Consider the following 144,179-nt stretch of genomic DNA (forward strand, 5'->3'; position numbering starts at 1 on the left):
GCCGATTTCGCCCAAAATCAACACCGAGGCTGCCGGCCCGACGGCTGCCCGCCCCACAGCCACTCCGCCCGCCTGTCCCCCTTCACCTGCCTCGCCGTACTAGCGTCGGCTGCTCCCCGCAGCCGTCGATTCGATTTCGGCCGCTGCTTCGAATTGAAGCTTCGCCAGAGGTCCAGCTGCCGAAATGGCTTCCACGGCGCGGGCGTGGCCGGTCTGAGCTTGCTCCTAGCCTCGACCCACTGTCGGAGGTAGGGGAGGCACGCAACGCCGCCCGCCTCCACCTTTATTCCGCCGTGCGAAGCCGGCTGCCCGCAGATCCAAGCTCCTGCCGCCCCTACGCCCCTCCACCTTCTTTCTTCGCCTCGAATCGTGCTCTTGTGCCGCTGCACCTCCGCTGCTCCGCCACCCTGATTCGTGTCGCCGTAGTCCGGATGCACCAACCCCACCGCCCCTCCGACGCTCCTTCGTCGCTCCCACGCACAACAGGTGCCGCGCAGACGTTGCCCCGACGCCACCACCCAGAATCTCGCTGTGTTGCTGCCGCCCCGATTCGGCCGCCGCCCACTAGTTTTTACATCTCCATTTTGCATCATCTATTGGAGTTGCTCTTTTATATCTCCAATATACATCATCTGTCGGAGTTGCCTCTTTATTGGAGATGTAAAAAAGCATTTTTTGGAGATGTAAATTTTTACATATCCTGTTTTACATCTCCAAATTTGCATCTTCGATTGGAGATGCTCTAAGTTTTCCCCATGCCTTTTGGTTCGCTCCTCTTCCTCATTTGATGGCCTCAACACTGGCAAGAGATGAAGAGAAGTGGAGATCCATTCATCTGTTCTGATTTCTCTTCTTATATTTTGTTCCCCTAGCGACATCGATGAGGTGGTGGAGGCGATGTCGTATTGAAATAAGGTCTCTTGTCTCTTCCTATTTCGACGACGTCAGATCCAACATTGACAAAGGGCCCGTGAGTTCTTGTATCCTCATATTTGTTGCCTCTCATCAGATCTTGGCAGTTGGTGTGTCCTTCAAAGAGACCAATTGGCTAGTCACTGGTGTGACGACTTCAAAATCCTCCTCAGTTTCTCCAACGCTCTGGACCGGTGATGATGGATCACAAACCTATTTTGTGTGTGGTGATGTTTCAATAGATGCATTTTGAGCGATTTTTAGACCTCGTCTCAAGGGGAGAGTGGTTATTTAATATTTGAAGCTTGTTATGGCGAAGGCGTTTGCAACTGTCTTTTTCTTTACTTTTGGTTCTGTGCAATTTTGAATTAACGCCGGACGACATATAATCGAAGAAAGAAGAAGGCTAGTATGTTTTCGCATGATAGTTATTTTGTGTCGATCTACCTCCAGTTATTTTCCCATGGTTTGCCTATTGTTTTTTTATAAATACTATCAGATATAAGATGATCTTTGGGTGTCTCTTTAAAAAAAATAGCTACTCTTTTCCTTGGTAAATAACTATCAGGTATAAGATGCCCTTTGGATGTCTCTTTAAAAAAATTGACCCATGCTTGAACCAAAGAGTATTGCTTCAGAAATAAAACTTGTGATTTCATTTCAGGGCCACTTTGATCGGCATTATTCTCAGAACGCATAATTAATAAACATAGAATGATTAAAGTGACATTTCCTATTGAGTCATATAACACTAGAAGAAATCATAGAATTTGGATAAAAGAACGTGTGACTCAAGATGCTATGGGGATGAAACCCACTGGGTTTTGCTTACCCATTCCCATCCCCGTGACAAAATCGGAAGCATGTACCCATCCACAAACGGCTGAACTCGTGCACAGGGATAATTTTCTAACATCCCCAACCCCGTCGAGTCTTTTGTACTCGCAGGCAACAACAACAACAACAACAACAACAACAACACAATAGCATTTCGGCACCAAAACATAAGTATATTTCCGCAATGGCTGCATCAAACAAGAACATTCAACAACAAACATTAGCATATTTCAGCAACAAACATGGTTTACAAGTCACAAAACATAAAAATATCATGAGATGGCAATACATGGTTCAGAAACACGACACAGAATGGTCCAATTACACAAGTTATTAATTAGAATTCATAGTTCACAAATCACTTCATCATTCCAAGCAAGTGGGCATTGTTGGGAAACGTTGCATGGAAAACAAAAAAAAAATCTACGCACAATGCAAGATCTATCAAGGAGATGCATAGCAACGAGAGGGGGAGAGTGTGTCTACATACCATCATAGACCATAAGAGGAAGCGTTTCACAATGCGGTTGATGTAGTCGAACTTTCTTCGCGGTCCAACCGATCTAGTACGGAACGCACGACACCTCCACGTTCTGCACACGTTCAGCTCCGTGACGTCCTCCGCCTTCTTGATCCAGCAAGACGGCGAGGTAGTAGATTAGTTCCGGTAGCATGACGGCATGGTGACGTGATCTCCGCAGGGCTTCGCCTAAGCACTACGAAAATATGACCGAAGAAGTAAATGGTGGACGGGGGCGCCGCACACGGCTAAGACAATGTTGTGTGTCCCTGTGTGGCGCCCCTCCCCATGTATATATAGGTGGGAGGGGAGGGGAGGCAGCCAGGCGCGCCCTAGGGCTGGCCGCTGTCCCCTAGGGCCCCTGCCTTGCCCTGCGCCTCAGCCCGGGCGTTCGGTCTTTCAAAAATTCAGCCTTCCATAATTGAAGACCGAAATAATTTTGGTCTTTTCGGTTCTTCACTATTCGGTCTTTGGTCCCGACCAAACAGACCAAATTAGTTGCACAACTCGAGTTCATGTTACTTCCGGTACCAGTACATGTTTATATAAGCAAAATAGACAACAAACCAGTACATGTTTATATAAGGAAATTAGAATCCTGTAATATATTACAGAAGATAACTCAAACAATCAGCTAGTAGAGCTTCGGTTCTTCAAACCAACAATCTGAACAAGTGGGTGTGACTAACTCTGCACTTATGCAGCATATAGAGAATAAGAGAATGGGGGTAGCACACCAGACGTCAAACGATGGTAGGCGGCGACCATCCGTGGAAGAGGACGGGAGTTGGCGATGGCGGCACGACGCACAAGGGTTGGGGATGGCAGCCGCCATCTGGGCCTGGGCGTTCGATCTTGGGCAAATGGGGAGGCGGAGCACTGCCTGTTTGGAGAATGGGGAGGCAGTGCACCAGGCAGAGGACGGGAGACGACTACCAGCCTGGAGCGATGGGAGGTAGAGCATGATGGGGGTAGTGAAGGCGCAGTGGTTGGCGATGGTGGGGGGCCGGCGGCGTGGCTAGGCTTGGGACGGTGGTTGGACCTGGGAGAGAAGGAGAGACGAAGGAAAAGGAGGGTTGGCCAATCAAGTTGGCTGGCAACTCGCGTATTGGAGGGCGGCCTAAGCTTAACTAGGCCTGCACACTCGAGAAGTGGAGTGGACTGCATTTTTCGGTGTATTTGGTTTGTCGGTCATCCAGACGAGAGGACCGAATCCACCGAATTTAGTTCGCTCTGTTAGTTTTGAGGACCGATTTTATTTTGGTCTTTACAGTTTGGTATTTTCGGTTTCGGTCTCGGTATTTTCGGTTTTGGTCTTCGGTCTTTAGTTTTTATGCCCGGGGTGACCTGCGCCCCCCTGCCATCTTTTCTCAAAGGGGAAAGGAAGGAGGAGGAGGGGGAGGAAAGGGGAACCTAGTCTCCACTTTCCTTCTCCCCTAGGATCGGCCAGCTATGGGGGTGCACCAGCCCTTTGTGGGCTGGTGTGTCCCTCACTTGGCCCATAAGGCCCATATCTTTGCCCGGGGGTGCCCGGAACACCTTCCGGTGACCCGATAAGTACCCGGTACTACCCGAAACACTTCAGATGTCCAAATACCCTCGTCCTATATATCAATCTTTACCTCTCGACCATTTCGAGACTCCTCGTCATGTCCGTGATCTCATCCGGGACTCCGAACAACATTTGGTCACCAAATCATATAACTCATATAACACTATATCGTCAACGATCGTTAAGCGTGCGGAACCTACGGGATCGAGAACTATCTAGACATGACCAAGACACCTCTTCGGTCAATAACCAAGAGCGGAACCTGGATGCCCATATTGGCTCCTACATATTCTACAAAGATCTTTATCGGTCGAACCATTATGACAACATACGTAGTTCCCTTTGTCCAACGGTATGTTACTTGTCGGTATCTCTATACCTAGTTCAATCTCGTTACCGGCAAGTCTCTTCACTCGTTCCGTAATACATCATCTTGCAACTAACTCATTAGTCAATTTGCTTGCAAGGCTTCTTATGATGTGTATTACCGAGAGGGCCCAAAGATACCTCTCCAATACTCAGAGTGACAAATCCTAATATGGATTGATGCCAATTCAACAAACACCTTTGGAGATACATGTAGAGCATCTTTATAATCACCCAGTTACATTGTGATGTTTGATAGCACACAAGGTATTCCTCCGGTATACGGGAGTTGCATAATCTCATAGTTGAAGGAACATGTATTTGACATGAAGAAAGCAATAGCAATAAACTGAACGATCATTATGATAAGCTAATGGATGGGTCTTGTCTATCACATCATTCTCCTAATGATGTGATCCCGTTATCAAATGACAACACATGTCCATGGTTAGGAAACCTTAACCATCTTTGATCAACGAGCTATTCTAGTAGATGCTCACTAGGGACACAGTATTTGTTTATGTATTCACACATGTATTTAATTTTCCGATCAATACAATTCTAGCATGAATAATAAACCTTTATAATGAATAAGGAAATATAAAACAACAACTTTATTATTACCTCTAGGGCATATTTCCTTCAGTCTCCCACTTGCACTAGAGTCAATAATCTAGTTCACATCGTCATGCGATTAACACCGATAGTTCACATCATCACGTGACCAATACCCAAAGAGTCTATTAGAGTCAATAATCTAGTTCACATCACTATGTGATTAACACCCAAAGAGTACTAAGGTGTGATCATGTTTTGCTTGTGAGAGAGATTTAGTCAATGGGTCTGCCACATTCAGATCCATATGTATTTCGCAAATTTCTATGTCTACAATGCTCTGCATGGAGCTACTCTAGCTAATTGCTCCCACTTTCAATAAGTATCTAGATTGAGACTCAGAGTCATCTGGATCGGTGTAAAAGATTGCAACAACGTAACTCTTTATGACGAACTCTTTATCACCTCCATAACCGAGAAATATTTCCTTAGTCCTCTAAGGATAATTTTGACCGCTGTCTAGTGATCTACTCCTGGATCACAATTGTGCCCCCTTGCCAAACTCATGGCAAGGTACATAACAGGTTTGGTACACAACATGGCATACTTGTTGGGGAACATTACATGGCATGGCACACAACTGGCACACAAGTTGAGCTTTGTAGACAGTAACATTACCGTCAGCGTCAGTCTTCTTCTTGAAGATGCATTTATTTTCTATGGCTTGCCGATCATCGGGAAAGCCCACAAAAGTCCACACTTTGTTCTCATACATGGATCCCATCTCAGATTTCATGGCCTCAAGCCATTTCGCGGAATCTGGGCTCATCATCGCTTCCTCATAGTTCGTAGGTTCATCATGGTCTAGTAACATGACTTCAAGAATAGGATTACCATACCACTCTGGTGTGGACCATACTCTAGTTGACCTACGAGGTTCGGTAGGAACTTGATCTGAAGTTTCATGATCATCATCATTAGCTTCTTCACTAATTGGTGTAGGAATCATTGGAATGATGAACTAATTTCCAATTCGGGAGAAGGTACAATTACCTCATCAAGTTCTACTTTCCCCCCACTCACTTATTTTGAGAGAAACTCCTTCTGTAGAAAGGATCCATTCTTAGCAATGAATATCTTGCCTTTGGATCTATGATAGAAGGTGTGCCCAACAGTTTCCTTTGGGTATCCTATGAAGACACATTTATCTGATTTGGGTTCGAGCTTATCAGGTTGAAGCTTTTTCACATAAGCATCGCAGCCCCAAACTTTAAAAGACGACAGCTTAGGTTTCTTGCCAAACCATAGTTCATATGGTGCCAAAACCATTCTGGTGTCCGAATGTAACCTTCCAATATATAAATCTTTACCTATCGACTATTTCGAGATTCCTTGTTATGTTCGTGATCTCATCCGGGACTCCGAACAAACTTTAGTCATCAAAACACATAACTCATAATACAAATCATCATTGAACATTAAGCGTGCGGACCCTACGAGTTCGAGAACTATGTAGACATGATCGAGACACATCTCCGATCAATAACCAATAGCGGAACCTGGATGCTCATATTGGTTCCTACATATTCTACAAAGATCTTTATCGATCAAACCGCATAACAACATAATACGTTCCCTTTGTCATCGGTATGTTACTTGCCCGAGATTCAAATCGTGGGTATATTCATACCTAGTTCAATCTCGTTACCGATAATGCATCATCCCGTAACTAACTCATTAGTCACATTGCTTGCAAGGCTTATAGTGATGAACATTACCGAGAGGGCCCAGAGATACCTCTCTGATACACGGAGTGACAAATCATAATCTCGATCTATGCCAACTCAACAAACACCTTCAGAGATATCTGTAGATCATCTTTATAATCACCCAGTTACGTTGTGACGTTTGATAGCACACAAGGTGTTCCTCTGGTATTCGGGAGTTGCATAATCTCATAGTCAGAGGAACATGTATAAGTCATGAAGAAAGCAATAGCAATAAAACTTAATGATTGTTATCCTAAGCTAACGGATGTGTCTTGTCCATCAAATCATTCACTAATGATGTGATCCCATTCATCAAATGACAACACATGTCTATGGTCAGGAAACATAACCATCTTTGATTAACGAGCTAGTCAAGTAGAGGCATACTAGGGACACTCTGTTTTGTCTATGTATTCACACATGTACTAAGTTTCCTGTTAATACAATTTTAGCGTGAATAATAAACATTTATCATGATATAAGGAAATATAAATAACAACTTTATTATTGCCTCTAGGGCATATTTCCTTCAGTCTCCCACTTGCACTAGAGTCAATAATCTAGATTACGTAGTAATGATTCTAACACCCATGGAGTCTTGGTGCTGATGATGTTTTGCTCGTGGAAGAGGCTTAGTCAACCGGGTCTGCAACATTCAGATCGTATGTATTTTGCAAATATCTATGTCTCCCTCCTTGACTTGATCATGGATGGAATTGAAGCGTCTCTTGATGTGTTTAGTTCTCTTGTGAAATCCAGATTCCTTTGCCAAGGCGATTGCTCTAGTATTGTCACAAAAGATTTTCATTGGACCCGATGCACTAGATATTACACCTAGATCAGATATGAACTCCTTCATCCAGACTCCTTAATTTGCTGCTTCCGAAGCAGCTATGTACTCCGCTTCACACGTAGATCCCGCCACGACGCTCTGCTTGGAACTGCACCAACTGACAGCTCCACCATTCAATATAAATATGTATTCGGTGTGTGACTTAGAGTCATCCGGATCAGTGTCAAAGCTTGCATCGACGTAACCATTTATGACAAGTTCTTTGTCACCTCCATAAATAAGAAATATATCCTTCGTCCTTTTCAGGTATTTTAGGATGTTCTTGACCACTGTCCAGTGATCCACTCCTGGATTACTTTGGTACCTCCCTACTAAACTTATAGCAAGGCACACATCAGGTCTGGTACACAGCATTGCATACATGATAGAACCTATGGCTAAGGCATAGGGAATGACTTTCATTTTCTCTCTATCTTCTGAAGTGGCCGGGCATTGAGTCTGACTCAACTTCACACCTTGTAACACAGGAAAGAACCCTTTCTTTGATTGATTCATTTTGAACTTCTTCAAAACTTTTCAAGGTATGTGCTTTGTGAAAGTCCAATTAAGCGTCTTGATCTATCTCTATAGATCTTGATGCCTAATATATAAGCAGCTTCACCGAGGTCTTTCATTGAAAAATTCTTATTCAAGTATCCATTTATGCTATCTAGGAATTATGTATTATTTCCAATCAACAATATGTCATCCACATATAATATTAGAAATGCTATAGAGCTCCCACTCACTTTCTTGTAAATACAGGCTTCTCCAAAACTTTGTATAAAACCATATGCTTTGATCACATTATCAGAGCATATATTCCAACTCTGAGAGGCTTGCACCAGTCCATAAATGGATCGCTGGAGCTTGCACACTTTGTTAGCACCTTTTGGATCGATAAAACCTTCTGGTTGCATCATATACAACTCTTGTTTAAGAAATCCATAAGGAATACAATTTTGACATCCATTTGCCAAATTTCATAATCATAAAACACGACAATTGCTAACATGATTCAGACAGACTTAAGCATCGCTAGAGGTGAGAAGGTCTCAACGTAGGCAACTCCTTGAACTTGTCGAAAACCTTTCGCAACAAGTCGAGCTTTGTAGACACTAAAATTACCATCAACGTCAGTCTTCTTCTTGAAGATGCATTTATTTTCTATGGCTTGCCGATCATCGGGCAAGTCCACCAAAGTCCACACTTTGTTCTCATACATGGATCCCATCTCAAATTTCATGGCCTCAAGCCATTTCGCGGAATCTGGGCTCATCATCGTTTCCTGATAGTTCGTAGGTTCATCATGGTCTAGTAACATGACTTCAAGAATAGGATTACCATACCACTCTGGTGTGGACCATACTCTAGTTGACCTACGAGGTTCGGTACGAACTTGATCTGAAGTTTCATGATCATCATCATTAGCTTCTTCACTAATTGGTGTAGGAATCATTGGAATGATGAACTAATTTCCAATTCGGGAGAAGGTACAATTACCTCATCAAGTTCTACTTTCCCCCACTCACTTCTTTCGAGAGAAACTCCTTCTGTAGAAAGGATCCATTCTTAGCAACGAATATCTTGCCTTCGGATCTGTGATAGAAGGTGTGCCCAACAGTTTCCTTTGGGTATCCTATGAAGACACATTTCTCTAATTTGGGTTCGAGCTTATCAGGTTGAAGCTTTTTCACATAAGCATCGCAGCCCCAAACTTTAAAGGACGACAACTTAGGTTTCTTGCCAAACCATAGTTCATATGGTGTCGTCCCAGCTAAGTCAAGTGGTTATGGTACCCAGACATTCTGAGTATGTGTTCACTGACAGAACTATTCTCCTCCATCTTGCAGCTATAGAACTTGTTGGAGACTTCGTATCTCTCAACTCAGGCATTTGGTTGAAATATTAATGTTAACTCTTGGAACATCTCATATGCTCCATGACGTTCAAAATGTCTTTGAAGTCCCGATTCTAAGCCGTAAAGCATGACACACTAAACTATCAAGTAGTCATCAGATCGAGCTTGCCAGACGTTCATAACATCAGCATCTCCTCCTGTAGTAGGCCTTGCACCTAGCGGTGCTTCCAGGATCTAATTCTTCTGTGCAGCAATGAGGACACCCCTCAAGTTATGGACCCAGTCCGTGTAATTGCTACCATCATCTTTCAACTTAGCTTTCTCTAGGAATGCATTAAAATTCAAGGGAACGGTAGCACGGGCCATTGATCTACAACAACATAGATATGCAACAAATATCAGGACTAAGTTCATGACAAATTAAAGTTGAATTAATCATATTACTTAAGAACTCCCACTTAGATAGACATCCCTCTAGTCATCTAATTGATCACGTGATCCATATCAACTAAACCATGTCCGATCATCACGTGAGATGAGTAGTTTTCAATGGTGAACATCTCTATGTTGATCATATCTACTATATGATTCACGTTCGACCTTTCGGTCTCAGTGTTCCGAGGCCATGTCTGCATATGCTAGGCTCGTCAAGTTTAACCTGAGTATTCTGCACGTGCAAAACTGGCTTGCACCCGTTGTATGTGAACGTAGAGCTTATCACACCCGATCATCACGTGGTGTCTTGGCACGATGAACTGTAGCAACAGTGCATACTCAAGGAGAACACTTATACCTTGAAATTTAGTGAAGGGTCATCTTATAATGCTACCGCCGTACTAAGAAAAATAAGATAAATTAAAGATAAACATCACATGCAATCAAAATATGTGACATGATATGGCCATCATCATCTTGTGCCTTTGATCTCCATCTCCAAAGCACCATCATGATCTCCATCGTCACCGGCTTGACACCTTGATCTCCATCGTTGCATCGTTGTCGTCTCACCAACGATTGCTTCTACGACTATCGCTACCGCATATAGGGCTGGCAATGGGTACCCATTACGCGCATACCCGGTGGGTAAAAACCCTATTAGGGCAAGGGTATGGGTCAAAGAAATACCCATGGGTACATAAATAGGAAAATTTGAAACCCATCGGGTTTGGTGGGTACGGGTATGGTTTAGTATAACCCATGCCCGCATACCCATGTACCCACGTATAAGCTGATAAATAGGCCTAAAATATTACTTATCCACATATTAAATGTATTTTATCATTACGGACATAAATCCCGCAGCGATCCCACGTCCAGAATCCCAAGCGTGATACATGTGTCTTGGTGATTGATGTCTAGAATTGCCTCATTCCTTATATGGCTATATATCAGTGTGATTGCATGATTGATGAACTTGACATCCAAAATTACCTTGGAGGCTTGTAGCAGCCAGCGCCCAGCTGAATAGATCAATCTCATTTCTCGGGCTCTCGGCTCTCGCTGCCGGCCGCTAGCGTCAGTGCCTCCAGTCGCTTGCTACCTTGCACCACCACCATGGACCCAGCGAACGATGATGATAGCTCATGCATGGACGGGAACCGCGAGGAGCTGCAACTCGGTGACCACCACAGCCAGGAGCACAACACGCCAACCCTAATCCCAAGCACAACACGCCTTCCGTCTTCGCACGCCAGGAAAGAGACAACTCCCCAGCCGACGTCGGTCTTCCACGATCATGCTCCAGGGTCCAAGGTCTGGTACCATCGCAACACTATGTCCAAGATGTCCGTGAAGCAGGGATGCCCCAGCCTGCTTAGCAATGGTCGATATGCTGCCGCAAAGCGCAAGATAGGAGCAAGGCTGTTTCGGCTAGGTGAGTATCAATTTCTTTATGATTTTATGATTATGAGCACTGATCTTACAGTTTGGAGATGTTTTTGTACATAGATTATGTGATGCATTCATGTAGATGAGCATTGATTTTTGAGTAGACGTGATGTATATAGATGATGTGATGAATACGATCTTCTATGTGTCATTGAGAGCTTCTTAAGTCTTAGCTAAACCATGAAGTTTCAGAAAGAGGGATCATGTCGTGGTTATTGCTGCAGCAAAATGGTGACGAGCACTATGTGTGTACAACGATTGTTACCATGGGATCCACCTCTTTCTGATAATTCATTATATTGCACAGAGATATGGCTACGAGCACTCCGTGTGTAAAGTGATTATCTGAACCGTGAATTCTTTTGTTGCAGCAAGAGTGAGGAGTTGTTAGTTTAGCTTCGGAAATACTAAAAACTAGCAGCATTATTTATCACATGAACGTTTCTATAGGGATTCTTGTGTGTAAATCCAAATGCTTTAGAGTGCAACTGTTTGAATGAAGTGTTGTTCTTGTGTGTAAATCTAAATGAAGTGTTGTTCTTTATAAATTATCATTATTATTATAAGTTGTTTGTGACTATGTAATGCTCAAATTGATGTGTTGCAAATATGGGTAATTTTACCCGTGGGTACCCATTTACCCTGACAGGTGACGGGTATGGGGGAAAATTATACCCGTTAACGGATATGGGTACGGGTGATGGGTAAGGTTTGGGGCTATGGGTAAGGGTATGGGGTGGCTCGACCCATACCCAAACCCGGCGGGTGCCATCCCTAACCGCATAGTGATAAAGTAAAACAATTACATGGCAATTGCATGTCATACAATAAATCGACAACCATATGGCTCCTGCCAGTTGCCGATATCTTTGTTACAGAACATGATCATCTCATACAACAATTTATACTACATCATGTCTTGACCATATCACATCACAACATGCCCTGCAAATACAAGTTAGACGTCCTCTACTTTGTTGTTGCAAGTTTTATGTGGCTGCTACGGGCTTCTAGCAAGAACCGTTCTTACCTACGCATAAAAACCACAACGATTTTTTGTCAAGTGAGCTGTTTTAACCTTCAACAAGGACCGGCCATAGTCAAACTCCATTCAACTAAAGTTGGAGAAAAGACACCCGCCAGCCACCTGTGTGCAAAGCACGTCGGTAGAACCAGTCTCATGAACGCGGTCATGTAATGTCGGTTCGGGCCACTTCATCCGACAATACCGTCGAATCAAAGTAAGACATTGGTTGTAAGCAGTATGACTATTATCGCCCGCAACTCTTTGTGTTCAACTCGTGCATATCATCTACACATAGTCCTGTCTCCTATACCACTGTTGGGGAACGTAGCATGCAATTTCAAAAAAATTCCTGTTATCACGCAAGATCTATCTAGGAGATGCATAGCAACGAGAGGGGGAGAGTGTTTCCACGTACCCTCGTAGACCGAAAGCGGAAGTGTTAGGTTAACGCGGCTGATGTAGTCGAACGTCTTCATGATCCAACGGATCTAGCACCGAACGTACGGCACCTCCGAGTTCAGCACACGTCTAGCTCAATGACATCCCTCAAACTCTTGATCCAATAGAGGGTCGAGGGAGAGTTTCGTCAGCACGACAGCGTGATGATGATGTTGATGATGTGATCTGCGCAGGGCTTCACCTAAGCACTATGATGATACTATCAGAGGAGTAAACGGTGGATGGGGGCACCACACACGGCTAAGAATAACTGTTGTGTCTTTGGGGTGCCCTCCCGCCCCTGTATATAAAGGAGGAGGGGACGAGGCGGCCGGCCAAGGGGCGCGCCAAATGTGGGGAGTCCTACTAGGACTCCCAGTCCTAATAGGATCCCCCTTTCCTATTCCGGAGAAGGGGAGAAGGGGAAAGAGGTGGAGGAGAAGAAGGAAAGGGGGCCCGCACCCCCCACCCCTAGTCCAATTCGGTTTTGGCTTGGGGGGGGGGCGCCTCCACCTGGCTGCCGGCCTCCTCTCTCCACTAGGGCCCATGAAGGCCCAATAGTCCCCCGGGGGGTTCGGGTAACCTCCCGGTACTCCGAGACTTATCCGATACTTCCTGAAACCATTCTGGTGTCCGAATGTAACCTTCCAATATATCAATTTTTACCTCTCGACCATTTCAAGATTCCTCGTCATGTTCGTGTTCTCATCCGGGACTCCGAACAAACTTCGGTCATCAAAACACATACTCATAATACAAATCATCATCGAACATTAAGCGTGCGGACCCTGGGGGTTCGAGAACTATGTAGACATGATCGAGACACATCTCCGATCGACAACCAATAGCAGAACCTGGATGCTCATATTGGTTCCTACATATTCTACGAAGAACTTTATCGGTCAAACCGCATAACAACTTACGTTGTTCCCTTTGTCATTGGTATGTTACCTGCCCGAGATTTGATCGTCGGTATCTTCATACTGTAAGGGCATTTTTATCCCTTAAGTGTTTTGGTGATTGATGACAATGCTTTTGCGGACTAATCGTGTGCCTTGAGTTTCTCAGACACTTCATCACTAGGCACGAGACGATTCGGTGCCCCTCGGAGACTTCTGAAGATGGCATTGTTCTACGTTTCTCTTTCGTGGATTTGAGTCGTAGGAGAGCTGTACTATTAAGAGGGGGTCCGCGTCGGAAAGGTTTGGGTGGAATCAACACGTACACATATCCTACCTTTCCTTGCACTTTGGAGCGTCTTTCCGTTATCCTAGTTGTGCATAATCAGACGGCTACTGCTGTACTTGCGGTAGTACCGCTCTATGGAGCGGTAGTACCGCAAGCACCCGCGGTAGTACCGCTGTGGGTCACGGTAGTACCGCTCCTCTGGAGCCTTAGTACCGTGGTTCCCAGACTAGTGCCGCTCCGGTACGACAGTAGGGGTAGATGTAATTTTTTTACATCCGCGCTCCCACGGTAGTACCGCTCGTCCAGCGCGGTAGTACCGCGGGAGCCCATGGTAGTACCGCTCCCCCGGAGTCGTAGTACCGTGGCCCTCCTACCTAGTACCGCGGCGTCACGGTAGTAGGAGCGGATGTAATTTTTTACATCCGCGCCTCTACGGTAGTACCGCGTCTCGTGCGCGGTAGTACCGCGTCGGGTTTTTGCACTGTCTCATTTTCAACGGAAGTAGGCACGGATGTAATTTATTTCATCCGTGCTCTTCGGAGGCAGTGACTTTCCTGCCTTGCGGTAGTACCGCAAGGGGGAGCGGTAGTACCGCGCAAGCGGTAGTACTGCACTCAAGTCGGGCAAGTTCCGGCCTCTGCTGCTGCCGCGGAAGTACCGTGGTCCTCCACGGTAGTACCACGTGGCCTTGCGGTAGTACCGCGCTCCAGGAGCGGTAGTACCGCTTGTCGCAGGCTGAACATGTGGATAACGGTTGGATCTTTCCCATGACTATATAAGGGGCGTCTCCTACCTCTAGTTGACCACCTCTTCCATCTCCAAGCTCCTTTGTTGCTCCAAGCTCCATTTTCGCCCGATCTCTCTCTCTAGCCAATCAAACTTTTTGATTTGCTCGGGATTGAGTGACAAGGCTCCGATCTACACTTCCACCAAGAGAGATTTGATTCCCCCCACTTATCCCTAGCGGATCTTGTTACTCTTGGGTGTTTGAGCACCCTAGACGGTTGAGGTCACCTCGAAGCCATACTCCATTGTGGTGAAGCTTCATGGTGTTGTTGGGAGCCTGCAATTGTTGTGGAGATTGCCCCAACCTTGTTTGTAAAGGTTCGGTCACCGCCTTCAAGGGCACCAATAGTGGAATCACGGCATCTCGCATTGTGTGAGGGCGTGAGGAGATTACGGTGGCCCTAGTGGCTTCTTGGGGAGCATTGTGCCTCCACACCGCTCTAACAGAGACGTACTTCCCTTTAAAAGGAAGGAACTTCGGTAACACATGCTCGTCTTCACCGGCTCCACTCTTGGTTATTTCGTGCCTTTACTTTTGCAAGCTTACTTGTGTTGTATTTATTGCTTGCTTGTGTGTTAGTTGTCATTGCATCATATAGGTTGTCCACGTAGTTGCATATCTAGACAACCTATTTTGTTGCAAGGTTTAAATTGTTAAAGAAAAGCTTAAAAATTGTTAGTTGCCTATTCACCCCCCCTCTAGTCAACCATATCGATCCTTTCAATTGGTATCTGAGCCTCGTCTCTTTATTAAGGACTTTGCCGTCCGAAGAGTGTGGTTGACACCAACGACGATGCGGAGGAGCACTCCGGTGTGAATCCCATCTCATCTTCGGCCGAAGGGGGAACCTCGGTCTCATGTGAGGAATTCAATGTGGCTTTAGACACACTGAAAACCTCCATGACGGCCGAGGTTAAAAGCATGTTTACTGAATTCCTAGAAGGACTTAAACTATCTACCTCGCCGATGAAAGTGGGTGATCCCACTAACAAGGTGACGGATGCTACCTCTGACAAGGGGGAAGCTAACAATGAAAAGAGTCCTTCTACTAGTGGTAGAAATGGCACCGACATCTTTGCCCATGTGGAACCCCCAATTTATGGAGGGCCGATCCCCTCCACTCATTTGAATCATGCCGGTCCTCCTCCTAAATATGAGAAGCATGAAGATTTTGATTCTTGGGTTTATCGCTTCAAGCATCATTTAAAACATGTGAACACTAACCTTTGGAGAATCATTGAAGAAGGTTTCTATCCTCATGACCCAAGAAACTTCACCCCTCGAGAAGCCGTGGACAATCAATTCAATGAGAGTGCTCTCTTCATCATCCAAGATGCTATCCTTCCCGAAGATCTCCCTCATCTTCGACCTCATGCCATGGCTAAAGAAGCATGGAAATGTGTTGAGTCTCTCTATCAAGGAAGTGCTAGCATTCAATGCTCCAACTATGAAGTGGTGCAAGATGAAGCCGATGAGTTTGCAATGAAAGAAGATGAAGAACCTCGTGAGCTCTTTCGAAGAGTGACCAAACTCGCGGTCTCACTCCAAGATCATGGAAGCAAGGACACGGATGACAATTGGATCAAGCGCAAGTTCCTCAAGGCCATGATGCCCTACAACAAGGCCATGTCCTCCGTCATTCGTCAAAGACCGGACTTCCACTCCATGACCTCAAGTGAAGTGTTGGATGAGTTCGTTGCAATGAGCATCTTGGACAAGACCGCCGACAATGCGGTGCTCTGTTCTCAAAGGGCAAAGAAGCCCAACCTTGCTTTGAAGGCCAAGGTTATTATGGAAGAAGAGGAAGAAGTGGAAGATGAGGAGAGAAACCCCAAAGACACCAAATTTGATTATCATGAGCACATGGCCCTTGCTTCAAGACAATTTTGGAGCAAGAAGAATACAAGACCCAACTTCAACAAGAACAACTCAAGTGGCGTCAAGGGCAAGCAACGAGTTAGAACTTGCTTCAACTGTGGCAATGTGAGCCATTTCGTTGCGGATTGTCCTTACGAGAAGCGGGAAGACAATGGTGGCAAGTTCATCCGAAAAGACAAAGCCAAGTCCTTCCTCAACAAGAACAACTTCGCCAAGAAGACTCCCACTCGTGGGTTGGTGGTTCAAGAAGAATACCAAGAGGATGAGGATGATGATGAAAATGAAGAAGCGATGGCCATGGCATCCATTGCCATTGCTACTACTCCTCGGGTGTCTCTCTTTGATTCTCCCAATGAGAACATCACCGCCAAGTGCCTCATGGCTAAAGCTTCAAACAAGGTAACCCCCAACATTAAAACCACCATCATTACTAATCCCTCCGTGGAGAATTGCATTGATGAACATGATGGGTCTAATGAAGAAGTGAATGAGTTTGAGTCTTTTATGAGTAATTTCAAGGGCAAGTCCAAGAAGCATTTTGTTGCTCTCTTGGAACAACGTGGTGAGGCCAATGACATGATCGAGGCTCACGAAGAAACCATCTCTAAGATGGAAGGTCATAGTCGTGACTATGCCGATGAGATATCAGATCTCTCTAATGCTCTTGAGGAAGAGCGTGTGCATCGTTCGACTTTTGAGGAGTCACACAATGATGACCATGCTAAGTTAAAGAAAGATCTTGATCATGCTCTTGTCATGTCTCGTGTGCTAACTTCCGAGAAGGCTAAACTTGGGGTTGATCATGCTAGACTCAAAGAGGAGTTTGAGATACTTGATAAGGCCCACAAGGTCTTGATGGGTGCTCATGCTAACCTCAAGGAGTCTCATGCTCAACTCTAAGTTAAGCTAACCAAGGAAAAGGCCACCTTTCCTCATATGGTATTAATTGATAATGCATGTGCTACTAACCCGTGTTGTGAGCATGTGCATCTTGTGGAGGAGAATGCCAAGTTGAAGGATCAACTTGAGAAAGGCCTTGTGACATGCATTCAAGGTGAGAAGAACCTCAATGACCTTTTGAGCAATCAAAAGGAAGTTGTGGCCAAGGAAGGAATTGGGTTTGCACCCAAGTCCAAGAGCAAGAAGAAGAAGAACAACAAGACCAAACATCCTCCTCCTCTCAAGCAAACTTTTGTGAAATAGGGAGAGGGTGCTCTAAGTAGAAGAAGGAAAGAGTGAAGGGAGTTGACGTCCAAAAGGGCAAGAGCATTTCCTCCAACAAAGCCGGCGACTTTAACCCGTCATATGTGTTGTGCCGTGCTAGTGATGGACATGTTTATGCTAAATTTGTTGGTTCTCCTTATGAGTACATTGAGTGGTCTATTTGAGTTCCCAAGACCCTTGTTACTAACATCAAAGGACCCATTACTAAATGGGTACCTAAAAGCAAGCATTGATCTCTTGTAGGTGTTTGCTTCCGGTGGGGGATCATGGTTGCTCGATAGTGGAGCAACAAATCATATGACCGGGAGCAAGGACTTGGTGGTGGACGTGCAAAAGATTCCATCTATGCCCACCAATGTCGAGTGGGGTGATGCGACACATTCTAAGGTATTGGGTCTTGGCAAGGTTGTCATTTCTCATGATCTAACGATCGAGAAAGTCATGCTTGTTGAGTTCCTTGCATACAATTTGCTTTCCGTTCGTCAACTTGCACTCATGGGTTTTGCTACTTTCTTTGACATTGATACCGTGGCCCGTCTTGTGGAGCAAGACTCTTAAAGTAGCCTTAGTTGGGCATGTCGAGAACGGTCTCTATGTGATTAACTTTTCGGAGCGACCCACTAAGACCGCGACATGCCTAATGGCTAAAGTTGACGTGGGATGGCTTTGGCATCGCCGTTTAGCCCACGTCAATATGAGACTCTTTGCAAAGTCTTCTCAAGGGGGACCATGTCCGTGGACTAACAAATGTTAGTTTTGCCAAAGATCGTGCTTGCAGTGCTTGTATCGAAGGAAAGCTTCATGAGAAGGCTCACCCTCCCACGACTATCATCTACTCGAAGAGACCCTTGGAGCTCCTTCACATGGATCTCTTTGGGCCTCCATCTTTTGATAGTCTTGGAGGTAGAAAGTATTGCTTGGTGATTGTGGATGACTATTCAAGATACACTTGGGTATACTTCTTCAAGAGGAAGAGTGAGACTCAACAAACCGTCATCGACTTTGCAAATGAAGCTCAACATCAACATAATGCAAAGATATTGACAATAAGAAGTGACAACGGCGCCGAGTTCAAGAACTACACCTGGGATGAGTTTCTTAGTGATGAGGGGATCAAGCATCAATATGCTGCACCATATACCCCTCAAAAAAATGGTGTAGCGGAGAGGAAGAATCGGACGTTGATGGATGTGGCAAGGACTATGATGGCGGAGTTCAAGTCTCCATACAACTTTTGGGCCGAAGCCATCAACACCGCATGTCATGCATCCAATCGGCTCTATCTCCGCAAAGGCTTGAACAAGACTCCTTATGAGATACTCACCGGCAACAAGCCCAACCTCAAGTACTTCCGGGTGTTCGATTGTAAGTGTTTCATTCTCAAGAAAGGTGTTCGTTTGTCTAAATTCGAGGCTAGAGCTCATGAGGGTATATTTTTTGGTTATGCTACAAACTCTCATGCTTACCGTGTTCTCAACAAGTCCACCGGACTCATTGAGGAGACGTGTAACATGGAGTTTGATGAAAATAATGGCTACCAAGTGGAGAAAAGTGGTACTTGTGATGTAGGTGATGAAACTCCTCCCCAAGCCATAAGAAGAATGGGTATTGGTCATATTCTACCCATTGAGGAACCCCTTGTGGCCGAAGGAGAAGGACAATGCTCCACTCAAGTGGAGCCATCACCTCCCCAAGACCCACACGCTTTCGAAGAACAAAGTGAAGGCCCTCAACCTCATGAACAAGACCAAGGGCAAGATCAACCTCAAGATGGCGGTGAACCTCTAAATGATGCCCAAGGTCAAGTTCTCCCCCTCAAGCAAGTTCAAGATCATGAGCAAGCTCAAAATCAAGAACAAGCTCAAGACGGCGCTCAAGATAATCAAGTTAACCCTCCTTCTTCCACACCCGAGGAGGAATTAGAGCGTCGTGCCGCGAAGATTGCTTCCAAGCTTACCACCCAAGGCCATCTCATGGAAAATGTGGTTGGAAGTCTAAGAAAGGGGGTAAGCACTCGTAGACAATTAGCAAACTATTGTGAACATCACGCGTTTGTCTCTTGTGTTGAACCCCAAAAGGTCTATGAGGCGCTCGAAGACTCGGTTGGCTCAATGCCATGCATGAAGAACTCAACAAGTTCGAGTACAACAAGGTGTGGAGATTGGTGCCAAGGCCATCGGGGAACCACAACATCATTGGAACCAAGTGGATCTTCAAGAACAAGCAAGATGCTCATGGGAACATCTTTCACAACAAGGCAAGATTGGTAGCACAAGGCTACTCCCAAGTCGAGGGTATCGACTACGGTGAAACCTTTGCTCCCGTTGCTCGTCTTAAATCCATTCGTTTGTTGATTGCTTATGCTTCCCATCACAACTTTAAGTTGCAACAAATGGATGTGAAAAGTGCTTTTCTTAATGGTCCCATTAATGAGTTGGTCTATGTCAAGCAACCCCCCGGGTTCAAGGACCCCTACTTCCCGGATCATGTGTATCAACTCGATAAGGCACTCTATGGCCTTAAACAAGCCCCACGTGCGTGGTATGACCACCTTACCGAGTTGTTACAAGATCGTGGATTTGAAGTAGGACAAATCGATCCCACTCTTTTTACTAAGAAGGTCAAAGGGGAGTTGAGGGAGTCTTGGATTAGGGGTGTCCGGATAGCTGGACTACCATCATCAGCCGAACTATCATCGGCCGGACTATCATCATCGACCGGACTCCAAGACTATGAAGATACAAGATTGAAGACTTCGTCCCGTGTCCGGATGGGACTTTCCTTGGCGTGGAAGGCAAGCTTGGCGATACGGATATGTAGATCTCCTACTATTGTAACCGACTCTATGTAACCCTAGCCCTCTCCGGTGTCTATATAAACCGGATGGCTCTAGTCCGTAGGACAACAACACAACAACCATTACAATCATACCATAGGCTAGCTTCTAGGGTTTAGCCTCCTTGATCTCGTGGTAGATCCACTCTTGTAAACATCCACAATATCAATATCAATCAAGCAGGACGTAGGGTTTTACCTCCATCAAGAGGGCCCGAACCTGGGTAAAACATCGTGTCCCTTGTCTCCTGTTACCATCCGCCTAGACGCACAGTTCGGGACCCCCTACCCGAGATCCGCCGGTTTTGACACCGACATTGGTGCTTTCATTGAGAGTTCCTCTGTGTCGTCACCGATAGGCTTGATGGCCTCTTCAATCGACAACGACGCAGTCCTGGGTGAGACTTTTCTCCCCGGACAGATCTTCGTATTCGGCGGCTTCGCACTGCGGGCCAACTCACTTGGCCATCTGGAGCAGATCGAAAGCTACGCCCCTGGCCGTCAGGTCAGGTTTGGAAGCCTAAACTTCACGACCGATATCCGCGGGGACTTGATCTTCGATGGATCTGAGCCACAGCCGAGCGTGCCGCGCTGTCATGATGGGCACGACCTGACTCTGCCGCCGGACAGCAACTTGGAGGCCGCACACGAATCCGCTCCGACCCATAGTCCGGAGCCGATCGCTCAGATCGAGGACGGATGGCTGGACACCGCCTCGGGAGCTGCAACTTCTACGGCGATGGAGCCGAACACTTACCTTGTCCCGCACAAAGCTCATGACTCCGAGGTGCCGGACTCTCTGCCGGACTCCGAACCTCCTACGCCCCTGCCAGTCGAATCCGACTGGGCGCCGATCATGGAATTCACCGCTGCAGACATCTTTCAGCACTCACCCTTCGGCGATATCTTAAATTCGCTGAAGCATCTCTCGCTATCCGGAGAGCCCTGGCCGAACTACAGCCAGGATGGTTGGGATGCGGACGACGAAGAAATTCAGGGCCCACCCACCACCCACTTTGTAGCCATCGTCGATGATCTAACCGACGTACTCGACTACGACTCCGAAGACATCGACGGTATGGACGACGATGCCGGAGACTATCAAGAACCAGTGCCTACAGGACACTGGAAGACCACCTCGTCATACGACATATATATGGTGGACACCCCAAAAGATGGGGACGGCGAAGAAGCAACAGAGGCCGATTCCTTAAAGAAACAGCCCAAGCGCCGGCATCAGCGGCGCCGCTCTAAATCCCGCCACAGCAAGAATAGAGATTCCGGCACAGGAGATAATAACACCCCAGAAAGTGCCGAAGACAACCCCCTCCAGCATGATCCAGCGCAGGAGGAGGCAGAAGCAAGCCCTCACGAGAGGGCGGCAGACGAAGAGGTCGAGGATGATAATTACTTACCTCCCTCCGGAGACGAGGCAAGCCTCGACGACGACGAATTCGTCGTGCCTGAGGATCCCGTCGAACAAGAGCGTTTCAGACGCAGGCTAATGGCCACGGCAAACAGCCTAAAGAAAAAGCAGCAACAGCTTCAAGCTGATCAAGACCTACTGGCCGACAGATGGACCGAGGTCCTCGCGGCCGAAGAGTATGAACTCGAACGCCCCTCCAAAAGTTACCCAAAACGCAAGTTGCTCCCCCGACTAGAGGAGGAAGCGTACAAACCTGCATCACCAGCGCACAATACGGCAGACCGACCACCTCGTGGCCGCGACAGAGAGGCATGCAAGCCCTCCACCAAAACCGTACCCCGGCATCGCTCAAAAAGCATGAAGCCACGAGGGGAACGCGCCGGACTTGCAGGATATATTGGAGGACAAGGCAAGACAATCCAGATCTATCTATGGATCACATGGGCGCCCCACGACCCACGACGAATACCGTCGCACCGGATACAACTACTCCGGCCGGGCCGAACACAGCAGACAACGCTCTCTCGAGCTACGTCGCGATATTGCTCAATACAGAGGCGCTGCACACCCACTATGCTTCACTGACGAAGTAATGGATCATCAAATCCCTGAAGGGTTCAAACCCGTTAATATTGAATCCTACGATGGCACAACAGACCCCGTGGTTTGGATTGAGGATTATCTCCTCCATATACACATGGCCCGCGGCGACGATCTTCACGCCATCAAATATCTCCCGCTCAAGCTTAAAGGACCAGCTCGGCATTGGCTTAACAGCCTGCCCGCAGAGTCAATTGGATGCTGGGAAGACCTGGAAGCCGCATTCCTCGACAACTTCCAGGGCACGTATGTGCGACCACCGGACGCAGATGACCTAAGCCACATAATCCAGCAGCCAGACGAATCGGCCAGGCAATTCTGGACACGGTTCTTAACAAAGAAAAATCAAATCGTCGACTGTCCGGATGCAGAGGCCCTCGCTGCCTTCAAACATAACATCCGCGACGAGTGGCTGGCCCGGCACCTAGGACAGGAAAAGCCGAAATCCATGGCAGCCCTCACATCACTCATGACCCGCTTCTGTGCGGGAGAGGATAGCTGGCTAGCTCGCAGCAACAACCTCAGCAAAAACGCTGGCAGTCCGGATACCAAGGACCACAATGGCAGGTTGCGTCGAAACAAAAACAAACGCTGCATTAACGGCGACAGCAATGAGGATACGGCAGTCAACGCCGGATTCCGAGGCTCCAAGCCCGGTCAACGGAAGAAGCCATTCAAAAGAACCACTCCGGGCCCGTCCAATTTGGACCGAATACTCGACCGCTCCTGTCAAATACATGGAACCCCCAAAAAGCCAGCTAACCACACCAACAGAGATTGTTGGGTATTCAAGCAGGCATGCAAGTTAATCGCCGAAAACAGTGACAAGGGGCTACACAGCGATGACGAGGAAGAGACCCGGCCGCCGAACAACAGAGGACAAAAGGGATTCCCCCCTCAAGTTCGGACGGTAAACATGATATACGCAACGCATATTCCCAAGCGGGAGCGGAAGTGTGCACTAAGGGACGTATACGCGATGGAGCCAGTCGCCCCAAAATTCAACCCATGGTCCTCTTGCCCGATCACTTTCGATCGAAGAGACCATCCGACCAGTATCCGCCATGGCAGATTCGCCGCATTGGTTTTAGACCCAATCATCGATGCATTTCACCTCACGAGAGTCCTGATGGACGGCGGCAGTAGCCTGAACCTGCTTTATCAGGATACAGTGCGCAAGATGGGCATAGACCCTTCAAGGATTAAACCTACAACGACAACCTTCAAAGGCGTCATACCAGGTGTCGAGGCCAATTGTACAGGCTCAGTTACACTGGAAGTGGTCTTCGGATCCTCGGATAATTTCCGAAGCGAGGAGAATCTTTGACATAGTCCCGTTCCGCAGTGGCTATCACGCTCTGCTCGGACGAACCGCGTTCACAAAATTCAACGCGGTTCCGCATTATGCATACCTTAAGCTCAAGATGCCAGGCCCTCGTGGAGTCATCACGGTCAATGGAAACACGGAACGCTCCCTCCGAACGGAGGAACATACAGCGGCTCTCGCGGCAGAAGTACAAAGCAGCCTTTTAAGGCAATTTTCGAGTCTGGCCGTTAAACAACCGGACACGGCCAAATGCGCCCGGGGCAACATCAACCAAGACCACCTGGCACGTTCCGAGCATGCGTAGCAATGCGGCCTCAACCCCAGCCCTCGCACAATTGTAAGACAAACTCTCCGCGTACATAATTACGCCCTGGAGATACCATGGGCATAGGGGGAGAGGCACAACCACAACAGACCCAGAGTGCGGTTCGACCACACCAGGGGCTCCCAAGTGTGTCGCTCTTTTTATCTTTTATTTTCTCTTTTTTATACAGAACTCTGTCCGGCGGCGAACCTGCCGAACTCATGATGCAACAGCCAGGGAGGGACAAAGGCCGCGACGAACACTCAGGTGGTCTCCATCACGAGCATTAAATTTGTTAAATACAACATTCCGCGGCCTACCCCTGGAGGGAGACGCCTTTAATTCGTCCAATCCCTTGCTTTCCGCACTATTTGTATCATTCCGCACTGATAGCATATCTTCTCGAATAAAATGCAGCACTTTTTGCCCATAATTGCATTACCTTTATATATATATGTTCATTTACGACATGTTGCACCCGTACATTTTGGTACGGCCAAATACACTAGGGGCTTCCGTTCTCCGCATTATGGTGTGATAAAGTCCGCACACTTTCACAAGTGCGGCACCCCGAACTTATAGCATTATATGAATCGGCTCCGAATCATGTCTTGGGTCAATAGTTGGGTTTGCCCGGCTCCCATGTTTGGCACCTTACGTTCCGTTCTATTGGCTAAGGTAGCACTGGGAGAACCACTGCGATTGCGCCCCGGTTCAGCCGGGTTAATGCCTCAGTGGAGAAAGCTAAAACTGACCGGCACGATAAGGCGAGAGACTGGTCGCTGTTCGCGAGGTCCTTTCGGGTCCTTAAAGACCTACGCCGCTTCGAGCGAAGTTCCAGATTAATGTCCGATGAAGGCGTGGATAGCGCCCCAATTCGGTCTTCCGAATACTAGGGGCTTCGCCGAAATTTAAAATTATAGAATTCTATGGATAAGTGAGAGTGTTCAAGCACTATAAGTCCGGTTGCCTTGTTCATTGTGTTGAGCGCCTCCCTAGATGGACCCAAAAATGGGAACAAGAGTGCTCAAGTTTATCCCGAACACCCCAGCACTCGTGGCATGGGGGCTGAAGCCGACGACTTGTCATCTCTCAGATTTAATAAACGGCCGCACAGAAGGTAATATTTTAAATTAAACAAGCGTTGCTTAGCGCATATGAACAAAGTTTTCAGCGCACAGGATAACACATTGCGAATTCATTCAAAAATTACATCCCTGGGGCACTCATCCGCAATCTTGCGGGCACCCTTCAGGACAGCCTTATAGTACAGTTCGGGCGTACGATGCTCCTTGCCTGCTGGTGGCGCGTTAGTGATTGGCTTCTCCGCATCCAGCTTGCCCCAATGCACCTTTGCACGGGCAAGGGCCCGACGAGCACCTTCAATATAGGCGGAGCGCTTGATAACCTCCACCCAGGGGCACGCATCCACCAGCCGTCGCACGAGGCCGAAGTAGCTCCCAGGCATGGCCTCTCCAGGCTACAGCCGGACTATGAGGCCCTTCATGGCCTGCTCGGCCACCTTGTGCAGTTCGACCAGCTGCTTCAGCTGGTCACTAGGGGGCACCGGATGGCCGGCCTCAGCATACTGAGACCAGAAGACCTTCTCCATTGAGCTCCCCTCCTCGGCTCGGTAGAATGCGGTGGCATCAGACACGCTGCGAGGCAGATCTGCAAACGCCCCTGGAGAGCTCCGAATTCGGGTAAGTAACACGTAATTTACATTCACATGCTTGCTTTGCATGAAAAATGCCTTACCCGCCGCTATCTTCCTCACCAACTCAATCTCCTGAAGGGACTTATGGGCATCGGCCTTGGCAGTTTTGGCACTTTCGAGAGCCGAGGCAAGCTCGGACTCTCGAGTCTTTGAGTCACGCTCCAAACTCTCATGCTTTTCCATGAGAGCCTGGAGCTCTTGCTGAACCACCGCCACCCGCGCCTCCTGCTTTTCTCGCTCTGCCCGTTCCGCGGCCGCATTGCGTTCGGCCGCGGACACGGCCTCCTTCAGGGTCGCCACCTCGTTCGTGGCCCCTGCAGTACCCATGTTATCCTTGTTATTTTTTGTTGCAACCTAAATCCTTTTCTGTAAGGTACAAATTCAAAGTGGTGTTACTCACCTTCTTTGTCCTGGAGCTGCTTCCTGGCGCGGCCGAGCTCTTGCTCGGACCGCTCGAGCTCCTGCTTCAAAGCACCGACCTCCGCAGTCAGTGCGGCAGAGGTCAGCAGCGCAGCCTGCAACCCATATTGACATAATTTTTTAGCAACCCTGCGTATATCTTTTTTTTCAGATCCTCAGTCCGGCTTTTCTTTCCGAACACCGAACCGAGCATCAGGGGCTACTGTCTATGCGGTATTACATTGCATATTTTTAACTTCTTACCTCAAAGCCTGATAGAAGGCTACTGCAGGCTTCGGTCAGCCCGCTCTTGGCAAGCTGTACCTTCTGAATCACCGCACTCATAATAGTGCGGTGTTCTTCCTCGATGGAAGCGCTCTGGAGCGCCTCCAACAAATTGTCCGGCGCCTCCGGTTGGACGGAAGCCGCCGGCGTCACGGTCTTGCCCTTCGTGCGAAGGGGCCGCCGGCCGGACTCCGGAACCACTGCGGGTTCTGATGTGGAGTCCGGCGCAAAGTCCGGGAGGCCGCCTTGTGGCGCCTCCGGAGCCTCCCCCTGATGGGTCCCTTCTTGGGATCCCACCTCGGCGTCCTCGGTGTCGCGAGGGGTGGAGGCGGTCGGGATGGAGTCTACATCCGACGGAGCCAACGACCCGCTCGATGAAGCGGGGAGATCATCATTGGCCGGACTACAGGCAGCATGCGGCATCAGAATGACACTATGTGACGCAGAAAAAGAAATTATAAATCATTCAGGAATCCGGATACTTACGATCTCGCCGGAGGCCTGGCCCTTGAAGGCCATTCTTCCTCGCCAACGTTGATGTTGGCGGAGCTGTCCGGGGGAATAGTCCTTCCCCTCTTGGACCCTTCGGCCTCCCCTGTTGGGGAAGCCTTCCTCTTCCTCTCTCCCTCCTCTAGGAGAGAGTCCTCTTTCTCCTCCTCGTTTTCGGGGGAGGAGTCCGCCCCGGAGTCGTCGGACACCTGAAAACGGGAACTCTTTCGAGCACCCGTGGCCTCCTTCTTGGCCTTCTTCTCCGGCACCACGTGCGGTGCCGGAACCAGCAGCCTCGCTAGACGGCGTCTACTGGGTTTTCTGGCATAGGAGCCGGGCAGATAATCTGCTCCGCCTTCCTCATCCAGTCCTGTCAAAGGAAAAGGGGAAATTAAAACCCACATAGAGTCAAACTATGAAAAGCAAGTGTCCCATAAAGGGGTAGAATCACTTACCTCGTCGGCTTGGCGCTGCGAGCGAAATCCGCGATCTTCAGTCGCGGATGCGGGGGCTTCGGCGCCCTTAAACAGCACCCTCCAGGCGCCTTCGTACATCGTGTCGAAGAGCCCGCTCAGCGCCTGGTGCTGTTCCGGATTGAACTCCCACAGATTGAATGCCCGCTCTTGGCATGGGAGAATCCGGCGGACGAGCATGACTTGGACCACGTTAACCAGCCTGAGCTTCTTCACCAGCTTCTGGATACAGGCTTGGAGTCCCGTCAGCTCCTCTGAACTACCCCACAGCAAGCCCTTCTCTTTCCAGGAGGTGAGCTGCGTGGGGATACCAGATCTGAACTCGGGGATCGTCGCCCACTTAGGGTCGCGCGGCTCGGTGATATAGAACCACCCCGATTGCCACCCCTTGACGGATTCCACGAAGGCCCCTTCGAACCAAAGGACGTTGGGCATCTTGCCCAACATGGCGCCTCCGCACTCCGCTTGAGTGCCCTTCACTACCTTCGGCTTGACATTGAAGGTCTTGAGCCACAAGCCGAAGTGGGGCTGGATGCAGAGGAAGGCCTCGCACACGACGATAAACGCCGAGATGTTGAGGATGAAGTTCGGCACCAGATCATCGAAATCCAGGCCGTAGTAGAACATGAGCCCCCGGACAAAGGGGTGAAGTGGAAAGCCCAGTCCGCGGAGGAAGTGGGGAAGAAAAATGACCCTCTCATGGGGCCTGGGGGTGGGGATGAGCTGCCCCTCGTCGGGCAGCCGGTGCGCGATGTCGCCGGACAGGTAGCCGGCGCTGCGCAGTCTTTCGATGTGCTCCTCCGTAACGGAGGAGGTCATCCACTTGCCTCCCGCTCCAGACATGACTGGGGAAGGTTGAGACGAGATGTGCGGGCTTGGGCGCTGGAGCTCGAGTGCGCGGAGATGGATAAGCAAAGGAGGAAGAAGGCGTAGGTGAAAAGGTGAATCCTTATCCCTTATATGGGCGGGCGAAGTCTACGCGTCCCCCACCGGCCTGGTAAAACTCGCTTATCCCCCAAGCGTCACCATCAATGGCGCGGTTGGGTTACCCACGTCCGTATTGATGAGAATCCCGGATTAAGGGGGAACACGATCTCTGCTTCGACAAGACGTGCCAAGGAAACCACTTAGCGAAATGCGCTGAGGTGGTAGAGTAAAAAAGATTCAAGTAATGGCTTGGTAGTGGCGTGACATCATGCCGCAAAAAGCGTCAGCAGATTGAACTTGTGTATATATTATTCTCTCTACGGTGGAATCTGGAATTTATTTTGCAGAGCCGGACACTATCCTGGTGTTCACAATCTTCTATCATTTGGAGGAGGAACCCGCCTTGCAATGCCAAGCAATATACACGCCGGACTTATCGTCATTGAAGCCTGGTTCAGGCGCTACTGAGGGAGTCCTGGATTAGGGGGTGTCCGGACAGGCCGGACTATCATCATCAGCCGAACTATCATTTGCCGGACTATCATCATCGACCGGACTCCAAGACTATGAAGATAGAAGATTGAAGACTTCCCCCGTGTCCGGATGGGACTTTCCTTGGCGTGGAAGGCAAGCTTGGCGATACGGATATGTAGATCTCCTACTATTGTAACCGACTCTATGTAACCCTAGCCCTCTCCGGTGTCTATATAAACCGGATGGCTTTAGTCCGTAGGACAACAATCACAACAACCCTTACAATCATACCATAGGCTAGCTTCTAGGGTTTAGCCTCCTTGATCTCGTGGTAGATCCACTCTTGTAAACATCCACAATATCAATATCAATCAAGCAGGACGTAGGGTTTTACCTCCATCAAGAGGGCCCGAACCTGGGTAAACATCGTGTCCCTTGTCTCCTGTTACCATCCGCCTAGACGCACAGTTCGGGACCCCCTACCCGAGATCCGCCAGTTTTGACACCGACAACCACCTTACCGAGTTGTTGCAAGATTGTGGTTTTGAAATTGGGAAAATCGACCCCACTCTTTTTACTAAGAAGGTAAAAGGGGAGTTGTTTGTGTGCCAACTATATGTTGATGATATTATCTTTGGTTCTCCTAACAAAGCTTTCAATGAGGAATTTGCCGCACTCATGACCTCCAAGTTCAAGATGTCCATGATGGGACAGTTGAAGTTCTTTCTCGGGTTCGAAGTCAAGCAACGAAGAGAAGGAACCTTCATCAACCAAGCCAAATACACTCAAGACATGCTCAAGAGATTCAAGCTAAGTGATGTCAAGCCGGCTTCCACTTCAATGCCCATCAAATGCCAACTTGACATAGATCCTAATGGTAAAGCTGTGGATCAAAAGGTATACCGCTCCATGATTGGCTCCTTGCTTTACCTTTGTGCATCTAGACCGGATATCATGTTGAGTGTGGGAATTTGTGCACCGTTTCAAGCCGCACCTAAGGAAAGCCACTTTGTGGCGGTCAAGCGAATCTTTTGATATTTGGCTCATACCCCAAACTTTGGCCTATGGTATCCAAGACGATCTAACTTCAACCTTGTGGGCTATTCGGACTCCGATTGGGCGGGAGACAAAGTGGATAGGAAGTCCAATTCCGAAGGGTGCCAATTTCTTGGTTGCTCTTTGGTGAGTTGGTCTTCCAAGAAGCAAAGTTGTGTGTCTCTCTCGTCCACGGAAGCGGAGTATGTGGCTGCCGGTAGTTGTTGTGCACAACTTCTATGGATGAGGCAAACTTTAAAGGATTACGGTGTCATTTGTGACAAAGTGCCTCTTTGGTGTGACAATGAAAGTGCCATCAAGATTTCTCTCAACCCGGTGCAACACTTCAAGACGAAGCATATTGAGATTCGGTATCACTTCATCCGGGATCATATTAGGTGAGGGGAGATCGAGCTCAACTATGTCAACACTCTTGATAACCTTGCAGATATCTTCACGAAGCCCTTGGATGAAGCAAGATTTCGCGAGTTAAAGCATGAGCTAAATATCATTGATTCCAGCAATGTTGCTTGAACCCTTGCACACTCCACCATAGCCAACTTGTTATCTTGTTTAGGTGTAGGCATGGACATAGGGGGAGTGTTGTTCTCTCAATGAACTCTTCCTCCCCCCATTATGCATAAATTGATCAACTCTTTCACATTAGCCATTTTTATGGCACTTGTGCTTCAAAGACGAGTTTTGGTCATGGGCCCAAGGATAATTCTTCGCGGTGCCATACCAATTGACTCAAACATAGGTGGCTCCGGCCATCGCCCTCTCTTTGGAGAGTTTGGGTTGCTTGTTTAAGTCCTTGTTGTCTCTTGTCTCTCTCTCTCTCTTCATGTCGTGCTTGTCTGTGTTATCTCGTGTTTCTGCATTTTGGTGTGTCCGTTCGCTTGAAGGTTGCTTTGCAAAGGCCTTGTGGTCTTCTAGGTTTTGGAACTTGCATTTTTTGGGCACACGGTACTACCGCAACATGCCACGGTACTACCGCAGGAGCTACGCACTGTACTACCGCACCCAGCACGGCAGTAATTTTTTACTGCCGCCTGGGGAAGCGATACTACCGCCCTAGGTGCGGTACTTCTGCCCAGGCGGTACTACCGTGATGACACGCGGTACTACCGCACAGTCGAGAGTCCGTGGGGGTTAAGAGCAGGCAGGGGGAGTTCCATCTCCCCATACTCATTCACTCTTTCTCCCCACGCCGTCTCTCTCGCTCCTGCCCAAGAACGGCACCGGAGAACCCCGCCGGATCTCTGTCTCTGGCCGCTCTCCTCGGATTCCGATCGGTGGGATCCTTCCCCACCACTTCCTCTTGCCATGGAACAAGGTTTTTCCTCAAATCCCTCTCTCTTTGCTTCGTTCCTTTGTTTCTAGGTTTTTTTTGGGGAGATGCATGTTGTTCTTGATATTTTAGGCCAAATCTTTGCTAGAGTAGGATGTAGGAGAGCAGTAATGCATAGAGTTGGTACTTGATATGTTGTCCCGTGGTAGATTTGATCAACCGTAGTACCGCTTTGTTGTCATGGTTGTGCTTGGATCTAGTTGTGGTTTCAGATTTGACACCATGCGGTACTACCACATCTCCGGTGCGGTACTACCGCTCCTCAGGAGCGGTACTACCGCGTGAGGCGCGGAACTAAAATTTTACTTCCGCTCCTATACACGGTACTACCATGCCACCCCGGCGCGGTAGTACCGTGGCTAGGAGCAGCACTAAAATTTTAGTACCGCGTAGCCATGCGGTACTATCGTTGTAGTCAATTCTCCCAAGTGGCAATTACGAAGTGCGAGTTCTCCTTGTTTCACCTATTTTGTTGTGGTCTTTGCATTGATCCTTCTCGCTTCTCATGCGTGTTTTTTGTGTTTGTGTCTTAGGTGGTAGCTCTGGTGCTCCTGCTCGCCATTCCAATCCCAGTCGTGACACGGGATCCAAGCGTCTGTGCAACCAAGACGAAGCTCCAGAGGGCTCCAATGCACCCCAACGCTGGACAAAGACCACCGCCACTAAGAACAAGGAGTCCTCCAAGGGAATGGATGAGGTACCACTTGCTGAGTTTGCTGCTCAAAGGAAGATCAACCCATATGTGAATCCTCGTGCCAACTTCAGAGGGAATGATCTATTTTGGACCAAGCAGCAAAACCTCATTTATCTGGATGTGATCAAGGCCAAGCAGAACATCTAAGTGGACGTGCACTAGATTGACATGCATCACATGAGGGATGATAGGCATCGTGCTTACTTTGGTGAGGCTCTGGACCTCGTGGAGCAGTTTGGCATTGAGCATGTGATCTCATTCCATTTGGATTATGACCCTGAGATTGTGGCCCAGTTCTTTACCTCGGTCCACTTCCATACTGATGAGGAACAAAACATGACCTGGATGACCAACGGACAACGGATGACTGCTTCATGGAAGAACTTCATGTATTTGCTTCAGGTTCCCGATGAGGGGCTCAACACACCCGTGGGTGTTCGCCCCCATGCAAACTCTGAATCTGCCAACAAGGACAAGCTTGCACCATACTATGTGAGAAGGCACTCGCCAATGGCAAGACGGGGTTGGTGCTCAAATCTTTTCTGGATATCATGTATCGCATCTTCCGCAACTCCTTGTTCCCTAGCATTGGTGACAAAGACAAGGTTCATGCTTATATGGTGGATATGATGCTCATTTGCGAGAAGGCTCGGTTGTCTTAGACTCAGCCACTTGATGTCTCACACATTATGTGGTGTGAGCTTCGGTTTGCGGTGTTCAACCGCAAGGTGCCTATCTATGGGCCCTATCTGTTTCTGCTGATCTCGAAGACATGGGAGAAGATGTTCCCTGGTGATGAGTTCCTTGCCCCAGACTGGATTCGCCATGATCCCATCTGTCTGCGTGTCAAGCCCCAATGGGCTAACACTACTACTCGTGCTGAGGCGTCTGCTGCTAGGGCTGCTGTTGATGAGGAGGATGCTGGGGCCAAGGATGTTGCTGAGACCGTGCTGCTAGGTCGTCCCAGAGTTCCTCTATGCCTTCATGGGCCAAGAAGCTGAAGGACAAGATGAAGACTCTTTTCTGCATGCAAGCCAAGGGTCAGTACAGGACTCACGTGGCCTCTAAGGAGAGTCGCCGCCGGGACAAGAAGATCTGGAAGCTGTATGGCGAGGACGTGTCTGGTGGTTCTGAGGATTGCATCACCCCAGAGGCCGAGTGGATGGAGAAGCAAGGCTACAAATGGACTGATTCTGAGGAGGACGTCGAGGAGACCATCCCTGTCGCCGAGGAGTCTGACGAGGAGGCTTGGGATGAGTTCCCTGCTTGAGCCACCCCTTGTGTGTAGGTGTCCTCTTTGCATTTTTGGCGTCTCAATGCCAAAGGGGGAGAGAGTGTAGGGATTTGTGTCTTCGTTTGTGTTCGTTGTGTTTGCTGCTTTCTCGTTTTGAACCTCGTTTCAGTTGCTTTGGGTTGCTTTACTTCGTTTGGTGTAAGACTTATGCACTCTATCTATCCTAGCGAGCTTGTGATATACTGTGCTACCTCTATGCTATGCTCTACTTAGATGTTAATTATCGTTCCTTGGTCTCTAAAATATAGGGGGGGTGTTGATCCTAGTTTGTGTGCTATGCAGTCCAAAGCATTCATCTAGATTGCACACATCTAGGGGGAGCCCGTCTATATTTTAGAGAGGAGGGGTTTGCCTTTGCTCAATATTATCTCATCTATGTACAAATCCCGTATTGTCATCAATCCACCAACAAGAGGGAGATTGTAAGGGCATTTTTATCCCTTAAGTGTTTTGGTGATTGATGACAATGCTTTTACGGACTAATCGTGTGCCTTGAGTTTCTCAGACACTTCATCACTAGGCACGAGACGATTCGGTGCCCCTCGGAGACTTATGAAGACGGCGTTGTTCTACGTTTCTCTTTGGTGGATTTGAGTCGTAGGAGAGCCGTACTATTAAGAGGGGGTCCGCGTTGGAAAGGTTTGGGTGGAATCAACACGTACACATATCCTACCTTTCCTTGCAATTTGGAGCGTCTTTCCGTTATCCTAGTTGTGCATATTCACACGGCTACTGTTGTACTTGCGGTAGTACCGCTCTATGGAGGGGTAGTACCGCAAGCACCCGCGGTAGTACCGCTGTGGGTCATGGTAGTACCGCTCCTCTGGAGCCTTAGTACCGTGGCTCCCAGGCCTAGCGCCGCTCCGGTACGGCAGTAGGGGCGGATGTAATTTTTTTACATCCGCGCTCCCACGGTAGTACCGCTCGTCCAGCGCGGTAGTACCGCGGGAGCCCACGGTAGTACCGCTCCCCCGGAGTCGTAGTACCGTGGCCCTCCTACCTAGTACCACGGCGTCACGGTAGTAGGAGCGGATGTAATTTTTTACATCCGCGCCTCTACGGTAGTACCGCACCTCGTGCGCGGTAGTACCACGTCGGGTTTTTGCACTGTCTCATTTTCAGCGGAAGTAGGCACAGATGTAATTTATTTCATCCGCGCTCTTTGGAGGCAGTGACTTTCCTGCCTTGCGGTAGTACCGCAAGGGGGAGCGGTAGTACCGCGCAAGCGGTAGTACTGCACCCAAGTCGGGCAAGTTCCGGCCTCTGCTGCTGCCGCGGAAGTACCGTGGTCCTCCACGGTAGTACCGTGTGGCCTTGCGGTAGTACCGTGCTCCAGGAGCAGTAGTACCACTTGTCGCAGCCTGAACATGTGGATAACGGTTGGATCTTTCCCATGACTATATAAGGGGCGTCTCCTACCTCTAGTTGACCACCTCTTCCATCTCCAAGCTCCATTGTTGCTCCAAGCTCTATTTTCGCCCGATCTCTCTCCCTAGCCAATCAAACTTTTTGATTTGCTCGGGATTGGGTGACAAGGCTCCGATCTACACTTCCACCAAGAGAGATTTGATTTCCCCCACTTATCCCTAGCGGATCTTATTACTCTTGGGTGTTTGAGCACCCTAGACGGTTTAGGTCAACTCGAAGCCATACTCCATTGTGGTGAAGCTTCATGGTGTTGTTGGGATCCTCCAATTGTTGTGGAGATTGCCCCAACCTTGTTTGTAAAGGTTCGGTCGCCGTCTTCAAGGGCACCAATAGTGGAATCACGGCATCTCGCATTGTGTGAGGGCGTGAGGAGATTACGGTGGCCCTAGTGGCTTCTTGGGGAGCATTGTGCCTCCACACCGCTCTAACGGAGACGTACTTCCCTTTAAAAGGAAGGAACTTTGGTAACACATCCTCGTCTTCACCGGCTCCACTCTTGGTTATTTCGTGCCTTTACTTTTGCAAGCTTACTTGTGTTGTATTTATTGCTTGCTTGTGTGTTAGTTGTCATTGCATCATATAGGTTGCCCACGTAGTTGCATATCTAGACAACCTATTTTGTTGCAAGGTTTAAATTGTTAAAGAAAATCTTAAAAAATGTTAGTTGCCTATTCACCCCCCTCTAGTCAACCATATCAATCCTTTCACATACCTAGTTTAATCTCATTATCGGCAAGTATCTTTACTCGTTCTGCAATTCGTCATCCTGCAACTAACTCATTAATCACATTGTTTGCAAGGCTTATAGTGATGAACATTACCGAGAGGGTGGAGAGATACCTCTCCGATACACGGAGTGACAAATCCTGATCTCGATCTATGCCAACTCAATAAACACCTTTGGAGACACATGTAGAGCATCTTTATGATCACCCAATTACTTTGTGACGTTTGATAGCACACAAGGTGTTCCTCTGGTATTCGGGAGTTTCATAATCTCATAGTCAGAGGAACATGTATAAGTCATGAATAAAGCAATAGCAATAAAACTTAACGATCATTATGCTAAGCTAATGGATGGGTCTTGTCCATCACATCATTCACTAATGATGTGATCTGGTTCATTAAATGACAACACATGTATATGGTCAGGAAACATAACCATCTTTGATTAATGAGCTAGTCAAGTAGAGGCATACTAGGGACACTTTGTTTTGTCTATGTATTCACACATGTACTAAGTTTCCGGTTAATACATTTTTAGCGTGAATAATAAACATTTATCATGATATAAGGAAATATAAATAATAGCTTTATTATTGCCTCTTGGGAATATTTCCTTCAATACTGAAAGTGCGTTACGTCGACTAGAGGGGGGTGAATAGGAGATTTTTATGAATTCTTCACTGAGGAATTTCAGGGTGAGGAAATTCCTAAGCGAAGAACTACTTACAGCGGAATAAGTACTCAGGTATAAGCATAACAGAGAAACAACATAGTCATCATGATGAAATGAAAGACAAACACAAAGTATAGAAAGCGTAAACACGGGATAAGCAGGATGAAGACAAACAAACTGAAGAAATAGGATTGAGGAATTAGAGAAAGTCTTCAGTCAAAGTCTTCAAACACTAATGATCAGGTTCATCAACACATAACTGAGGAAATGAAAGGGTTGAGGAAATAGAACCAGTAAGCTTGGTGAAGACAAAGATTTGGTCGACCAGTTCCAACTGCTGTGACAGTTGTACGTCTGGTTGGAGCGGCTGAGTATTTAAACTCGAGGACACACAGTCCTGGACACACAGTCCTCACCGTATTCTCCTTGAGCTAAGATCATGCAAATCTCTCCCAACAGTAGTGGTAAGTCTTCACAGGTGACTTCCAAACCTTCACAAACTTGGTCACTCGGCAATCCACAATTCCTCTTGGATGCTCAGACAACGACGCCTAACCATCTGGAGGATACACAGTCCTCAAAGGTAACAAGCATCGGTTCCACACAGGAACAATCTCTTCAGTGATGCTCAATCACTTTGGGTTTGTAGGTTTGGGTTTGGGATTTGGGTATTTCCTCACTTGATGATTTTCGCTCAAAGTCCTCGGAGGATGGGATGCTCTCAAATGACAAGTGTCAGTTTCTCTCGGAGCAGCCAACCAGCTAGTGGTTGTAGGGGGCGGCTATTTATAGCCTAGGGAGCAGCCCGACATGATAAGACATAAATGCCCTTCAATGATATGACCGTTAGGTGGTAGATATTTTGGAATGGCTAGCGCGCGGCTCAGCAACGGTCAGATATTTTGAGGTTCGAATTCCTCAGGGCTATCATGTTCCTCACTGTGTAGGCAATCCGCACTGGCGAATTCCTAACTCCTCAGTCAGAACAAATTCCTCAGAGACTAGAAGATCTTCGTCTCTGTCACTGAAGAAATTGACTGAGCTGATATGATATTTCCAATGGCTTCACTCGAAGGATTGGGTAGGTGTAGGATTTTGAGATGGGCATCACTTGGAAATTTGTTTCCTTAGTATTACCTCGACCCCCTTTAATAGTACGGTGTTTTGTATGACTCAAGAAGAAGAAAAAGAAACTACGAAAACAAAAGTCTTCACGCTTCAGATTCCTCGCATGAATATCGAAGTCTTCAAGGTCACACCAATTTCTTCACTTTCAAATTCTTCAGGAGAACCAAAGTCTTCAGCCGAAGACATTCATTTTTAGGGGTCGACTTTACCTGTAAATATCAAACTCCTCATTGACTTATAGAGCCTGTGTACAATCACAAACATATTAGTCCCTTAACCTATAAGTCTTCAATACACCAAAATCACTAAGGGGCACTAGATGCACTTACAATCTCCCCCTTTTTGGTTATTGATGACAATATAGGTTAAGTTTCAATGAGGATAAACATATGAAATGAAAGTACTCAAAATTGAGGAATTTGATTGCAAGATATAGAAGAACTCCCCCTAAAGATGTGCGTAGTGAGGTATTTACTTTTGAAGCAATGCACACTTGAAGAGTAGATTCATGGAGATATCCCCCTATATCTTGTAATTCATACATGCATTTAACATAAGAAATGAAGAATTTGAAATGCATGATGAAATATGGTGACTGATGTAATTCAGCATGTGTGCATAGGATTAACGAGGAAATAGCATGTAGAAAAAACACAACAATAGTGTCAGGTCACCATCGGACTTAAGTTTACAACTCGATCAACAAAAGCTTCAGAAGAGCGAGAGTTGCAACTTAACAAAAAAATGCCCATATATATAGAACCGCTTGAAGACTAACTCAAATTTCTCCCCCTTTGTCATCAAATGACCAAAAGGGACCAAAAGTGAGGACTAACGCCCCTGAAGAATTTCTTCACGAAGTTGATGGAGGAGCGCCATCATAGTTGGGGTCGTCGGTTGGAGTAGGGCCTGCCGCAGTTTCGTCCATATCTTCATTTTCACTAGTGTCGCGGGATGAGGAATATGAACTGGGCACCAAAGAAGGAACTTTGAACTTCTTGAATTTCTTCGGTGGAGGCTTAGCCCAGCCGAAATCCTGCTTGATTCCCTTCTGCTTGAGATCCTCATCACCGTAAAGTTGAGACAATATAGCCCAGGTGCGATCGAACATTTCGTTGAGGTAGTAGAGTTTCTTCTTCATTGAATTATAAGTGGGAGTCAAATTGTGAAGAATTGAACCAAACTGGTATTTCAACCATTTGTGATTGCGATCCACCTTTTGATGAAGACTGAGGAGAAGCTCACGATTAGTCATCACCCTTGGAGCTGTTGCCTGAGGACTTTGCTTTGAAGCATTTGCGGCTGTATCATGAGTGGCATAATCATCATTGGTGGAGTATGAAGAAGCTTTGCGGAACTGTCCATCCAATGGACGAATGCCCTCATCAATGATAGCAGTGGCCTTGCCCTTCTCATCAGATGAGTAAAATGTCTATTTGAGGACTTTAATTGGGGGCAAGAAGCTGCCATGGTTGAGCGTATCAGCTTTGTAGTTGAGTGAAGACCTTGATCTGAGGAATCTCATGATCCATGGAGCGTAAGGCTTCAGCTCAAACGGGGACATAGCGACATTTGCCAGAGTCCTCATGAAGAAATCATGATAATTCACGGGAATACCGTGTATGATGTTGAACAACAGATTCTTCATGATGCCAACGACTTCCTCATCATTTGAGTCATGGCCCTTCATTGGACTCAAAGTCTTCGTCAGAATACGATAGACTGTCCTCGGCAAATACTACAATTCGTTCATGAGGAATTCGGTTCTTGATGCTTGTCCAGGCTTCAGCGGCTTCATCAACACTTGCATAAAATGATCAGACAGCTTAGTTTCAGAATATATCAGACGCGCACTTTCTGGGGGAGGACTGACTAGCATGGCACGAAGCAATTCAGTTGCAGGTGCCTTGTAATGAGTGTTTTCTGTCATCCAGTCCAACACCCATGAATTCACATCTTCAGAATTGCCTATGATGTGCAACGTCACGTGGAATTGAAGAATAAGTTCTTCATTCCAATTGCATATGTCAGTGCAGAAATTGAGCAGGCCAGCATCATGAATGGAAGCGAGGACAGGCGCAAAGCAAGGCAGTGATTCCATATCCAAGTGAGGAATATGCTCATGACTGAAGACCTTGTCTTTGTTGAATAGCACTAAAGAATAGAAGTTTGCCTGACTGGTAGTCCAGAATTGCTTTCTCCTCAGACGAGCTGAATCATATGGATTATATTCAGTGAAGAATACATGCTCGTTGAAGAAGGCATCAACCTTGAACTTTGGAGTTTTGGAAAATGGATTCTTCGGCTGTGGCTGAGGAGTGTCGGTGATTTGAAGAATAACTTCAGGGACTTCATTTCAGGAGCCGCGGGCTGAGCAATTTCAGCTTCGGCTTCAGTAGCAGCATGGGCCTCCATTTCTTCAGCAACATGTTCATCAGCACTAGTGGCTGGAATCTCTTCAGGAATGGAAGGGGTGGTATGAATTTCATCAGAACCCATGAGAACTTCAGTTGGAGCCATGGACTAAGGAATTTGCTGGATTGGTGTGAACAGAGGTGAGTTGGGGTGCTGACTCTCCCAGAAATCATCATTCAGCACGGGAGTGGTGCAGCCAATGTCCACACTCTCATCCACTTCCATTTCTTCAACACCAACCTCTTCAGCAGTGAACTAAGGCGTTGGCGATGATACCTGAGGGGTTGAGGTGAAAGCTTCAACCTCAATTTCTTCATCCATCTGCTCTGTGGAAGCAGTAGACGGATCTTCTTCTGCAAATTCTTCAGGAATCTGATATTCTTCGCCATAAGGAACAAGTTCCTTGGATGGCATGCTTGCAAGAGGAACAACATCAATGGGATTCTCTAGTGAACTTGTCAAAATCTTTGCCTTCTTGGAAGCCGAAGATTCTAATGCAGTAGATGTCTTCCTCTTCTTCAAAGCAGCACGCTCCACAGCTTTGGTTTTCTTCACCTCTAGAGCAGAAGGAAGAATCGGACTTGGTGTTGGTGCAGGAGGAGCAGTGGCAGTGGGATCAATTTCTTCAGGCACAATTGATGCAGTTGGCCCGTCTTGAGCAGTTTCTTCAGGCACAGCGACAGAGTCATCAGCTGGCCCAACAATTTCTTCAGGCGCAACACTAGTGGTTTCCCTGGCAGTTTCTTCAGAGGCTAGAATTTCTTCAGCAGCCTTGGTGCTTGCAGATTCATCAGCAGCCTGAAATTCATCAGCAGTGCTGGCAATTCCTTCAGTGGCTTGGGTAGATGCTTCAGCCGGAGTGACTTCAATGCGCACAGGAGCAGCAGCGCATGAAGTGAATGTCTTCATCAGCTTGACAAATCGGACCTTGGTGCCCTTCCAGTCAGCCTTGTAGGCTTCAAAATCTTTGCTGAGCTTCTTGATTCCAGCTTGCAGTGCAATGAGCTGCTGAGGCGAAAGACTGAGGACATTGTCCTTTAAGTAGCGCTGCTTCTTGTACTGCGCTTTATTGATTGACCTGGCTTGGTCAAATTTCCATTTTTCTTCAGTGATGAACACAGTCACAACGTGACTTTTTCCAGGAGTGAGGCCCAACTCTGGCATTGGAGCATTTGAATCCTTGTGCCATAGGTCGATGAAATCGAGCATTTGCTTCGGATCAATTAGAAGGGGCACAACACGCCCTTTGGCTGTAGTGGCCCGCTGCTGTCTGTCCATGATGATATCAGCTAATTCATCATCATCAGCTTCATCATCAGAAGGTGTTTGAAAGACCACCTGCTTCTTTTGAGGACTTGGTCTAGTGCCGCGTCTAGCAGTGGCCTTGGTCTTCAGCAGAGTGGGACCGGTTGATGAAGGGTGGGCTGAAGAACTTGCTGAAGCTCCTGAGGCAATTGATATGCCAGTGGTCCTTTTGCACGAGGCGAGATGCACAGGTGCTGAGGACTTTGCCGGAGGAGCTAAGGGTTTTGAAGCCCGAGGAATTGGTGCAGCTTGAGGAACTGGGGCAGCTTGAGGAATTTGCCTCGGTGGCACCGAGGAAATTGGCTGTGAGGGCATTTCAAAAGAACTTGGCCATGAGGGCATTGCAGAAGAACTTGGTGGTTTCTTTGTTGGCTTCTTAGGCATAGCGCTCTTACTTGAAGAAGCTTCAGCAGTGGCAGCGGCAGCAGCAGAATCTTCATTGAATTTCTATGCTGATTCTTTGGCCTGCTTGGCCAACTTTGCTTTCCGCCTGGCCCATTCATCAGCATAATCCTCACCATGTTTAAGGCTTGTTGGATCAGCTAGCTGGCCAGGTGCCATAGGAGGTCTTGAGCACAGAGGATTGAGAGCGAATTTCTTCATGTATTTGGGAGTAACATATCTGTACTCCCTCCACTCTCTTGCCCATCTCCTTTTGATCCTCTGAATGTGCACTTTGCGCTCATTCTTCATTTCCTTGCCATATTTTGCCTCATCAGGCGTGCAGTACCCTGCATAGATGTCCGCAGGGATCTCAAAGGCAGTATTCACTTCAAGCTTCTTTCCTCCTTTCTGAGGACGTTTTACCGTCAGCCATTTTCTTCAGCTGAGGAATTTGCACAATTGAGTTCTCTGAAGAAGTATGCAGCTTTTCTTCGAGGAATGCTGCAAATGAGTTAAGTTGATGAGAACCTAGTGATTCAGCAGCTGATATGAGTACCTGTGAACAGAGTATAGGTGCGAAGAATTTGGAGAGGTCATAAGTGTTCTCAAAAGGTTTTGTAAAAAAATTGATGAAGTTTGAGGAAATTGACCCGATGTGTCTTGAAGAATTTCACTAAGCGTTCTTTGTCTTAGGTTCCGGAGTTGTGCGGATCATGAGATTCACACAATTGAGGAATCAGAAGAAAAACATCACTTAGAGAAACAGATCAAGAACTGAAGATTTGTGCTAGGTGTTTAGAGTGTGGAGATCGAAGAATAAACACCTTTTGAGGATTTGATGAAAACCATCAGTAGAATAAATGCAGTAAAAGTATCTTTTAGTTACCCTTGACGAAGAACACGAAGAGCTAGAAGTGTAGATTTGGAAGTTCATCGGCTCGGATCTTCCACGCCCTAACTTGGCAGAGGAAGACGTCTACGACGGCGGTGGAGGGAAGATTTCCGCGATCGGCGCGAGTACGACAGCGACGAGGTCGAGGCAGTGAAGCTCTTCCTCACCGGCGATGATGGAGTTAGCGGTGGCGCTAGGGTTTGAGAAGCTCGAGCGAGGGAGTGAGTTCGAGCGGAGTAAAAGTGAAATGAGGAAGGGGAGGGGGTATTTATAGTGGAGATGAATAACTATTCGCCCAAAGAATTTGGACGAACGTGCCCCTAACCCTTCTCATTCGCGCGACATGTGTCACCCATGTACTGAGAAGTGGAGATCGTGGGTGAATAGATAAGTATACTGTGGAATGTGGAATGGTTTGAGCGGCAAAAGCCAAAAATTTCAGATAAGAATATTTTGAAGTGCCGTTCGCAATTTGTTCAACTGACAAGGACACAGTGAAGAATTTGAATAAGTTTCAAATAGAATGCACATGAAGAATTTGTGAACGGACTAGGTTGAGCTTAGCATAGAGGGGGAAGGGTCTGATCACATTCACTTAGCAAAAACAAACAACTTGAAGAATTAGCAATAAGTGAATGTTGTAGAGGACATAAACTCATATATTATATATAGTCAAATGAAGAACAGCGACGGAACGAGTGAAGACAATGCAAAGTTGAAGAATTTGAAAAACTAAGGAATTTCAAAAATGAAGAAAAACTCAAATTATAGATTTTCAACTTTGGTTGGTGGCATAACCCACAGTATAAGAAAGCTGATTTCAGACACTGCATACAATTCTCGTAGGGTTATGAGAATCAATTTATTCATTAATTTCTTCACACTTAGAGGGTTAGTCTTCATTGATTGAAGGAAAACATTACTTCGTGTGTTGCACATCTAAGTCATCAAGCCAGCATAAGTGTTAGGATGTGTGTCCCTTTCAAAGAACATTCAAAGATTCTAGGATATTTAGCTCACACCGCAACTTGCTAAATCTCTTCTCATCCAAGGGCTTAGTGAAGATATTGGCCAGCTGGTCTTCAGTGCTTGCGTGGTCGATGGAGATGTCGCCCTTCAACACATGATCACGAAGAAAATGATGACGAATCTGGATGTGCTTTGTCTTCGAGTGCTGAACTGGGTTATGAGCAATCTTGATAGTGCTCTCATTGTCGCAGTAGAGAGGCACATTCTTCACGTTGATGCCATAGTCCTTGAGTGTTTGCTTCATCCATAGTAATTGAGCACAGCAAGATCCAGCAGCAATGTACTTAGCTTCTGCAGTGGAGAGTGATACGCAGTTCTGCTTCTTCGAGGACCAACATACCAAGGATCGTCCGAGGAAATGACATGTGCCTGACGTTGACTTGCGGTCCACCCGATCGCCAGCATAGTCAGAGTCTGAATATCCAATGAGATCAAAGGAAGAGCCCTTGGGATACCATAATCCAAGTGTTGGTGTGTGAGCTAGATATCGAAGAATATGCTTCACAGCCTTATGGTGTGATTCCTTCGGTGTAGCTTGAAATCGGGCACACATGCAAACACTAAGCATAATATCCGGCCTAGATGCACATAGGTACAATAAAGAGCCAATCATGGAACGGTATACCTTTTGATCGAAGTCTTTACCATTTTCATCAGTGCATAGATGGCCATTTGTGGGCATAGGAATTTTGACGCCTTTGCAGTCTTGCATGCCGAATTTCCTCAATACATCCTTGAGGTATTTCTCCTGAGATATGAATATGCCATTGTATTGTTGACGAATCTGAAGACCTAAAAAGAATTTCAATTCTCCCATCATAGACATTTGATATTCTTCACTCATCATATAGGCAAATTCATCACTGTAACGTTGGTTAGTACAGCCAAAGATAATATCATTAACATATATTTGGCACACGAATAATTCATCATCATATGATTTGGTGAAAAGAGTCGGGTCAAGTGAACCGGGTTTGAAGCCTTTCTTCATGAGGAATTCCTCAGTGTGTCATACCATGCTCGAGGTGCTTGCTTGAGGCCATAGAGGGCCTTGTTGAGTCTGTAGACGTGATCTGGAAATTTTGGATCCTCAAAACCTGGTGGTTGAGCAACATATACTTCTTCCTCAAGCTTACCATTGAGGAATGCACTTTTCACATCCATTTGTTGTAAGATGATATTATGATGGTTAGCATAAGCAAGAAACATGCGAATAGCCTCAAGTCTAGCAACAGGTGCAAAAGTTTCATCAAAATCAATTCCTTCAACCTGTGTGTAGCCTTGAGCTGCAAGACGAGCCTTATTCCTCACCACGAGGCCATTTTCGTCTTGTTTGTTGCGGTAGATCCATTTGGTACCGATGATGTTGTGCTTGCGAGGGTCTGGTCGCTTGACAAGCTCCCACACATTGTTGAGCTCAAATTGATGCAATTCATCTTGCATGGCTTGAATCCACTCGGATTCCGTGAATGCTTCATCTACTTTGGTGGGCTCTATGATAGAGACAAATGCAAAATGCCCACAAAAGTTAGATAAATGTGAAGCTTTTGAGCGTGTGAGGGGACCTAGTGCACGAATCTCATCGATGATCTTCTCGACTTGCACTTCATTTGCAATGCGAGGATGTGCGGGTTGATGACTTTGCTTAGGCCCAGCAGTTTCTTCAGGACCAGTTTCTTCAGCAGCACCAGCATGATTTTCTTCACGACCAGGAATGATTTCTTCAGCAATTTCTTCTGTAGGGACGACATCCTCAGTAGCTTTGAACTTGATGGATTCCTCAGGTGACATTTCATCTAGCACAGGAGGTAGGTGCTCTCTTTGCGAGCCATTAGTTTCATCGAACCGCACATCTACAGTTTCAACAACCTTGTGGTGAACGGTGTTGAAGACTCTGTAGGTGTGCGAGTCCTTTCCGTAACCAAGCATAAAACCCTCATGTGCTTTCGGTGCAAATTTAGAGTGATGGTGAGGATCTCTAATGCAACATTTAGCACCGAAGACTTTGAAATAACTTACATTGGGTTTCTTGTCAGTGAGGAGTTCGTATGAGGTCTTTTTGAAGAATTTGTGAAGATATACCCTGTTGATGATGTGGCACACATATCAATTGCTTCAGGCCAGAAGTGCTCAACTGTCTTGTATTCATCAAGCATAGTGCAAGCCATCTCAACAAGAGTCCTGTTCTTGTGCTCCACGACGCCATTCTGCTGAGGAGTATAAGGAGCAGATAATTCATGAGTAATACCAAGCATATCGAGATATTCATTGAGGCTAGTGTTCTTGAACTCGGTTCCGTTATCACTCCTTATATGCTTGATCTTCACATCGAAGTTTGTGGAAGCCCTTGAGGAAAATCGTCTGAAGACTTCCTGCACTTCATTTTTGTAAGTGATGATATGCACCCATGTGTAACGAGAATAGTCATCAACTATGACAAAGCCATATAATGATGCAGAACTAGTGAACGTGGCATAATGAGTAGGACCAAATAGATCCATATGAAGTAATTCAAAGGGACGAGAAGTGGTCATGATGGTCTTCGCGGGATGCTTGGCTCTGGTGATCTTTCCAGCCTCACAAGCCCCACAAAGATGATCTTTGAGGAATTTGACACCCTCGATGCCAATGACGTGCTTCTTTTTCGTGAGTGTATGCAAATTCCTCATCCCAGCATGACCAAGTCATTGATGCCATAACCAGCATTCTGAAGCTTTTGCGAGTAGACATGTGGCAGGCTGTGGTCCTGCAGAGAAATCAACAATATACAAGTCTCCTTTCCTAAAGCCTTCGAAGACTTTGGAGTTGTCAGATTCCATTAGAACAAGGAAGCAAAATTTGCTAAAGACAACAACCATATCAAGATCACAAAGCATTGAGACTAACATAAGATTGAATCCTAAGGATTGAATAAGCATTACTTTGTCCATGTGTTTATCCTTTGAGATTGCAACCTTACCTAGACCCAATACCTTGCTTTTGCCTTTGTCAGCGTAGGTGATATGCTTCAGATGAGATGGTGACAAATCAGTGTCCACCAGTAAGCTTCTGTCACCAGTCATCTGATTTGTACATTCACTGTCGAGGACCCACTCAGTAGCTTTGGGTTGATCATCCTGCAGATGAATTAGTGGAATTTACGAACCCATATACTTCTTCAGTGAAGAATATGATATCAATTTCATCAACAGTAAAAAATATAGCAATATGAGGACGTGAGAAATGAGTGATTCATTTCTTCATTGTTTAGCTTGCGTCCTTTCAAGCACATTCAGGTCTCCAGCAAATTCTTTAGACGATCAAGTTCGTCTGGAGACCTGACCCTGCATAAGAGATTAGTTCTTTTTCTTCACCACCCACATCTAGAGGGGTGGCAAAGAGTTCATCATTCTGCAGTAGGTTTTGGGGTACTGCTCAGGTTTCCAGTAGGTTCCATCAGCATTGAGTTTCCTCTCAAAGGCAATACCCTCTTTCCTAGGGTTCCTGTTCAAGATCTACTTTTTGAGCACATCACAAAGAGTCTGATGCCCTTTGAGGCTTTTGTAAATGCCTGTCACATACAATTCCTTAAGCCCTGCATTATCATCAGTGATACATGTGGTATCCTCAGATGAGGAATTTGTGACCATAGAGATAGTTGAAGAATTTGCAGCAATAGAAGCATTTGAATATTTAGGTGATGAATTAGCAGATTCACGCTCAATGCATTTAAGACATGGTGGAACAAATTCTTCCTGAGAGGAACTGATCTGTTGAGCAAGCAATGAATCATTTTCCTTCTGAAGATCTTCATAACTCACTTTTAACGTCTCAAGATCTTGCTTTTTCTGAAGAAATTCATAAGAAAGCTTCTCGTGATCAGTTAAGAGAGAGTTATGATGATTTTGAAGGTTGTCAAACTTTGACTGAAGTTTTTGAAGACTATCAGTCAAGGCATTATTTTGATCCAATTGCTGACCCAACATATCATCGCTTTCATCTAGCATGTTTTGAACTTCTTCAATAGCTCTTTCTTGTTTAGTGGCAAGGGAAGCAAGTTTGACATAGCTGGGGCCAAATTCATCACCTGATTCATCATCACTAGATTCGGAAAGGTAGCATTAAGTTACCTTGGTACCCTTTGCCATAAGGCACGGTGAAGAAGATGATGATTCAGGTGCGAAAGTCATTGAGGGAGTCCTGGATAAGGGGGTAGCCGGACAACCGGACTATATACTCTGGCCAGACTATTGGACAATGAAGATACAAGACTCAAGACTTCGTCCCGTGTCCGTATGGGACTCTCCTTTGCGTGGAAGGCAAGCTTGGCGATATGGATGTTAGATGTCCTTCTTTGTAACCGACTCTGTGTAAACCTAGCCTCCTCCAGTGTCTATATAAACTGGAGGGTTTAGTCCATAGGACAACAACAGTCATACCATAGGCTAGCTTCTAGGGTTTAGCCTCTACGATCTCGTGGTAGATCAACTCTTGTAATACTCATATGATCAAGATCAATCAAGCAGGAAGTAGGGTATTACCTCCATTGAGAGGGCCCGAACCTGGGGAAAACATTGTGTCCCCTGCCTCCTATTACCATTAGCCTTAGACGCACAGTTCGGGACCCCCTACCCGAGATCCGCCGGTTTTGACACCGACATTGGTTCTTTCATTGAGAGTTCCTCCATGTTGTCGCAGCAAGGATCGATGGCTCCTTCAATCATCAACAACAACACGGTCCAGGGTGAGATGTTTCTCCCCGGACAGATCTTCATGTTTGGCGGCTTCGCACTGTGGGCCAATTCGCTTGGCCATCTGGAGCAGATCGATAGCTACGCCCCTGGCCATCAGGCCAGGTTCGAAAACTTGAACTACACAGCCGATATCTGCGGAGACTTGATCTTTGACGGATTTGGGCCTACGCCAGGAGCGCCGAACAGTAACGACGAGCACGGCTTAGATCTGTTGTCAGATAATATTTGGGATATCACACCTACAGTAGCTCTGGACATAAATCCGGGGCAGATCGCGTCGTCCGAGGACGGGAGGATGGACCCTGCTCCGGAGGCCGCATACTCATCGGCGGTAGAGCCAAACGCAGGCTCCACCTCTAAGGAAGTCTGTGTCTCCGGACCCCCGGACTTGCGTCCGGCTGTAGGTTCCAGTCCGTACGCGCCCGGGCCCGTCGAATCCGATTGGGCTCCGGTAATGGAGTTCACCGCTGTGGATATCTTTCAGCACTCGCCCTTTGGCAACATGCTGAATTCATTAAGGTCTCTCTCTCTGTCAGGAGACTCTTGGCCGAACAATGTCCGGCTCGAGTGGGAAGCAGGCGATGAGGAAAGTCTTTACCCACCCACCACCCACTTCATTGCCACTGTCAACGATTTGACCGACGTGCTTGACTTCGACTCCGAAGACATCGACAGTGTGGACGACGATGCAGGAGAAGAACAGGAACCACCACCGACGGGGCGCTGGACAACCACCTCATCGTATGATATATATATGATGGACACTCCCAAAGAAACCAACGGCGATGAGGCAATAGAGGATAACCCCTTAGGGAAGAAATCAAAGCATGGGTGTCATCAGTGCCGCTCTAAGCCCCGCCACAGCAATACCGGCACAGGAGATGAAAACAATCTGGATGGTGCCGAAGACGAATAAAATCCTGATCAGCCTGCCTTCGAGCAGGCCGGACAGGAAGACGGGTAGGTTAGCCTAGATGAACAGGCGACAGACGGATACTTGTAGGTGGACAACTACATGCCCCCCTCTGAAGACGAGGTGAGCCTCGACAACGATGACTTCAGCGTACCTGAGGATCCCGTAGAGCAGGAGCGCTTCAAGCGCCGGCTTATGGCCACTGCAAGAAGCCTGAAAAAGAAGCAGCAGCAACTCCATGCCGATCAAGATCTGCTCACAGATAGATGGACTGAGGTCCTGGCAGCCAAGGAATACGGACTCGAGCGCTACACCAAAGGTTACTCAAAGCACAAATTGCTACCTCAACTTGAGGAGGAGGTCCTAAAGCCCACACTACCAGCACAGGACGAGGCTGACCGGCCACCTCGTGGCCAGGATAAAATGGCGTTTCAGCCCGAATACCAGCCCGCACCCCCACGCCAATACACTACGGCCCGGGGCAATAGGCAGGACCTGCGAGATATATTGGAAAACAAAGCAGGACAACCAAGATCGATCTACGGATCACAGGGGCGCCCCCCAACACATGACGATGACCGCCATGCTGGATACACTATCAACAAGTCCGGTCGGGCCGAACATAACCAACCAGACTCATTTGAACTGCGTAGTAACATAGCCCAGCATAGAGGCGCCGCACCCCCCCCCCCTCTGCTTCACTGACGAAGTAATGGATCATGAATTCGCAAAAGGGTTTAAACCCATAAACATTGAATCATACGATGGCACAACAGACCCTGCAGTATGGATCGAAGATTTCCTTCTCCACATTCATATGCCCGCGGTGATGATCTACATGCCATCAAGTATCTTCCCCTCAAACTCAAAGGACCTGCCCGGCACTGGCTGAATAGCCTGCTGACAAATTCCATCAGCAGTTGGGAGAACCTGGAGGACACGTTCCTCGACAACTTCCAAGGCACTTACGTGTGACCACCGGATGCTGATGACTTGAGTCACATTACCCAACAACCCTGAGAATCAGCCAGGAAATTCTGGACTCGGTTCCTAACCAAAAAGAACCAAATTGTCGACTGTCCGGATGCCGAAGCCTTGGCGGCCTTTAAGCATAATATCCGCGACGAGTGGCTCGCCCGATACCTCGGCCAAGAAAAACCAAAGTCCAGGGCGGCCCCCACGACACTCATGACCCGCTTTTGTGCGGGCAAGGACAGCTGGTTGGCTTGCAGTAGCACCACGCCAAGAAGCACCGGCACTTCAGATGTCCGCGGCAGTAACGGCAAGCCGCAGCGCAACAGACATAAGCGTCGGAACAATGGCGACAACATTGAAGACACGGCAGTCAACACCGGATTCAGTGGCTCAAAATCCGATCAGCGGAAAAAGCCGTTTAAAAGAAACAACCCGGGATCGCCCAGTCTAGACCGCATACTTGACTGCTCGTGCCAAATTCACGGCACCCCTGATAAGCCAGCCAACCACACTAACAGAGATTGCTGGGTGTTCAAACAGGCCGGCAAGGTAAATGCCGAAAACAAGGACAAGGGGCTGCACAGCGACGATGACAAGGAGCCCCATCGTCCAAACATTGGGGGACAAAAGAAATTTCCTCCCCAGGAGAAAACGGTAAACATGATCTATGCCACCCACATTCCCAAGCGGGAACGAAAGCATGCACTAAGGGACGTCTATGCGATGGAGCGAGTCGCCCCAAAGTTCAACCCATGGTCATCCTGCCCGAACAATTTTCATCGTAGGGACCACCCTACCAGCATCCGTCACGGCGGCTCAGCCGCATTGGTCCTTGACCCAATCATCGACGGATTCCACCTCACGCGAGTCCTTATGGATGGTGGCAGCAGCCTGAACCTGCTTTACCAGGACACAGTGTGCAAAATGGGAATCGATCCTTCAAGGATCAAACCCACCAAAACCACCTTCAAAGGTGTAATTCCAGGAGTAGAGGCCCGTTGTATGGGCTCCATAACACTGGAATTGGTCTTCGGATCCCCGGATAACTTCCGAAGCGAGGAGTTAATCTTTGATATCGTCCCTTTTCGTAGTGGCTATCATGCACTGCTTGGACGAACCGCATTCGCTCGATTCAATGTGGTACCACACTATGCATACCTCAAGCTCAAGATGACAGGACCTCGCGGGGTTATAACAGTCAATGGAAACACAGACCGCTCTCTCTGTACAGAAGAGCACACTACGGCCCTCGCGGTAGAAGTACAAAGCAACCTTCTTCGGCAGACCGCCGATTCGGCGACAACAACCCCGAACACCGTCAAGCGAGTCCGGAGTACTCTGCAACAGGATCGCTAGGCACACCAAGAGCGCGGCTAGTAGTCCGGCCTCCGCCCTGGCCCCATTCAGGCAGCATTTGTGCCGCGCGCACACAACTACGCACTCAAAATATCATGGGCATAGGCAGAGGCGCAACGGTGATGCGGTCCACAGTGCGGTTCAACCGCCACAAGACCCGCATACTTTAATAACCTTCTTCCTCTTTCAGGAACCTACTTTCGGGCAGCCCCTTCAGAGAACCAGATCACTGGACTTATCATAGGAGGGAAAACCAAGGAGTCAAAAGGCTTTGCGCACAAAGGGAATACCCAGGTGGTCTTTGTCAATGATCGTTATAACTGTTTTACATACCCACATGCGGCCCGCCCTTGGATATGACATGTCAAATAGTCCTATTTGTTTCTGCTTAACGCATTAATTGTACACATACGCTTGGACATATTATTTAAATAACAACGGGAAATAATATACAGTGTCAGCTTATTATTACTATATTCACATTTTCCCTAAAAATGTTTATTTAATACGGCATCCGTACACTTTGGTACGTTCATACGGCAAGATAAGTCCGAACACTTTCGACAGTGCAGCATCCCGAACTTATAGCATTATATGCATCAGCTCCGAATCATGTCTTGGGTCAATAGTTGGGTTTGCCCGGCTCCCTAGTTTTGGTACCTTACGTTCCGTTATATCAGCTAAGGTAGTGCAGGGAGGACTACTGCGATTGTGTTCGGGTTCTTCCGGATAAGCACCTCGGTAGAGAAAGCCGAAAACTGACTGTCATGATGAGGCGAGAGCTGGTCGCTGTTCGAGAGGTCTCAAATCCTTAAAGATTTTTTTTTCGCTTCAGGCGAGGAATCGGCCTTGTCCGATTTAGGCGTGTATAGCGCCCCAATTCGGCCTTCTGAATTCTAGGGGCTTCACCGAAATTTAAAATTGTAGACTTCTATGGCTAAGTGAGAGTTATGAAGCCGCATAGTCCGATTGCCTTGTTCGCTGCGCTAAACACCTCCTTATAGGACCAAAAATTTGGATAAAGAGTGTTTGGGTTTTCCACGAACACCCTAATATTAGTTACATGGGGGCGGAAGCCGATGACTAGCCTACTTTTAGAATTTTATAAATAGCCGCACATAAGGTAATATTTTAAATCAACAAAGCGCTATATAGCGCAAATAAACTCATTTTGATATTACAAAGATGACATGAGTACATTCACTCAAAGATTATGTCCTTGGTACATTCATCGGCCACGAGGCGAGCGCCTTTCATAACGCCATCATAATATTTCTCGGGGTAGCGATGCGCCTTGCCCTCTGGCGGTCCATCCTTCACCATCTTCTCTGCATCTAGCTTGGCCCAATGCATTTTCGCACGGGCAAAGGCCCGGTGGGCACCCTCAATACAAACGGATTGCTTGATAATTTCAAGCCGCGGACAGGCATCTACCATCCGCTTTATAAGGCCGAAATAGCTGCTGGGCAGAGGCTCACCAGGCCATATCCGGACTATGAGGTCCTTCATGGCCAGTTCGGCCGCCCTGTGGAGTTCGACCATTGCTTCAGTGGGTCACTCAGAGACATTGGGTGTTCGGCTCCGGTATACTGGGACCAGAACAGCTTCTCCGTAGAGCTCACCTCTTTGGCACGGTAGACCTCCGTGGCATCCGATATGCTGCATGGCAGATCTGCAAATGCCCCTGGAGAACTCCGAACTTGGGTAAGTAAACGAAATGTCTCCTCCACATGCTTACTTTGCATAATGAATGCCTTACCCGCCGCTATCTTCTTGGCCGCCTGGATTTCTTGGAGGGCCTTTTGGGATTCGGCCATGGCGTCTGTCGCGCTCTGGAATGCCTTGGCAAGCTCAGACTCTTGCATCTTGAAGTCACGCTCCAAGGACTCGAAATTCTTGCCGAACTCCTGAAGCTCTTGCTGTACCTCGCCCACCCTAGCATCCTGCTTTTCACACTCAATATGCTCCGTGGCCGCCTTGTCCTCGACCTCGGATAGCGCTTTCTTCAGGTTCGCCACTTCGGTCATGGCCCCTATTAAAAAATCATGACATTTCTTGTTAGCATCACCAATTTTTTCTCCTATATATGACACATGGATGATGTCTACTACACAACCTTCTTCTTGTAGATGTTGTTTGGCCTGCAAGTGCACAGGTTTGTAGGACAGTAGCAAATTTCCCTCAAGTGGATGACCTAAGGTTTATCAATCCGTGGGGGGCGTAGGATGAAGATGGTCTCTCTCAAACAACCCTGCAACCAAATAACAAAGAGTCTCTTGTGTCCCCAACACACCCAATACAATGGTAAATTGTATAGGTGCACTAGTTCGGCGAAGAGATGGTGATACAAGTGCAATATGGATGGTAGATAAAGGTATTTGTAATCTGAAATTATAAAAACAGCAAGGTAACTAACGGTAAAAGTGAGCACAAACGGTATTGCAATGATAGGAAACAAGGCCTAGGGTTCATACTTTCACTAGTGCAAGTTCTCTCAACAATAATAACATAGATAGATCATATAACAATCCCTCAACATGCAACAAAGAGTCACTCCAAAGCCACTAATAGCGGAGAACAAACGTAGAGATTATGGTAGGGTACGAAACCATCTCAAAGTTATTCTTTCGGATCGATATATTAAAGAGTTCGTACTAGAATAACACCTTAAGACCCAAATCAACCAAAACCCTAATGTCACCTAGATACTCCATTGTTACCTCAAGTATCCGTGGGCATGATTATACGATATGCATCACACAATCTCAGATTCATCCAACCAACACAAAGTACTTCAAAGAGTGCCCCAAAGTTTCTACCGGAGAGTCAAGAACGTGTGCCAACCCCTATGCACAGGTTCATGGGCGGAACCCGCAAGTTGGTCACCAAAACATACATCATGTGGCACATGATATCCCATTGTCACCACAGATAAGCACGACAAGACATACATCAAGTGTTCTCATAATAGACTCAATCCGATAAGATAACTTCAAAGGGGAAACTCAATCCATTATAAGAGAGTAAAGGGGGAGAAACATCATAAGATCCAACTATAATAGCAAAGCTCGGGATACATCAAGATCGTGCCATAGAGGGAACACGAGAGAGAACACGAGAGAGAGAGAGAGAGATCAAACACATAGCTACTAGTACATACCCTCAGCCCCGAGGGTGAACTACTCCCTCCCCGTCATGGATAGCACCGGGATGATGAAGATGGCCACCGGTGATGGGTTCCCCCTCCGGCAGGGTGCCAGAACGGGCTCCCGAGAGGTTTTTGGTGGCTACAGAGGCTTCTGGCGGCGGAACTCCTGATCTATCTTGATATTCGATGGTTTTAGGGTACGTAGGCTTATATAGGCGAAAGAAGTCGGTCAGGGGGGGTGCTCGAGGGGTCCACGAGACAGGGGGGCACGCCCAGTAGGGGGGGGCCTATCTCCTGGGCTCCTCGAGTATCTTCTGACGTGAACTCCAAGTCTCCAGGATGATAATCTTCCAAAAAATCACGTTGCCGAAGGTTTCATTATGTTTGGACTCCGTTTGATATTCCTTTTCTTCGAAATACTGAAACAGGCAATAAAACAACAATATGGGCTGGTCCTCCGGTTAATAGGTTAGTCCCAAAAGTAATATAAAACTGTATAATAAAGCCCATAATCATTCAAAACAGATAATAAAATAGCATGAATGCTTCATAAATTATAGATACGTTGGAGACGTATCAGCACCCCCAAGCTTAATTCCTACTCGTCCTCGAGTAGGTAAATGATAAAGAAAGAATTTATGAAGTGTGAATGCTAGAAGGTGCACAAGTTTGATCAATGATAATTTCAATCACCTTTTCTAGCATCATTATATGTCATAACAGTAGTTCATCTCATAAAACTTTTCACGAACTAGTAACAAGCAATTCACATGTTAAAGCATAGACCATAAACTTTCTTGAAAACTAGCAAACTTCATTCTTAGTCATCACAACAATTGCAATTCATCCTATTTTCAGGAAGGGTCTATGTCAGAGCTTTAATTTAGCAAACTTCACATACTCAACCATCATATAGTCTTCTACAATTGCTAACACTCACGCAATACTTGTGGTTATGAAGTTTTAATCAGACACAGAGAAAGATTGGGGCTTATAATGTTGTGTCCAAACGTATTCACCTTTGGGTGATGTCAACAATAATAGTTCATGCTAACATACATCCAATTGGATATATATCAGGATCACCCTAACACAAAGTGCTTGCCAAAGGATAAAATGAAAAAGGGAAAGGTGAAGATCACCTTGACTCTTGCATAAAGTAAAAGACATAAAGTAAAAGATAGGCCCTTCGCAGAAGGAAGCAGAGGTTGTCATGCGCTTTTAGGATTGGATACACAAAATCTTAATGCGAAAGAACGTCACTTTATATTGCCCCTTGTATATGGACCTTTATTATGCAGTCCTTTGCTTTTATTGCTTCCATAACAAGTTCGTACAAAGCTTATTTTCTCCACACTAATAAGTCATGCATATTTAGAGAGCGATTTTTATTGCTTGCACTGATGAGAACTTACTTGAAGGATCTTACTCAATCCATAGGTAGATATGATGGACTCTCATGGCAAAACTGGGTTTAAGGATATTTGGAAGCACAAGTAGTATCTCTACTTGGTTCTAGGAATTTTGGCTAGCATGAGGGGGAAAGGCAAGCTCAACATGTTTGAATGATCCATGACAATATACTTTAACTGAGATGTGAGAAAACATAACCCATTACATTGTCTTCCTTGTCCAACATCAACTCTTTAGCATGTCATACTTAATGAGTGCTCACAATTATAAAAGATGTCTATGATAATATATTTATATGTGAAATCTCTCTTCCTTCAATATTCTTTCATGAATTGTTCAAATGACTAATACAATGCTTGCTAACCGTCAATAAATTTACAACCTCTACTTCTTAGATGTGAAGTCATTATTCCCCATGGGATAAGCAAATGAGGCATATATAATTTCAGATTTATGACATTCAACTCATTCAACCATTTACTCATAGGATATAAGTGAAGCACACGAGTAAATGACAAACTACTCGAAAAAGATATAAATGAAGATCAATAAGTAGCTAAATAATTATGCAACTATATGAAGACTCTCTCTCATTAAATAATTTCAGATCTTGGTATTGTATACAAGCAGCAAGCAAAGCAAAATAAAATGACATTGAAAGGATAGCACAACTCATGTGAAGAAGCAAAAACTTAGGCTCAACCGATACTAACCGATAGTTGTTGAAGAATAAAGGTGGGATGCCTACTGGGGCATCCCCAAGCTTAGATGCTTGAGACTTATTGTAATATTATCTTGGGGTGCCTTGGGCATCCCCAAGCTTGGACTTTTGTGTCTCCTTAATTCCTCTCATATCATGGTTTCTCTTTTTTATCAAAAAGCTTCATTCACAACAAACTCAACAAGAACTCGTGAGATAGGTTAGTATAAACCAATGCAAAACCTTATCATTTTCTACTGTAACAAATTACTAAATTATTATTCAACATTGCATACTAAATGCCTCTGCATATTTAATACTCCTATCCTCAAATAGAATCATTAAACAAGCAAACATATGCAAACAATGCAATTATAACAGCAATCTGCGAAAACAGTACAGTCTATAAAGAATGCAAGAGTATCAGTACTTCCCTAACTCCAAAAAATATGAGAGAAAATTACCACTGTAATAAATTTATCAGAGCTCAATATGAAAAAATATTCAACATTATACCATTCTCTGACTTTTCTAGGGAATTTGTGCAACAGCGGTAAACTTTCTGTTTTCAAACAGCAACATGTATACTAGCAAAACAAGCATGGCAAAGGCTATCGTTGACATTTTTATTGAAAATAAAGATGCAAAACATAAATCTAAATAACAGAAAGCAAACACTAACAAAAGAAAATGACGCTCCAAGCAAAACACATATCATGTGGTGAACAAAAATATAGCTCCAAGTAAGGTTACCGATTAACGAAGACGAAAGAGGGGATGCCTTCCAGGGCTTCCCCAAGCTTAGGATCTTGGTTGTCCTTGAATATTACCTTGGGGTGCCTTGGGAATACCCAAGATTAGGCTCTTACCACTCCTTATTCCATAGTCCGTCGAATCTTTACCCAAAACTCGAAAACTTCAACCACACAAAACTCAAAACAAAACTCGTAAGCTCCGTTAGTATAAGAAAATAAAACCACCACTTAGGTACTGTAATGAACTCATTCTAAATTAATATTGGTGTAATATATAATTTATTCTAACTTGTCTATGGTTCATACCCTCCGATACTACTCATAGATTCATCAAAATAAGCAAACAACACATAGAAAACAGAATCTGTCAAAAACAGAACAGTCTGTAGTAATATGTATCAAACGTATACTTCTGGAACTCAAAAAATTCTGAAATAAATTGCTGGACCTGAGAAATTTGTCTATTAATCATCTGCAAAAATAATCAGCCTAAAATCACTCTTCAGTAAAAAATGGCAGCTATTCTCGCGAGCGCAAAAGTTTCTATTTTTCACAGCAAGATCACATAAACTTCACCCAAGTCTTCCCAAAGGTTCTACTTGGCACTTTATTGGAACAAAATCTATAAAACATGATTACTACAGTAGCATAATCATGTGGACAAACAAAAACAGTAAGGGTAAATATTGGGTTTTCTCCCAACAAGCGCTTTCCTTTAATGCCTTTTTAGCTAGGCATGATGATGGCAGTGATGCTCACATAAAAGATAAGAATTGAAACATAACGGGAGCATCATGAAGCATATGACTAGAACATTTAAGCCTAACCCACTTCCTATGCATAGGGATTTTGTGAGAAAACAACATATGGGAACAATAATCAACTAGTATAGGAAGGCAAAACAAGCATAGCTTCAAAATTTTAAGCACATAGAGAAGAAACTTGTCATGATTGCAATTCCTACAAGCATATGTTCCTCCCTAATAAGAATTTTCAGCAGCATCATGAATGAATTCAACAATATAACCAGCACCTAAAGCATTCTTTTCATGATCTACAAGCATAGAAAATTTACTACTCTCCACATAAGTAAATTTCTTCTCATGAATAGTAGTGGGAGCAAACTCAACAAAATAATTATCATGTGAGGCATAATCCAATTGAAAACTCAAATATTGATGACTAGTTTCATGGTTATCATTATTCCTAATAGCATACAAGTCATCACAATAATCATCATAGATAGCAACTTTGTTCTCATAATCAATTGGAACCTCTTCCGAAATAGTGGAATCATCACTAAATAAAGTTGACACTCTTCCAAATCCACTTTCATCAATATAATCATCATAAATAGGAGGCATGCTTTCATCACAATAAATATTCTCATCAAAACTTTGGGGACTAAAAATATCATATTCATCAAACATAGCTTCCCCAAGCTTGTGGCTTTGCATATCATTAGCATCATGGATATTCAAGTAATTCATACTAACAACATTGCAATCATGCTCATCATTCAAAGATCTAGTACCAAACATTCTATAGATTTCTTGTTCTAGCACTTGAGCACAATTTTCCTTTTCATCATACTCACGAAAGATATTAAAAAGACGAAGCGTATGAGACAAACTTAACTCCATTTTTTAGTTTTCTTTTATAAACTAAACTAGTTATAAAACAAGAAACAAAAAGATTCGATTGCAAGATCTAAAGATATACCTTCAAGCACTCACCTCCCCGGCAATGGCGCCAGAAAAGAGCTTAGTTGACGGGGTGTGAGTGAGTGCCCTTTACCTAGCCTCCTTGGCAACGGCGCCAGGAAAGAGCTTGATGTCTACTACACAACCTTCTTCTTGTAGACGTTGTTGGGCCTGCAAGTGCATAGGTTTGTAGGACAGTAGCAAATTTCCCTCAAGTGGATGACCTAAGGTTTATCAATCCGTGGGAGGCATAGGATGAAGATGGTCTCTCTCAAACAACCCTGCAACCAAATAACAAAGAGTCTCTTGTGTCCCCAACACACCCAATACAATGGTAAATTGTATAGGCGCACTAGTTCGGCGAAGAGATGGTGATACAAGTGCAATATGGATGGTAGATAAAGGTATTTGTAATCTGAAATTATAAAAACAGCAAGGTAACTAACGTTAAAGTGAGCACAAACGGTATTGCAATGATAGGAAACAAGGCCTAGGGTTCATACTTTCACTAGTGCAAGTTCTCTCAACAATAATAACATAGATAGATCATATAACAATCCCTCAACATGCAACAAAGAGTCACTCCAAAGCCACTAATAGCGGAGAACAAACATAGAGATTATGGTAGGGTACGAAACCACCTCAAAGTTATTCTTTCGGATCGATCTATTAAAGAGTTCATACTAGAATAACACCTTAAGACACAAATCAACCAAAACCCTAATGTCACCTAGATACTCCATTGTCACCTCAAGTATCTGTGGGCATGATTATACGATATGCATCACACAATCTCAGATTCATCCAACCAACACAAAGTACTTCAAAGAGTGCCCCAAAGTTTCTACCGGAGAGTCAAGAACGTGTGCCAACCCCTATGCATAGGTACATGGGCGGAACCCGCAAGTTGGTCACCAAAACATACATCAAGTGGCACATGATATCCCATTGTCACCACAGATAAGCATGGCAAGACATACATCAAGTGTTCTCATAAAAGACTCAATCCGATAAGATAACTTCAAAGGGGAAACTCAATCCATTACAAGAGAGTAAAGGGGGAGAACCATCATAAGATCCAACTATAATAGCAAAGCTCGGGATACATCAAGATCGTGCCATAGAGGGAACACGAGAGAGAGAGAGATTAAACACATAGCTACTGGTACATACCCTCAGCCCCGAGGGTGAACTACTCCCTCCTCGTCATCGATAGCGCCGGGATGATGAAGATGGCCACCGGTGATGGGTTCCCCCTCCGGCAGGGTGCCGGAACGGGCTCCCGAGAGGTTTTTGGTGGCTACAGAGGCTTCTGGCGGCGGAACTCCTGATCTATCTTGATATTCGATGGTTTTAGGGTATGTAGGCTTATATAGGCGAAATAAGTCGGTCAGGGGGTGCTCGAGGGGCCCACGAGACAGGGGGGCGCGCCCAGTAGGGGGGGCGCCCCTATCTCCTGGGCTCCTCGAGTATATTCTGGCATGAACTCCAAGTCTCCAGGATGACAATCTTCCAAAAAATCACGTTGTCGAAGGTTTCATTCCGTTTGGACTCCGTTTGATATTCCTTTTCTTCGAAATACTGAAACAGGCAATAAAACAGCAATATGGGCTGGACCTCCGGTTAATAGGTTAGTCCCAAAAGTAATATAAAAGTGTATAATAAAGCCCATAATCATTCAAAACAGATAATAAAATAGCATGAATGCTTCATAAATTATAGATACGTTGGAGACGTATCAATGGACAGGGTATCGCTTACCTTTGTTCTCTTCGAGCTGCCTCTTCGTGAGGCTGAGCTCCTCTTCGGCCTGCTTCAGGCCCCGTTCGAGTCCGGCGACGTCCGCTGTGCGGGAAGCAGCGGCAAGCAGCACCGCCTGCTTATTCAAATAGACACATACTGTTAGACTCCTGTGGTTTAGAGTTAACCCTCCGTTTGGCTTTTTCTTTACGAACACCAACCAGAGTATCAGTGGCTACTGGCAATTGGGTGATAATTTCTCACACTTTTGATTACTTACCTCAAAGCCTGTTAGTAGGCTGGTGCAGGCTTCGGTCAATCCACTTTTGGCGGACCGAACCTTCTGAATCACCGTACTCATAAGAGTACGGTGCTCTTCATCAATGGAAGCGCAGCGAAGCGCTTCCAGTAGACTATCCGACGCCTCCGGCGCGACGGAGGTCGTCGGCACGGCTGGCTCGCCCTCCTTAGCGAGGGGCTGCCTACCCGAATCTGGAACCTTTGGAGGTTCTGGTGCAGTGTCCGGCTGGGAGCCCAACTTGCTGCGGCTCTCGTGAGCATAATCCATGGGGATCTTACCACCCTGTGCCCGACGCCTGGAATTTCTCCTTGGGGCGTCTCCAGAACTGCCGCCTCCTATTCAGGTATCCTTTGGGACAACACCTCTGTGTCATCGACAGGCCGAGGGGAGGTAGCCGTCGGGAGCGAATTCATTGCCGAATCACTCAGAGACCCATCCGAAGAGGATACCTCGGGATGGGACCTGGCCGGACTGCATATGCGTGTTCGGCGTTATAACAAACTATGAAGATAAGTCGCACGAAAAGTATTTCAGAGTGTCGATACTTACGATCTCGCCAGGGGCTTGCCCCTGGGCAGCCACTCCTCCTCGCTGTAAGCGGCCGTGGCAGAGTGATCTAGAAGGGACGTCTTTCCCTTCTTCGACGTCCTAGCCTCCCCCTGTGGGTCGACTTTCCTTTTCTTCTCCTCCCCAATGCGGGGAGGGGGAATCCCTTCATGTTTCTCCCGTCTCTGCGGGAGGAATCTTCCTCGCCGTCCTCGGACGACGAGTCTAATATGGCCTTGCGCCGGAGACCCTTCCTGGTCCCCGTGGCCGCCTTCTTGGACCCTTCAGCCTCCCCGGATGGGGCGGCCTTCTTCTTCTTCTCCTCCCCTTCGTGGGAGGAGTGCGCCTCATCATCTTCGGACGAGGTGTCCGGCGCAGCCTTGCGCCGGAGACCCTTCCTGGTCCCCGTGGCCTTCTTTTCAGCCTTCTTCTCCGGCGCCTTGTAAAGCGCCGGTAATAGCATCTCCGTCAGGAGTGCGGTTGCCGGATCTTTCGGCAGCGGAGCTGGACAGTCGATCTACTCCACCATCACCACGTAATCCTGATTCGATAAACATGGTGACTTTAAATCCTCCATGCTGGAAAAGGTACATCTAGTGATGACCAGAGAACCTACCAGGTTGGTGAGCCACGTGGCGCTGAGTCCGCGGTCCTCGGATGTGGGAGGGGGTACTTCGGTGGCCTTGAACAGCACCTTCCAGATGTCCTTATGCGTCGTGCCGAAAAGCCCTCGCAGCGTCTGGTGCTTGGCCGAATCGAACTCCCACAGATTAAATGCCTGTCTTTGGCACGGAAGGATCCGGCGGGAGAGCATAACCTGGACCATGTTGACAAGTTTGATCTTCTTGTCCATCATGTTTTTGATGTAGTTCTGAAGTCCGGTCAGCTCTGCAGGTTCGCCCCAGGCCAGGCCCTTCCTTTCCCAGGAGGTGAGCCGCATGGGGATTCCGGATCGGAATTCGGGGGCCGTCGCCCAGTTGGCGTCGCGTGGCTTGGTGATGTAGAACCACCCCGATTGCCACCCTTTCACGGTCTCCACAAAGGAGCCGTCAAGCCAGATAACGTTGGGAATCTTACCCACCATGGCACCTCCGCACTCCGCTTGCTGGCTGCTCACAATCTTCGGCTTCATGTAGAAGATTCGTAGCCACAGGCTGAAGTGGGTCTTGACGCGGAGGAAGGCCTCACACACGATGATAAACGCCGAGATGTTGAGGACGAAATTTGGGGCTAGATCATGGAAGTCCATCCCATAGTAAAACATGAGCCCGTGAACAAAGGGGTGAAGTGGAAATCCTAGTCCGCGGACGAAATGAGAGAGGAACACTACTCTTTCCCGAGACTTTGGAGTGGGCGTGATCTGTCCCTCCGCTGGAAGCCTGTGCGCGATGTTTTCGGCCAGGTATCCGGCCGCCCGAAGCTTGGTAATGTCCTCCTCCATGACGGAGGAGGCCATCCACTTGCCTCCCGCTCCGAACATATTGCAAATGGTCCTACGAAGAAGGTGATAACTTGGGCACTGGGGCTCGAGAGTGCGAGAATGGATGAGAAAAGGAGGAAGAAGGCATGGGTAAAAATGGGAGATCCTTATCCCTTTATAGAGGTAGCGAAGACTGTGCGCCTCCCCGCTTGCCTGATGAAATCGCTTATTTTCCAAGCGCTATGTTGAATGGCATGGTTGGGTTACCCGTACCCGTATTAATGAGGATCCCGTGATAAGGGGACATGATCTCTGCTTAGACAAGACATGCCAAGGAAACCGCCTCGCGGTACGTGCGGTGGATGGTTGTGGGAAAACGGTTCGAATAATGACTCGGCCATGGTGTGATGTCATGTTATCTAAAGTTGTCACCAGGTCATATTTGTGGAATATTGTTCTCTCTACGGTGGTATGTGAAAATCATCTTGCAGAGTCGGGCACGATTTAAGTGTTCAAGATTTACTTTGTAGTATTCGGAGATGGAACCCGCCTTGCAATGCCAAAGACAATCTGCGCGCTGGACTCATCGTCATTGAAACCTGGTTCAGGGGCTACTAAGGGAGTCCTGGATAAGGGGGTATCCGGACAGCCAGACTATATACTCTGGCCGGACTATTGGACTATGAAGATACAAGACTCAAGACTTCGTCCCGTGTCCGGATGGGACTCTCCTTTGTGTGGAAGGCAAGCTTGGCGATTCGGATGTTAGATCTCCTTCTTTGTAACCGACTCTATGTAAACCTAGCCTCCTCTGGTGTCTATATAAACCGGAGGGTTTAGTCCATAGGAGAACAACAATCATACCATAGGCTAGCTTCTACGGTTTAGCCTCTACGACCACGTGGTAGATCAACTCTTGTAATACTCATATCATCAAGATCAATCAAGCAGGAAGTAGGGTATTACCTCCATCGAGAGGGCCCGAACCTGGGTAAAACATCATGTCCCCTGCCTCCTGTTACCATTAGCCTTAGACGCACAGTTTGGGACCCCCTACCCAAGATCCGCTGGTTTTGACACCGACACCCATCCGTTAGCATAGCATAATGATCGTTCAATTTTATTGCTACTGCTTTCTTCATGTCAAATACATACTCCTCCGACTATGAGATTATGCAACTCCTGGACATCGGAGGAATACCTTGTGTGCTATCAAATGCCACAATGTAACTGGGTGATTATAATAATGCTCTACAGGTATCTCCGAAGGTGTTTGTTGGGTTGGCATAGATTGAGATTAGGATTTGTCACTCTGAGTATCGGAGAGGTATCTCTGGGCCCTCTCGGTAATGCACATCATATGAAGCCTTGCAAGCAATGTGACTAATGAGTTAGTTACGGGATAATGCACTATGAAACGAGTAAAGAGACTCGACGATAACAAGATTGAACTAGGTATGAGGATACTGACGATCGAATCTCGGGAAAGTAACATACCGATGACAAAGGGAATAACTATGTTGACATTACGGTTCGACCGATAAAGATCTTCGTAGAATATGTAGGAACCAACATGAGCATCCAGGTTCCGCTATTGGTTATTGATCGGAGAGGTGTCTCGGTCATTGAGGGAGTTCCGGACTAGGGGGTGTCCGGATAGCCGAACTATCATCATCGGCCGGACTCCAAGACTATGAAGATACAAGATTGAAGACTTCGTCCCGTGTCCGGATGGGACTTTCCTAGGCGTGGAAGGCAAGCATGGCGATACGGATATGTAGATCTCCTACCTTTGTAACCGACTTTGTGTAACCCTAGCCCTCTCCGGTGTCTATATAAACCGGATGGCTGTAGTCCATAGGACGAAAAACAATCATACCATAGGCTAGCTTCTAGGGTTTAGCCTCCTTGATCTCGTGGTAGATCCACTCTTGTAACACACATCATCAATATTAATCAAGCATGACGTAGGGTTTTACCTCCATCAAGAGGGCCCGAACCTGGGTAAAACATCGTGTCCCTTGTCTCCTGTTACCATCCGCCTAGACGCACAGTTCGGGCCCCCTACCCGAGATCCACCAGTTTTGACACCGATATTGGTGCTTTCATTGAGAGTTCCTCTGTGTCGTCACCGATAGGCTCGATGGCTTCTTCAATCATCATCAACGATGCAGTCCAGGGTGAGACCTTCCTCCCCGGACAAATCTTCGTATTCGGCGGCTTTGCACCGCGGGCCAATTCGCTTGGCCAACTGGAGCAGATCGAAAGCTACGCCCCTGGCCGTCAGGTCAGATTTGGAAGTTTGAACTTCACGGCTGACATCCGCGGGGACTTGATCCTCGATGGATTCGAGCCATAGCCGAGCATGCTGCACTGTCGCGGCGAGCATGATATAGCTCTGCAGCCGGACAGTACCCTGGAGGCCGCACTCGAAACCGCTCCGATCTTCAATTCGGAGCCAGCTGCTAAGATCGAGGACGGATGCCTAGACACCGCCTCGGGGGCTGCAACCTCTACGGTGATAGAGCCGAACACTGACTTTGTCCCTCATAAAGCTCATGACTTCGAGGTGCCAGACTCCTCGCCGGACTTCGAACCTCCCGCGCCCCCCCCGATCAAATCTGATTGGGCGCTGATCATGGAGTTCACCGCGGGTGACATCTTTCAACACTCACCTTTCGGCGACATCTTGAGTTCGCTAAAGTATCTCTCGTTATCAGGAGAGCCCTGGCCGGACTGCGGTCAGGACGGTTGGGATGCGGATGATGAAGAAATTCAAAGCCCACCCACCACCCACTTGGTAGCCGCTGTCGACAATTTAACCGACATGCTAGACTACGACTCCGAGGACATCGACGGTATGGACGACGATGCCGGAGACGACCAAGAACCAGCGCCTACTGGGCACTGGACAGCCACCTCATCATATGACATATACATGGTGGATATCCCAAAAGATGGGAATGGCGAAGGAACAGAGGAGGATGACCCCTCCAAAAAGCAGCCCAAGCGCCGGCATCAGCGGTGCCGCTCTAAATCTCGCGACAGCAAGAATGAAGACTCCGGCACCGGAGACAATAATACACCGGACAGTGCCGAAGATAGCCCACTCCAGCAAGATGCAGCACAGGAGGACGGAGACGCCAGCCCTTATGAAGGAGCGGCAGAAGAAGAGGCAGAGGATTATACGCCTCCCTCCGGAGACGAAGCGAGCCTCGACGATGACGAATTCGTCGTGCCTGAGGATCCCGTCGAACAAGAGGGTTTTAAACGCAGGCTTATGGCCACGGTGAACAGCCTCAAGAAAAAGAAGCAACATCTTAGAGCTGATCAGGATCTGCTAGCCGATGGACTGAAGTCCTCGCGGCCGAAGAGCATGAGCTCGAACGCCCCTACAAAAGCTACCCTAAACGCAAGCTGCTCCCCCGATTAGAGGAGGAGGCTTACGAACCCGCATCACCAGGAGACAATACGGCTGACCGACCACTCCGTGGTCGCGATAGAGAGGCCTCTAGGCCCTTCACTAGAACCGTACCCCGGCATCGCTCAAAAAGCACACGGCCACAGGGGAACGCTCTGGACTTGCGAGATATATTGGAGGACAAGGCAAGACAATCAAGATCGATCTATGGATCGCGTGGGCGCCCCACGGTACGTGACGACAACCATTGCGCCGGACACAGTAAGTCCAGACGGGCCGAACAAAACAGACAAAGCTCTTTTGAGCTCTGTCGTGATATCGCCCAGTACAGAGGCGCCGCACACCCACTATGCTTCACAGACGAAATAATGGATCATCAAATCCCCAAAGGGTTTAAACCCGTCAATATTGAATCCTATGATGGCACAACAGACTCCGCGGTTTGGATCAAAGACTATCTCCTTCACATCCACATGGCCTGCGGTGACGATCTTCACGCCATCAAATACCTCCCCCTCAAGCTTAAAGGACCAGCCCGGCATTGGCTCAACAGCTTGCCAGCAGAGTCAATTGGGAGTTGGGAGGACCTGGAAGCCGCATTCCTCGATAACTTCCAGGGCACTTATGTGCGACCACCAGACGCTGATGACCTAAGCCACATAATTCAGCAGCCAGACAAATCGGCCAGACAATTCTGGACACGGTTCTTAACCAAGAAAAACCAAATCGTCGGCTGTCCGGATGCGGAGGCCCTCGCGGCCTTCAAGCATAACATCCGCGACGAGTGGCTTGCCCGGCACCTGGGACAGGAAAAGCCGAAATCCATGGCAGCCCTCACATCACTCATGACCCGCTTCTGCGCGGGTGAGGACAGCTGGCTAGCACGCAGCAACAACCTCAGCAAAAATTCTGGCAGTCCGGACTTCAAGGACCGAAATGGCAGGCCGCGTCATAACAAAAACAAACGCCACATTAACAGCGACAATAGTGAGGATACGGCAGTCAATGTCGGATTCAGAGGCTCTAAACCCGGTCAGCGGAAAAAGCCATTCAAAAGAACTACTCCGGGTCCGTCCAATTTGGACCGAATACTCGACCGCGTGTGCCAGATACACGGCACCCCCGAAAAGCCAGCTAACCACACCAACAGGGACTGTTGGGTATTCAAGCAGGCAGGCAAGTTAATTGCTGAAAAGAATGACAAGGGGCTGCATAGCGATGACGAGGACGAGTCCCAACCGCTGAACAATAGAGGACAGAAGGGTTTCCCCCCACAGGTGCGGACGGTGAACATGATATACGCAATGCACATACCCAAAAGGGAGCGGAAGTGTACACTCAGGGATGTCTACATGATGGAGCCAGTTGCCCCAAAGTTCAATCCATGGTCCTCCTGCCCGATCACTTTTGACCAAAGGGACCACCCCACCAGCATCCGCCACGGCGGATTCTCCGCACTGGTCTTAGACCCAATTGTCGATGGATTTCACCTAACTAGAGTCCTGATGGACGGCGGCAGCAGCCTGAACCTTCTTTACCAGGATACAGTGTGCAAAATGGGCATAGACCCCTCAAGGATTAAACCTACCAAAATGACCTTTAAAGGCGTCATACCAGGTGTAGAAGCCAATTATACAGGCTCAATTACACTGGAAGTGGTCTTCGGATCCCCGGATAACTTCCAAAGCGAGGAGTTAATCTTCGACATAGTCCCGTTCCGCAGCAGCTATCATGCCTTGCTCGGACGTACCGCATTTGCAAAGTTCAACGTGGTGCCGCACTACGCATACCTGAAGCTCAAGATGCCAGGCCCTCGAGGAGTCATCACGGTCAACGGAAACACTGAACGTTCTCTCCGCATGGAGGAACATACAGCGGCTCTCGCGGTAGAAGTGCAATGCAGCCTCTTAAGGCAATTCTCGAGTCCGGCTGTTAAGCGGCTGGACACAGCTAAGCGCGCCCGGAGTAACTTACAACAAGACCACCTGGCACGTTCTGAGCATGCGTAGCAGTGCGGCCCCAACCCCAGCCCCTGCGAAACGTCAAAGCAGGTCCTTCGCGTACACCATTACGCTCTGAAGATACCATGGGCATGGGGAGAGGGGCACGACCATGATAAGCCCAGACTGCGGCTCAACCACACCAGGGGCTCTCAAGTGTGCGTTCTTTTTTCTTTTCTTTTTACCTTTTATTTTTTACCCACAGGACCCCGTTTGTCAGAGGCCCTGTCCGGCAGCAGACCTGCGGAACTCACGATGCAACAGCCAGGGAAGGATAAAGGCTACAACGAATATACAGGTGGTCTCCATTACGAGCATTTTTATACACCAATCTGCAGCCTACCCCTGGAGGGGGACATGTTTAACAGTCCCATCCCTTGCTTATCTCACTATTTGTATCGTTCTGCATTCGTAGCAACACTTATTGAATAAAACAATGCAGCACCTTTTTGCTTATAATTGCATTTCTTTTTCATACATATGTTCATTCACGGCATGTTGCATCCGTACACTTTGGTACGACTAATATACACCAGGGGCTTATGTTTCCCGCATTATGGTGTGATGAGTCCGAACACTTTCACAAGTGCGGCACCCCGAACTTATAGCACTATATGCATCGGCTCCGAATCATGTCTTGGGTCAATAGTTGGGTTTGCCCGGCTCCCATGTTTTGGGACCTTATGTTCCGTTATATCGGCTAAGGTAGCACTGGGAGAACCACTGCGATTGCGCCCCAGTTGAGCTGGGTTAACGCCTCAGTGGAGAAAGCTAAAACTGACCGTCATGATAAGGCGAGAGCCGGTCGCTGTTCGAGAGGTTTTTTGCGAGTCCTTAAAGACTTATGCTGCTTAGAGCGAGGAGCCGGATACTGTCCGACCAAGGCGTGGATAGCGCCCCAAATTCGGCCGTCCGAAGACTAGGGGCTTCGCCGAAATTTAAAATTATAGAATTCTATGGCTAAGTGAGAGTGTTCAAGCATTATAAGTCCGGTTGCCTTGTTCGCTGTGTTGAGCGCCTCCCTAGATGGACCCAAAAATGGGAACAAGAGCGCTCAAGTTTATCCCGAACACCCCAACACTCGTGGCATGGGGGCCGAAGCCGACGACTTGCCATCTCTCAGATTTGATAAACAGCCGCACAGAAGGTAATATTTTAAATTAACAAGTGTTGCTTAGCGCATATGAACTAAGTTTTCAGCGCACATGATAACAAAATGCGAGTCTACTCAAATATTACATCTTTGGAGCACTCACCCGCAATAATGCGGGCGCCCTTCAGCACACTCTTATAATACATCTTGGGCGTGTGATGCTCCTTGCCCTCTGGTGGCGGGTCCGTCACGATCTTCTGGGCATCCATCTTGCCCCAGTGCACCTTTGTGCGGGCAAGGGCCCGACGGGCACCCTCAATGCAAGCGGAGTGCTTGATGACTTCAACCCACGGGCACGCATCCACCAGCCGCTGCACCAGGCCGAAGTAGCTCCCAGGCATGGCCTCCTTAGGCCACAGCCGAACTATGAGGCCCTTCATGGCCTGTTCGGCCGCCTTGTGGAGCTCGACCAGCTGCTTCAGCTGGTCGCTAAGGGGCACCGAATGTCCGGCCTCAGCATACTGAGACCAGAAGACCTTCTCCATCGAGCTCCGCTCCTCGGCCCGGTAGAATGCAGCAGCATCGGACACGCTGCGAGGAAGATCTGCGAACGCTCCTGGAGAGCTCCGAATTCGGGTAAGCAACAGGTAATTAACACTCACATGCTTACTTTGCATGAAAAATGCCTTACCCGCTGCTATTTTCTTCACCGCCTCAATCTCCTGGAGGGCCTTGTAGGCTTCGGCCTTAGCGGATTTGGCACTCTCAAGAGCCGTTGCAAGCTCAGACTCTCGAGTCTTCGAGTCACGCTCCAAGCTCTCATGTTTTTTCACGAGATCCTGGAGCTCTTGCTGTACCTCCGCCACCCGCGCCTCCTGTTTCTCTCGCTCGATGCGCTCCGCGGCCGCATTGCGTTTGGCCGCAGCCACCGTCTCCTTCAGGGTCGCCACCTCATTAGTGGCCCCTGCAATACCCACGTTATCCTTGTCATTTTTCTTGCAACCAAATCCTTTTCTGTAAGGTACAATTTTCATAAGGTATTACTCACCTTCTTTTTCCTCGAGCTGCTTCTTGGCATGGCAGAGCTCATTCTCGGACCGCTCGAGGTTTTCCTTCAAAGTATTGACCTTCGCAGTCAGTGCGGCGGAGGTCAGCAGCACAGCCTGTAATCCCATATTGACATATTTTCTATGACTCCTGCGTTTATCTTTCTGAAGATCCTCAGTCCGGATTTTCTTTCCGAACACCGAACCGAGCATCAGTGGCTACTGTCTATGCGGTACCATTTTACATATATTGAAAATCTTACCTCAAAGCCTGTTAGAAGGCTGCTGCAGGCTTCGGTCAGCCCGCTCTTGGCGAGCTGAACCTTCTGAATCACCGCACTCATAATAGTGCGGTGTTCCTCTTTGATGGAGGCGCCATTGAGCGCCTCCAGCAAGTTATCCGGCACCTCCGGTTGGACGGAGGCAGCCGGCATCACGGTCTTGCCCTTCTTACGAAGGGGTCGCCCACCGGACTCCGGAGCCACTGTGGCCTCCGGGGCTGAGTCCGGTGCAAAGTCCGGGAGGTTGTCCTATGACACCTCCGGGGCCTCCTCCTCCTGGTGGGTCCCTTCCTGGGATCCCACCTCGGCATCATCCGCGGCACGGGGGGTGGAGGCAGTCGGAAGGGAATCCATATCCGACGCACACAAGGACCCGTTCGACGAAACGGGAAGATCATCCTTGGGCAGACTGCAGAGTTGTATGCGGCATTAGAAAGACATTATGTGGCGAAAAGGAAAAACCTTGAAGTTATTCAGGAGTCTGGATACTTACGATCTCGCCAGGGGCTTGGCCCTTGGAGGCTAGTCCTTGTCGTCGTCACTGGCGTTGGCGGAGCAGTTCGGGGGAAGAGTTCTTCCCTTCTTGGACCCTTCGGCCTCCCTTGTTGGGGAGGCCTTCCTTTTCTTCCCTCCCCCCGCTGGGGGAGAGGCTTTCTTCTTCTCCTCCTCTCCTTGGTGGGAGGAGTCGGCCTCGGATTCATCATCCGATAGCACCTGAAAACGGGAACTCTTCCGAGTCCCTGTGGCCTTCTTCTTGGCCTTCTTCTCCGGCACCACGTGGGGTGCCGGAGCCAGCAGCCCCGTTAGGCGGGCGTCCGCTGGGTCCTCCGGCAATGGGGCCGGACAGATAGTCCGTTCGGCCTTCTCCATCTAGTCCTGTCAAAGGTTAAGGGAGTTTAGATCCCGCATAGAGTCAAACTATGGAAAACAAGTGGCAAAATCACTTACCTTGTCAGCTGGACGCTGGGAGCGGAATCCGCGATCTTCGGTAGCGGATGCGGGAGCCTCGGCGCCCTTGAACAGCACCTTCCAGACATCTTCGTACGTAGTGTCGAAGAGCCCGCTCAGGGTCTGGTGCTGCGCCGGATCGAACTCCCACATGTTGAAACCCCGTCGTTGGCACGGGAGAACCCGGCGAATGAGCATGACCTGGACTACGTTGACAAGCTTGAGCTTCTTGTCCACCAGCTTCTGGATACAGGCTTGGAGTCCGGTCAGCTCCTCCGGATCCCCCCAGATCCGGCCACTCTCTTTCCAGGAGGTGAGCCGTGTAGGGATGCCGGATCTGAATTCGGGGGCCGCCGCCCAATCGGCGTCACGCGGCTCGGTGATGTAGAACCACCCCGATTGCCACCCCTTGATGGTTTCCACGAAAGTGCCCTCCAGCCACGTAACGTGGGACATCCTGCCCACCATGGCGCCTCCGCACTCCGCTTGGCTGCCCTTCACAACCTTCGCTTGACACTGAAGGTCTTGAGCCACAAGCCAAAGTGGGGCTGGATGCAGAGGAAGGCCTCGCACACGACGATAAACGCCGAGATGTTGAGGATGAAATTCGGGGCCAGATCATGGAAATCCAGGCCGTAGTAGAACATGAGCCCACGGACGAAGGGATGAAGTGGGAAGCCCAGTCCGCGGAGGAAATGGGGAAGAAACACTACCCTCTCATGGGGCCTGGGGGTGGGGATGAGCTCTCCCTCGTCAGGGAGCCTGTGCGCGATGTCGCTGGACAAATATCCGGCGTCGCGCAGCTTCTGGATCTGCCCCTCCATGACGGAGGAGGCCATCCACTTGCCTCCCGCTCTGGACATACTTGGAGAAGGTTGAGGTGAGAAGTGCGGACTTGGGCGCTGGAGCTTGGGTTCGCGGAGATGGATAAGCCAAGGAGGAAGAAGGCGCAGGTAAAAGGGTTGGATCTTTATCCCCTTATATGGGGGACCAAAACATGTGTCCCCACCGGCCTGGTAAAACTCACTTATCTCCAAGCGTCACAATCAATGGCGTGGTTGGGTTACCCACGTCCGTATTGATGGGAATCCCGGAATAAGGGGAACACGATCTCTTCTTCGACAAGACGTGCCAAGGAAACCGCTTCGCTAAACGCGCTGAGGTGGAACAATAAAAACAATTCGAGTAAAGGCTTGGAAGTGGTGTGATGTCACGCCACAGAATACGTCAGCAGATTGATCTTGTGTAATATTATTCTCTCTACGGTGGTACGTGGAATTTATTTTTGCAGAGACAGACACTATCCTGGTGTTCACAATCTTCTATAAATTATTCGGAGGGGGAACCCGCCTTGCAATGCCAAAGACAATATGCGCGCCAGACTCGTCATCATTGAAGCTTGGTTCAGGGGCTACTGAGGGAGTTCCGGGGGTGTCCGGATAGCCGAACTATCATCATCGACCGGACTCCAAGACTATGAAGATACAAGATTGAAGACTTCGTCTCGTGTCCGGATGGGACTTTCCTTGGCATGGAAGGCAAGCTTGGTGATACAGATATGTAGATCTCCTACCTTTGTAACCGACTTTGTGTAACCCTAGCCCTCTCCGGCGTCTATATAAACCGGATGGCTATAGTCCATAGGACGAACAACAATCATACCATAGGCTAGCTTCTAGGGTTTAGCCTCCTTGATCTCGTGGTAGATCCACTCTTGTAACACACATCATCAATATTAATCAAGCAGGACGTAGGGTTTTACCTCCATCAAGAGGGCCCGAACCTGGGTAAAACATCGTGTCCCTTGTCTCCTGTTACCATCCGCCTAGACACGCAATTCGGGACCCCCTACCCGAGATCCGCCGGTTTTGACACCGACAGTCATATCTACATAGTTCTCTGACCCTCATGCTTAACGTTCGATGATGATAGGTTTTATATGAGATATGTGTTTTGGTGACCGAAGGTTGTTAGGAGTCCTGGATGATATCACGGACATGATGATGAGTCTCAAAATGGTCGAGAGGTAAGGATTGATATATTGGAAGGTTATATATGGACACCGGAATGGTTCCGAAGAGGTTCGAGGATTTTTCGGAGTACCGAGAGGTTACCGGAACCCCCCGGGAAAGTTAATGGGACTCATGAGCCATAGTGGAGAGGAGAGGGAAGGCCACAGGAGGTGCCCCCCAAGCCAATCCGAATTGGACAAGGGGTGGGGGCGCGGCTGAGGGAGTCCTGTATTAAGATCCTCGGACAACCGGACTATTGATGTGGGCCGGACTGATGGGCTGTGAAGATGCAAGACCGAAGACTCTCACCCGTGTGTGGATGGGACTCTCCTTGGCGTGGAAGTCAAGCTTGGCGATTTGGGTATTTAGATTCCTTTCTCTGTAAACCGACTTTGTACAACCCTAGTCCCCTCCGGTGTCTATATAAACCAGACGGTTTAGTCCTTAGAGGCGAAGACAATCATAATCACATAGGCTAGACTTCTAGGGTTTAGCCGTTACGATCTCGTGGTAGATCAACTCTTGTAATACTCATATTCATCAAGATCAATCAAGCAGGAAGTAGGGTATTACCTCCATAGAGAGGGCCCAAACCTGGGTAAACATCGTGTCCCCTGCCTCCTGTTACCATCGACCTTAGACACACAGTTCGTGACCCCCTACCCGAGATCCACCGGTTTTGACACCGACATTGGTTCTTTCACTGAGAGTTCCGCTGTGTCGTCACCAAAAGGTTTTTGATGTCTCCTTCAATCATCTACAACAATGCGGTCCAGGGGAAGGTTTTTCTCCCCGGATAGATCTTCGTATTCAATGGCTTCACACTATGGGCCAAGTCGCTTGGCCATCTGGAGCAGATCGCAGCTACGCCTCTCGCCATCAAGTAAGATTTGGAAGCTTGAATTATGTTGCCGATATCCGCGGAGACTTGATCTTCGATGGATTCGAGCCCATGACAGCCGCTCCCTACCACCATGATGAACATGACCTAAATCTGTCATCACACTATGCCCAGGAGAAAGCGCCTGTGACTACTCTGGCCCTAGATCCGGAGCAGACTGCACCGTCCGAAGGCGGGAAGCTCAACCCTGCCACGGAAGTCGTAGACTCAACGGTGTTAGAGCTGCACACAGATCCGACCTTGAGTGGAGCCTGTGTCTCCGGAACCTCAGACTCGTCTCTGTCCATAGGTTCGGAACTGCGTGCATCCGCGCCCATCGAACCTGATCAGGTGCCGATCGTTGAGTTCAGCTCCGCGGACATCTTCCGGCACTTGCCTTTTGGTGATGTGCTAAACTCATTAAGAGCCCTCTCCTTATCAGGAGAATCTTAGCCGAACTATATCCGGTTTGGATTGAAGGCTGATGACGGAGAATTCCATTTCCCACCCACCACCCACTTCATAGCCACTGTCGAAGACTTCACCGGCATGCTCGACTATGACTCCGAAGACATCGACGGTATGGACGACGATGCCGGAGAGGAGCAGGCAAAAAAACCACCACTTACAGGGCGCTGGACAACCACCTCCTCGTATGACGTATACATGGTGGATACACCCAAAGAGAACAACGGTGACGATGAGAAGGATCCAATCGAGGATAAACCTCCTGAGATACAGCCAAAGCGTCGACGTCAGTGGCGCCCCTCTAAAGCACGCCGTGGAAAAAGCAACAATATCGGCACAGGAGAAAATAATACTCCGGACAATGCCGAAGACAATGAAGATCCCGTTGAGCCAACCTCCGAACAGGATGAACGGGAAGATGGGCAAGTTAGCCCTAATGAACAGGCCATGAATGAAGACTCGGAGGATAGCAACTACCTTCCGCTCTCCGAGGACGGGGTGAGCCTCGGTGACGAATACTTTATCGTGCCTGAGGAGCCCGTCGATCAGGAGCGCTTTAAGCGCCGGCTAATAGCCACTGCAAGGAGCATAAAAAATAAGCAGCAACAGCTTCAAGCTAATCAGGATCTACTCAACGATAGATGGACTAATGTCCTAGCAGCCGAGGAATACAGCCTCGAGTGCCCAACCAAAAGTTACCCGAAGCACATATTGTTACCCCAATTCGATGACGAGGTGCTGGAGCTTGTTCTACGAGTGCATAATGCGGCTGACCGACCACCACGTGGCCGGGACAAAGCGGCTACTCGAGCCGAACACCAGCCCACACTACCTCGCCGTAAAAAAAGAAATACAATAGCTCGGAATACACATATGACCTGTGGCATGACCTGGAAAACAGAGCAGGACAAACCAGATCGATCTACGAATCGTGAGGGCGTGCCCCGATGCGCGATGATGGCCATCCTGACAAACATAACCACGCTCGGACCGAAGACCGCAGACGAACTCCATCCGAGCTATGACACGACTTGGCCCGATATAGAGGCGCCGCAGACCCCCTTTGCTTCACTGATGAGGAAATGGAACATGAATTCCCAGAAGGATTTAAACCCATGACCATCAAGTCATATGATGGGACAACAGACCCCGCGATATGGATCGAGGACTTTCTTCTCCATATTCATATGGCCCGCGGTGATGATCTTCATGCCATCAAATACCTCCCGCTAAAACTCAAGGGACCAACTCGGCACTGGTTGAATAGTCTGCCTGAACTCCATTGGCAGCTGGGAAGACTTGGAAGATGCCTTCCTCGACAACTTCCAAGGTAGATATGTCCGACCTACGGATGCCGATGACTTAAGTGACATAGTTCAACTGCCCAGAGAGTCAGCTAGGAAATTCTAGACTAGGTTCTTAACTAAAAAGAACTAGATCATCGACTGTCTGGATGCCAAAGCCCTAGCGGCCTTTAAACATATCATCCGTGACGAATGGCTCACCCGACACCTCGGCCAAGAAAAGCCAAAGTCTATGGTAGCCCTCACGATGCTTATGACCCGCTTTTGCGCTAGCAAGGATAGTTGGCTCGCCCATAGCAATAACAATGCAAGCAAACCTGGCACTTCTGAAGCCATAAATAGCAAAGGCAAGCCCCAACGCAACAGACACAGGCGTCGAAACAACGGTGACAACACCGAAGACACGATGGTCAATGCCGGATTCAGTGGCTCTAAGTCCGGTCAGCAGAAGAAGCCATACAAAAGAAACAATGCAGGCCCGTCCAGTTTGGACCGCATACTCGATCGTCCATGTCAAATCCACAGACTCCTAATAAACCAGACAATCATACCAACAGAGAGTGTTGGGTTTTTAAACATGCCGGCAAGTTAAACACCGATAAAAAGAAGGGGTCGCAAAGCGAGGACAATGACGAGGAGCCCCGACCACCGAACACAGGGGGACAGAAGAAATCCCCCCCCCCCCAGTTAAAATGGTGAACATGATATACGCTACCCATATCCCCAAGAGGGAGCGCAAGCGCGCGCTTAGGGACATCTATGTGATAGAGCTAGTCGCCCAAAAGTTCAACCCATGGTCATCGTGCCCGATCACTTTCAATCGCAGGGACCATCCGACCAGTATCCATCATGGTGGTTCAGCCGCACTGGTCCTCGACCCAATCATCGATGGATTCCATCTTACACGAGTCTTCATGGATGACGGCCGCAGCCTGAACCTGCTCTATCAGGATACAGTGTGCAAAATGGGTATTGATCCCTCAAGGATCAAACCCACAAAAACCATCTTTAAAGGTGTCATACCAGGAGTAGAGGCCCGCTGCACGGGCTCAATCACACTGAAGGTAGTCTTTGGATCCCCGGATAACTTACAAAGTGAAGAGTTGATCTTTGATATCGTCCCCTTCCGCTGTGGCTATCACGCACTGCTCGGACAAACCGCATTCGCTCGATTCAATGCGGTGCCACACTATGCTTATCTCAAGCTCAAGATGCCCGGACCATGCGATGTCATAACAGTCAATGGAAACACGGAACGCTCCCTCTGTACTGAGGAGCACACCGCTGGCCTCGCAGCAGAAGTATAGAGCGGCCTTTTTAGGAAGAACATTAATTTAGCGGCCAAGCTCCCGGACACTGTCAAATGAGTCTGAACTACTCTGCAGCAGGACAATCCAGCTCGTCAATATCTTGACTAGCAATTCGGCCTCTGTCCCAGTCCCAACCAAACGGCGGCATTCGTACCATGCGTACATAACTACGCACTAAAAATACCATGGGCATAGACGGAGGCACAACTAGATCGTGGTCCATAACATGGCTCGACCTATTCTAGACCCACATACTTTCACTTTTTCCTTCTTCTTTTCAGGTCCACTTTTTTCTTCCCATGCCTCTCCTGGTGACCTGATTGTCGGACCTATCAAGGGACGGATACACTAAGACGGCAAGAAGCTTTGACGTATACGGGAATTTCCAGGTGGTCTCTTTAAACGATCGTTATGCATGTATTAAAGACCCGCACGTAGCTCTCCCTTGGTCGTCGCATGTTAAATAGCCTTGTTGCTTATCGCACTACTTGTACAAAATACGCTTCGACATATTAATCAAACTACAATGAAAAAATAGTTTGCGGCCCAATTTTTGCAGCATTATCCTATTATTTCATTTTTCTTTTACTTGATATTCTTATCAAATTGCACCCGTACACTCTGGTACGGTTCAATTCGCCAGGGGCTTCATTATGCTCCATACTAAGGCAACAAAGTCCGAACACTTTTTACAGTATTGTTCGGCACCCTGAATTATAGCATTATATGCATTGGCTCCGAATCATGTCTTTGGTCAATAGTTGGGTTGCCCGACTCCTGTGCTTACTACCTTACGTTCCGCTATATCGGCTAGGGTAGTAAAGGAAGAACTACTGCGATTGTGCCCTTGTTCATCTGGATGCTCTCAACCACCGTACCCATAAGGATACTGTGTTCCTCAACAATGGAAGTGCCTCGCAGCGCTTCAAACAAACTATCCGGTGCCTCTGGATGGACAGAGGTCACTGGTGGAATACACACACCTCCTTTCGAAAGAGGCGGCCTGCCTGATTCCGGAGCCATATGGGTCTCCGGAACTATATTCAGTTGGTGGCCGAACTGGATATGGCCCCCATCGTCAGTATCCATGGAGGTTTGCTCCCCCATGTGTCCGGCAGCCGAGGCTTCACCCTCCGGCACCTCCCGTACGGCCTCCTGCGTTTCTCCCTCGCCCAGGATCCTTCAGGACAATGCATTGGAACCATCCATGTCCTTGGGAGAGGAGGCCGCTGGAAGGGTCCCGCTGTCCATCGCCTTTGGGTCCAGCGAATCCTCCGAAGATAAGGACCGCTCAAGGTTGGACCGAGCCGGACTGCAAATACATGATTCACCATGTTAAAACAATGAAGTAGAGAGGCCGAATATATGAATGTGTCTGGATACTCATGATTTGGCTAGGGGCTTGTCCCTGGGCTGCCACTCTGAGCTGCTGTCGGTGGCCGCGGTGGAGCTGTCCGGAAGGGAAGCTTTACCCTTCTTGGACGCCTCGGCCTCCAGATGCATGGAGGCCGACCTTTTCTCTCTCCCCCCTCAGGGGGAATGGCTTTCTTCTTCTTCCACCTCTTCCTCGTCGTCCTCGGCGATGGAAGAATGAGTTTTGGCGTCTTCAGACGTCACGTCTGAAGCGCCCTTGCGACGGAGACCACCCCTGCTCCCCTTGGCCTTCTTCTTGGCCTTCTTCTCCGGCGCTTGATAGGGCGCCGGAACCAGCATCTTCGTCAGAAGAGGGATTTCTGGGTCTTCGGGCAGCTGAGCCGTACAGTAAATCTGCTCCGCCTTCTTCGTCCAGCCCTGAGAAAATCAGTAGGCAGGCTTAGACGTCTTCCTCAAGTGTGCAAGTAAAAGGGTACGCCTTGAAAACATGAAAAAAGTTACCGGACTAGCAGGGTGGGTTAAGTTGTGCCCGCGATCCTCGGTCGTGGCCGACCGCACCTCTTTGGCCTTGAAGAGCACCTTCCAAATGTCTTCATGCGTGGTGTCGAAGAACTGCAGCAAGGTCTGGTGCTTGGTTGGATTAAACTCCCATAAATGGCAAGTCCGGCGCTGGCACGAATGGATCCGGGCGAATAAGCATCACCTGGATGACATTGACGAGCTTGATGTTCTTGTTTATCATGTTTTGTATGCGCGTCTGAAGCGCTATCAGCTCATTCGACGAAGACCAGTCCAGGCCCTTCTCTTGCCAGGAGGTGAGCTACATCGGGGCTCTGGACCAGAATGCGGGAGCCGCGGCCCAGGTGGTGCCGCGTGGCTCTGTGACGTAGAACCACTTTGATTGCCACCCTTTGACAGTCTCCACGAAGGAGCCTTTGGGCCATGTGACGTTGGGCATCTTGCCCACCATGGCGTCTCTGCACTCTGCGTATTGACCACTCACCACCTTCGGCTTCACATTGAAGGTCTTTAGCCATAGTCCGAAGTGAGGTGGGATGCGGAGGAAGGCCTCGCACACAACAATAAATGCCGAGATGTTGAGGATGGAGTTGGGGGCCAGATCGTGGAAGTTCTGCCCGTAGTAGAACATGAGTCCATGGACGAAAGGGTGGAGAGGGAATCCCAGCCCGCGGATGAAGTGGGAGATGAACACCACCCTCTCATGGGGCTCCGGGGTGGGTATGATCTGTCCCTCGGGCGGAAGCCGATGGATGATTTCCTTAGCCAAGTACCCGGCCTCCCGGAGCTTCGTAATGTCCTTCTCCTTGATGGAGGAGGCCATCCACTTGCCCTGCGCTCCGGATCCGGACATGGTTGGAGTGTGTTTTTGGGCGGAAGGATGAGAGCTTGGGCGCTGGAGCTTGAGAATGGATGGGCAGAGAAAGAGAAGGCGTGGGTGAAAAAAGGTGGATCCTTGTCTCTTTATAAAGGCAGTGAATATCAAGCGCCTCCCCACTCGCCTTAAAACTCACCTATTCCCTAAGGGCCATGCAGATGGCACGGTTGGGTTACCCATGCCCATATTGATGAGAATCCCGCAATAAGGGGGACACAATCTCTACTTTGACAAGACGTGCCAATGAAACCGCATCTCGAAATATGGAGCGACAGGCTAAAAAATGGTTCGAATAATGGCCGGGTGGCGACGTGATGTCACACTACAAAAAGTTGTCAGCGGATTGGACTCGTGAAATATTATACTCTACGGTTGTATGTGGGATTTGTTTTGCAGAGCCGGACACGTTTTCTGTGTTTGAAGACTATTTTAGGGTATTCGGAGAAGGAACCCGCCTTGCAATGCCGAAGACAATCTGCACGCCGGACACCTCATCATTGAAGCCTGATTCAGGGGCTACTGAGGGAGTCCTGGATATTGATGTGGGCCGAACTGATGGGCTGTGAAGATGAAAGACCAAAGACTCTGAACCGTGTCCGGATGGGACTCTCCTTGGCGTGGAAGGCAAGCTTGGAAATTTGGATATGTAGATTCCTTTCTCCATAAACTGACTTTTTACAACCCTAGTCCCCTCCGTTGTCTATATAAACTGGAGGGTTTAGTCCATAGAGGCGAACACAATCATAATCACATTGCCTAGACTTCTAGGGTTTAGCCATTACGATCTCGTGGTAGATCAACTCTTGTAATACTCATTCATCAAGATCAATCAAGCAGGAAGTAGGGTATTACCTCCATAGAGAGTGCCCGAACCTGGGTAAACATCGTGTCCCCTGCCTCCTGTTACCATCGACCTTAGACGCACAGTTCAGGACCCCCTACCCGAGATCCGCCGAGTTTGACACCAATAACGCCCCCTTTCCTTCTTCCTCCCCTCCTCTTTCCCCTTTCCTCCTCTCTATAAGAAGGAAAGGGGGGGCGAATCCTACTAGGAGTGGAATCCAAGTAGGACTCCCCCCTCCATGGCGCGCCCCTGGTGGCCGGCCACCTCCCCTCCTCCTTTATATACGGGGGCAGGCGGGCACCACAAGACACATCAATTGTTTACACACCTATTGCGGGAGCAGATGCACACATCATGAACGTTTGGCAAGATTGATATGATGACTTCTTAATAGTTTAGTGCACCATACTTTACGGCTTAGTGCTGGGACTTCAAAACGTTTTGAACGCCACAGAGCATATGAGATGTTCCAAGAGCTAAAATTGCTATTTTAGACTCATGCCCGTGTCGGGTGGTATGAGACCTCTGACAAGTACTTTGCCTACAAGATGGAGGAGAATAGCTCAACCAGTGAGCATGTGCTCAGACTGTCTGGGCACTACAATCACTTGAATCAAGTGGGAGTTAATCTTCCAGATAGTGATTGAGAAAATTCTCTAGTCACTATCACCAAGCTACTAGAACTTAGTGATGAACTATAATATCCAAGGGATGGCAAAAATAATTCACGAGATCTTCGCGATGCTGAAATCGGAGAAGGTAGAACTCAAGAAAGAGCATCAAGTGTTGATGGTTAACAAGACCACTAGTTTCAAGAAAAAGGGTAAAGGGAAAGAAAGGAAATTTCAAGAAGAATGGCAAGCAAGTTGCCACTCCCGTGCAGAAATCCAAAGCTGGACCTAAGCTTGAAACTGAGTGCTTCAACTGCAAAGGGAATGGTCACTAGAAGTGGAACTACCCCAAATACTTGGCGGATAAGAAGGATGGCAAAGTGAACAAAGGTATATTTGATATACATGTTATTGATGTGTACTTTACTAGTGTTCACAGTAGCCCCCGGATATTTGATATCGGATCAGTTGCTAAGATTAGTACCTCGAAACAGGAGTTGCAAAATGAACATAGACTAGTTAAGGGCGAGGTTACGATGTGTGTTGGAAGTGATTCCAAGGTTGATAAGATCACCATCGCACACTCCCTCTACCTTCGATATTAGTGTTGGACCTAAATAAGTGTTATTTGGTGTTTGCATTGAGCATGAATATGATTGGATCATATTTATTGCGGTACGATTATTCATTTAAGTCAGAGAATAATTGTTGTTCTATTTACATGAATAAAACCTTCTATGGTCATACACCCAATGTAAATGGTTTATTGAATCTCGACCGTAGTGATACACATATTGATAATATTGATGCCAAAAGATGCAAAGTTGATAATGATAGTGCAACATATCTGTGGCACTGTTGTTTAGGTCATATTGGTGTAAATCACATAAAGAAACTCCATGCGGATGGACTTTTGGAATCACTTGATTATGAATCATTTGATACTTGTGAACCATGCCCATAGGCAAAATGAGTAAAACTATGTTCTCCGAAACAATGGAGTGAGCTAATGATTTATTGGAAATAATACATACCGATTATGCGGTCTGATGAGTGTTGAAGCACGCGGTGGGTATCGTTATTTTCTAACCTTCACAGATGATTTGAGTTGGTATGGGTACATGTATTTAATGAAACACAAGTCTGAAACATTTGAAAAATTCAAAGAATTTCAGAGTGAAGTGGAGAATCATCATAAAAAGAAATTAAAGTTTCTACGATCTAATCATAGAGGCGAATATTTGAGTTATGAGTTTGGCCTTCATTTAAAACAATGTGGAATTGTTTCCACAACTCACGCTACCTGGACCACCACAGCATAATGGTGTGTCCGAATATCGTAACCGTACTTTATTGATATGGTACGATCTATGATATCTCTTACCGATTTACCACTATCATTTTGGGGTTATGCATCAGAGACAACCGCATTCACGTCAATAGGGCACCATCTAAATCCATTGAGATGGCACCATATGAATTGTGGTTTGGCAAGAAACCTAAGCCGTCGTTTCTTAAAGTTTGGGGATGCAATGCTTATGTCAAAAGGCTTCATCCTGATAAGCTCCAACCTAAATCGGAGAAGTGCATCTTCATAGGATACCCTAAAGAACTATTGGTACACCTTCTACCATAGTTGCAAAGGCAAGATCTTTGTTGCTAAGAATGGGTCCCTTCTAGAGAAGGAGTTTCTCTTCAAAGAAGTGAGTGGGAGGAAAGTATAACTTGATGAAGTAATTGTACCTTCTCTCGAATTTGAGAGTAGCACATCAGATAAATCCATTCCCGTGATGCCTACACCAACTAGAGAGGAAGCTAATGATAATGATCATGAAACTTCGCATCAAGTTACTACTAGACTTCGTAAGTCAAACAAAGCACGTTCCGCACCAGAGAGGTACACTAATCCTGTCCTAGAAGTCATGCTATTAGACAATGGTGAACCTACAAACTATGAAGAAGCTATGATGAGCCAGATTTTGACAGATGGCTTGATGCCATGAAATCTGAGATAGTATCCATGTATGAGAACAAAGTGTGGACTTTGGTGGACTTGCCTAATGATGGGCAAGCTATGCATAGAGAATAAATGGATTTTCAAGAAGAAAGTGTGGACTTTGGTGGACTTGCCTAATGTTACTATCTACAAAGCTCGACTTTTCGCAAAAGGTTTTCGACAAGTTCAAGCAGTTGACTACTGACAACCCACAAGTATAGGGGATCACAACAGTTCTCGAGGGTAGAGTATTCAACCCAAATTTATAGATTTGACGCAAGGGGAGCCAAAGAATATTTTAAGGTATTAGAAAATGAGTGTCAATTCAACCACACCTAGAGATTAATTATCTGCAACAAAGTGATTAGTAGCTCAGTAGTATATGACAATTTTGATGATAGCAGCAGTAGCAATGGTAACAGTAACAATGATAGCAGTGATATTGTAGCAGTAATGATAGCACTCGCAGTAGTGACTTAGCAAGAACAATATAAGATAAATTCGTAGGCATTGGATCGGTGACTCGTTGGATGCACTACAAAAAAAGACACACCTGTGACATTTTGGGCCGAACGGATTTTTTTCTGTCATACTTATGACACTTCTATGACGATAATTGTGACAAAACCTAGTATCATCAAAGAAGTGGTGGGCTCCTACTTCTATGACAATGAATCATGACAGAAAATGGGCTTTTTGTCTTGAGCGGGCCGGAGACGCAGCTGCATGACATTCTTTTGGCCATCCATGATGGAAAAAACTGTGGTAGAAGCGAGGGCGAGGAAAATTTCGGGGAGTTCCTGGTTATGGTGGGTGGTTGGGGGCCAAGCGATGCGCGTTTCTCTCGTACACGTACGCGCGTGTGTGCGAGGCGTTGGGCTCTAACTGAACCCGAACGATTGCACTAGCTACGTTACTGAACCCAAGTGATTCCTTCGCTACTGCTGCTAACTAAAGCTGATCGAACCCTGATGCCTCCTTCCCTTGATGAACAGTGAGCGTAGCTGGGGTGGTTTGGATGAACAGTTCCCGGTGGGGCTGGATGAACAGGACCCCGTGGTGTTGCCTCTGGATGAACATGACCTCGATCGATCGAGCCGGTCGGGGCTGGATGAACAGGACCCCGTGGAGGGCTGGATGAACAGGACGACCCCGTGGAGGGCTAGATGAAAAGTAGATGGTGGAGGGGTGGATGAACAGTAGCCCATGGAGGGGTGGTTGAACAAGAGCCTGTGGAGAGGGCTAGTTGAACTGTAGCCGGTGGAGTAGCGCACGGTGGAGGCTGGATGAACAGGAGCCCGTGGATGAACAGTCGCAGGTGGAGGCTGGAGGAGGTCGATGGTGGATGAACAGTAGCTTGTGGAGGTTGGAGGAGGTCAACGGTCGAGATGAACAATATCCCGTGGAGTCCCATTTTGCGGTACACCACACCCCTCCCGATGAACAGGACCCCCGTTTCAACCATAATGCTCCAACACAAGTCTGTTTCCTCCATTTTTCGGTACGCCACACCCCTCCCGATCAACAGGATGGTACGCCACACCCCTCCTAATCAACAGGACCCCGTTTCGACCGTAGGAGGTCCAACACAAGTCCGTTTCCTCCGTTTTGCGGTACGCCAAACCCCTCTCGATGAACATGATCCCGTTTCAAACGTGGCCAGTCGAACACAAGGCCGTTTGCTCCATTCTGCGGTATGCCAGGCCTCATTCCCATCGGCTGTTCCGTCCAAGCCCTCCCGATGAACATGATGACACATTTCGTTCTGAACCAGCCGGTTGGCTCCCCATGAATACGATGACGACACAGTTTCTCCGTTCGGACCCAGCCATGTACACGAGCCCTGGTCGTACGTATGTGCGAGTAGGCGTTCGAGACCCCGCCCGTACGTATGTACGTGGCCGTATTTTCGTTCTTGCACCCTGGCCATTGTACGTACGTGTACATGGTATGTGCGCGCCTCTACTTCGACACGTGCGCGCCTCTACTATGACACGTGCGTGCCTCTACATCGACCAGTATGTACGTACACGTTCGCGACCATAATGTCAACACTACGTACGCTTCGACCAGGTGGGTACCGACTGTCAGGCACTTCCTTGCGTGTGAAGATGTAGCTGGTGGGTCCCAACAATCAGGGGGCGAATCATTTTTTTTTGCCCGTAATATGGACGCACTTCCTTGCGTGCAAAGATGTAGCTGGTAGGTCCCAGCAGTCAGGGGGGAAATGTTTTTTTTTGCAAAAGTGGCCCGTCTGGTGAGTCCGTGCCGTCAGGTGGAGGAATCATTATTTTTCGCGTAATAAGGAGGCACTTCCTTGTTGCGGCCATGGACTCAGCTGTCAGCCTCTCCACGTACAGTCCACGTCCGATGGAAGTCGTTCCTTGACCATGTTGACCACAACGCGCCGAGAGCACTAGGGCAATGGACGGCGGTGAAGCCTAGGAAGGGGACGACACGGAGCCGGGGAAGACGCGACGGTGGATTCCCATGCGGAGAGGAGTACAAGGGTTTACTGGTTCGGCTGCGGTGTGAGGCTGCCGTCGCCGCAGAATAACAAGGTGTGTGGGTGAGTGGAGGGATGGCCTGGCCAACAGTGGGAATAGTAGGGGCGGTGAGGCCTCTGCGGCATCACAGCCGGCCATGGGAGGCAGGAGCACGCGGCATGACCGGCGCTGGTTTGGGCGGCTGGAGCAAGAAGACCAGAGGTTGAAGAAGCACTACGGCTGTTGGATGGACATCGTATGGTCACTGGAGCTAGAATCGTTCATATTGCCTAAGTTGACAAAGCCCTCCGTCCCTGTCAACTTAGTTGGCCCACAAGTCAGCCTCCCACTATGGGGGGTCGCAGCTAGCAGGGGGTATTCATTTTTTGTGCATAATAAAGAGGCACTTCCTTGCATGCGAAGATATAGGTGGTGGGTCTGACCTGTCAGCGGGGGGACATTTTTTTCGCGAAATACAGAGGCCCTTCTGGTGGGTCCCAGCTGTCAGGTGGAGGAATCATTATTTTGCGCGTAATAAGGAGGCATTTCTTTGCGTGCGGCCGTGGACCCAGCTGTCAGCCTCTCCATGCATAGTCTACTTCCAATGGTGTCGTTCATTGACCATGTTGACCATGCTGCGCCGAGCGCATCCAAGGTGGTGGACGATGGCGAGGCCCCGGACAGCAACGAGCCGGAGATTGGAAGAGCAGGAGTAGAGTCACAGACGGAGTGGTGTACGAGGGTTAACTGGTTCTGGTGCGGTGTGGTTCGGCATTCAGTGGAGAAGAATAGGGGGTGTGGAGGGGTGAAGGGATGGCCTGGCCAACGGTGGAGTACCACATCACGCGAAGCGTGCTAAGCAGAGCTGCTAGCAGGAGGAGGCGGGAGGTGGTCCCGGCGGCACTTGAGGAAGAAGACGAGAGATTGAAGATGGATGCTAGTCGTTGGATGTAAATCCAATGGCTAACGACGTCACAATCATTTGTTGACTAAGTTGACAACGACTTGCATTGGCTTCGACCTATTGGCCCACATTTCAGCCTCCAAAAATGTGGCACGCATTCTACCCATTTTTCAGAATTTACAGTCTTTTTTGTGCGGGTAGAATTTACAGTCAATTTGATCTTTTTTTGAATTACAGTCCGTTAGCTGGGCTGGGTGAACAAATAATGTAGCGTCCATGCGGCCCATTTTTTCCCTAAAAAATTACAGGCCATTTGCACTTTCTCGAAATACATGATTTTGCTGGGCTGATTCTAATTATAATGTTGGGTTGGGCCAGCAATGTTATCAAAAAATAAACAGGGGTTGAGCATTTCGTTATAAATATATTTAAATAATAAGTGATTTATTATTACATTCATCCTTAAATCTTACCAAGGTTTTGTACACAATCACTAGGATTTTCGTGCCAAAGAATTCTAGGATTTTATTGTTAAGAAATTATTTTATAAGTTAATAAGATGTGGGATATTGTTTTCTTACATATGTATGTATCTGTTAAATATATGATGACAAGAAAAATAATATATAATAACATATAAAATAATTTAAATATATATAATATAGCTAGAAGGGAAACATAAGTTGGACCAGGCGTTCCTATTCTTATATAGAAAAATAGAACAAACCTCTGCATTTTCTTCAAAAAAATACATAAATTGGGCTGCCGATGTTTCAGGAAAAATAAAACCTCGGATGGGAGGTCCATAGGCCTGTTTGTCCCTCAAGAAAATACAAACATGCCTATGGACCTCCCATCCGAGGTCGTGGGCTGCGCATGTTAAAAAATGAAAGCCTAGACGGGGCAGCCCAAAACCCAGTTGATACTTGCTGCCCCATTGATAATAAATGATACCGCTAGTTCCCCGGCTTTGTTGTGAATTTATCCCCTATAGTAACTACGTTGAAGCGCCTAAAAAATGTAACTATGTTGACAAACCCATGGGCCCCAACGTCAGTATAGCATTAGGAGGAAGTATTTTTTCGATGAGGCACTTGCTTGCGTACGGCCATAAACCTGGTGGGTCCCGACTGTCCGCCTCTCCACATACAGTCCTCTCCAGATTCCTCTCGTTTGTTTAGCATGTTCACAACGGCAGACAGCGGTGTCACGACGAGTGCATAGAGGCACTAGACGGGATCCGACCACCTGAGGAAGTGCCTTATTAGTAACGAAACTACTTAACTAGCCTAGTGGCCAAGTGACACTACCCGATAGTTGTTCCGCCCGAGTTCGATTTCACCTGTGTAGGGAAAATATCTCCAAATTTTTTACCGCTGCCTTTATTGACATGTGGGTCCCCATTGTCATCTACACACACCACGTCCAACACTTGCCAAAACTTCGTCCCTCGTTTTCTCTATGTTTCGCACACTCGACATTGTGTGGGCATTTTGAAAATAGCATATCTTTTTGACTGTGCATCATATGAAGATGTGCTATGCATGAATGTTGATCAACATGATGTTAACTGGCTGGTAGTTCCATTTTCGACCATGAATAAAACTTCCAAAATGATGTTAACCCTATTTGAAAAGGCCGTGTTAAGATAAATGCTCTGCCTCTGAAAGTTGCAGTTTCTTATCTGGAACTGAACTTGGAGTTTCTTATCTGAAACTGAAACTTTAGTTTCTTCTCTAAGAATCACATTGTCTGCACTTTTATACTCCTATGAAACTACATTTTAAGTGCTAAAAATAGATCTCTAGAATTCATAAAATACTTCATATGGTCAATACTGCAAATCTGAAATTCAAAAGACATTCATATATGAAAGTACTCTCAAAATACACAACACAAAACACAATTCACAACCTGCAAATACTGACAACCCTAAGCTCCTCCTGACAATTCACAACCTGCCCGACTATTGGGCTGGGGGGCAGTCCCCTCCTATTCCTTGGTGGCAGACAGCCGCCCCATGAGACAATGTGAACGTCGAGGGAGAGGATGGCGGGGAATCGTCGTCGGGCCAACTGCTTTTTCTCCTCTTGCAGTTGGGTTCGGTCGACAAAGACTCCACCGGCTCACACTGGCACAATACCCTCACAAATGGCACCCTGTAGATGCTCGATCCTTCAATCTCTGTTGGATGCTCCATCTGGGATGGATACTCCCACCACCGCTCCCTCACGATCGGATTCGGTCAATCTATTTGCTCCATGGCCCAGAGGAGCAACTCTATGTACTCCCGCGCGGTTCCCTCCGGGAGTATCGCTGCCTTTTCGCTCTATTGCAGATATTTGGCCATGGATGTCGCCGTCGCTGCTAGTTGGTCCTTGTTGTCAAACCAAGATTGTATCTCCAACATCCTAGCTAGCTTCACATGGTCACCGTCTGCGATCCTCACGTATCGGTTGTACTCCTCCATCGATCTACTTCTCCACAACACATTCACTTGCTAGCGGTGGTTTTTGAATGGAAGAGGAGAGGAGTAGTGCTGGTTTTGGATTAGAACGGGAGAGGAGCGAGGCTGGTTTTGGATTGGAACAGGAGAGGAGGGGCGGTGGTTTTGAAATGGAAGAGGAGAGGAGCGGCGATGGATTCAGATTTGAACAGGAGAGGAGCGGCGACGGTTTAAGAGGAGAAGAGTGGAAGAGCGGCGCTGGTCTTGGAAGTATTTTTTTGTTTTGCATATTTTGGGTCAAAGTTTGACCACGTACTGTATTTGACAAGCAAAATGTGAATGCATGTCACCAAAAATTGTATCATTTGGTTCGTATCTGAATGTACCTTCAAATTATATTATTTTTGCAACGTATAACATATATTTTATTTGCAAAAATCATGGTCAATTATGACCCAGAATAAAAGGGAGACTAGTTAATGTGGGGTCTCTTTCTTAATTGAAGGGTAAACTGATTTTGATTTTGATCCAGTCACAGCGCGCCGACCCTCTCGTCCAATCCTAATGCGTTGCCGCACGCTCCTCTCCCTCTTCTCCATTGCAAAACCACCTCCTCTCCTCTCCATCATCTCCATTCCAAAACCATAGTCTCGCCTCTCCGTCTTCTCCCTTGCAAAACCACCTCCTCTCCTCTCCATCATCTCCATTCCAAAACCACCGTCTTGCCTCTCTCTCTTCTCTATTGCAAGACCACCGTCTCTCCTCCCATCTTCCAAAGCTAGCACCGGACCACTCAAAAGGACATCTATGGAGAGGATGCAGCGGCGAATCAGGCAGATCGCCGGCGGCGACCAGGCAAAGTTAGCCAGGTTGAAGGAGATCCTTACTTGGTTTGACAATGAGTGGGAAATTTCGAGGACGATGAGGGCCACGTGGCAATGTATGTGAAAGAGCGAGATGACGGCGATGAGGGCGGCGATGTACATGTACTCCTTGGCGGCAGTCATGCCGCAGTCCTCTGAGTTCATCGAGTATCTCCACTGGGTGATGGAGCAGACAGATTCACCCAAGGCGACAGTCAGGCGAAGGTGGTGGGCATACATGTCGAAGGTCGAGCACTCAGAGGATAACGAATCGATCGAGTATGGTGTGCCGTTCATGAGGGTGCAGAGCCAGCCAGAGCCACAGAAGTATTTGTTCTCCCACCACAAGAGGAGGCCGGATGGCGCGACGTCACTTCCCCACCGTTCTCCACGGTTCCCTCGACGCTCGCCTCATTTCAACGACGGTGGTAGGGTTTAAGGTAAGCTCCGAACTAACCTAATCTTCCACCTGCTCATGCTTACAATCAGTGTGACAACTAATGAAAATCATGCTTACAATCAGTCTCCGAGTACTACGCCAATCACCCTAAAATAGCTCTGGACCTTTGGGTCAAAGTTGTGACACTGTGTACAAATAAAGAAAAATAGATTGGTGCTTCTTTCAGAAAAGAGTACTCCCTAGAAAACTGCCAATATAAGCTACTAGTATTTGGTTAGAGGATTTGCCGCCGATAAAGATCCGTCCACAGAGGGCGCCACACATCCCACTGGTGGTGGTGGATGCCAATGCATGCATGGAGCATGGTTGGTGTCGGTAATTTTTACTTGGCACACCTCGCACTCTGCATATATGCCGGTTCCATACGTACATTTGTGTAGTTCCACCAAAATTTAGCTGAATAACCCTGTTTGTATAGATAATGAAAAAGCGTGATTACATTATAGTGGCACTAGTTGATGAAACACACAAAATAAATATAAGAAAATATTGCGATAGTATCATAGTATGCCATGCTGCAAGGGCGAGATGGGCCCTGCGACGCCTCATACGGTACGCCTCATACTAGAAATCATCCCAAGTCTCCCAGATACACCTTCTACCAGTGATGAACATCAGTGTACAACGGTAGTACAAGGAGGGGCCTTGAGACATTCAAATTTCTATTTTTGTGCAGATCAACTAAAATTAAGCACCCCAGTTTGCAGAAACGCTTAAATATTAACAATGGGATAAGTTGATGAAACATACATTAACAAAGAGAAGCACTTTCTTTATCTACATTGGAAATGAAATGATAGAGAGGACACTCACTCTATTTTAACTGTATTATTACTTCATTTTATCAGTGTCACTAGGGTCGAGTAGGTGGCAAACGAGGTGTACCGTGCGTCGCAAGGATGGAGGCCGGGGGTGCTTAGACTGGGATGCTGGAGCTGGCTCTTTCAGTCACCAACATGGATGATTCAATTCATGGGACCTTTTGGTGCAGTTCACCTAAAATGAAGCAATGTCCCATGAGCTAGCAACTTCTTCATTTTTTTAAGAAAAGGGTCCCAGCCCCAGTTCCATTTCCATCAGAAAACAAAACCCACATAGTTTCTTCTTCATTAGTTGCAATAAAATTGAGCAACATCAAGGTTGGTTGTGAAGCTCCTAGAATGTTCAACTATAATTTGAATATCATTTGTGCAGTTCAACTAAGATCGAGCGTGAAATGTATATCTCTGTTTGCACAAAAAAGGTGGAAAGGAGGGTGCCTACAAAGTGATGAAACACGCATCAAATGAAAATAAGCATGTTCCTTATCTGAATGGCAATCCTACAAGGACAGTACCAATTTCTAAAGCAGCAGCATTGCTAGATATTAGTGTGGGCATTAGGATTAACTATGACAACCTTTAAATATGACAGTACTTTAATGGTGCCATTGCTTCATTTTACCAGCAACATTACATTAATAGAGTCGGTATTTGGGCACGGGAGAGTAGGCGGACCAGGACAGTTGCACTTCTAACAAAAAGAAGCAACTTATCTTAATGGGAAATTTAGCACGACATGTAAAAAAGTGCCATTGATTCATATTACTGGAGGCATTACATTGAAAACAACATTGGTTTAACGTGTCCTTACTTCTAACAGTGAGACTGCTACATTTTACAAGTGGCATTACATAAGAGTGGCTCGGGGCAACAACCATCAGAACATGATATCTGGTTTGGTCCCATTTTTGTTCGGTATAGCCACCTTATACTGTGTGAGGCTAGCAAATCTAGTGCTGGACTTACTCTGTTGACTTGTCCCTCAGTCCCCACTTTCTTTCCTTTTTCAACCAATAGATCAGGTTTATATTGAGTTTGTACCGCGTTTCCCTTTATTTCCCTATTAGACCTAGAGACCAGTTGGATCGCCAGTCACTGCTACTTTTCGCCCCATTATTTCCTCTTTCGACTAAGCCCTAGATTCAGGTAACAAATCTTCCCCCACCCCACCCCCTTTCTTCCTTGTTTGAACCAAGTAGTACTAGATTCGAGTGCATGAACTAGTTTTACCTCTTAACCATAAAAATTTAGGTGGTTTTCAAATAGCCGATTGATCCTATCTACAAGGGGGCCTGAGAAATAGTAAAAGATACAAATGCAGCAACGTCAGGAGTTCGGGAAGTAGAGCAAGGCCGGTTTTGAAGGAAGTTATACCCGAGGGTCTTCGGGATGTCGCTAGGTGGGCGGCGGGAGGCCGGATCTGCCCACACTACAGTAGCGAGGAAGAAGGGGTCAGAGGCCCTCCCTCGCCAGCGGTGCTTAGGAGAGAACGGCAAGAAACGCTGATCGGGATGCGCCTGCAGTGGGTAGGAGCCATCATCGAGGACGACCGCGTGAACGTTGCACCTTCTCACCTTCTCGGGCGGAGAGGATCTGGCTGGATCTGTGACTAGCGGTGAGCAGAGAGAGAGAGTGTGGCCACCGCTGTCGTGTCTAGATCTAGAGAGGACGAGACAGTGTGAAGAGAGCAACACTAGCAAGCAAGCGCGGAGGCTCCTGACTATATAGTGGAGTACTAGTTTTCTTTTGTCTACTGGAGCCGGCTTGACCTCGTCAATGACTATCGAGAAGTCTTCATGCACGTGCCCCGGAGGTGTAGTTATCGTCATTTTGATCTGAAGAACCGGATTGTAACATATAACACAAAAAAATGCCACATGACAAGAATCATAACCTCACTACCCAAAGGAGACAACATGAATCCCGACGGACAAACTAGACGAGGATCAAAGCTCAAATTAAAGATAAACTCATAGAAAAGGGGTCCGTCGATAGATGTCCTAATTAACATAGCCGACTTGACCTAGATGGCAGCCGAGTAGTCTTCGTGCATGTTCCCCCAATGACTAGCCCAATTTAGTTGTTGCTGTTTAACCCTAGCAGTGATCCGAAGCACATGACACCTAATTTTGCAAGATGACAAGAAGCCTTTTTTTAGATTTCTCACCAGAACTACAACCTTGTACTACACAGCCTGCACGATCACATCCATGGACAAACTGATCTTCCATGTCTTGTAGGGATCGTTCAGGCACCAACGTAGTACAACACTTCTCTAGTACTATCGCTCGTCTCTCTCTTCTATTAAGTCACCCGACTTGCGGGGCCGGGGAGTGTGCCTATTGTCGGTTCTCAATTGCGGCCCCACATGTGTGTGCCAAAGCAATATGACGCGCGTTCCATTCGGAGAGCAGCGTGCCAGACCGACCGACCATCTGGGGTGCGATGCGAACGCGACGGGCGTGTTGTATACTCCGTACATGTGTACTGCCGTTTTATTGAGGCTTTGCTCCATGGCGCAATCCATGGATACAAAATTTGTATACTGTACTATTTAAAAGTCGAGGGCGGGGCTTTTCCTGCGCGGTAGGAAGGGCAGTTCGGCCTAGTCGGTTTGATAGAGATGCGAGAAGATGAGGGAGTAGGCTGCTGCAAACGTAGGGCTGTGTGATCTGTCAGCGAGTTACTGCTGGACAGGTGGGGCCCCGTGATTTGACTTGCCATTATCATTTTAACTGCGGCGCTACGACCGACGTGAGTCTCCCGATTCCTGACCACCTCCATATAGGTGCCTCTCCCAATGCTCCACCATGTAGATGTTGGCTCTTGCATGAGAGCCCACTTCTCCACTTTTTCCTTGCCTCTTTCCTCCACATATGCAAAAATGCCATGTAAAGCGGGCTTATAGCCCACTATTGTACTTACTTGCTCCAACAGGTGCTAAGCTTGCCACATAGGCATAAAGTCTGATGTGGCAAGTTAATTAAGAAGAGAGAGACTAGTTTGGTGACCCAAGGAAGAAACGGTGCTAAGCGCGTGTACCTAGGTGAAAAGACAATTTTGAGTCTATAGCTAATTAAATGAAGCAAACTTAGCAACAAAAAACTAAGCAGCTATGCATTGGGGACTTGATTCCTAAGCCATTTAATGCCCTTAGCACCTCATCTAAGCACCATTTCATTGGAAGAGGTCACTCCTTAGAAAATGCAATAAATACTATGAAGAAAGAGATGGAGAGAAGTAAAAAAACACTTATAGCCAACCTTATAGCTAACCTTGTTGTAGTATCAGTGACTAAGTGATGACTATGTATGACATGCCAACATCAGATAGCCTAACGCATCATGTTAAATCCCCAAGGGCGCGACTGTCGGCGTCAAAACCGGCGGATCTCGGGTAGGGGGCCCGAACTGTGCGTCTAAGGCTAATGGTAACAGGAGGCAGGGGACATGATGTTTTACCCAGGTTCGGGCCCTCTCGATGGAGGTAATACCCTACTTCCTGCTTGATTGATCTTGATGATATGAGTATTAGAAGAGTTGATCTACCACGAGGTCGTAGAGGCTAAACCCTAGAAGCTAGCCTATGGTATGATTGTTGTTGTCCTATGGACTAAACCCTCCGGTTTATATAGACACCAAAGGAGGCTAGGTTTACACAGAGTCGGTTACAAAGAAGGAGATCTAACATCCGAATTGCCAAGCTTGCCTTCCACGAAAAGGTGAGTCCCATCCGGACACAGGACGAAGTCTTGAGTCTTGTATCTTCATAGTCCAACAATCCGGCCAGAGTATATAGTCCGGCTGTCTGGATACCCCCTTATCCAGGACTCCCTCAGTAGCCCCTGAACCAGGCATCAATGACGATGAGTCCGGCGCACAGATTGTCTTCGGCATTGCAAGGCGGGTTCCATCTCCGAATACTCCAAAGTAAATCTTGAACACTTGAATCGTGCCCTGCTCTGCAAGATGATTTTCACATACCACCATAGAGAGAACAATATTCCACAAATATAACTTGCTGACAACTTTAGATAAGGTGACATCACACCATGGCCAAGTCATTATTTGAACCGGTTTCCCACAACCAGCCACCGCACATATCGCGAGGCGGTTTCCTTGGCACGTCTTGTCTAAGCAGAGATCATGTCCCCTTATCATGGGATCCTCATTAATACGGGTACGGGTAACCCAACCGTTCCATGCAACTTGGCGCTTGGAAAATAAGCGATTTCATCAGGCAAGCAGGGAGGCGCGCAGTCTTCGCTACCTCTATAAAGGGATAAGGATCTCCCATTTTTACCCACGCCTTCTTCCTCCTTTGCTCATCCATTCTCGCACTCTCGATCCCCAGCACCCAAGTTCTCACCTTCTCCATAGGACCATTTGCAGTATGTCCGGAGCGGGAGGCAAGTGGATGGCCTCCTCCATCACGGAGAAGGACATTACCAAGCTTCGGGCGGCCGGATACCTGGCTGAAAACATCACGCACAGGCTTCCAGCGGAGGGACAGATCACCCCCACTCCAAAGTCTCGGGAAAGAGTAGTGTTCCTCTCTCATTTCATCCACGGACTAGGATTTCCACTTCACCCCTTTGTTCGCAGGCTCATGTTTTACTATGGGTTGGACTTCCATGATCTAGCCCCAAATTTCGACCACAACATCTCGGGTTTTATCGTCGTATGCGAGGCCTTCCTGCGCGTCAAGCCCCACTTCGGCCTGTGGCTACGAATCTTCTACATGAAGCCGAAGATCGTGAGCGGCCAGCAAGCGGAGTGCGGAGGTGCCATGGTGGGCAAGATGCCCAACGTTACGTGGCTTGACGGCTCCTTTGTGGAGACCGTGAAAGGGTGGCAATCGGGGTGGTTATACATCACCGAGCCACGCGACGCCAACTGGGCGACGACCCCTGAATTCCGATCCGGAATCCCCATGCGGCTCACCTCCTGGCAAAAGAAGGGCCTGGCCTGGGGCGAACCTGCAGAGCTGACCGGACTTCAGAACTGCATCAAAAACATGATGGACAAGAAGATCAAACTTGTCAACATGGTCCAGGTTATGCTCTCCCGCCGGATCCTTCCGTGCCAAAGATAGGCATTCAATCTGTGGGAGTTCGAGTTGGCCAAGCACCAGACGCTGCGAGGGCTTTTCGGCACGACGCATAAGGACATCTGGAAGGTGTTGTTCAAGGCCACCGAAGTACCCCCTCCCACATCCGAGGACAGCGGACTCAGCGCCACGTGGCTCGCCAACCTGGTAGGTTCTCTGGTTATCACTAGAAGTACCTTTTCCAGCATGGAGGATTTAAAGTCACCATGTTTATCGAATCATTATTACATGCTGACGGCAAAGCGGATCGACTGTCCGGCTCCGCTGCCGGAAGATCCGGTAACCGCACTCCTGATGGAGATGCTAGTACCGGCGCCTTACAAGGCGCTGGAGAAGAAGGCCGAAAAGAAGGCCACGGGGACTAGGAAGGGTCTCCGACGCAAGGCTGCACCGGACGCCTCGTCCAAAGACAATGAGGTGCACTCGTCGCACGAAGGGGAGGAGAAGAAGAAGAAGGCCGCCCCATCCGGGGAGGCCAAAGGGTCCAAGAAGGCGGCCACGGGGACCAGGAAGGGTCTCCGGCGCAAGGCCGTAATAGACTCGTCGTGCGAGGATGGCGAGGAAGATTCCTCTCGCGGAGATGGGGGAAACATGAAGGGATTCCCCCTCCCCGCATTGGGGAGAAGAAGAAAAGGAAAGCCGACCCACAGGGGGAGGCAAGGACGCCGAAGAAGGGAAAGGCGTCCCTTCCGGATCACTCCGCCACGGCCGCTTACCGCGAGGAGGAGTGGCTGCCCAGGGGCAAGCTCCTGGCGTGATCGTAAGTATCCGCACTCCGAAATACTTTTCATGTGACTTATTTTCATAGTTTGTTATAACACCGAACGCACATATGCAGTCCGGTTAGGTTCCATCCCGAGGTATCCTCTTCAGATGGGTCTCTGAGTGATTCGGCAATGAATTCGCTCCCGACAGCTACCTCCGCTTGGCCTGTGGATGACACAAAGGTGTTGTCCCAAAGGATACCCGAACAGGGGGCGGCGGTTATGGAGACTCCCCAAGGCGAAATTCCAGGCGCCGGGCACATGGGTGGTAAGATCCCCATGGATTATGCTGACAAGAGCCGCAGCAAGTTGGGCTCCCAGCCGGACACTGCACCTGAACCTCCAAAGGTTCCGGATTCGGGTAGGCAGCCCCTCGCTAAGGAGGGCGAGCCGGTCATGCCGATGACCTCCGTCGCGCCGGGGGCATCGGATAGTCTGCTGGAAGTGCTTTGCTGCGCTTCCATTGATGAAGAGCACCGTACTCTTATGAGTATGGTGATTCAGAAGGTTCGGTCCGCCAAAAGTGGATTGCCAAAGCCCGCACCAGCCTACTAACAGGCTTTGAGGTAAATAATCAAAAGTGTGTGAAATTATCACCCAATAGACAGTAGCCCCTGATACTCTGTTTGGTGTTCGGAAAGAAAAAGCCAAACGGAGGGTCAACTCTAAACCACAGGAGTCTAACAATATGTGTCTATTTGAATAAGCAGGCGGTGCTACTTGCCGCTGCTTCCCGCATAGCGGAGGTCGCCGGGCTCGAACGGGACCTGAGGCAGGCCGAAGAGGAGCTCAGCCTCATGAAGAGGCAGCTTGAAGATAACAAAGGTAAGTGATACCCTGTCCATGTGTCATATATAGGAGAAAAAATTGGTGATGCTAACAAGAAGCATCATGATTTTTTAATAGGGGCCACAACCGAAGTGGCGACCCTGAAGAAAGCGCTATCCGAGGCCGAAGACAAGGCGGCCACAGAGCGTATTGAGCGTGAAAAGCAGGATGCTAGGGTGGGCGAGGTACATCAAGAGCTCCAGGAGTTCGGCAAGAATTTCGAGTCCATAGAGCGTGACTTCAAGACGCAAGAGTCTGAGCTTGCCAAGGCCTTCCAGAGCGCGATAGACGCCAAGGCCTAAACCCAAAAGGCCCTCCAGGAAATCCAGGCGGCCAAGAAGATAGCGGCGGGTAAGGCATTCATTATGCAAAGTAAGCATGTGGAGGAGACATTTCTTTTACTTACCCGAGTTCGGAGTTCTCTAGGGGTATTCGCAGATCTGCCACGCAGCATATCGGATGCCGCGGAGTTCTACCGTGCCAAAGAGGGGAGCTCGACGGAGAAGCTGTTCTGGTCCTAGTATACCGGAGCCGAACACACAATATCTTTGAGTGACCAACTGAAGCAATTGGTCGAACTCCACAGGGCGGCCGAACTGGCCAGGAAGGACCTCATAGTCCGGATATGGCCTGGTTAGCCCCTGCCCAGCAGCTATTTTGGCCTTATAAAGCGGATGGTAGATGCCTGTCCGTGGCTTTAAGTTATCAAGCAATCCATTTGTATTGAGGGTGCCTGTCGGGCCTTTGCCCGTGCGAAGATGCATTGGGCCAAGCTGGATGCAGAGAAGCTGGTGAAGGATGGACCACCGGAGGGCAAGGTGCATCGTTACACCAAGAAATATTATGATGGCATTATGAAAGGCGCTCGCCTCGTGGCCGATGAATGTACCAAGGACATAATCTTTTTGTGAATGTACAAATGTCGTCTTTGTAATATGAAAACGAGTTTATTTGTGCTATATAGCACTTTGTTGATTTAAAATATTACCTTCTATGCGGCTGTTTATAAAATTCTAAAAGTAGGCCAGTCGCCAGCTTCCGCCCCCACGTAACTAGTACTGGGGTGTTCATGGAAAACCCAAACACTCTTTATCCAATTTTTTGGTCCTTTAAGGAGGTGTTTAGCGAAGCGGACAAGGCAATCGGACTATGCGGCTTTATAAATCTCACTTAGCCATAGAAGTCTACAATTTTAAATTTCGGCAAAGCCCCTAAAATTCGGAAGGCCGAATTGGGGCGCTATACACGCCTAAATCGGAAAAGGCCGATTCCTCGCCTGAAGCGGAAAAAAATCTTTAAGGATTTGAGACCTCTTGAACAGCGACCAGCTCTCGCCTCATCATGACAGTCAGTTTTCGGCTTTCTCTACTAAGGTGCTCGTCCGGAAGAACCGGGACACAATCGCAGTAGTTCTCCCTGCGCTACCTTAGCCGATATAACGGAACGTAAGGTACCAAAACAAGGGAGCCAGACAAACCCAACTATTGACCCAAGACATGATTTGGAGCTGATGCATATAATGCTATAAGTTCGGGGTTCCGCACTGTCGAAAGAGTTCGGACTTATCTTGCCGTATTATGGGGCACCATAAGAAGCCCCTGGAAATTGAACGTACCAAAGTGTACGGATGCCATAGTAAATAAACATTTTTAGGGAAAATGTGAATATAGTAATAATAACCTGACACTGTATATTATTTCCCGTTGTTATTTAAATAATATGTCCAAGTGTATGTCTACAATTAATGCGTTAAGCAGAAACAAATAGGACTATTTGACATCTCCTATCCAAGGGCGGGTCGTATGTGGGTATGTAAAATAGGTATAACGATCATTGACAAAGACCACCTCGGTATTCCCTTTTTGGGCAAAGCCTTTTGCCTCCTTGGTTTTCCCTCCTATGATAAGTCTGGTGATCCGGTTCTCTGAAGGGTCTTCCCGAAAGTAGGGTCCTGAAAGAGGAAGAAGGTTATTAAAGTATGGGGGTCTTGTGGCGGTTGAACCGCACTGTGGACCGCATCACCATTGCGCCTCCGCCTATGCCCATGGTATTTTGAGTGCGTAGTTGTGTACGTGTGGCACAAATGCTGCCTGAATGGGGCCAGGGCAGAGGCCAGACTGCTAGTCGCGCTCTTGGTGTGCCTAGCGATCCTGTTGCAGAGTACTCCGGACTCGCTTGACGGTGTTCGGGGTTGTTGTCGCCGAATCGGCGGTCTGCTGGAGAAGGCTGCTTTGTACTTCTGCCGCGAGGGCCGCAGTGTGCTCTTCTGTATGGAGAGAGCGGTCTGTGTTTCCATTGACAGTTATAACCCCGCGAGGTCCTGGCATCTTGAGCTTGAGGTATGCATAGTGTGGTACCGCATTGAATCGAGCGAATGCGGTTCGTCCAAGCAGTGCATGATAGCCACTATGGAAAGGGACGATATCAAAGATTAACTCCTCGCTTCGGAAGTTATCCGGGGATCCGGAGACCACTTCCAGTATTATGGAGCCTGTACAACGGGCCTCTACTCCTGGAATTACACCTTTGAAGGTGGTTTTGGTGGGTTTGATCCTTGAAGAATCGATCCCATTTTGCACATTGTGTCCTGGTAAAGCAGGTTCAGGCTGCTGCCACCGTCCATAAGGACTCGCATGAGGTGGAATCTGTCGATGATTGAGTCAAGGACCAATGCGGCTGAGCCGCCGTGACGGATGCTGGTAGGGTGGTCCCTACGATCAAAAGTGATCGGGCGGGATGACTATGGGTTGAACTTTGGGGCGACTAGCTCCATCGCATAGACATCCCTTATTGCACGCTTTCATTTCCGCTTGGGAATGTGGGTGGCATAGATCATGTTTACCGTTTTCACCTGGGGAGGAAATTTCTTTTGTCCCCTAGTATTCGGATGCCGGGGCTCCTCGTCATCATCGCTGTGCAGCCCCTTGTCCTTCTTTTTGGCATTTACCTTGTCGGCCTGTTTGAACACCCAGCAATCTCTGTTAGTGTGGTTGGCTGGCTTATCAGGGGTGTCGTGAATTTGGCACGAGCGGTCAAGTATGCGGTCTAGACTGGACGATCCCGGGTTGTTTCTTTTAAACGGCTTTTTCCGCTGACCGGATTTTGAGCCACTGAATCCGGCGTTGACTGCCGTGTCTTCTGTGTTGTCACCATTGTTCCGACGCTTATGTCTGTTGCACTGTGGCTTGCCGTTACTGTCGCGGACATCTGAAGTGCTAGCACTTCTTGGCATGGTGCTACTGCGAGCCAACTAGCTGTCCTCGCCCGCGCAAAAGCGGGTCATGAGTGTCGTGAGGGCCGCCATGGACTTTGGTTTTTCTTGGCCGAGGTGTTTGGCGAGCCACTCCTCGCGGATATTATGCTTAAAGGCCGCCAAGGCTTTGGCGTCTGGACATTCGACAATCTGGTTCTTTTTGGTTAGGAACCGAGTCCAGAATTTCCTAGCTGGTTCTCCGGGCTGTTGGGTATTGTGACTCAAGTCATCAGCATCTGGTGGTCGCACTTAAGTGCCTTGGAAGTTGTCGAGGAACGCGTCCTCCAGGTTCTCCCAACTGCCGATGGAATTTTGCCGGCAGGCTATTCAGCCAGTGTCGGGCCGGTCCTTTGAGTTTGAGGGGAAGATACTTGATGGCATGTAGATCATCACCGTGGGCCATATGAATGTGGAGAAGGAAATCTTCGATCCATACCATAGGGTCTATTGTGCCATCATAGGATTCGATGTTTACGGGTTTAAACCCTTCTGGGAATTCGTGATCCATTACTTCGTCAGTGAAGCAGAGGGGGTGTGCAGAGCCTCTATGCCAGGCTATGTTACTACGCAGTTCGAATGAGTCTGGTCGGTTATGTTTGGCCCAACCGGACTTGTTGATAGTGTATCCGGTATGGCGGTCATCATCATGTGTTGGGGCGCGCCCCCACAATCCGTAGATCGATCTTGGATGTCCTGCTTTATTTTCCAATATATCTCACAGGTCCTGCCTATTGCCCCGGGCCGTAGTGTATTGGCGTGGGGGCGCGGGCTGGTATTCGGGCTGAAACGCTGTTTTATCCCGGCGATGAGCTGGCCGGTCAGCCTCGTCCTATGCTGGTAGTGTGGGCTTTAGGACCTCCTCCTCGAGTTGCTGTAGCAATTTGTGCTTTGGGTAACCTTTGGTGTGGCGCTCGAGTCCGTATTCCTCGGCTGCTGCTTCTTTTTCAGGCTTCTTGCAGTGACCATAAGCTGGCGCTTGAAGCGCTCCTGCTCTACGGGATCCTCAGGTACGCCGAATTCTTCATCGCCGAGGCTCACCTCGTCTTCAGAGGGGGGGCATGTAGTTGTCCTCCTCCAAGTATCCGTCTATCGCCTATTCATCTGGGCTAACCTGCTTGTCTTCCTGTCCGGCCTGCTCGAAGGCAGGCTGATCGGGATTGTATTCGTCTTCGGCACCATCCAGATTGTTTTCATCTCCTGTGCTGGTATTGCTATGGCGGGGCTTAGAGCGGCGCCGATGACACCCGTGCTTTGATTTCTTCCCTAAGGAGTTATCCTCTATTGCCTCATCGCCGTGGTTTCTTTGCGAGTGTCCACCATATATATATCATACGAGGAGGTGGCTGTCCAGCCCCCCATGGGTGGTGGTTCCTGTTTTTCTCCTGCATCATTGTACACACCGTCGATGTCTTCGGAGTCGAAGTCAAGCATGTCGGTCAAATCGTTGACAGTGGCAATGAAGTGGGTGGTGGGTGGGTAACGAATTTCCTCGTCGCCTGCTTCCCTCTCGAGCCGGACATAGTTCGGACAAGAGTCTCCTGACACAGAGAGAGACCTTAATGAATTCAGCATGTCGCCGAAGGGCGAGTGCTGAAAGATATCCGCAGCGGTGAACTCCATTACCGGAGCCCAATTGGATTCGACAGGCCCGGGCGCGTACGGTCTGGATCCTACAGCCAGACGCAAGTCCGGGGGTCCGGAGACACAGACTTCCTTAGAGGTGGAGCCTGCGTTCCGCTCTATCGCCGATGAGTATGCGGCCTCCGGAGCAGGGTCCATCCACCCGTCCTCGAACGACGCGATCGGCCCCGGATTTAGGTCTGGAGCTACTACAGGTGCAATATCTCGAATATTATCTGACAACAGATCTAAGTCGTGCTTGTCGTTACTATTCGGCGCTCCTGGCATAGGCCCGAATCCGTCGAAGATCAAGTCTCCGCGCATATCGGCTGTGTAGTTCAACTTTCCGAACCTGGCCTGATGGCCAGGGGCGTAGCTATCGATCTGCTCCAGATGGCCAAGCGAATTGGCCCACTGTGCGAAGCCGCCGAACACGAAGATCTGTCTGGGAGAAAAGTCTCACCCTGAGACGTGTTGTTGTTGATGATTGAAGGAGCCATCAAGCCTTGCTGCGACAACACAGTGGAACTCTCAATGAAAGCACCAATGTTGGTGTCAAAACCAGCGGATCTCGGGTACGGGGTCCCGAACTATGCATCTAAGGCTAATGGTAACTGGAGGCAGGGGACACGATGTTTTACCCAGGTTCGGGCCCTCTCGATGGAGGTAATACCCTACTTCCTGCTTGATTGATCTTGATGATATGAGTATTACAAGAGTTGATCTACCACGAGGTCGTAGAGGCTAAACCCTAGAAGCTAGCCTATGGTATGATTGTTGTTTTCCTATGGACTAAACCCTCCGGTTTATATAGACACTGGAGGAGGCTAGGTTTACACAGAGTCGGTTACAAAGAAGGAGATATAACATCCGAATCGCCAAGCTTGCCTTCCACGCAAAGGAGAGTCCCATCCGTACACGGGACAAAGTCTTGAGTCTTGTATCTTCATAGTCCAACAGTCCAGCCAGAGTATATAGTCCGGCTGTCCGGATACCCCCTTATCTAGGACTCCCTCAGCGACTGCGCGAGCGACATGACGGTCATGATAGGTGCGACCATGATACGGGCTGCTGGCAGCTCTTGGATCTGAGATCGAACAGTCGCATGCCAAGTTGCTGAAAATTTGTAGAATAACCCTCCAGGATAGGATATTCACCCATAGGTCTAGAATCACGCCATGCAACCGTTCGATCTCAGATCCAAGGGCTCTCAGAAGCCACTACCCTGCCATTCGCACGCTGGCAGTTCGCTCCTACTCGTCCCCGCACGTCCTTTAATATTACGGCAGTTTGCTCCTCGTCGTCCCGTCCTTTCACATTACGGCAGTTCCACTAATCCTAACCCTCCTCCCAAATCCATGGCATCCCAAATCTCCATGATTGGAGGTGAGTACCAGGTTAGAACCATCACCGGCGATGAGTTCGACGTCATCTACACCCGTTCTTCCACGACGGTGAAAGGATGCCTTGCTCGCTTCAGACGCATGTTCGAAAATTCAAGTGAAGAGTGGGTCGCTGGGCTAGATGTTGAGTACACCATAGTCCTGGGATGAGAGAAGGATCTAAAGGAGGAAGAGAGGAAGAAGCCCACCATGATCCAGGTTTGCGTGCATGACTTATGCTTGGTCTACCACATATGCCATGCCGATGTTGAATGCCAGGATTTTAATAACTTCTACAAGAGCGACCTAGTCAAATTTGTTCCTGTAGACTTTACGAATGATGAAAGAGTCCTGGGTCGGATAGGCCTCGTTGTAGGCAACCCCTTCGACCTCCAGAAGAATCGGTTGCTGCCCTCCAGTGGTCAGCCTTCAATGCTGACCCTGGCAGGAGCCATGGTTTATCCTTCGTACATTAAACTGGAGAAACCTCCGTACACGTTTCATCATCATGCATAGCAGCGAAAGGTACTAGATATAGACCACATCCACTACACCGCAATGGATGGCTACCTTTGTTTCAATATCTACAATGGTCGGATGAAGAGCAAGAGCCAAGTGTGTGGTTCAAGCAAAGAAGTATCGACCAAGAGGAAGAGGGACAAGGACGAAGTCGAGGACGTGGACGAGGACTCCGAGTAAGGTGGCAGTGTCATTGCTCATGGTGGTTATAATGCAGTGTCTACCGGATTAGTTGCATAGTTTAATTTTAGGTGTGCTTAGTTTAATTTGAGGGGTGTGTTGTGCTGAGCCCCCAGCAGAACTATGTTATGTTTCTTCTCGTTACTTTAACTCTTCAGTACATACATTGCTGGTATAGTACTACCACTCGTTTCTTCACATTATATACATACAATATATATGTCCAACATCATATAGCCAGCAATTTAGTTGTCAAGTTTTTTTAAGGTGCTTAGTTTTGTCAAAGAATTCCAGGGTGCTTAGTTTTATTTGAGGGGTGGGTTGTGCTGGACACCATTATTGTGACTCAAATCTCTTTTGCCATGTTGTAATAGTACTATAAGCATAATTTAGCAACGAGCACTCTCTATATGTACCACTTTTTTAAAAAAAAATCAAGTTTTGCTCCATGGCGCAATCCATCGATACTACTACTGTACAAAAGTATACATTTTTTAAAAGGCTAGAGGGTGGGGAAGTCTAGCTTGGTTGGTTTCATGAGAGGCGAGGGCCTTTGTGATTTGATGGCTCATTACTGCTGGAAGGCGAGGCCTTGTGATTTGACTGCTCGTATAAATGTGCCGACGACTTGAGGAGGAGCAAAGAACCGTGCGGTATACTCAAGTTTTCCACTGGAGTTGTACTATGACGGAGGAGCACGAAACACAACATCCCAGTGCCATATGGCGATAAAAAATGATCTAATTTGCTAGTCATCTCATTGTTAGCATTGTTCTATTCATGCCTCGCAGAGAACGTGACACGTGCGGCGAAACACCCGAAGCAAAAGATGAAACACAATAGCAAAAGAAGAAGGAAGATTATCACCCCAAATGATCTAATTCGTCGCGGAGTCATAACTGCTTCTTCATCGGCTCCATGACATCCATCTCCTTGCGCGTCTCCTCCGCCATCTTCTTCATTCTATCCATGACGCGGGATTTCTCGACGCGAGCCTTCATCATCTGTTCCACTGAAACATTACGTACCTTGACAGCAGCCGTGTGCTCGATGCGGAGCTTCACCGACTCCTCCTTCTGTTCCATGACGAGGGCCTACATTATTCTCATCCAGCTTCTTCCAGCCGGCGTTCTTCTCCTTCAACAGGTCGAGCTCATGGCAGAGCTTCGCCTTGTCCTCCTGAAGTTGCAAGATTTCGCCGGTTGCCCTCTTCTCCGAGGCAATGCTCTTCTTCAGCAGCATCACCAAGCCGGCGGTCAACTCCCCCTGCTTATTAAGCTCAGCGGACATGTCATCGAGGCTCTCCTTCAGCAGCTCCACCAAGCCGTGGATGAACTCCTTCTGCTTATTGAGGCGCTTATTGAGCTGACTGGGCATGCCGTCGAGGGATAAGGACTCCAGCGCCGCCGGCTGGGCATGTTCGCCTCCGCGGCTAGGGCGCTCCTGGGAGCCATCGCCTACCCATCAGAGATCTTTTGAGGTCTTTGCATGGCAGCGAGCCCTCTTTTTTTTCGCGGCCTTGGTTGCCGCTCCCTTGTTACGAGTAGTTCTCGACCTAGAGCTCTGCTCACCGGCCATGGCAAGGACGGACGAAGAAGAAGCACTTATGAGGAGGAAAGGTAGAGTGATTTTCGGTTAGGTAGTTCCCCTTTTTATAACCTAAGTACTACCACTAGTACTAATACCTGCATAGTGGGAACACGTTCAGGTTTGGTACGTACTAGTAGGTGTGATCAGGCTTGCACTTAATTGTAGCACTAGTACTTTCGAATGTGATGGGAACAAAGTAAAGATTAATTGATGCTTTTCGTTTAGAGGCCCGAAATGGCTCCCGATGAGTTTAGTGGAACATAAATTTCAAGTAGACTACACTGATCAAATGCGTAAGTATTATGTTACTGTCGAAAATTGGCACAAAATACGAAGGAGGCCTATGGAAGTACTACTAGCAACCCATGATTTAACTACTCGCATGCGCGCAGTGGAGTAGTAATGTCATTCTTCCACCCTCACGTCCACTCAATTTGCATGCGTTGTATTAATTGACCATCAGTGAAGTGAATGACTTTGCATGCATCAAATTATCACATGGGGTGGATCTTGGTACAAAATTGCGTCCGCCCGTGTACCCGCGTGTGTGTTCGAGGGAATGAGTGCGTGTGTGGCGTGCATGCACATCTTTACTTTGTGCATGTACCGCCAGTATGGATCAGGGAGGATGAGTACATTCTTCTGGAACCAGCAGCACGTCACTGTGATAATTCCACACAAGGAGGTCACGACAATGCCTCCACATGTGCCACGTGGCTTCATGAACTGTAAGAGAGATAGTGTGTAGCGTGCCTTTGGAATTCTAATTTACGTGTTTTGCACATACTCGAAGTACTGGTAAGGTACACGTGCATTGCACGCATCCGATTTTGCAACCAAATTATGAATAAATACCACACTATAGCATGTAAGTCTGAGTCATATATGCCTGATGTAGACCTTCGTTTAATTCTTATAGTTCATCTCATTCAAAAGCAATTAGTTTTTATAAAAAAGCTAGGGCCTCTTGGATTCGTAGGATTTCCAAAACGCGGGAATAGGAAAAACATGGGATTATAGTGGAATGTCGTCTTGAATCCTACAGGATTGTATGAGTGTTTGATTGTGCATAGAAAAAATGCAGAATTCTTTCAACGAGGTTTGAGTGGATGGGATGTTTCCTATGAAATCTAGTGCAAATGAATCATATGGAAAAATTCCTATGGTTTACAATCGTATGAATGAAACAACCAAGATAGGACAAATTCCTAAGGATTAGAATCCTCCAAAATTCCTTTGAGAATCCTTTGAATCAAAGAAGCCCTTAATCTATTTTATGATTAATGGAATTGTGCGTTGTAAAGCATAAAGTAAAAACAAATAATGGCAATTCAACTAAAAAAAATTTGGGCAGTTATGATACAGAATATTCTAGAACAAAGGAGAACCCCTGTTGTTTTGAGGTTTGTGCATTATGCTTTAGTTCAACCATCAAGTCTGCTAGATTGTACATGTGGCATAATCCGGTGGGGGGCTAGAAGATGGTGCGAGGGGCCGAGTGGAGGGAGACTATGAAGGAGTGCACAAGTGCGAGATCAATGTTTAGAGAGAGGGGGCGAGAACATGCGCTCTTGCACGCAGTGGCGGAGCCATGAAAAATAAATGAGCTAGGGGGCCAAGCATTGCTAATCCTTTACGAGGAGGGCCAATTCATGAACTTAAACCATTTTTGCCAGCAATTGTCTAATGATCTCATTCATATTAGCCTCGATATATAGTGATGTTAGGGGGGCAGGGCCCTTGCTGCCCCCTGTTTTCGCCATTGTGCGCGCATCTGAGAGATGAAGCGGAAGGCATGGATGATGAGCGGGGTTGTTTGGTTCTAGGCCTAGGAGTGCCACACTTTGCCATACAATGTTGCCAAACTTGCCTAAAATTAGTTCTTGAAAATGAGAGCCACAAGTTGGCAAGCCTAAGGGAATCTTGCCACACTTGTTGTGTGTATGTGATGTGGGACCATAGTGTGGCTTGCCTAGGATATGGCTTGAACCAAACACACACCTAAGTTGGTCAAATTTGCCTAACCTTAGGTGTGGCAAGCTTTGGCAAACGTAGTCTCAAACCAAACAACCCCGTAATCCTATATAGAGAGGTATAGATTGATCGATGTGGACGTGGGAAGAGGGTGAGACCTCACTAGATATATTGATTGATCGGTTTGTGTGGAAAACTATGAAAGACCTAGCTACACACACACACACACACAAAGAGGAACATCAATCGTTGTGCATGCACGCATGAGAGATAAAGAATGCCCTATATGATGGAGAGGGGGATCTGTGTGTGTATGTGTGCATTCATGGGAGACCGACCTGACGAAAAAGATTGCATGTGTGCGATGGATAATGCCGACAGGTAGTGTGTGTGCATGCATGCACGAGAGAATGTTAGTGGTATAATTATAAAGAGAAGACGACCGTGTGGGTGTAAAAGACTAGGTGAGGTCATAATCAATGTAAAGTTGAATTCAAATATTGGAATAAGAGATCATGATGTTTGAAACCCATGCATGCATGAATATAACGGAGATCTGCGCGGTGTGGTTTGGAAACGAGCATGTTGTAATGTATACACATTGAACAAGGTCAGATTGATTTGAATTTGAGATACCGATGGCAGACATTGTTTGGCAACATTGCATCCGTGCATGGACACACTATTCTAATTGGAGATGATGGGTGGCTTTCGCATCACATATCTATATCTATACCCCTATATATATTATAATTTATATATTGTGTGCGGGTAACTTTAACTTTGAAAGATGGTCATTGGATGAGGCGAATCCCATGGTGCAGAGATGGCAAATTTGAGCACAACTGGCCGTTGGATATCATCTAGATTCCACCAGATTTTGCCACATGTACAATCTAGAAGACTCCATGGTTGAACTTAAGCATAATGCACAAACCTCAAAAGACAAGCACTTCTTCTTTGTTCTCGAATCTTCCGTATCAGAATTGCCCAAATCTTTTTCTACATGACTTGCCATTATTTGTTTTTACTTTATGTCTTACAACGCACAATTCCATGAATCTTAAAATAGATTAGATTTCTTATATAAACTATATGATTTTGAATGAAATGAACTATAAGAATTAAACGAACATCTACATCATGCATATATGACTCAAAGCTTACATGCTATAATGTGGTATTTACTCATAATTTGGTTGCCAAATCTCATGCGTGCAATGCACGTGTACCTTACAAGTCTAAATGGTGTTTGTGTGTGTGTTGTGCGTGTTGAGGTGCGAATTGTCATTTTTTGGGTACACGTTAAGCTTGTTCTCCCGAAATTTCAAGCCACGCCTTGTTATGCCAAAATTTCAAGCCAGCGTCTCTGTCTATCGTGCTGTGAAACTCCCGCCTCTTCAACCCGTGCCTTGTTACCCCGAAATATTTAAGATATATCTTTGTCTCGTTGTGCTCTGACAACTCCCTCCATCTCAACCCGCGCCTTGCTATTCCAAAATTACAATGCGCGCAAAAACTCCCAACTCCTGTGAAATCCCGACATGCGAAATGCCAGTGGTACCCCTGAACTGAAAGAACCGCCTCAAATCGGTGGGGGTACTTTTGTAACTTACCCCACCTTTAGAACAAGCGCGTCCCCTAAGCCATGGTTCTCCACTCCCATCCCATCCTCCCACCCATTTGTACACCGAGGCCGCAAAGCCCCACACACTCCTCCATCCACCACCCAACCGGAGTCCACATCAACACCTCGACGCCCCGCATCCACCGTACCGGATGAGGATCCATCGTCGATCTCGTCGTCCCGCCGGTTCAGCCACCCCGTACTCCACCTCCAAGGATCTGCCTCGATGTTCCCCTCGTCTTTTGCGCCACCTCCATTCCCACACCACAGTCTTCACCTGCACCATCGGAAGAGCAGAATCATCATCATTTCCTCGGATGAAGCTGCGTCCTAATCGGTGCCACCAAAGAGATTGTACACTAATTGCCGCATTTTCTTCTTTATTCGATCTCACGATGCTGCCGGCGCTCGGTCCTGAGCCGACACGGCGCAACTCCATCCACGGCGGCGTCACCGGCCACTTCCTCCACGGCATCGCTCCCTCGACGACAACGTCCACATCAGTAGGAGTTGCTACTGCTTTAGCTCTCGCTCGCGCTACTGCTCTGCTCTTGCTCTCGGTCCCCTGCCTGGTCTGCTCTTACTATTGCTCTTGCTCGCGCTGCTGCTCTCGCTCATGCTCTTGCTTGCAATGCTGCTGCCATTTAGCTACACTTCAGTCGACTCAATCGACTTTTGGGTCAGTCGGTTTTCAGGGGGTGGGGAGGCTCACCGGAGTTAAGGAAGAACCAGCCATAGTGGGGAGGGGGGCTCGCCGGAGAGGTACCCCGCTATCTATCTTAGAGTTCAGGGTGGGGGAGGTGGTCGCCGGTGGTGGTGGGGCGGTGGCGTGGGGATCGCTGGAGAAAAAGCTCGGCACGGGGGGGGGGGGCCTAGAGGGATGGTCGGGGCGGCGCACCACCGGCCGCGGGCGGCGGGGGGCGGCTGTTTGGCCGGTGGTGGCTGGCGGCTCAAGGGGGTGGAGGTTGAAAATGAACTGCAGGCCCTTGATTCGTATCCAACGGCTGCAAAATTGATTGACCAGAGATGAAAAAGTCAATGGACTGACGTGTATCATCACCTCTAGTGCGTTCAATTTCTATAGTAAAATCCAGTTTCAACAACAAAATTTAGTTTTGACAGTTAAGTTTAGTTTCTTCAGTTAAATTCAGTTCCGACAGTTAAGTTCAGATATGAGCGGCTGATGTATTTTACATCTAACACTTTGTGGTTATGTATTTTACGTCATCTATTGGAGATGTGATTTCTACTATGCAACCTTCTCCTTGTAGACGTTGTTGGGCCTCCAAGTGCAGTGGTTTGTAGGATAGTAGCAAATTTCCCTCAAGTGGATGACCTAAGGTTTATAATTCAGTGGGAGGTGTAGGATGAAGATTGTCTCTCTCAAACAACCCTGCAACCAAATAACAAAGAGTCTCTTGTGTCCCCAACACACCCAATACAATGGTAAATTGTATAGGTGCACTAGTTCGGCGAAGAGATGGTGATACAAGTGCAATATGGATGGTAGATATGAGTATTTATAATATGAAAATATAAAAACAGAAAGGTAACAAGTGGTAAAAGTGAGCGTAAACGGTATTGCAATGCTAGAAAACAAGGCCTAGGGTTCATACTTTCACTAGTGCATGTTCTCTCAGCAATAATAACAGAACTGGATCATATAAGTATCCCTCAACATGCAACAAAGAGTCACTCCAAAGTCACTAATAGCAAAGAACAAACGAAGAGATTATGGTAGGGTACGAAACCACCTCAAAGTTATCCTTTCTGATCGATCTATTCAAGAGTCCGTAGTAAAATAACACGAAGCTATTCTTTCCGTTCAATCTATCATAGAGTTCATACTAGAATAACACCTTAAGACACAAATCAATCAAAACCCTAATGTCACCTAGATACTCCATTGTCACCTCAAGTATCCGTGGGCATGATTATATGATATGCATCACACAATCTCAGATTCATCTATTCAACCAACACAAAGTACTTCAAAGAGTGCCCCAAAGTTTCTACCGGAGAGTCAAGACGAAAACGTGTGCCAACCCCTATGCATAATTTCACAAGGTCACTGAACCCGCAAGTTGATCACCAAAACATACATCAAGTAGATCACGTGAATATCCCATTGTCACCACAGATAAGCACATGCAAGACATACATCAAGTGTTCTCAAGTCCTTAAAGACTCAATCCGATAAGATAACTTCAAAGGGAAAACTCAATCCATTACAAGAGAGTAGAGGGGGAGAAACATCATAAGATCCAACTATAATAGCAAAGCTCGCGATACATCAAGATCGTGCCAAATCAAGAACACGAGAGAGAGAAAGAGAGACCAAACACATAGCTACTGGTACATACCCTCAGCCCCAAGGGTGAACTACTCCCTCCTCGTCATGGAGAGCGCTGGGATGATTGAAGATGGCCAGCGGTGAGGGATCCCCCCTCCGGCAGGGTGCCGGAATAGGGTCCCGATTGGTTTTTGGTGGCTACAAAGGCTTGCGGCGACGGAACTCCTGATCTGTGATGCTCCTGGATGTTTTCGGGGTATATGGGTATATATAGGAGGAAGAAGTAGGTCGGTGGAGCTAGGAGGGCCCACGAGGGTGGGGGCGTGCCCAGGGGGGCAGGCACGCCTCCCTGCCTCGTGGCCTCCTCGCTTTTTTCTTGACGTCCACTCCAAGTCCTCTGGATCACGTTTGTTCCAAAAATAACTCTCCCAAAGATTTCATTCCGTTTGGACTCCGTTTGATATTCCTTTTCTGCGAAACACTGAAATAGGCAAAAAACAGCAATTTGGACTGGGCCTCCGATTAATAGGTTAGTCCCAAAAATAATATAAAAGTGTATAATAAAGCCCATTAAACATCCAAAACATATAATATAATAGCATGGAACAATCAAAAACTATAGATCTGTTGGAGACGTATCAAGATGCTATTAGAATTCCACTCAGGTTAACATTGTCTCTCTTGTCCTGCTTTAGCCTTGGCGTCGTACAACTCACCGGAGCTGCTCCAACGACGAAACCCTCCATCACAGCAGAGCAGTACCTCGGTCTTCATCTCCAAACGCCTAAGATCTTGTTCTCCTCCTCCAACAGCCAAGTCAGATAGAGCATCCTCACCGGCCAACCCAATCACGCTGAGATCGACATGGCTTCGCCAAAGAGGTTGTACACTTGCTGCATTTCTTTTTTACTCTACATGTTATATATATTGTCCACTGAGCACACGTAGTAATGTGAAATACGATTATTTTATCCTACTATATGACAAGCAGTGAGGTACCAGGCAACTTAGATGTCTGTGATGGACTCTCTTGAACGCCATCATTATTTATCTCTGCGCTTTGAGCTGTGCATTTGTCGATGGGCCTGGGATTTGAGCTAGTAGGGCAGTGGCCTGGGTCCAAAGTAATAGAAGTAGCACAAAAACATTTTTTTAGTGTAGGATTTTTCTTGCTCAAGCTTGCCTACTAGAATCGCCAGTGCTTGAAAGGAATAGTGAATGAAAAACATAGGAATTGGAAAGTTTCCTATGGTACAACTTTTCATGAATTTGGTGCAAAGGAATGGAGCAAAGGAAAACTGTAGGATTTGTTCCTTTAGTGTCTCCTTGAAAGAAAAACCGTAGCAATTCTAATTTCCACTTGTCCTCCTTTTCATATTCCTATTCATGGAGCACAAGACTAAGAGATAGTAGCATAATAGCATTATAACCGTACATTTTCCAAAAATAACTCGCCCAAAGGTTTCATTCCGTTTGGACTCTGTTTGATATTCCTTTTCTGCGGAACACTGAAATAGGCAAAAAAACAGCAATTTGGACTGGGCCTCCGGTTAATAGGTTAGTCCCAAAAATAATATTAAAGTGTATAATAAAGCCCATTAAACATCCAAAACAGATAATATAATACTCCCTCCATTCCGTTATATAAGATGTATTTGTTTTTTGATAAAATTGCAGAATGTAAGGTGCATTTCTTCTAATTCCTCAGAATTCCCTTGTTAGCCTTCCAGAAAAAGGAAAGTATCTCTCTTCTGATTGTCTGTATCTCTCCTTGTAGCAAAATAAGAAAACTATCTCTATGTCGATTGCATTTATATCTTACTTTCCTATACTAACTGATTTACTTGCCACTAAACAATAAATTTGCCAAGGGTAATTTCATCCTAACACGTCCATAATTATGTGCCTTGGTCATCGTGCCGAAAATAATGCACCTTAGATTAAGGAACGGAGGGAGTAGCAAGGAACAATAAAAAATTATAGATACGTTGGAGACGTATCAAGCATCCCCAAGCTTAATTCCTACTCGTCCTCGAGTAGGTAAATGATAAAAACAGAATTTTTGATGTGGAATGCTACCTAACATATTTATCAATGTAATCTTCTTTATTGTGGCATGAATGTTCAGATCCGAAAGATTTAAGACAAAAGTTTAATATTGACATAAAATAATAATACTTCAAGCATACTAACAAAGTAATTATGTCTTCTCAAAATAACATGGCCAAAGAAAGTTATCCCTACAAAATCATATAGTCTGGCTATGCTCTATCTTCATCACACAAAATATTTAAATTATGCACAACCCCGGTTTCAGCCAAGCAATTGTTTCATACTTTAGTATTCTCAAACTTTTTCAACTTTCATGCAATACATGAGCGTGAGCCATGGACATAGCACTATAGGTGGAATAGAGTGGTGGTTGTGGAGAAGACAAAAAAAGAGGAAGATGGTCTAACATCAACTAGGCATATTAATGGGCTATGGAGATTCCCATCAATAGATATCAATGTGAGTGAGTAGGGATTGTCATGCAACGGATGCACTAGAGCTATAAATGTATGAAAGCTCAACAAAAGAAACTAAGTGTGTGTGCATCCAAGTTGCTTGCTCATGAAGACCTAGGGCATTTTGAGGAAGCCCATCGTTGGAATATACAAGCCAAGTTCTATAACGAAAATTCCCACTAGTATATGAAAGTTACAAAATAGGAAACTCTCTATCATGAAGATCATGGTGCTACTTTGAAGCACAAGTGTGGTAAAAGGATAGTAGCATTGCCCCTTCTCTCATTTTCTCTCATTTTTTTATTTGGGCCTTTTCTCTTTTTGTGGCCTTTTTTTCTCTTTTTTTTTAAATATTCGTCCAGAGTCTCATCCGACTTGTGGGGGAATCATAGTCTCCATCATCCTTTCCTCACTGGGACAATGCTCTAATAATGAAGATCATCACACTTTTATTTACTTACAACTCAAAAATTACAACTCAATACTTAGAACAAAATATGACTCTATGTGAATGCCTCCGGTGGTGTACCGGGATGTGCAATGAATCAAGAGTGACATGTATGAAAGAATTATGAAAGGTGGCTTTGCCACAAATACGATGTCAACTGCATGATCATGCAAGGCAATATGACAATGATAAAACGTGTCGTAATAAACGGAACGGTGGAAAGTTGCATGGCAATATATCTCGGAATGGCTAGGGTAATGCCATAATAGGTAGGTATGGTGCCTGTCTTGAGGAAGGTATATGGTGGGTTTATGGTACCAGCGAGAGTTGCGCAGCACAAGAGAGGCTAGCAATGGTGGAAGGGTGAGAGTGTGTATAATCCATGGACTCAACATTAGTCATAAAGAACTCACATACTTATTGCAAAAATCTACAAGTCATCAAAACAAAGTACTACACGCATGTTCCTAGGGGAAGGGTTGGTAGGAGTTAACCATCGCGCGATCCCGACCACCACTCATAAGGAAGACAATCAATAAATAAATCATGCTCCAACTTCATCACATAACGGTTCACCATACATGCATGCTACGGGAATCACAACCTTTAACACAAGTATCTCTCAAATTCACAACTGCCCTACTAGCAGAACTCCAGTATCACCATCTTCATATCTCAAAAGAATCATAAAGAATCAAACTTCTCATAGTATCCAATGCACTTTATATGAAGGTTTTTATTATACCTATCTTGGATGCCCATCATATTAGGACTAAATACATAACCAAAGCAAATTACCATGCTGTTATAAAAGACTCTCAAAAATAATATAAGTGAAGCATGAGAGTTCATTAATTTCTTCAAAATAAAACCACCGCCGTGCTCTAAAAAGATATAAGTGAAGCACTAGAGCAAATGACAAACTACTCCAAAAGATATAGGTGAAGATGAATGAGTAGTCAAATAATTGTGCAATTATGTGAAGACTCTCAAACATTTAAGAATTTTAGATCTTGGTATTTTATTCAAACAGCAAGCAAAACAAAACAAAATGACATTTCAAGGATAGCACACATCATGTGAAGAAGCAAAAACTTAGGTTCAACCGATACTAACCAATAATTGTTGAAGAATAAAGGTGGGATGCCTACTGGGGCATCCCCAAGCTTGGATGCTTGAGACTTCTTGAAATATTATCTTGGGTTGCCTTGGGCATCCCCAAGCTTGAGCTTTTGTGTTTCCTAAATCTCGAAAGCTTCATCCACACCAAACTCAACAAGAACTTGTGAGATAAGTTAGTATAAAACAATGCAAAAATGTTATCATTTTCTACTGTAAAAAATCACAAAAATTATATTCAACATTGCATACTAAATGTCTCTGCATATTTAATACTCCGATCCTCAAATAGAATAATTAAACGAGAAAACATAGTCAAACAATGCAAACATAACAGCAATCTGCCAAAATAGTACAGTCTGTAAAGAATGCAAGATTCGTCATACTTCCCTAACTCCAAAAATTATGAAAGTCTACCACACTGTATAATATTTATCAGATCTCAATATGCAAAAAGTTTCAACATTTTAATATTTTCTGACTTTTCTAGGGAATTTTTGCAACAGCGGTAAACTTTCTGTTTTGAAATAGCAACATGTATACTTGCAAAATAAGTATGGTAAAGGCTATCCTTGACATTTTATTGAAAATATAGATGAAAAACATTACTCTAAATAAAAGCAAGAAAATACTAAAAAAATAAAATGACGCTCCAAGCAAAACACATATCATGTGGTGAATAAAAATATAGCTCCAAGTAAAGTTACCAATGAACGAAGACGAAAGAGGGGATGCCATACGGGGCATCCCCAAGCTTAGGCTCTTGGTTGTCCTTGAATATTACCTTGGGGTGCCTTGCACATCCCCAAGCTTAGTCTCTTACCACTCCTTATTCCATAGTCCATCAAATCTTTACCCAAAACTTGAGAACTTCACAACACAAAACTCAACAGAAAACTCGTAAGCTCCGTTAGTATAAGAAAATAAATCACCACTTAGGTACTGTTGTGAACTCATTCTAAATTCATATTGGTGTAATACCTACTGTATTCCAACTTCTCTATGGTTCATACCCTCCGATACTACTCAAAGATTCATCAAAATAAGCAAACAACACATAGAAAACATAATATGTCAAAAACAGAACAGTCTGTAGTAATCTGTAACTCCCAAATACTTATGTAACTCAAAAACTTATACCAAATTAGGAACACCTGAGAAATTTGTGTACCAATCCAGATAAAAAAGAATCATATCAAAAGCACGTTTCTGTGAATTATCAAAACTAATTTACTGGGTGAAAAAGTTTCTGATTTTCAGCAGGATCAACACAACTATCACCGTAAGCTATCCTAAAGGTCTTACTTGGAAATTTATTGAAACACAAGCTATAAAACATGATTACTACAGTAGCATAATCATTTGAACACACAAAAACAGTAAAGGTAAATATTGGGTTTTCTCCCAAAAAGCACTTTTCTTTAATGTCTTTCTAGCTAGGCATGATGATGACAATGATGCTCACATAAAAGATAAGAATTGAAACATAACGGGACCATCATGAAGCATATGACTAGCACATTTAAGCCTAACCCACTTCCTATGCATAGGGATTTTGTAAGAAAACAACTTATGGGAACAAGAATCAACTAGCATAGGAAGATAAAACAAGCATAGCTTCAAGATTTTCAACACATAGAGAGGAACCTTGATATTATTGCAATTCCTACAAGCATATATTCCTACCTCATAATAATTTTCAGTAGCATCATGAATGAATTCAACAATAACCATCACATAAAGCATTATTTTCATGATGCACAAGCATATAAATTTTACTACTCTCCACATAAGCAAACTTCTTCTCATGAATAGTAGTGGGAGCAAACTCAACAAAATAACTATCATGTGAAGCATAATCAAATTGAAAATTAAAATCATGATGAAAATTTCATGGTTATGTTTATTCTTTATGGCATACATGTCATCACAATAATCATCATAAATAGGAGGCATGCTTTTACCATAATAAATTTTCTCATCAAAACTTGGGGGACACAAAATATCATCTTCATCAAACATAGCATCCCCAAGCTTGTGGCTTTGCGTATCATTAGCATCATAGGTATTCAAAGAATTCATACTAACAACATTGCAATCATGCTCATCATTCACATATTTTATGCCAAGCATTCTATGTAATTCTTCTTCTAGTACTTGGGCACAATTTTCCTTCCCATCATTTTCACGGAAGACATTAAAAAGATGAAGCATATGAGGCACCCTCAATTCCATTTTTTTTGTAATTTTCTTTTATAGACTATACTAGTGATAAAACAAGAAACAAAAAGATTTGGTTGCAAGATCTAAAGATATACCTTCGAGCGCTCAGCTCCCCGGAACCAGCGCCAGAAGAGAGCTTGATGTCTACTATGCAACCTTCTCCTTGTAGACGTTGTTGGGCCTCCAAGTCCAGAGGTTTGTAGGACAGTAGCAAATTTCCCTCAAGTGGATGACCTAAGGTTTTTAAATCCGTGGGAGGTGTCGGATGAAGATGGTCTCTCTCAAACAACCCTACAACCAAATAACAAAGAGTCTCTTGTGTCCCCAACACACCCAATACAATGGTAAATTGTATAGGTGCACTAGTTAGGCAAAGAGATGGTGATACAAGTGCAATATGGATGGTAGATATGAGTATTTGTAATCTGAAAATATAAAAACAGAAAGGTAACAAGTGGTAAAAGTGAGCATAAACGGTATTGCAATGCTCGGAAACAAGGCCTAGGGTTCATACTTTCACTAGTGCAAGTTCTCTCAACAATAATAACATAACTGGATCATATAAGTATCCCTTAACATGCAACAAAGAGTCGCTCCAAAGTCACTAATAGCGAAGAACAAACGAATAGATTATGGTAGGGTACGAAACCACCTCAAAGTTATCCTTTCTGATCGATCTATTCAAGAGTCCGTAGTAAAATAACACGAAGCTATTCTTTCCGTTCAATCTATCATAGAGTTCGTACTAGAATAACAACTTAGGACACAAATCAACCAAAACCCTAATGTCATCTAGATACTCCATTGTCACCTCAAATAACCGTGGGCATGATTATACGATATGTATCACACAATCTCAGATTCATCTATTCAACCAACACAAAGTACTTCAAAGAATGCCCCAAAGTTTCTACCGGAGAGTCAAGATAAAAACGTGTGCCAACCCCTATGCATAATTTCACAAGATCACTGACCCCACAAGTTGATCACCAAAACATACATCAAGTAGATCACGTGAATATCCCATTGCCACCATAGATAAGCACATGTAGGACATACATCAAGTGTTCTCAAATCCATAAAGACTCAATCCGATAAGATAACTTCAAAGGGAAAACTCAATCCATCATAAGATCCAACTATAATAGCAAAGCTCGCGATACATCAAGATTGTGCCAAATCAAGAACACAAGAGAGAGAGAGAGAGATCAAACACATAGCTACTGGTACATACCCTCAGTCCCGAGGGTGAACTACTCCCTCCTCGTCATGGAGAATGTCGGGTTGATTGAAGATGGCCACTGGTGAGGGATCCCCCCTCCGGCAGGGTGCCAACACAGGGTCCCGATTGGTTTTTGGTGGCTACAGAGGCTTGCGGCGGCGAAACTCCCGATCTATGATGCTCCTGGATGTTTTCTGGGCATATGGGTATATATAGGAGGAAGAAGTAGGTCGGTGGAGCTATGAGGGGCCCATGAGGGTGGGGGCGCGCCCAGGGGGACAGGCGCGCCTCCCTGCCTCGTGGCCTCCTCGCTTCTTTCTTGACGTCCACTCCAAGTCCTCTGGATCACATTTGTTCCAAAAATAACTCTCTCGAAGGTTTCATTCCGTTTGGACTCCGTTCGATATTCCTTTTCTGCAAAACACTGAAATAGGCAAAAAACAGCAATTTGGACTGGGCCTCCGGTTAATAGGTTAGTCCCAAGAATAATATAAAAGTGTATAATAAAGCCCATTAAACATCCAAAACAGATAATATAATAGCATGGAACAATCAAAACTTATAGATACATTGGAGACGGATGCTATTAGAATTCCACTCAGGTTAATGTTGTCTCTCTTATCCTGCTTCAGCCTCGGCGTCGTACAACTCACCGGAGCTACTCCAACGATGAAATCCTCCATCATAGCAGAGCAGTACCTCGGGCTCTATCTCTAGACGCCTAAGATCTTCTTCCCCTCCTCCGACAGCCAAGTCCGCTAGAGCATCCTCACCGGCCAACCCAATCACGCTGAGATCGACATGGCTTCGCCAAAGAGGTTGTACACTTGTTGCATCTCTTTTTTACTCTACATGTTATATATATATATATTGTCCACTGAGCACACGTAGTAATGTGAAATACGATTATTTTATCCTACTATATGACAAGCAGTGAGGTACCAGGCAACTTAGCTATCCATGATGGACTCTCTTGAGAACCATCATTATTTATCTCTGCACGTTTGAGTTGTGCATTTGTTGATGTGCCTGGGAGTTGAGCTAGTAGGGCAGTGGCCTGGGTCCAAAGTAATAGAAGTAGCACAAAAATATTTTTTTAGTGTAGGATTTTCCTTGCTCAAGCCTGCCTACTAGAATCGCCAGTTCTTGAAAGGAGAAGTGAATGGAAAACATAGGAATTGGAAAGTTTCCTATGGTACAACTTTTCATGAATTTGGTGCAAAGGAATGGAGCAAAGGAAAACTGTAGGATTTGTTCCTTTAGTGTCTCCTTGAAAGAAAAACCGAAGGAATTCTAATTTCCACTTGTCCTCCTTTTCATATTCCTATTCATGAAGCACAAGACTAAGAGATAGTAGCATAATAGCATTATAACCGTACATTTTCTTATGGTTTGACTTAATCTCACCATGCTTCTTTGCATCCTGTGATCTTCCAATTCTTGTGAATCAAACACCCAGATTGGCAGAAATCCTTTGTTTTTAAATTCTCTGTTTTGCACGTGCATTCCTATCCTATTCATGTCTATTTCCTATCCCTGCATTGTTAGAATCCTCAAATTCAAACAAGCCCTTACACAATTACTTCTGTTACAGATATGTGTCAAAGAAAACCTTGTGTGGTTTGTCCTGCTAGTGCGGCGCTATGTTCCACCATGGCTCAGCTGCTCCAATGATGGAAGGGTCCACCACAACAGGGATCCGCTCTCCAGACTGTCTTTCGCCGCCTCAGATCTTCTTCTCTGCCGCCGGTAGCCACGACAACTGCATTACCATCATCAACTGAGCAGATGACCTTGAGGACTACACGGGTCCGCAAGAGATGTCACACTCTTCTGTGTCTGCTTACATTATGCATCAATTAATATGATGACATGCTACATTATCGTCGTCTTCACCTATTAGACTCCGAGTCAAGTCCAAAGTAATGCTGAAACTTGAGTTTTTAAATGGTTGTGGGGTACATATTGGGGCAGCAATCAGTACTATCTGTCTACCATCTGGTTAATCTCGGGTGTCTACTATGAGTTTCATGTTGGGTGCAAACAAACATTAAAGGAGCCATTATCTGTATTTTTTAACTAAAGCTATTATCTGCCTGCTATCATTGGTTTTGGGTCTATCCACAGTTTGCTACCATCACTCTGGATTTTTGCATGCACTCCTTACATAATCTCACTAGTTTTATTCCTATGCATGCCAGTTATTGTACACAATGGAACTGATCATGTGGAGAAAAAGAGACGAGCCATGCGTGGCAATAAAATTTCATGCAAACGTCGCTCCATGGTAGGCGCAAAGGCAGCCCCCTCCACCCATGTCGGATCGTAATGAAGAGGAAGATAACTGTTCTGAGGGGGATTCAGAAGGATAAGACCACTCCTATTTACCCCATGAGGTATTCGCTTTAACTTGGCATGCTGATGTTGGTAATATCATGCAATTGGTGCCTTGCATTGCTTACTGTATACATCAAAGATGTCATCTGCTTAGTTTAGACATGCTTTGTGTCAATGCCATCTGTTTAGTTTCTTTATCGTATATGTGAATCATGCAATGCCATCTTGTTTAGCCATGCATCATATATGTGAATTTTGCAATGCCAGTTAGCTAGTCATCTTATATGTGAATTATATCATGCCATCATTTTTTTATTACGTGTTAAATTTGTCAACAATTTTAGTACATTCAATTCCTCTTCCTGTGCATCAGCCATTCGGCACGGTCAAGGAAAAATCTATAGTGGAAACAAGGTCTTTAGAGCAGACAATGCTATCTGACGAAGTGCATGTCTTGCTAGTTACAGATAGCTCATCAGAGGAGGATTCAGAGACAGATGACCAGTCCTATTTCCCCCCGAGGGGCATGCTCTAACTTGGCAGGGTTATCTTTCTCATATCGTGCGTATGGTATCTTGCATTGCTATCTCATTTGTTTAGTTTAAACATGCTTTGTGTGAATGCCACCTATTTAGTGTCTAATTACCATATATGTGAATTATGCAATGCCATCTTGTTGCAAGACATTATGTATGTGAATTATGCAATGTTATCTTGTTGCAAGACATTATATATGTGAATTATGCAATGTTATCTTGTTGCAAGGCATTATATATGTGAATTATGCAATGCCATGCTGTTTAGCCAAGCATCATATATGTGAATTATCATGCCATCCTTTTTTTGTATTTCTCATTGCTTTTGTCAACAATGTTTGTATATTCAACTACTCTTCCTGTGCATCAACCATTTGAATTGGTGATGGAGAAATCTGGAGTGAAAACAAGGTCTTCAGAGCAAACAATGCTACCTGCTGAAGCAGATATCTTGCTGGTTATATATATCTCTTCAGAGGAGGATTCAAAGGCAGATGGCCAGTCCTATTATCCCCCTCAGGTGTATGCTCAAACTTAGCAGGGTTATATTACTCATATCATGCATATGTTGTATTGCAATGCTTAGTTTTTACATCATATAAACAATATTGAATGCCATCTCCTTAGTTGACACATCATATATCCGATTGCCCTCTGCTCACTTCCTTAGTATATAAATCATATATTTGAATTATATCATGCCATGATGTTTACATAGACAACATGTATCTGAATTATGGCATGCCAACCCATTTTCTAAAGACATAATATAGTTATATCATCTCATCATGTTTACATAGTCATCATATTTTAAATTATGTCATTCTATCCGTGCATTATATCATGCCATCATGTTTCCATCGATGACATGTTTGTGATTTATGGCATGCCAACCACTTTAATAGACACATCATATAGTTATATCATGTCATCCTATTTACATAGTCATCATATTTTGAAGTATGTCATTCTATCCTATTTAGTTAGCCATCATACATGTGAAATTGTGTCATGCTATCCTGTTTAATTAGCCATCATATATGTGAAATTATGTCCTGCTATTCTGTTTGGTTAGACAACATAAATGTGAATTATTTCATGCCCTGTTTTCTTCCCTACTATCCATTGCACCTGTCTATCTTACAATGTATGTACATTCAATTACTTTTCTTGTTTATCAGCCATTTCAATTGGAAGGGGTGATGGCAGTATCTGTGGGAGTAAAAACACGGTCTTCAAAAAAGATCGTGCTACCTGTCAATGCAGATAGAACCACGATGTACTTGCCCAAGAACCAGCCCCACCACACAGAACCCAGACTCACGCAGATTGTACCCCTACCCAGTTGGACAGAGAACCAGCTACGCCCCTTCTAACCCTAACCCCAGCAGACAGTAACCCAGTTCCCATTGACAAAAACACCGTCTCCACCACAGAGCAACCAAACACAAGCAGTTAGTAAGGCAACTACAGTGCCCAAAGCACAAGGACCACCAATCCGAACCCCAAGTCAACGCTTAAAGCAGAAGAAGAATGGTTCTCAGGTCAGGTTCCATAGCTATGGTTCATACTACTTTGCTCTTGCATCACTGTATTTACTCATACCAACTAATTTCAAATTTGAAGGATGCAATTAAAACTCCAATGGCGCAACAGGTATGTTTTAAACCCGTTTCTTTAACGTGTTTGCTATTGTAACTTGCTCTATGTTGATTTCAGTTTCAATTGAATAAACAATTATGTTCTCATGCCATGCACATTACAAGTGTTGTTATTGCTGTGTAGTTTCCCACACTTATATTCTGTCTATGCTGCTTTGTCTTAAATAGATATGATTCGAACTGTATCTATCTTGATTTGGCAACATAAACTGGAATGATATAGACCATACAGTAACCATACTACCTAGATATATGTTTGTTTCATGTTGTTATCCTGTCCACCTTACTACCGAACTAGTTTACCAAAATGAGCTTCATGTACTACATTGTAAACCTGTGATGTGTTTGTTTGTTTCTATTTTAGAACGCGGATAAAATATTGGAGAAGAGTACCCCATTATGCAATGGTAAAGGAAGTAATGCAGATAATGTCGTGGAATTAACACGTCAGATGTCCTAGTGAGAGGACTTAGTCGTGGAGCCATCGCAACATAATTAGCTTAAAGGGGTTAAACCAGACAAAGGACACGGGGAGTTTATACTGGTTCGGCCCCTTGCGGTGAAGGTAAAAGCCTATGATCCAGTTGTGATTGAATTGATGGGGTTTCGATGAGCAGGGAGCGAATCCGCTTTGCCTGTCTCTCGAGTTGTTATTTCTTGTCCCTGAACCGCCACCGGGTCGTCCGTTTATATACATAGGTTGACGCCCGGCAGTTTACAAAATACCGAGGCCGGCTCATACATGTGTCCGGCTCGGTTTCTACCTTTCCCTATTTTACAACAGAAGTCACATATCTCATGGCGGTTTATGTTTATGGGCCCTAATCCGCCCTTGGGCTCTGGGCCTCTAAGTCTCTATAGTAAAGCGCCATACTCCCTGTCTTCATGGGCTTCAATACAGATGATTCCTTGTGAGCATAACCCGGGCCCTCCTGGGCGATTTATACTCAGTAGTTATATCCCCAATATTAGGCCCCAGATTGATTTGAACATGTTCATGTCAATCTTCAATATTTAGAAAAACTCCTTGGACATCTTCGTATGAACCTTATAAACCGCCATGACGTGAGCTCCATATGAACCTTGTAAACCGCCATGACATCATCTTCCAAGATTGTAATAAATCACCATGACGTAACCTTCTTATTAAAACCTGTAAATACTTCCCTTTTATTAATGAACCTTCGAAAACCAAGGCAACAGCTGTGTGACATATCCATTTTTTGGGTTCCTCGATTCCCGCGCCTGTCACTTATCCTTTCGCCTTATAAATAGGACCAAGGGTAAAAATTTTGTTTTCCCCTTCATGCCCCTTCACCTCGTCGTCTTCCTCAGGTTGCCTCAGTGCTCGAGCACAGCCGCCGCCATCGACCTTTGCCTCTGCACCAACAACGGCCGCTGCATCAACCTGATCTGACCAGAGAAACACGGCGCCTCTCCGCTACTCCTTCAACCTCTATAAGTTTTCTTCTTATTCACCTCAGATCTACCATTAGGGTTTTGTCATTCTTCGGTGTTCTTTAGTGTTCGTCAATGTTCATTGCTGCCCCTTGCGGCCACATAAGAACTTGATAAATCATGATATTCCTCTTGTGCAGCCGTAACTATAGTCCACTTTTTTCTCAGCATAGCATCTCTTCTTCAGAAAACAAATCCCATCTGGTTTTTGACTATTCCACTGTCACCACTTAGGGCTTTGGAATTTTTTCCTTTTTAGAACTATGGTAGATCCAAAATTATAACACCAACCCATGAAACCTGTTTGTGCAATACTTAGGAATTTCTCAGATCTGTAGCTTCCACACCATTGCTGGCGGTTTAACTTCTTAGAAAATGATAATCCGCCAGGTACCATTAGCTCTCTCTTAAACTGCCAACTCGACCTTAATGTCAGATAATCTGGTTTATCAATGCACATATGTTTCGATATCTCCTTCCCCCGGCCTGATGCCGGTTTATGCATATCAGTCATAAATTGTAAACCGGTTTTAATCCTCTTTCCAGCTTATCATTGAAATGGCCAAACAGTTCTATGCTTGCAATTGGGTCCCTTCCCGGGTTACTGAAGAGCAACTAATTGGGTACGTTTTGACAGGCACTTTAGCGAGCCAAGAAACTATCCACTGGAGGGTCCTCGGTCCAAGAAAATCCTCCTGACCCCAGAATGGAGAAGTGATTGTATTTACTAATCATCTGACGAGGGTTCAGCCCGCCCGAATCAAAATTCTTTCATGATGTGCTTGCTAGTTTCCAGATCCACCCTCAAGATATTGGACCGAACGCCGTGTCCAATATATGCAACTTTCAAGTATTTTGCAAAGTCTATCTCCAAGAGGAACCCACTGTGGAACTATTCCGGGACTTCTTTTACTTAAACCGCTGTACTGAATTTACGGACAGGCCCAACACTGAACTTGGGGGTGTTTGAATCCAGAAGAGAAAGGATGTTGACTTCCCTCACGTCAAACATCATAGCCACCCCAAGGACTAGAATCAGACTTGGTTTTGCTGCCATAATACAGCTCCAGGCGATGAAAATCCTCTTCCGGGTTATCATGCATACCGGCTTACCAAAACTCATCCGGTTCCTCAGCGACTAACTGCCAAGGAACGATCAAAATATGCCCCTCAGCTAGCAAAACTCAGAGCTTTTGTGGCCAATGGTCTGACATGCATTGATTTCGTTCGATGCTGGGTTTCTTGGAGCATTTTGCCTTTAAGCCGGCGCCCCGGTTTAATGTGTGAATACACAGGGGATCTAAAAGACCCTCAGCATCATATTGACATCCAGCTCACGAATGATGAAGTCACCGAAGCTGTCAAGAAAATGCTTGATGAACCGGTGGCTGCATGTAGCAGAGTAGGGCTTAGCCCCTTCTGTGCGTCCAACAAACCGCCAGCTGTAAGAATTGTATTATTTTCTCCTTAATCCATCCCTCCTTAATCATTCCTTTATAACTTGTTGTCCATCTGCGCAGGGTGATGATCCGTTCTGGCAGAGGAAATCGCAGGATAAACCGGCGAGAGTACCTCGCGTCAAGACCAGGGTTACAAAGAAGCCAGCAAAGAAGAAAACCACCGAGGCCTATGACCTGCCCAATGATGAAGAGCTTGATGACCCAGAGTCAGAGGTAGAACTTGACTCTCTTGGTTCTTTTTTCATACATCTCATTGTTATCAGGATGATGCGGAAGCTAGCCGGGCTGGTGATGCAGAGGTAATTGTTCTATCTTCCGACTCAAATCATGTGCCAGTACCAAAACTCCGACGAGCAGTCCGGAAAGTAAAATATTCACACCCTCTTGCTTATTTGGATCCGCACTTTTCTTTAAAGACACAACAACATGAAGCTCGCTTACCACTCTGCATAGTGGCCAACAAGTTACCTCCTCCAGTTTACCGAACTCTCCGGTTCGCAAACATCGTCAAGAGGTCTCTTGTAATTCTAATACACTTTATCCCAAGGCGGGTTACTTCCGATATCCTCTTAATCCATCTGATTCAAATTATCAGGGAACCTCCCATTCATCCTCCGCCGAGTCATCAGCCACACACATGCCTCCCCTCAAGATTGTTCCTGGGTAAGCATATTATATTTCACCCTTCATGCCTTATACTGTTTTATTGTACTAACCTCTGTGTGTGCTCTTTTTAGTGCCAAACCCAGACTTAGCAAGAAAGCCAAGCTGACTACGCCAACTGATGATAATCCGGCCACTGAACCGGAGAAAACCTTAGAGGCTCTTGATCAGAATGCTGGCATTACCCTGGATGATCCGATACCTCAGGGTCAGGATACTTTTGTTGACCAGCAGAAATGAATCTAACGAACCAGTCTACTGATCCGCCGAGCCCAGCTGCCGATCCACCAAGCCCAGCAAGAACATCTGCTAAACCGCCAAGCCCAGATAAGACTGTTGATGGCACCACAGATGATGTTGTGATTACCGGCTTTGTCCATACTGCTCTTGGCAACCCTATCGCTTTATCAAAGCATAGTGCCAAGGAAGAATTTTCTGCTGTGGACAAGGGAAATGGAAAACGGATTTATCAAGCTGTGCTCACCTCAATGCTCAGGACACCCACTCTGGATATTTAAACTGTCTATATACAGGCCGTGACTATGAAGCCGGTTTAGTAGGTCTGATGAAAGAGCGGTATGAGGTAAATATCCATTCCTTTGCACAAGTTCTTTTTCCTTAGAGCCTGCTTCAATTATCAACTCCAGTAGCCCCCAAGGGCCGGTTCACAATATGAATGCGAACCCGGACTTGTAGTAGAATGATATTGAATTTTACTTGTGTAGCCCCCAAGGGCCGGTTTATACCTTTAGGATGAACTGGCATATTTCCTGTCATGTAGTATCCGGTTTATTGATAGCAACACGAGAACCTTGAATTGATCCAGTATGCATTAGCCCCCAAGTGCCAAGGATATAACTTGTTATGTGCATGGGACTTAAAATATCAGTTCATAAAAAGCAATCCGCATTAGCCCCCAAGTGCCAAGTGTATAACTTGTTATGTGCCTGGGACTTCAAAGATGTATCACCAACTTATTAATTGTCTCTTGCGGGCTGACCTGAACAAAAAGGATTCTCAAATTGCCGACCTCCAAGAGAACATTCAGTCCCAGCAAGAAGAAACTTCCAAGGCCAAAGAAGAGCTGACCGACGCTTTAACAACCATGGAAAAACTGAAGGACGGCCTCAAAGGCGAAGGAGCAGATTGGGAAGCTGAAAGAAGAACTTTGCTAACGCGGGCGGAGGATGCTGAAGTGGCCCTTAAACCGATAACAAAAGAGCTGACTGGCCTAAAGCGGCAAGTCAATGCTATGACCTCTGCTGTCTTTGGTAAATACCCTTTTCATGAACTATACTTAATCATCCTTGAAATCGTCGGTTTAACAATAATATTGTAACCATTGCAGGTAGCCATGTTGCCCATCTCGGTTCAGACATGCGCAAAAAGCTGAAGGCTGCCTATACCTTGATAGAGCAGTTATCACTACAAAAAAGACACATCCGTGACATTTTGGGCCGAAAGAATTTTTTTCGTCATACATATGACACTTCTATGCTGATAATTGTGACAAAACCCGGTATCATCATAGATGTGGTGGGCTCCTACTTCTATGACAAAAAATCATGGCTGAAGATGGGCTTTTCGTCCTGGGCGGGCCGAAGACGCAGCTGCATGACATTCTTTGGGCGGTCCATGATGGAAAAAACCATGGTAGAAGCGAGGGCGAGGAAAATTTCAGGGAGTTCTTGGTTATGGTGGGCGGTCGGGGGCCGAGCGATGCGTGTTTCTCTCGTACACGTACGCGCGTGTGTGCGAGGCGTTGGCTCTAACTGAACCCGAGCGAGGCGTTGGGCTCTAACTGAACCCGAGCAATTGCACTGCAGGCTACGCGTTACTGAACCCGAGCGGTCGATCGATGGCTGTTAACTGAACCCGATCGAGCGATTCCTTCACTACTGCTGCTAACTGAAGCCGATCGATGTTGCCTCTCTGGATGAACAGTGAGTGTTGCGGGGGGGGGGGGGGTTGGATGAACAGTGAGAGGTGGCATTGCCTCTGGATGAACAGGACCCCGTGGTGTGGAGGGCTGGATGAACAGGACGACCCCGTGGAGGGCTGGATGAACAGTAGACGGTGGAGGGGTTCCCGTGGAGGGGTGATTGAACAGTTGCTGGTGGAGTAGCGCACGGTGGAGGCTAGATGAACAGGAGCCCGTGGAGGCTGGAGGAGGTCGACGGTAGCCCATGGAGGCTGGAGGAGGTCGACGGTGGAGATGAACAGTATCCCGTGGAGTCCCGTTTTGCGGTACACCACACCCCTCCCGATGAACAGGACCCCCGTTTCGACCATAGTGCTCCAACACAAGTCCGTTTCGTCCGTTTTGCGGTACGCCACACCCCTCCTGATGAACAGGACCCCTGTTTTGACCGTAGCGCTCCAACACAAGTCCGTTTCATCCGTTTTGCGGTACGCCACACCCCTCTCGATCAACAGGACCCCCGTTTCGACCGTAGGAGGTCCGTTTCCTCCGTTTTGCCGTACGCCAGACCCCTCCCGATGAACAGGATCCCATTTCGAACGTGGCTAGTCGAACACAAGGCCGTTTCCTCCGTTCTGCGGTACGCCAGGCCTCGTTTCCTTCGCCTGTTCCATCCAAGCCCTCCCGATGAACACGACGACACATTACGTTCCGACCCAGCCGGTTGGCTCCCACGCGTTCTGGTGCCTCCCGATGAACACGACGCATTCCATTGCCTCCCATGAACACGACGCATTCCGTTGCCTCCCCATGAAAATAACAACGATGCTGTTTCTCCGTTCGGACCCAGCCATGTACACGAGCCCTGTCCGTACGTATGCGCGAGTAGGCGTTCGAGACCCCGCCTGTATGTACACATATGTGGCCGTATTTTCTTTCTTTCACACTGGCCGATGTACGTACATGTACATGCTACGTGCGCGCCTCTACTACGACACATACACGCCTCTACTACGGCACGTGCGCGCCTCTACATCGACCAGTATATATGTAAGTACATGTTCGCGACCAGAATGACGCTATGTACGCTTCGACCAGGTGGGTCCCGACTGTCAGGCACTTCCTTAAATGCGAAAATGTAGCTGGTGGGTCCTAGCAGTCAGGGGGGCACTTCCTTGCGTGCGAAGATGTATCTGGTGGGTCCCAGCAGTCAGGGGGCGAATCGTTTTTTTGCCCGGACGCACTTCCTTGCGTGCGAAGATATAGCTGGTGGGTCCCAGCAGTCAGGGGGAAACATTTTTTCGCGTAATACGGTGGCCCGTCCGGTGGGTCCCTACTATCAGGTGGAGGAATCATTATTTTCCGCGTAATAAGGAGGCACTTCCTTGCTGCGGCCATGGACCCAGCTGTCAGCCTCTCCACGTACAATCCACGTCCGATGGAAGTCGTTCCTTGACCACGTTGACCACGCCGCGCTGAGAGCACCACGGCGATGGACGACAGCGAGGCCTAGGAAGGGGACGACTCGGAGCCGGGGAAGAGGCGGCAGTGGAAGCCCGTGTGGAGAGGAGTACGATGGTTCAATGGTTCGGCTGCGGTGTGAGGCTGCCATCGCCGCAGGGCCTGGCTAGCGGTGGGAATAGTAGGGGACAGTGAGGCCTCCGCGGCAGCACATCCGATCACGGGAGGCAGGAGCATGTGACATGGCCGGCGCTGCTTTGGGCAGCTGGAGCAAGAAGACGAGAGGTTGAAGAAGCACTACGGCCGTTGGATGGACATTGTACGGTCACTAGAGCTAGATTCATTCATATTGACTAAAGTTGACAAAGGCCCCCGTCCCAGTCAACTTAGTAGGCCCACAAGTCAGCCTCCCACCATGGTGGGTCCCAGCTAGCAGGGGGAGTATTCATTTTTTTGTGCGAAATAAGGAGGCACTTTTGGTGGGTGCGAGCTGACAGCGGGGGAACGTTTTTTTCGTGAAATATGGTGGCCCGTCCGGTGGGTCCCAGCAATCAGGGGGGAAAGTTTTTTCACGAAATAAGGTGGCCGGTCCGGTGGGTCCCTGCTGTCAGGTGGAGGAATAATTATTTTGCACGTAATAAGGAGGCACTTCCTTGCGGCCGCTTGGACCCAGCTGTCAGCCTCTCCACGTACAGTACTCTTCCGATGGAAGTCGGTCGTTGACCATGTTGACTACACCACGCCGAGAGCACCAGGGCGGTGGACGACGGCGAGGCCTAGGAAGGGGACGACGCAGAGCCTGGGAAGACACATCAGTGGAAGCCCGCGCGGAGAGGAGTACGAGGGTTCACTGGTTTGGCTGTGGTGTGAGGTTGCCGTCGCCGCAGAATAACAGGGGGTGTGGGTGAGTAGAGGGATGGCCTGGCCAGCGGTGGGAGTAGTACTGGGTGGTGAGGCCTCCGCGGCATCATAGCCGGCCATGGGAGGCAGGAGCACGCGGCACGACCGGCGCTGCTTTGGGTGGTTGGAGCAAGAAGACCAGAGGTTGAAGAAGCACTACGGCCGTTGGATGGACATCGTATGATCACTGCAGCTAGAATCGTTTATATTGACTAAGTTGACAAAGCCCTTGGTACGCGTCAACTTAGTAGGCCCACGGCTCGGATTTGGCAAAGAACATATAGCCCATTTGCCATTTGTGAGAATGTACAACCCATTTTTTAATTCTAATGGAATTTACTACAGCCCATTTACAATTTGTTAAAAGTACAGCCCAACTTCAAGCTAGGACAACGATTAATAATTTCAAACAACTGCTCAAAACAGAATTCAAAAAAAATCCCCACATTTTGATGGGATCCGAAATATTTTTATCCGAAATTTCTAGTACGGTTAAATATAATTTCAAAATAAAGTTGTATTACGTTAAAATCCAACAAAATATTGCGCGCGCAACAAGTAATAAAATTAAAATTTTCAAATTCCAAAAATAATATTTTTTAACTAATTACACGTTTGGTGCATAGTTACTGCCCAGTTATTATAATTACATCCCATTTATTATTTCTTAAAGTCCATCTTCTTGTTAAGCCTAATGCATACCTACTAGGAAAGTTTGCAGCCCAACGGGGCGGAGAATAACAAGTTGACCCGGATATTGTGTACAACTGTCGGCCTAGTTGCATTGCTGATGTTGAAAAAAAAGGTCTGTGTAGTACAGTACAACCTAACATGGCTACTCAACCCACATTCAGCGATGCCGGAAAGGCCCAAACAAGGCTTCTGCACAACTTTTTGAAGTCACTGAGCTCAATTAATAACTTAAGAAAAAAGTTAGATTACAGTGGAACCTAATTAAAAGTTGTCACGAGCAAATAAATAATTCAACGGGTCCCACTTGTGCGTGCGCGCGCACGCACGCGCGTGTGTGTGTGTGTGAGAGAGAGAGAGAGATAGAGAGAGAGAGAGAGAGATAGAGAGAGAGAGAGACCCATCGGTCGATGCTTGTAAATACATCTTTTAGCCATATGCATTGCTGATGCTCAGTAAAAACTTATATAGTTGATACAATCATATAGAACATCATAGCACACTGAACTTGCATACAAAAATTTCACATAGGCGGCACAATCAGGATGGAAGCAGTGGATCGCTACGGGTAGGGCTATGTTGAAACCAACAAAGTCGTACATAATGGTTCATCGTCTTTATCAATGACGGGGAAATATCTTGAATATTGTGCAAAGAAAACAGACAGACAACACAATAAGTTCTGCTAGCACATTAAGTTGACGTACAGCCCATTCTAAAAAAAGTTCAGGTACAAAATTAGAACAGGTCATAATCAAATGTACTGGCATATCAGTGCTTCACACCGATAGCTCGGATTTAACTAGTATCTGACAAGATTCAGTTGTTACCTCAAATTAGAGCACATCCAGGCAGCCAGCCCTGCCTCTTCTCCCAAAGAAGCAGTGGCCTCCGCCGCGCTATGGAGTAGGCCATGTGCCATCCATCATTCCGAGCAACACGGGGAAAGTCATCGACATGCACGAACACTTGATACAGGTACATCCCTAATGTGGTCCGCGGCGGCCTTGGTGGCGACGAATAGTACAACCCCGGTTCCTGCACCGGTATCTCAACACCAACCTCCTTCAGTATGGTGGATGGCTTCTTCATCCATGCCATAACCGTCAGAGCCCAGCTGTCCGGAGGAACAAACATACTTACGAGTTCACCTCCAAGGTCGTTGATAAGCTCGTTCATGGACTCGTTGTTCCAAGCACGTCGAGGCATGCCGTGGAAGGTAAGCTTTGTTAAAAACTCAAGCTCAGAGGGCACCTAGCCCCATCCTGGGTGCCACCGATCAAAGCTCACCAGCGCGCCATCGTAGAACAAACGCCGGGAAGATTCGAACACACGACTGCAGTCGAAAGTTGTCCGAAACTTGATGAAGAAATCAACCGGTGGCGGACAGACTTCGATGAGCAAGTCACTTATTTGGATGCCCTGCGCAATACCAAGAGCTTTGACAAGGTCGTCAGGCGAGACGGGAGGCCGGTCGCCGTTGACGGTTACCATCAGCACTTTGCCGGCAAACTGGTCGTCAAGCGCCGCCATGCCACTATTGAGCGACAGCATGCAGTGACCGAAGGCAGGACGGACCTCAGGATCTCCAGCTCGGAGATCCGCTTTGAACGGCGACATGATAGTGCGCTTGAGTACAAGGAGTACAGGAGGGGGATTTGGGGGAACTGGAGTAGGAATCGAGATTCCAGAGGTGGGGGAGGGGCAGGAGACTGGGGACGAAAAGGTAGCATGAATTTCGAGCACGCACCAATATGCTCTCGGTGCGCAAGCGCACGAAAACACTGGTGGCGCCCACATGTTGGCTTAAGAGTCCTTATTCTTTCTTTTTTGGAGAGCCCGGCCTTTTTTTTCAGGATCTTTTGAGAGCCCGGCCTGAGAGTCATAATTGACCTTTTTGGCATTGCGTTACTACTCGGCCCATATTCAACGACACCTCACTGGCCCAAACAAGTGTACATCATCGAAAAGACACTGAGCTCAGATTATATAACTTGAAAAAAGGAGATATACTCTAAACACTAGAGAATGGTGATGCCCTCATTTATCCCACCAGTAGTTCGAGACAATAAACAGTTCAAAACAACGATATATACAACATTCAAACACTGACTAGTGACTACTACTGACATAAACATCAGGAAATGATAGTTCATAAGAAGTCTTGCTACACCACCAAAACGCACGCATCTCCAACACTCAGACTCTCGTGATCGAGACGAGAATGACATTCTAAACATAAGCAACTATTACATAGTAAGAGTGACATAGACGAGGATGACCAAATGACAAGGAATATGCATAACAAAAGAAAGAACTACCCATCCAGAACCAGCAGCAAAGACAACAAAGTCATTCAAAGAGATGATCCAACACCATCATAATTTGCAGCCCCGCTTCAGCGACCAGTTATCCGGAGACACCAATACTCCAACCGTTCGATGCAACAGCCCAATTACCTATCAACCTAAAGGCTTGAACCACATCACTGCATGTCGTAATTGAGACATCGAAGGATCAAAGTTAATCCAGATGCCTTTGTCATTCTTACCTTCTTTTGGCTGTAGGCTGTATCGTTGACAATCAGGGGAGTTTTCTCCCGAACTCCTAGGGCTCGCCGTGTAGACACATTTTTCCATAGCAAACAGAGCCTCTCTGCCATCAAGCTCCTTGCCAATGGTGATCTCCTGGTTAATCGAATAATTGAGTCTGAGAAATAGAGAGTGTGAACCAAGGTTGTTTACCCGCCTCCAACTTAAAAAAATCCTAAAGGCCCCAACAGGCTGGTATCCTGCTCATAGACGTAACATCCACTGTCTGGATACTCACGTATTATACGGTGCTTGTATACATTGGGGTTTTTGCAATATAACTTTTCCGGCTCATGTGTCCGAATGATCATCAGTCTTTTGCCATCGTCTGATCGAGCGAGGAACCAATAGTGCTACCCTGTTTTTGGCAAAGGTGGTGTGATTACAAAGGGCAGTAACTGTAGGGACACTACATCATATCAGAAAGGACAGGCATTGTTAATGTAAGATCAGCATTGTTCAGAGTATGAGTAGGATAATGCAAGAAATAGCATTGATATGTCCCTGTTGGAACTGGGAGGAAAATACAGGGAAATGTATACTGGGTTTGAAAATATAGAAGTGCCATGCATGGTTATACTCATATTATCTCGCAATTGATTCTTCACAGGAAACTACCATGTCATGCATGTTATGTCCTCACAAACAAATTCTTCAAGGTAACTAACATACCATGCATTGTTATATACTCGTGTTCTGTGGGCAAAATTTTTGTGAGGATATTATTCTAGCCATTGATTGCTGAAGGGCGAATATAGGTATGTACACATGGTAAGCATTGCAGGATTTCACTACTTCGAAATATAGAGTTCTCCATATGCACATTTACTTCCCTAATGTATGGTTAGATGAAACCAACAGTGTGGTGCATGTTTCTACATCATGAAAATGAGGAAACTAACATGGCCATTGATACACACTCATATTTAGTAGTAGTATATAGATTACTGTAAAATAAGGATAATATCCATATATTCCTAACCATTTGATTATTCAGGGTACAAATTGGCTATAATGACATGGTCACAATCGCATGAATTAACTCATTCCAAATATAGCTGATTTACAGCGTCTCTAATACATTGCCATAGTTCTACTCAAATTTTGCTCAAACAGGGATATGCCAATCATCACAAAAAGTTTAAACAGTGTCATGGTGTCATCATTAACATGAGATGGAAACAACTGACGCGCGCTGTCCCAGCAATACGTGGTGCCATCTGCTTTGTCAATCGCGTAGATGATGCCATTGTGTTCAATAGCATCATAGAAGTGTGTGTCAGCTTTGACGATGATCCACCGCGAGCCGAGTTGTCTCCAGCTAAAGAAGGCACCACGGTCGAACAAGGCAATTAGCTTGAAGTCTGCATATTTCGCATGTCGTGTGGGCACTTGGAAGATTACAATCTTCTGCAAAACAAGGTCCGTCCAACTGACATGGTAATCTAGATGACTTGGACCGTGATGGTAATACTCTATATAATCCAACGGAGGAAGGATAATCTCATGGGAGGTCTGGAAGTTCACGAGCACCAACTTTTTACCGTCTTCTCTTAAGGCAGCCATCCGGTGGGAGTTCATGACAACCCAGTACATACCTGCCAAGAAGTTTCAGGCGATGGTGATCGGATCGATGTCGAGGGAAATGATGTACGGCGACCCACTACATACCTGCAAAGAAGTTTCGTGTAATGGAGATCGGATTGAAGTTGAGGGGCATCATGTACGCCTCCGTATCAAGGTGAGCCAATCTCGCAAGACCAGATAGCAGCAAGCAGGGTGTCTTGAAAAGCTTAGGCCTCGCTTCGATGATGGCCGTGGGCATGTCCCTCGAGCATGCAACCAGCCGTAGGGCGCTCAACATATCCATACACGAACAACAAAGGTCGAGGATGTCACTTGGGAGATTGCTCCAATCGCGGCTCATATGGATGTTGCGTGGTTCGCGTTCGGCCATGGTGGTGTTTGGAAGGTGGGGTTTTGGGGGGCTTGATTTACGGGGGAGAAGGATGTTGGTGCTGGAGCGGCTAGCGAGAGAATAGTGGTATTGGGGGAGGCGAGTGAGGCAACGGTACACGGGGGCACAGTGAGATGGAGACGGAGACGGAGAAGGAGATGGAGACGGAGTGGTTCTATTGGAGAGGAGAGGGAGACGAGGCGAGGTGCCAATGTGTTGTACAGCAGCGGTGACAGAGTGCATAGTGCACACGGTGAGGCTAACTTTGGTAACCCGAACACGCCGCCTGGACCAGTGTCAGGTGCATGGTGTTGTCACTTCACTGTGAGGACCAGATGAATAGTATTTTGACCGTCAAGTGTACCACAGTTGTACTACTACTACTACTAGTAGGAACATGAGTACTCTAGTATTGTATAGTGGAAATAGGTCTCCCGTGCTAGCATGCCTATTCACTTCATCGTTCAGGTATCATCCATATTGCGAGTAGAACCAAATTCTCGTGCATGCCCAATCAACACCCTGCCGTGATGCATGTAGTGGTCATTCTGGTGCATCAAGGACGGCATGTAGATCGTTCCACACTTGAGAAGAGGAAAAATGGAAAGGTAGAACACGGCAGCAAAGGAAGAGAACGCTGGCTAACGAGGCTGGGAGGGGATCAAGCAGGAAGTTAATGCTCCACGCCTAAAGCTTTTGGGAAAACCTGATTTTCATAAGGTGACTTATACTCACCTAAACGGAGGGAGTATTCCTTAACCAGAGAATGTTGTGTCTCCCACTCACGCGCTCAAAAAAAAGGTACGAGACATTTTATTTATGTGTTTGCTTAGGTCCCACCTATCAGGAAGGATGGGCACGTACACGAACAGGTACGACTCATCAGTCTACCCGCATAGCCTTTTCGTTTAGTCTACCTAGCCGTCTAATCAACTGTCTGCATGCCACTTCTCCCATTTACTTCTCCATCGGGAACTGATTCTCCTCGGCTTCTTCACCTCCCCTTCGTCTTCATTTGCATCGTAACCCCACTGCGTTCACATTGTTGTAACCTCTTTAAATAATCATCTACTACTTCAGTTAGACTAGCCATCTAATCCTAATTCTCCAAACCATAGCCCTCCGTTACAGCGGTTCCAAATGGCGAAAGAGATCGAGATGCAGGTTTTTAGCGTCCAACATGTCCTCGTCAAAGGCTCGATGTGCATAGTTGCCATCTTCACCGTCCACCCAAGGGTTGTTCGGCAGTGGATCAACAATGTATCCAACTCCCTCGAAAAGGTAGAGACGAGGGTCATCGGTCTCGATGCAGAGTACACGGAGCGTGCCCCTGGGAGGATCCAGCGCGCCACCGTCATTCAGCCGTGCCTCGAAGATGATGTTTTGGTGTACCACATCATACACTCGCCCTCCATACCAGGTGAGCTTCATGATTTCTTGTCTCGGGAGGACGTATAATTCTGTGGGGTAGCCATCAAAGGGGACAAACAGAAGCTGGAGCCATACAACCTTGATTTGAAAAGCATCGCTGACCTACAAACCAGAATCAAAAGTCCTGTAGAAGATTGTGATAAACAGACACCATCCCTATTCGACGTAGCAAATTTTGTGCTCGGTACAAATCTTCAGAAGGGTGACGAGACAGTGGCATTAAGGTCGTCTGGATGGGAGAATTATCTCGTGACGTACGAGCGGATAAAATATGCTGCCTGAGGGAGTCCTGGATTAGGGGGTGTCCGGATAGCCGGACTACCATCATCAGCCGAACTATCATCAGCCGGACTATCATCATCGACCGGATTCCAAGACTATGAAGATACAAGATTGAAGACTTCGTCCCGTATCCGTATGGGACTTTCCTTGGCGTGGAAGGCAAGCTTGGCGATACGGATACGTAGATCTCCTACCGTTGTAACCGACTCTATGTAACCCTATCCCTCTCCGGTGTCTATATAAACCGGATGGCTCTAGTCCGTAGGACACAACAACAACCATTACAATCATACCATAGGCTAGCTTCTAGGGTTTAGCCTCCTTGATCTCGTGGTAGATCCACTCTTGTAAACATCCACAATATCAATATCAATCAAGCATGACGTAGTGTTTTACCTCCATCAAGATGGCCCGAACCTGGGTAAAACATCGTGTCCCTTGTCTCCTGTTACCATCCGCCTGGACGCACAGTTCGGGACCCCCTACCCGAGATCCGCCGGTTTTGACACCGACATTGGTGCTTTCATTGAGAGTTCCTCTGTGTCGTCACTGATAGGCTTGATGGCCTCCTCAATCGACAACGACGCAGTCCTGGGTGAGACTTTTCTCCCCGGACAGATCTTCGTATTCGGCGGCTTCGCACTGCGGGCCAACTCACTTGGCCATCTGGAGCAGATCGAAAGCTACGCCCCTGGCCGTCAGGTCAGGTTTGGAAGCCTAAACTTCACGGCCAATATCCGCGGGGACTTGATCTTCGATGGATCTGAGCCACAGCCGAGCGTGCCGCGCTGTCACGATGGGCACGACCTAACTCTGCCGCCGGACAGCACCTTGGAGGCCGCACACGAATCCGCTCCGACCCATAGTCCGGAGCCGATCGCACGGAACGAGGAAGGATGGCTGGACACCGCCTCGGGAGCTGCAACTTCTACGGCGATGGAGCCGAACACTTACCTTGTCCCGCATAAAGCCCATGACTCCGGGGTACCGGACCCCCTGCCGGACTCCGAACCTCCTGCGCCCCCGCCAGTCGGATCCGATTGGGTGCCGATAATGGAATTCACCACTGCAAACACCTTTCAGCACTCACCCTTCGGCGATATCTTAAATTTGCTGAAGCATCTCTCACTATCCGGAGAGCCCTGGCCGAACTACGGCCAGGATGGTCGGGACGCGGACAATGAAGAAATTCAGAGCCCACCCACCACCCACTTCGTAGCCACCGTCGACGATCTAACCGACATGCTAAACTACGACTCCGAAGACATCAACGGTATGGACGACGATGCCGGAGACGATCAAGAACCAGCGCCTAGAGGGCACTGGAAGGCCACCTCGTCACATGACATATATATGGTGGACACCCCAAAGGGAAGCTATAACGAGGAAAAACGGGACGCGGCAGAGGATAATCCCGCCGATAAACAAACAAAACGGCGATGTAAACGCCGCCCTAAGTCCCGCCTCGATCAAAGCAGCATTCCTAATGACCCAGCGATAGAGCAGGGCAAACCAGCAGACGACGAACATACAACCAAGCAACCATCCGAAAAGGACGAACCGGATAATCAACCCCTTCACGGAGCAATCAACAGTCCGGACACAAAGCGGAGCATAAGAACCTTCACAAAAGACTCGTCGCCACTGCAAGAAGTTTGAAGAAGGAAAAACGGAAGCTCAAAATAGCGGAAGACATACTCAGCATGAAGTGGAGCAAAGTACTCGAGACCGCAGACAAATATGGCAATGGCCATCAAACAAAGAGCTACCCGAAGCGCAAGCTGCTGCCAGAATTTGACGAGGAAGCCATAGAGCCCTCACAGTCAAAAAATAAAGAGGCCGCCTGGCCGGATAGACGGCCAGATGACAGGCCAAAAGCGACAAGCGGCGCCGCACACAAGCCGACTTATGATCCTGGGAAAACGGACGGCCCAACTAGGTCCATCTACGGGCCAAAAAAGAGGGCCCCAGGAAGTAACACAACACGACAAGTGTTCGAAGACAGCGGCACACCCAAATACAGGGGCGCCGCACACCCGCTATGTTTTACCGATGAGGTGCTGGATCATGAATTTCCAGCAGGGTTCAAACCCATAAACATAGAGGCATACGACGGCACAACAGACCCCGGAGTCTGGATAGAAGATTACATACTACACATACACATGGCTAGAGGAGATGATCTCCACGCCATAAAATACCTACCCCTCAAGCTCAAAGGGCCAGCTCGGCATTGGCTCAAAAGCCTCCCAGAAAACACTGTTGGAAGTTGGGAAGAGCTTGAGGACGCGTTTAGAGCAAATTTTCAAGGGACTTATGTCCGCCCTCCGGATGCAGACGATCTGAGTCATATAACCCAACAGCCCGGAGAGTCAGCGCGCAAATTCTGGAACAGGTTCCTTACCAAAAAGAACCAAATAGTCGACTGTCCGGACGCGGAAGCCTTAGCAGCTTTTAAACACAACGTCCGAGACGAATGGCTCGCCAGACACCTCGGCCAAGAGAAGCCAAGAACAATGGCCGCGCTAACAAGCCTCATGACGCGCTTTTGCGCAGGAGAAGACAGCTGGCTAGCAAGATGCAGCACCAGCGACCCGAGTACATCCGAGATCAGAGATGGAAACGGAAAATCACGGCGCAGGAAAGATCAGCGCCGGAATAAAGAAAAAAGCCCAAAGGGCACGGCGGTCAACGCCGGATTCAAAAGCTCGCGGCCAAACAATAAAACACTGCCTCTTAAGGACAACAGCGACGAGCTATCAAATTTAAACAAAATTTTAGATCGGATATGTCAAATCCACAGTACCTCCGGAAGGCCTGCAAACCATACCAACCGAAATTGTTGGGTTTTTAAACAGTCCGGCAGACTCAACGCCGGACACAAGGGGCTCGATGCGCCAAGCGAGGACGATGACGAACCCCACCAGCAGAGCACCGGAAGTCAAAAGACTTTCCCACAAGAAGTCAAAACAGTAAACTCACTTCATGTGATAGTACGGAAAACCAACACGGCACTCGCTAAGACAAGTGTCGCACGGTCCACCCCAGCGGAACACCGAGATTGGATGTCAAAACCAATCACTTTCGACCATCTGGATTAGTCCAGAAGTATCCGGAACGCAGGATAGACTGCCCTGATATTGGATCCCATAATAGACGGACTGCAATTCACGCAGGTTTTGATGGACGGCGGCAGTGACTTAAACCTGCTATATCCGGACACAATCCGCAAGTTGGGATAGACCCTACTACAATTCGGCATAGCCGCACTTCCTTCAAAGGAGTGGCGCCAGGCCCTTACGCCAGGTGCACAGGTTCATTATTACTAGAAGTTGTGTTCGGGTCACCTGACAACTTCCGACGAGAAAAGCTAACCTTTCATGTCGCCCCATTTAAAAGTAGCTATCAAGCATCACTGGGACGGGAAGCTTTCGTCCGCTTCAATGCAATACCACATTACGCGTCTCTTACGCTTAAAATGCCCGGTCCACGTGGCATCATTTCATTAAAAGGTCGCCTGAGACCCCGGACACGGCTGGACGAGTCCGGAATAAATAAGCTAGGGGCTACCTAGCCGCACACCCCTTCACAAGGGTTTGTACATATAAGCCATAATGAGCTAGCATAGGCTCAGCTTTATTAATCTATATTTCAATTTTTTATGCACTTTCTCGCACGATTTCTTTTCAAACTAAGTTCCTCTCTTTTTACAGATGAACAGCGTGCACACCCGTCCAGGATACGGCACAACGGAGACACAGGCGCAGACGTGCAGTAGGGACCCGTTGCAAGGACTCTTTTCAGACTAAGACCCTACGTAAACCTTTCTTACTGTCTCTTGTTGCTATAATCCCCTGGTTTCTCATTATAACCAGAGTGGAGACTGGCGTTTTGGCATCGGCCGCGCCAGAAGAACTTGCCCGTACCTGGACACAAGGGGCTTAGGGCATTGTTTTGCCCGCTATTGTAAAGACCGAACACCTTCGGGAGTGTTCGGCGTCTCGAGTTAGGCCTTATATGCATCAGCTCCGAATCATGTCTTTGGTCAAATGTTGGGTTTGCCCGGCTCCTGTGTTTTGCTGCCTTACGTTCCGTATCATCGGCTAACGCGGCACCAGGAGAACTACTGCGATTGTGCCCCAGTTCGGCTGGGCGAGCACCTCAGTAGAGAAAGCCGAAAACTGACTGTCATGATACAGCGAGAGACTGGTCAACCACTCGATCGACCATGGGAATGTTTAGAATTCCTCCGCTTTGACGAAG

This window comes from Triticum aestivum, chromosome 6B (genome assembly GCF_018294505.1).
Source record: "Triticum aestivum cultivar Chinese Spring chromosome 6B, IWGSC CS RefSeq v2.1, whole genome shotgun sequence".
Lineage (NCBI taxonomy): Eukaryota > Viridiplantae > Streptophyta > Magnoliopsida > Poales > Poaceae > Triticum > Triticum aestivum.